Source organism: Panthera tigris, chromosome B1, assembly GCF_018350195.1.
Source record: "Panthera tigris isolate Pti1 chromosome B1, P.tigris_Pti1_mat1.1, whole genome shotgun sequence".
Lineage (NCBI taxonomy): Eukaryota > Metazoa > Chordata > Mammalia > Carnivora > Felidae > Panthera > Panthera tigris.
Window position 1 is genome coordinate 25,644,397 of NC_056663.1, and position 144,179 is coordinate 25,788,575.

At 41.8% G+C, this 144,179-nt stretch overlaps 1 protein-coding gene, 1 long non-coding RNA gene and 1 pseudogene across 4 annotated transcripts; 2 read left to right on the forward strand and 1 right to left on the reverse strand.

Moving 5' to 3' along the window:
* The first annotated feature begins 9,898 nt into the window (after positions 1-9,898).
* LOC122237612 lies at positions 9,899-32,669 on the forward strand. Of its 2 annotated transcripts, none has more exons than XR_006216196.1 (3): positions 9,899-10,011; positions 27,292-27,436; positions 32,639-32,669. It is a non-coding gene; the product is annotated as an uncharacterized LOC122237612 (long non-coding RNA). The 2 variants fall into 2 exon arrangements; XR_006216195.1 differs by having other exon boundaries at positions 9,899-10,004.
* Positions 32,670-45,398: 12,729 nt separating this feature from the next.
* On the forward strand, positions 45,399-83,304 carry LONRF1 (LON peptidase N-terminal domain and ring finger 1). Of its 2 annotated transcripts, XM_042983100.1 has the most exons (12): positions 45,402-46,202; positions 56,239-56,357; positions 57,373-57,495; positions 68,202-68,351; positions 68,843-69,083; positions 69,180-69,276; positions 71,136-71,250; positions 74,181-74,302; positions 76,534-76,692; positions 76,803-76,965; positions 79,556-79,708; positions 81,997-83,304. In XM_042983100.1, exons 1-12 carry the CDS (start codon positions 45,488-45,490, stop codon positions 82,153-82,155), a joined length of 2,316 nt encoding a protein of 771 aa, XP_042839034.1. In that variant the 5' UTR covers positions 45,402-45,487; the 3' UTR covers positions 82,156-83,304. The 2 variants fall into 2 exon arrangements, with proteins under 2 accessions (XP_042839035.1, XP_042839034.1); XM_042983101.1 differs by lacking the exon at positions 79,556-79,708 and having other exon boundaries at positions 45,399-46,202.
* A 52,991-nt stretch (positions 83,305-136,295) lies between these two features.
* LOC102969523 lies at positions 136,296-137,807 on the reverse strand (annotated as a pseudogene).
* Between the last annotated feature and the right edge of the window lie 6,372 nt (positions 137,808-144,179).

A 144,179-nucleotide genomic window follows, 5' to 3' on the forward strand; every position in this document is an offset into this window, starting at 1 on the left:
AAGTGCCAAGATTCATTTTTTCTTATGCCATCTACTAGATCACTTTTGTTTCAAGGTATCTGTTCACTAAACCCAGTTCAAATGTTAACTTTGGGGAGTGTAACATATAACCCCTCTTCAGCAATATTTTAGTTTCACATTAAAAGTGATGATTGAAATGCCTCTCATTATAGAATTTCAGGAGGAAAATTTGGGATAGGGGTTGTACCCTACACTCTTTAAAAAACATTGTATTTGGGTGGCTGCCTAGTTCTGGTTCTATTCTGGCTGCACCCATCGGCTAGGTCAAAACACGAAATATCTCCTACAGGGATCAAATTTGGGAGATGAATAGGGCAGTCATAGTCAAGCAGTACCTTGTTTGAAAAGTTGTTGTCTTTTTTTTATTATTATTATTCCACACTTACTATAGGTCCCATAACCATAATGAGGCTTGTATAACAATGAGTCTGAAATGGATAAGCAGTAAAACCTTGAAATTCTGCTGCCAGATAGAGCATTTAATGGTCTTTGGCTGAAAGTGTTGGAACAGTAGAAGGGTCATATATGCTCAGATCAGATCAGAAAAATACTCTTCCTGCTTGAAGTTGCCAAGTTTTAAATGTTTCTATTGCCATCATAAGGCAGAATACAGAAGTTGGAGTCAGAGGAAGAAGTTCAAGGTCACTAATAAAGAGGGGAGACATTCCCATTATGTAGCCAGCACTTAACAGGGATCCATGGAGGAAAGCAACCCCTTTAAATATAGCAGGTGAAGATTGCATTTAAAATCAGTACTGTGACCATTTATACTACAAGGGACTGTTTCTGCCTTTAATACATGAGAGGGACAACCCCAGTACAAAACACTGTGGGACTAGAATCCCACAGAAGATATATAAAGATACATATAGATATTAAGTTCAACAGGACCTGGAGGCTCAATGTAAGGTGAGAGTTCTGACCAAATTAGAACAGAAACAATTCTACTAGTCATATCAAGGAAGGAAGTCAACAAGTTAACACCTGCTGGGAAGAAGACATAAATAGGTATTAGAATTCTCACTGAAAGGGGCGCCTGGGTGGCTCAGTTGGTTAAGTGTCCAACTTCAGCTCAGGTCATGATCTCGGGGTTCCTGAGTTTGAGCCCAGAATTGGGTTCTGTGTTGACACTTCGGAGCCTGGAGCCTGCTTCATATTCTGTGTCTCCCTCTCTCTCTGCCCCTCTTCCACTCAAGCTCTCTCTCTCTCTCTCTCTCTCTCTCAAAAATAAACAAACATTTAAAAAAATTTTTTAAAGAATTCTCACTGGGGGCGCCTGGGTGGCTCAGTCGGTTAAGCGTCCGACTTCGACTCAGGTCATGATCTCGCGGTCCGTGGGTTCAAGCCCCGCGTCAGGCTCTGTGCTGACAGCTCAGAGCCTGGAGCCTGTCTCAGATTCTGTGTCTCCCTCTTTCTCTGACCCTCCCCTGTCCATGCTCTCTCTCTCTCTGTCTCAAAAATAAATAAACGTTAAAAAAAAAGAAAGAATTCTCACTGTATATTAAAAATTGCTCATTTAAATTATTAATGAAACTTTATACTTAAATGTATATTGTTCATGATGTGTGGTGTGAAATTAGTCTTTTTCAATTATTTGGGTTTTTTAAATTCTTATTAAACTTCATCTTCTCTTCATAGGTAGATGGATACATCTCATATTCGTCATCCCTATTCATAGATATTTGGACGGGACTCGTTCAGTATAATTCATAGATAATTGGCTGGACTCAGTTGATGCTTGAATTTGAGACTGTGTGCCCTCAGTGGCAATGTGAGGAAATGGGGACTGTACCCAGACACACCTTAGGTCTTTTTCCTGCTCAGCCAGCTAATACCAGTCAGGTATCGCAGGGAACACAAAGTTGTAACACAGCACTTCCGAGAGGTAGCATGTGAGAGAATGTAGGGTGTCCCCAATCAGATGCGGGGCAGGGGGGGGCTACCAAATGTGCAGTGACCTGATCTGGCGGAGGCTAGCGGTGTGGGCAGCAGAAGAATTCCCGTGAGGCAGAACAAAGGAGTTAGAGGCTTATTGAATATATTGTAAGGGAGCAGCAGGCAGGACAGCACGGGAGAGACTGTCTGCCAAGAGCCAGTGGTAGGGGGCTGTGGTCAAGCGGAAAGGTGAGAAGGTATGAGAACATATCGTGTTTTCCTTGTTTGGTGCCTGTGTCCCAGTGTAAGTAACCCACTGGTCAGCTAGGGCTCGTGGATGTTTTGAGGCAAGTGTCCTGATGGCCTGTTTGTATTCAGCCAGGGGATAGGAGGTCACTGTGGACCCTTTCATCTTACTCAGGCTTCCACTCTTCAAGTTGGGTTTCCTAAAATTGGCCTCTACAGAGAAGGTAGAAAGACTCACAGAAAATTGTATTCCCATTTGTCATAAGGAAAGTAACTATTACTCTAAAGCCAGTTTGTCAAGCAGCCGACTCACTAAAAAACTGTTCAGCAGAAATCATTTTGCTTCCATCAGCTGTTACGTTACTGATGGGTTTTTATTGTTTAATTGTCCCTTTTCCTCAGTGTCACCTCAGTATCTCACCATGAGTTCCTGGGCCCAGCTCAGTCAAATGTGAATCCCAAGTATGTTTCAAATCTTAGATACTAGAATACTTCTCTAATGGATAATGGGAGCTTGACTTCAGTACAACCTACTCTCTACTTTTGAGGACTTAGGTCCCATACCAGATCTTTCCCATACATTTGCTTCTGCTTCCCAGGGCAAAACACCAAAAGGTATTTTGTCTCTCAGCATCCATTTGCTCAATTGGTTAGATGATCATTCAGTGATGTGGCTTTTAGCAAAGAGGCCATCTAGTGAAGTGACCATTAGTTAAGTAGTCGCTTAGGAAACTGAACAAAGTCAGCTTCACTTCCTTCTCATCTTGTAGACGATGTACACATGGGAGCCACCACCAAGAATAATTCAGACAACCCATGACATGTTTTAACCTGCACATTGATTTTCTCATACTGTTTAAATGAGCACTTCTAGGGGTACCCGGGTGGCTCGGTGGGTTAAGCATCTGACTCTAGATTTTGGCTCAGGTCAGGATCTCGTGGTTCGTGAGATTAAACCCCACGTCGGGCTCTGCAGAGCCTGCTTGGGATTCTCTCTCTCCCTCTCTCTCTCTCTCTCTCTCTCTCTCTCTCTGCCCCTCCCCCACTGCACACCCTCCCTTCTCTCTCAAAATAAATAAATATTTTTTAAAAATTAAAAACTGGGGGTGCCAAGTGGCTCAGTAGGTTAAGCGACCAACTCTTGGCTTCAGCTCAGGTCACGATCTCCTAGTTTATGGGCTCCAGGCCCGCGTTGGGCTCTGCACTGATGTGTGGAGCCTGCCTGGGATTCTCTCTCCCTCTCTCGCTTTCTCCTTCTGCCCTTCCCCTGCTCGTACTCTTGCTCGCTCGCTCTCTCACACAATAAATAAACTTTAAATAAATAAATAAATAAATGTCTCTAATTTGGGGTCATTTTCATACCAGCTTCATGATTTCTGCAATATCCTCATTTTTAGGTTGAATTCCTTTATCTTAAAGGAAAGTCCCATACTGCTCTACAGAGCAAAAACATCTGTGAATTCGCAAGTTTGGCATGCCAGTTTTACAGATTTCCAAGTACACATAAAAGGTACATAACTATTTGGATAAGAAATACTCATCTCTGAGCTACTTAAACTCACCTCACATGTCATCAGAGATGTGAATACACACTTCGAGAAAATGGTTTACATGAAAGACTGAAGAACATGATGACATAACATCCTGACACAGCACCATCCCCCCGCCCCCCAGACGAGTAACTCTTGACCTTGGCTACCCCCCCTTGACTCCACCTCAAGCCAAGTGAATAAGTATCCCCCAGGAGAGTGGGCCCCAGGCACGATATTTTATAAAAGCTTCTGGTTGATTCTAAGTGCAGCCAGGGATGAGAACCATTGTACTGAATCATATCCTCCAAATCAATCCCATGAAGGCAGGAACCAAGAGGAGTTCGTTCAGTGCCCTATTCCCTGTGACTAGAACAATAGCTGCCCTGAGGTAATGCTGGGTTAATTAATATTCTAAAAGAAATAGCTACAGAAAGCGGCTACTACCTACTCCCACCTGGGAAGCAGAAAGATCACATAATTCTGCATTAGTGGGGTAAACCAATGAGACCAAGACTAAGACGGCCATCCTAGAAGTCTGAGCTCTAAATGAAGACTTTAGGAGTTTCCTTGAATTTTGTCTTTCGTTTTCCTCTTCATGTTCCCTCTTTGCTACCCTCTGCTCTCATGGTCCAAACCGGATCTCTGAGACCTAATCTGTCCTCTTTGTTCTTGAGCAGAGTCAGGGACTTCCAGCTGCCTCCCTGCCTCTTCACTTGTAGAATAAGAAAAATCAAATTCCCAAGCTAGTTAACAGAGGCTGCCAGCCCTGCGTGCTGGAGTTAACGTCCTACAAAAGGCCTGACGAATAACGATAGCATGTTTTAAAAATGTCTTCAGTTATGGTATATGTTTCTACAAAAGATGAAGGAAGGAGTGCTAATCATCCCAAACCTTTCTCCGTCCCCGCCCAGGCTCGGCATACTTGAACAAACACAATATGAGCTTTCACTGTGTTGGCAAGGATGTTTATAAATGTGTGTGTGTGTGTTTACCCAACTGATCTAAAAATAACCTAAGTGAACTAAGTAAAGTAAGTGTATGCCACACTTACCAGGAATATTAGGAAGCAAAAGCCCTTCAATATCTGAATCAGCTCTGGCACTGTTTCAGGAAAGAACTGGCTCACATCTCTTGCATAAGACTTATGTAAGAGATTAGATGTGATGCCTGAACTATTCCAGTTATCGACAGCTTGGGGAAAAAGAAAAGTGTGCTACCCTGTTGTAACTTGCTAAGCTCTCTCAATTTTCATGGATTCTCGTCTCTAGGAGTAAAGCATTTCTAATTCTTGAAAAAAAAAAAAGAGAGAAAAGCTTAGTTTTTTTAGTCTTCTCTAGCTTTTTCTAGTCACACAAGCTTATGTAGAAGGAAACCAAGAAATCAAAGCTGTGGTACAGGCAATACGTAATTTAGGAATTGGGGAGATCCTTAAATTGGTCCTTATAGGAACAGTCACGAGAACAGGCGGTTGGACAATTAAACTTGAAACTCCAGGCCACATTCCACACACAGCTATTACATCCCTCTGAAGAAATGACTAATTTCCCCACATCTCATAAAATAGCTCCTCAAAATTTAGAGCTCCCCATTCATTGTCATAATCATTACATTCTGAAAAAGATTTAGATCGGGGCACCTGGATGGCTCAGTCGGTTAAGCAACCAACTTCAGTTCAGGTCATGATCTTGCAGTTTGTGAGTTCAAGCCCCATGTTGGGCTCTGTGCTGACAGCTCAGAGCCTGAAACCTGCTTCAGATTCTGTGTCTCCCTCTCTCTCTGCCCTTCCCCCACTCATGCTCTGTCTCTCCTTCCTTCAAAAATAAATAAACATTTAAAAAAAAAATGAAAAAGATTTAGATCAAAGCTGACTTCCAGATATTTTGACCAAAATAAAAATGAAGGTCAGACATGACTCAGACAGCCTTCTCTGTACTCTAAGGTTGTGCTTGGTTCTCATTTATAGCATCTACTTTTTCTCATGGAGCTGTGTGAGAAAACAAGTTGAATTGAAGAGTCCGATCCACCACCTGAGGTACAAATATAAGCACCATTTCTTACTCGCTGTATGACCCAAGAAAATTGCTTAATGACTTGAACTTATTTCCTCAATTGTAAATGAGAATAACAATATGTGCCTGTCAGGGCTGTTGCGAGGACTGAGATGAAAATAACCAAAATATGTCGAGTGCTTCTGTGATAATGTGATTTATAAGAAATATATATCTGGTCTTTCATCCTGTCCCCGGCACAGATTTCCCCAAACCCTTGGAATTTCCTAAGTGATAAGAGTGGTAAAGGTGTCTTTTGTGATTCATAACAACCCCCTTTTTACTGCAACAGAGTTTATGTTAATGAGGTAACTTTTGGAAAGTCCCCAAAGATGGCTGCTGGTTTCTAGCAGAACCAACCAAGAGAATATAGCCTGGGAACTGTCACCACCAACCCCTGACCTCCAGGGAGGACAAGGGGACTGGAGGTTAAATTGATCACTAATGGCCAATGATTTAATCAACTATCTTACATCGTGAAGCCTCCATAAAAACCCAGGAGGGCAGGGTTCAGGCAGATCCCAGGTTGGTGAATGCGTGGAGTTCTCTGGGAGGGTGGCGCACCAAGAGAGGTCACGGAAAGTTCAGCCCCTTCCCACATACCTTGCCCTATGCATCTCTTCCATCTGGCTGTTCCCGAGTTACATCTTTTTATAATAAACTGGTAATCTAGTGAGCAAACTGTTTTTCTGAGTTCTGTGAGCCACTCTGGCAAATTAATCAAACCCAAGAAGGTGGTCATAGGAGCCTCTGATTTATAGCTGATTGGCCAGAAGCACAGGGGACCCCTGGGACTTGAGATTCGTGCCTGTGGTGGGTGGGTAGGGAAGACAGTCTTGTGGGACTGAGTCCTTGACCTGTGTGATCTGATTCCAACTTCAGGTAGACAATGTCAGAACTGGATTGTAGGATACCCGGCTAGTGTGGCAGAATAACCATATTTGGTGACCAGAGTACAGGGGTATAGAGTGCCAGGTTACAGGAGAAATGCCAGAGTGTTCTGCCTAGAGAGTTTACTGTGTAACCGACATTATCTAGAAAAAACAAGTCGTTCAATCATCATAGCAATCTGGTGAAGTATTATTACCGTCCTTCCTTTGTTGAGGAGGAAACTGAGGCCCAAGTCATCTAGCTTGTAAGTAGGTTGATGGGGTTTGAACTGAGGTTATGTGACTCTAGAGCCTGCAATTGTGTGAAGTAACAAACATATTAGCACTTAGCAAACCACAGGACCCATATTAAATTCTCCTGAATGGCCATTATTACACTTAACTCTGCTTTTTCCAGAGAAGGTGTGGCAGGGAGGTAACATGTGTTCCATGAATCTCTGGTGTCCCTACTGAGCCAGGATGTAGCCTTGGATGGCAATTGCCACTTGTTTTGGGCTGCATTTCTGCAATCCCACCAATTTCAGACACTGAGAATTACTACAGACCTCATACCATCCCTGGGCTAAGCTTCAACAGAAGGACGATGGTGCTGGCGAAAAGCTTGAGGTAGGAGGAATTGAAAGCAGATCTAGGGATCTATTACAAGCTAGAATAATTGAAACAAGCCTAAAATATCTGCACAGAGAAAACTCATGCTCCATAGTGGTTATCAGGGAAAAGAAGGTCTTTGCATGCATTGGGTTTATGAGCATTAAGGCATCAAGGCATGGTTGTTTTAAAATGAAGTGTGGGGGCGCCTGAGTGGCTCAGTTGGTTGAGTGTCCGACTTTGGCTCAGGTCATGATCTCGCAGTTCATGGGTTCGAGCCCCGTGTCGGGCTCTGTGCTGACAGCTCAGAGCCTGGAGCTTATTTCGGATTCTGTGTCTCCCTCTCTCTGACCCTCCCCCGTTTATGCTCTGTCTCTCTCTGTCTCAAAAATAAATAAACGTTTAAAAAATAATAAAATAAAATAAAATAAAATGAAGTGTGGTCAGTGTCCTAAAGCTTCTTTTGAAACAGCATACAATGAGAAATAGATAATGTGTGTAAACTAACCACAGTGCCATACAGAGAGCAAATATCAGGTAATTTATAATGGTTTTATCATTACCTTCTGTCTTCCAGTATATAAACGTTGGAGAACCTATGGTTGGAATGAAAAATGTGCCTTTCCCCAAGTATTCCTAGGTGAGAGGGAGGTTTTAAGTAAACTGTGCCAATTTCAGTGTCTCACCCAAAATGAATAACCAAAAGCTGCTTGGTGCACCTGAGAAAGATTGAGGGTGACCAAGGCAGATGGCTCGGCCTCATGCTGTTCCCAAGGTGGTGGCTTCCCTGAAACCTCTTTCAACAAGAAACACAATTTCAGGACTCACATCATTTCATGAATCAGCTGCTTCAGTAGAACGGACTCTCACTTGGTCCTTATAATTAGTTATCATGGCTACACGTCTCCAATATAGAAATGTGTCCAAGTGTCGTGAAACATGTACGCTTCAAAACTATTATAACCAAAAAGATTACAGCTCTGCTTGCTGATGAGCAAAATAAATGTTACTCAGCCCCATTGAGAGCTAGTTCTCCCACCTTAGATTTCTTTAGATCTGAATGGTTCGAAAGGGACACCTACCAAGGATTCACGGCTCAGTACAGTATGGGTATATGAAGTCATTTTCCATTTGGTTGAGTATTAACCCTCTCTTTATTTTTATTGTTATTTTTTTAATGTTTATTTTTAAGACAGAGAGAGATACAGAGCACGAGCTGGGAAGGGGCAGAAGAGAGAGGGAGAATCCAAAAATAGGCTCCAGGCTCTGAGCTGTCAGCCCAGAGCCCAACATGGGGCTCGAACCCACAAACTGTGAGATCATGACCTGAGCTGAAGTCGGACGCTTAACCAACTGAGCCACCCCGCAGCCCCTAAACCTCTCTTTTTTTTAAGTTTATTTATTTATTTTAGGAAAGAGAGAGCATGCAAGCAGGGTAAGGGCAGAGAGAGAAAGGGGGAGAGAGAGAATCCCAAGCAGTCCCCATGCTGTCAGCATGCAGAGCCCAATGGGGGACTTGATCTCATGAACCAGGAGATCATGACCTGAGCCAGAATCAATAGTCAGATGCTTGACTGACTGAGCCACCCAGGTGCCCCTTAACTCTCTTTCAAAATGCCCGTGTAATACATCAATCGGTAATGCATGACCCAACTTAACTGGGTCAAGCAGAACAGCATCATATCCAAATAGACTGAAAGCTGAAGAAGGCTCATGTCAGCATGAGTATGATGAAACCCCCCTCCCGCTCTTCCCTTGGCTTCTGCTTGGTCTGCAGCAGGCCACAAGTGAACAGTTGATGTCTAGATGGATGGATGGTGCCAGTGTGAACCTGTGGATTCAATATTAATAAATCTTCCCATCTTTTTTTAGATAAAAGGCAAACAGAAATAGAAGTTCCACAGTGAATCTTCTCATGCACCCCCACTCTGGACACCACCATTCCCTTAAGGCATAATTAAAGAGTTACAGAATGTTAAAACTAGAGCTCCTCCAAGCTGATTATTTTAAGGATTGATGTGTACAAAGCACTAGTCCTTGAAAGTTTTTCACAGAGTTGTTTATTCTGAACAAACTCTCCCTGGAAGTTACAATTTCATGCAATATTGCTTTTCAGCTATTGTTCTCCTCCTACATGGTTTGATTGTCTCGCTCCGCAAGATTGCAGTGCTGGCTGTTCCCTCTGAGAGTTTGTGGCATGCCCGTGATGGATGGACCAATTCTAACATATAATAGCAATACATTTCAGTTTGCTAAATACTGTCACTGAAGTGGACCTCCAGTCCCCAGGGAGCAGTGGGATGTGTGGCCACAAAAACAGTGCAGTTGTAGGTCACGTATATTTTTATACACAAAGATCAGTCATCTCGTGTCATGTTTAAATATGGTATGATTAAAGTATTTAGGTATGGTTAGGTAATTTTGTATATATTTTATAATAAGAGTAGAAACATTAAAAATCACTTTTCTTGTTTGTGCAAAAGTAACATTATTTACCATAAGAGCTTTTTACTGTCTGGCTTTAGCAACAGTGGACATTTTCTCTGAATATGAGCTCAGAGAAGACTTGCTGATTTGAGGACATCACTAACGTTCCGTGAGAATCAATGAAGCTTCTCTGCGATTCCTGCTACCGTGGAGACGTTTCATAGCCGAGAAGGCAGAGGGACTATCCATGGATACAAGACACAATCTAACATTAACTATTTCTGCAGACTTTTCTCGAGACAGATGTGTATTAATAAGCATAGAGACTAAGGAGGAGTTCGATTATCCCTTATGTGAATAATGGCAACTCTTAGACCGTAAGTAGTAAGTACAGCTGGATGTTTCATTCCTGGTTTCAGCATATCAATCAGCCTAGTCCTCTACTTTGGGCCAAGTAGTACCCATCACCTGGGGAAGTCTAGGGCAGAACCCCCTGCCACTTTTCCTTATTTTCTGAACTCATTGCCTATCCACAAAGCAAGTCATTGGGCAGCCCTCGGGAATTGCTCTCTCTCTCTTTTTTTTTTAAGATTTTATTTTTAAGTAATCTCTGTACCCGACATAGAATTCAAACTCACAACCCAAGGCCAAGAGTCACATGCTCCACTGACTGAGACAGCCAAGTACCCCAGGAATTAATTCTTTTGTTAAATTCAGCAGCCAACAGAAAATCCCCTCCATTATGTGTATTTTGTGGTTGAGGATGTAAGCAGAGTAATAAATGTGTCTCTTAACGACTTGATGGGATAGACGATCTCCTCTAGGACTGAGTTTCTATAACTCTAGTCAAACATCAAGTGGCACTGGTATTGGAGAAGCTTTTTCGTATATTTGCGTGTTTTTCGAACATACAAAGAAGTTGAAGGAATAATACAGAGAATATCTGTGCACCCATGTCATGGATTTAATATCAGTATCATTAACATTTTACTGTCTTTATCTTTCTGTTTATATATTTATATACACACACACTTTTCCCAGTATGCATTAATGATCCTTGCATAACTGATTATTTCATTGGTATTTGTGGTGCCGTGGCTTGGATCGCTAGGGAAAGGGATCTCTTTTCTTATACATTGTGGCCTGCAGGAGGGCCCCTCAATCAATTCTCTATCTGTCCTCACTACCTCTTCTTGGCCGAGCAGATCCCTTGCTCCCAGGACTCTACTCTCCTTCTGGTCACTCATAGGCTAATCACCAATCTTGCTGATCCATCTCAGTAAGTTTTCCCCCAGATTTCCACTAGAAAGGGATTCCTATATGTGCCAAATGGCCGCCAGCCTCCGTGGGTCCTTCAGTTGGGTACCAGTAGAAGACGTCCTCCCCAACTCCTCTTTTGGTGCTGAGCCATAAGCTGGACCATGAATTATGCCCCTGGGAACCCTGGGCTCTCTAATTCCATGCTGTTTTCTAGATGGGAAATCAACAATCTATCCCAGAGGGAATGCCTCTGAGCTGCATCTTAAAAAAAAAACTGGCCACGGTTTAACCCCACAAGTCTTTGGAAAAGAAAATTAGTGTTCTGTTACAACACAGCATGGCCACAATACCATCTCCCCAACTGGGAAATGTGGCCCCTTAATGGATCACTAAATTCTAACACTATTCTTCAGTTAGACCTATACCACAAAGACTAGGCAAATGAACAGAAATCCCTTATGTTCAGGCATTCTTTCTCCTAAGGGACAGTAAGGACCAAGTGGAGAACTGTAAGATTACAGTTGCCAGCCTCCAATTAGGACGACCTCACCCATCTCCTATGTCTCCTTCGGCTCCTGCCGAGGCATCCTCATCTCAACGATCCCATTATAGTCCCCTGCCATACCAGGGACCTGCCTTACTCTCACCATCAAAAATCCATCCCCTTGTGGAGGTAGCAGGTGGCGAATTTGGGATTCAATGGGTGCATAAGCCTTTCTCCCTGGTGGAACTAAAACAAATCAAAGCCAAGCTAGGGAGTATCTTTGATAACCCTGATGGATATATTGAAGGCTTTCAATGCATTACCCTCACATTTGACATGACTTGGAAAGACATGGTTAGCCTGGGACAAACACTTTCTGACACTGATTTAGAAAGCGTTAAAAAGGAAGCAAGAACGTTTGCAGATAGTCTGCACCTCTCCAATCCTAAGTACCCTATTGGGGAGACTGCAGTCCTACCTGTGGACCCTGGGTGGGACTATAACAATGAAGCCACCAGTGGGAAAGAAATCACTTCTTTATTTGTATTAAGGCAGGGCTCAAAGGGGCCCACTATAAAGTCATTAACTATCATTCAGACCCAGAAGAAAATCCATCCACCTTTCTAAATAGGTGAAAAGTGAGGCACTTGGGTGGCTCAGTTGGTTGAGCATCCAACCCTTGATTTCGACTCAGGTCATGATCCCAGGGTCATGGGGTCAAGCTCCACCTTGGACTCTTGTTCTGAGCATGGAGCCTGCTAAGATTCCCTCTCCCTCTGCCCCTCTCCCCTGCTCGCTCACATACACACACACTCTCTCTCTCTAAAATTAAAAAAAAAACAAATTAAATAGGCTAAAAGATGTCTGCACAAAATACACCAATCTCAATTTAGACTCCTATGAGGGATGAATACTTTTCTAATGCAATCAGCCTTGACATCAGATGTAAACTACAAAAACTGGCTCAGGAACTGAGAGCTACCTTAGATGAAATGGTGACCATGGCCTCCACAGTCCTCTATAACCATAATCAGGAACCAAAAGGAAGGCAAAAAGAAAGGAAGTCAGGCATGCCCAAATGCTAGCAACGTTACAGGGCCAGGCCACCTCCAAAGGCACCCCAGCAAATAAGGAAAAAGGCAAAAATAAATACCATATTTGCTGACAACAGGGCACTGGGCACTTCCTGTTACAAAGGCGGGCAACAGGGGCACTGGGCTGCTCTCTGTCCCTCGACCTGAAGGAGGCAAGGGCCAGCAACAGCATCCCGGATGATCGCCCAAGAGTGAGGAGGCCCTCTCCAGTCGGCCCCACCTTCAAGGATCCACATGACTGGACTGGAACCAAGGGTGCAAATGGATGTGACAAGTAGGCCAACTGTTTTCCTACTTGATACTGGGGCCACCTCTTCTGCCTTGACTCCCTTCTCTGGACCCTCCTCCTCTAAAACGTGTACCATTGTGGGAGTGTCTGGCTGACCAGCCATCAAACATTTCACCAATCCCCTGTTCTGTGTTTGGGAGGGACAAGCCTTTGCCCATAGTTTTCTAATTTTGCCTGAATGTCTCAGCCGATTATCAGGCAGGGACCTCCTACAAAAATGGAGAGCCGAAGTCATCTTTGGGCCTCATACTGAAAACCATCTGTGGAACATGCTGAGGGCTCTCTTAACATCACCTTCACCAATTCCAACATAGATGTGAAAAGACTGGGATTCCCTAGTCAACCCTGATGTCTTGGATCATGGAATTGTACTAGAAGGGCAATATCAACCACACCCATTATAATTCAACTTAGGGACCCCCATTACTACCCTCGTAAAAACAATACCCTCTCAGACCTGAAGCAACCCTGGGGCTACTGCCCATAATTATCGGTTTTTTAAAAAAAATTTTTTTAATGTTTATTCATTTTTGAGAGAGAGAAAAAGAGAGAGCACGCAGGGGAGGGGCAGAGCAAGAGGGAGACACAGAATCCAAAGCAGGCTCCAGGCTCAGAACTGTCAGGACAGAGCCCAACATAGGGCTCAAACTCACAGACTGAGTGATCATGACCTGAGCGGAAGTCAGATGCTTATCTTTTTTTTTTTAAGTTTTATTATTTATTTTGAGAAAGAGAGAGTGAGAGAGTGCAAGCAGAGGAAGAGAAGGGAGAGAGGAAGAAAGAGAATCCCAAGCAGGCCCTGTGCTGTCACCAGGGAGCTAGATTTGGGGCTTGGGGCTCAATCTCATGAGCTGAAATCAAGAGTCAGATGCTTAACCAACTGAGCCACCCAGGTGCCCCTATTACCAAGTTTTTAAAACATGGGCTTCTTATCCCCACAATTTTACCACGCAATACTCCCATCCTAGTAGTTAAGAAAAAGGACAACAGCTATTGCCTAGTCTAGGACTTACAAGCTTTAATGAGGCTGTTATACCCCTTCACACAATAGTGCCAAATCCATATCTTATACTGATCAACCTCCCCCAAACAGCCTCTGGTTTATGGTCCTGGACCTCAGAGATGCTTTCTTTTGCATTCCATTGGCCCAACAATCCCACTTTCTGTTTTCATTCAAATGGGAAGGCCCCTGTGAGCCCACCAACAACTTACTTGGACAGTACTTCTGCAGGGATTCAGAGAGAGCCCCCATGTGTTTGGCAAAGCCCTCTCTAAGAATTTACAACACTTACAACTTGATGGGGGAACTATCCTCCAATATGTGGATGATTTGCTCATTGGCTCCCGCACTCAAGTGTTGGCCATCCAACATACTGTCCAAACCCTAAACTTTTTGACAAATCTAAAGCTCAATTGGTACAGCAACAGGTGTCCTACCTGGGAGTTATCATAACCCCTGGGAGACACAGTCTTTCCCCAGAACTAATCTAAGCCATAATTAACTTATCCATGCCTACCACCCGTAAGCAAATGAGGGCCTTCCTGGGCTTTACAGGATACTGCAGAATCTGGATTCCCAACTATGGACATATTGTCCAACCTCTCTATGAGGCCCTGAAAGGCAAATCAGACTCTACTCCTCTTAATTGGGGATCTTGGCAACAGTTGGCTCTTAAGCAAGACGCCTGCAATAGGTCTGCCCAACCCAGCCAAGACTATCCAACTTTATACCCATGAAAAAGAGGGCATCACTCTGGGAGTTTTAACAAAAACTTGGGATCACTCCGCATCCCATGGCTTATGTTTCTAAATGGCTTGACCCCATAGCCAGAGGATGGCCACCCTGTCTCTGAGCCCTCAGGGCCCTACCCTTACTAACAGAAGAAGCTCTCAAACTAACATTGGGAACACCCATATAAATCTTCACCACTCATCAAATTCCAGACCTCATAACTAATCAGGCATCAAATTGGGTCTCTGACAGCAGACTTCTAAAATACCAAATTCTACTAAAAAACCCTCAGCGTGCCTGGGTAGTTCAGTCAGTTAAGCGTCAAACTCTTGATTGCAGCTCAGGTCATGATCCCATGGTCGTGAGATGGAACCTGGTGTGGGGATCTGCACTGAGTATGGAGCCTGCTTAAGATTCTCTCTCCCCCTCCCTGTCTCTGCCCCTTCCCCGCTTACATTTTCACTCTCTCTCTCCCTCTCAAAATAAATATTAAAAAAAAAAAACCCTCAAATGTCAGTCTGCAATTGCAGGGTTGTCAACCCCACGACCTTATTACCAATCTGAAAGCATGACACAAAAGCCTTCCGTTCAGGCACAAAGATCCTTTCCACGTCCACAAAGCCTCGGCCTGACCTCACCAACAACCTTTACAAAATCCTGATGAAATATGGTTCACTGATTGTAGTAGCTTCATGGAAGAGGGCAAGAGAAAAGCTGGTTATGCCATAATGCCTATTCTACCACAGAGGCATAAGCCCTCCCAAACAGCTCATCAGCTCAACTAACTGAACTCATTGCTCTTCCTAGAGCACTAGAGCTGGCTAGGGATAAGAGGGTTACCACCTACACTGACTCCAAAGATGCCTTCTTAGTCTTCCATGTCCACACAGCCATTTGGGCAGAAAAAGATCCCTCACATCCACAAATATGCCCACCAAACATGCAACCCTCATAACCCACATGCTTGAGACTGTACACTAAGCCAAGGACGTGGCAGTGGTCCACTGTAAGGGTCATCAAAAAGGGGACTCAGAAATAATTCAGGGCAACCAGGCCGCAGACTGGGCTGCCAAGGAGGCAGCCCAACAAGAGCCTCCCCTACAGGGGCCTTCATACCCAGCGCTCTGTCACTGCCACTGACCAAATACACAGAAAAGGACAGAGTCTGGGCAAACAAAAAGGGATTTTTCCCAGACGACAGCAGATGGTATTCGTTAGATGGCATCTTGGCCGTTCCTTAAAATCTTCAGTGGAAACTAGTTAAAGCCCTTCATGACCCCACTGACTTAGGGGGAGATGCTTTACAAACTCTCGTTTCTAGAACATTCCCAGGTAAAGGACTCTACCAGATGGCTCAACAAATAACCTCCTCTTGCCCCACCTGCACATATAACAACCCCTAGGGCACCCATTGGCCTCAACTAATCCAGCCGATAGAGAGGCATGGATCCCACCCTAGGGAAGCCTGGCAGATGGAGTTCACTCAGATGCCACCCTGCAGAAGAAACAAACACCTCCTCAGGCTTGTTGACACTTCCATGGGGTTGATAGAGGCATTACCTACATGGACTGAAAGAGCAATTGAAGTGGTCAACAAACTTCTCCATGAAAGCATCCCTCGATTTGATCTCCCAAAGTCACTTCAGAGCGACAGCGGGCCCTCCTTTGTGGCCGTCATGGTTCAATCCGTCTCCAAAGCACTGAGTTTCAAATGCCACCTCCACTGTGCTTGGAGGCCACAGTCCTCTGGGAAGTAGAAAGGGCCAACCAATACCTAAAAGATATTATTAAAAAACTCACACAAGATACACCACCAAACTGGAAAGAAGCCTTGCCAATCACCCTTCTCTATCATCGCACACTCCCAAGGAGGCCCAGGGTCTGAGTCCTTTTGAGGCCCTCTATGGATGACCTTTCCTAACTACAGACTTCCTGGTGGATCCAGAGACTCTAGGGATACAAACTCATGTTATGTCTCTATCCAAAGACCAACGGGCTTTAAAGGAATATGGCCTAACAGTTTCCACCACCAAACAAAAGCACCTCCTCTATATGAACCTGGTGACCAGGTTCTAATCAAGGTCTGGAAAGGTGGCTCTCTTGCACAGTTGTTCTCCAAAACAGACATGCCCCGGATCTGCTAACAGCGGCACAAGGAGGAACCTGTCCATTCTTGCAAGAGGAATGTTGCTTTTATGTCAATAAACCCCTCGAAGTCCAACAAGACATACGGGAACTTGTAACCGGGGCCACCAAACTTGAAAACAAATACACACAAACCCCCAGGTGGAATCCCTCCTCTTCCACATGGCAATGGGTTATATATACCTTTTATTCCCCTCCTTCTGGGGCCTCTCTTGATATTACTCTTTGGACCCAGACTAATCAATGTATTAGTATCCTTTGTCTCCTCCAGATTACAAGCCATCAATATTCAATTGGTCCTCAATCAAGGATGTCAACCTTTAGATGCCTGCAACTCTCTCCCTTTCAGAAGTGCCTTGGATGGACACGGCCAGACACCATTGCCTTCTCCCCTCGACAGTCCGCAAGTGATGGACTCACTAAATCTGCCCAACTTCTCCTAACAGTTCAAAGAAGTCACAGCGGTAATCTTCCCAATGCCCAATGATATAGGGTCCAGTCACTTGATGGGGGGGGGGGGGTGGGGGGAGCGTTAGGCAGTCAGGTGTGAGTGAGAAGGGATAAAGCAGGTGCTGGCCACACCCTCCGAGCCATCCTGTGGGGTTAACCGAACAGGAGAGGCCTAACCACAGAGCCTCTGTGCAACAGCCGCAAGGGGACTTCCAAAGAGCTGAACATGTGCACAAAAAGTGCGACTTGCCCTTAGGTAACTCTGAGCCACAACAAAGCCTATTAGAAACTCATAAATATGCAATACACAAATAAATACAGTTATAACAGAATGCATCATGGGTAGGCACATGCACAGAAACCAGTGTGTATAACCACCAGCTGTCCATCAAAAATGTCAAAGCCAAATTTACATACGCAAAAAGCTAGGGCTTCTTGGGGCCATTGTCACCCGCACTGTGACATTGGCCCGCTTTCTCTTTTGCAAGTGCACTATACTTATTTATTCAATAAACTCTATCTCCCCATTATGGTCTCAGGTCCCCAATTCTTTGGTGCATCAGGGACAAGAACTGAGCGACCCAGTAACAGTTGTTAAATGGTGATTTTTGGTCTATCATTCCTTCAATATATATGAGCCGACATTCTTCTGAAAAAAACCTATCACCAGCAACTGATGATAATTACAATTCCTCTCAAAAAGACATGGTAAAGAGTTATTTATTTTTTTCACTAAAAAATGTCAAAGATGTTTGCATAATAATAGGCTCTAGTGGTGGTAAGCACTTCGTTTTCTCCCTCCCTCCCCTCCTCCCTTCCTCCCTTTCTTCCTTCCTTTCTTCTTTCCTTCCTCCTCCCTCCCTCCCCTCCTCCCTTCCTCCCTTTCTTCCTTCCTTTCTTCTTTCCTTCCTCCTCCCTCCCTCTCCCCTCCCTTCCTTCCTTCCTATTATTGTGGACTCATGGATTCTTATTTATTCATTGAGTTACTATTAAAGTCACAATTTTCTTGAACTTCAAAGAAGTCTAAAATTTGGCCAGTCGCAGGCCCTTCAAACTGTGTCTCTTGTATTTGTTTTACTTTTTATTTGAAATAATTTCAAACTTACAGAAAAGTTGCAAGAACAACACAAAAAGCTTTTTCATTTGTCACCTAGTCATTAACATTTTACATTTGATCTCTCATTCTCTCTCTCTTTCTGCTGTTTTTTTTTCCCTGAGCCATTTGAGTACATTGTAGTCGTGATACCCATTAACTATAAACACTTCAGTGTGCATTACCCTAAAACAAGGCACTGTCCTAGGTCTCTGCAGGACAGCTACCAAATCTGGAAATCAACAGTAATACAAGATTACCGTCATCCCTAACTGCTTCAGTGGCCTCCTCACTCAGAAAGAAGTTTAGTGCCCAGTTCTTGGTAGATGGGAGGCATTTAGAATGTTACAATATGCGATCTAAAAACGAAATATCTGTTTCCTATGTGGTGTTTGCACTTCTGGTAACTGTCTCTAGAAATGGAACATTATTTCACTGAAAATTCTTGGATTAAGGTCTGGTGGAAGAAGATAATTGAGAGAAGTTAGCCATAAATCCAGTTCATTACTGTTGTTCTTCTCCAGCAAAATACATTCTTTTTCCATATAAGGACATAAACAACCACAAATAGTTACAGATTTACTTAAGAGCAAGGCTTAAAAAGAAGATTCCCAAGCATATGTGGGGCCTTGCTGACTTTAAAACTGCTTTTACTGTACTTGATCTTTTGAGATGCAAACTTACTTAGAAGGCGCGTTAAAGTTTTCGGATATTGTAAATGGGTTCCAGGTCTTGGTCTGTGCATAGCAAAAGTGACTTCTTGAGATAAGGGTGTGAGATTTTCAAAACAGTCTCGAGCTCTCAAGGGTCTGTAAAATATGAATACTGGTGCTTGCTCCCCCCGCCTTCATGCTAATGGGATTTTTATTATTTTTTTCTGTCTCCCACATGCTGTTTTAAAAAAGGGTTATTTTCTATTTAGTTTTTGGAAGTAATTTTTTAACAATGAGACCCAGTCTAAATAAACTGTGAGGTGTCTTAATTACTTATTAATATAATCTTGTGAGATTCTTAAGTTACAACTGATACATGTAGTGAAAGATACATACGTATATTACAGACATGTATCACTATGTGCAGTTATACTATATGTGACATAGATAACTAATATAGATATGTAAGTGATATATACATATATAGTTATACCGTATGTGATACATTATGATGATCACTTTCAAATCAAAACATATCACATATCACTCATGGATAAAATAGTTACATGCCATAGATTCTAGGGCCATTCTATTTTAAACCCCTCCCATGATTTGTTACCTTCGGAGCTGGTATATTACCTTTGGAGCTGGAATAGACTTCAGGTTTAAGGATTTGTGGCTTTCGTGGTCTTCTGTTTCTAGTGGCCATAGCAGGGTTATACCAGAAGCTTGGACTATGCTCTCTTTCTTCATCCCTTCCTTTCCTTCATGTGCTTACCCAAAGATCATAAACATGTCAATTCTTGACATGTAAGAGGCAACTGTCTTGCTGGCTTCCCTCATGAGCTTCTCTCTTCAGGAGTTTGCATTCCAATGCATTCCTTCCATGAATAATTAGGTCCCCAAACCTCCCGTCCCTGCACTCCCAATCAGGATCTGAGAAACAGCCTTCTTTTGGTGGCTTACTGGTTGCACTGCTTTCCATGTGAGTTTGACCTTAGTCCTTTCCTTCTGGTCCTCGGGTCATTAAGTATTTTATGATCGTTTCCCATTCTCAGGCCTGCCCGCTCTTTTTTCCCACTGTATCTGAGGTGCGAGATAAGCCACATGATTTTTCCTTTTGTAAACACTTAGAAATATGTTCTGAACATGCACAGGGTAAACAATACCTTTGATAGAAAGTATAAATATTTTCTCAATATATGTTTACATACCTATTGCTTAGCCATATGATTTATTTGCACTCGACGAATGAGGAAGCCAGTGTGCATCTCTGTTTAAAAAGCCTCGTGAATTTTTTCTCCTGGAAATCCTACTCTTTCTAAGGGACACAGGCCCACTATGAAAATGTGCTGTAAAAACCCTAACCAGTGATCTCCAGTCATTGCCAAAGTGAAGGGACAGCTCCCATTTCATGAAATGAATTTGTTTTGATAGCAGCCGCTTGGATTACATGCTGTTTACAACCCTTTGTTAGACGGAGAAGAGGGCCATATGCGAGCAGTGTGACCCACGTGACCACAGAAGAGCGTCAGTCCTTTCCATGTGCATAAATATGTCCAGCCAGTCTGCCTGGCAGGCATGCGAACTCGTGCTTCCCCACTTCCGGACCAACCAACGACTATTTTTACTTATTTATGACAGCCTATCTCCAAAAAGAATGTGAGGCAGCTTGCAAAATTGATTAATAGCCATCAGAAAAACAGACTTCAGGGCCAAAGTCGGATTTTTTATCTGGAAGAAAGTTTCACCACACTCAGCATCACAGTTGATCAATGCCAGGAGCGAGCTAAAAATTGCATGGGAAGACTCATTAATGCTCATTATGTACTTTCTGAGCTCCGGAAATACAAATGCACTTCAAACATTACATAATATCTCAGGTTACATCAACCTAGACCACTTGCCATCATGGAAATGTTGTTGACAGCTTCAGAAAATAAAGGACATCTGTGTAACAAAACATACAACGCTTGTCTTTAATGAGGGCCACTCCTTGCCCAAATAAAAATCCGGTCCAGCTACAAACACACTTTTCTTATAAAAGAAAATAGGAGGTTTGGTGATTTGCTGTTTGCCAACCTGAAGAACTACCATACCCAGGAAGAGTTTTTTTTTTTAAACACATACAAAGATTTCCCCTAAATAAGACCTAGAACTTTGGGATGATATTGTATTTCCCAGTATGAATCTTTCAGTGTGGGGATCTTGAGCTGTTTTGGATTTTCCAAAAATGCATGTTGTAAAATATGTCCCAAATCTGAATGCCCGTGTCCAGCCCTCACCATTTCTTGCTTGGACTATTACAGTGGCCTTCCAACAGGTCTCCTTTTTTCTAAGCTCATCGAACTAAGGTCTGGTCTCTACAAGGCAGACACCGTAATCTATGAAGATGGAAATCACATCACAAGTGCCTCTGTTCGGACTTTTCAAAGGCTTGCCATCTCACCCAGTTTTGTGATTTCGTTACATCCCCGACCTCTCCCTCTTAGCTGCTACTCTGATTCTAGCTCCTGCTCATTCCTTTTGCTCACTCTGTTGCTATTTATTATAGTTCCAACATGCTGAGCCACTCCTCCCTCAGGTTCTTTGTACTTCTGTTCTCTCTACCTAGAACATTCTTCTTCCAGTTATCCCAAAAGTTTCTGCCTCAACGCCTTCAGGATTCTACTCAAATGTCATCTCACCAAAGGGAACCTTCTCTGGTCACCTTATATGAAACAGCACACCCTTTCTCTCTGTCAATATCTTGCTTTATTTTTCCTCGAATACTTTATCATCGGTTGATATATTATAAAGATTTTTATTAGTTTGTTTGCTGTCTCTCTCTCTCTCTCCCAACTAGAATGTAAGCTCTATAGAGGCAGGATTAAGTTTTTATCTTTCTATATTCTGAGCGTTTTGTATTCTAGAACGTTGCCTGGCAAAGTGCTCGCTGTTTAATGAACAATTACATTTACCCACAAGCTAAGATATGGCATTTATTTGCTTTTGATTGAAATCCCAACTGAATGTGATAACACTGGTGAGGTCACACAGATCAAAAGTTCTGATCAGAAGTCATTTGGGGCGCTTGGCTGCCTCGGTTGGAAGAGCATATGACTCTTGATCTTGGGGTCGTGAGTCCAAGCCCTATGTTGGGGTAGAGACTACTTACAAAAATAAATTAACTTTGTAAAGAAAGTCATTTATAGCAGAACATCATTACCATTTTTTTTTATTGTCATCTCCCTAAGGGTATTTTTCGACATTTTTTCCCTAGTTACCCCTCATGAAATTTTAATACCACAGATATATTGAATGTTCTTATGTGGTGTATATATACCCACATATCTATATACCTGTGCTTTATGATTAAGAGTAAGATATTTTCACTCAGTCCATAAGAACTAATTTTTGCCCCTATTGTGAATGCATGATCCGTATCTACATTGCCTAAAATTGGGAAAGCCATTAGTTAGTATATTGCAGTTAGCCTGGTGGATAAAATCATCTTAAATATGGGGTCCAGGGGTGCCTGGCTGATTCAGTCGGTAGAGCATGTGACTCTGAATCTCAGAGTATGAGTTTAATTTCCGCATAGAGCTTCCTTTAAAAAAAAAAAGGGGAGTCCATAGAAGAACAAACAATGGTCCTATTTGACTCTTTAAAAAAGTGGAGAAACATGAGAATAGGTGCTAACTTCCACAATTACCTCGCTGGGCTATGTCTTCTATGAGCCAGTTCTATTCCTTCTTCCAAGTAATTGACAAACTGTGGAAAACACAGGAAATACACTGCACACAGAGCCCCTGCCTTTGGTTTCCTGACTAGCTTGCAGGCTATATTGATTTTGATTGTATGCCTACTCTGTGTGCACTCTTTGTATTTTTCAATGCTTTAAGATATTTTCTCCTGCCACATTCATGAGTGAACTCAGACCACAAGCATGCAAGAATCAAACAAAAAGCAATAATAAAATAATACACATGAAACTATGAGAAGTGTGATATAATAAGGATTGTATATTTGCTCTTTATCAATGGTTCCTGACAGAGCCTCTAAAACCCTTGAATATTCTGAGTGATGGGAGTGTTTCTGTTATTCATAACAAGCCCCTTTCAACCACAGGGGTTAATGTTGATCAAGTGGCTCTTGGTAGGTGCCTAGATAGCTATGGGATGGGGGCTGGTTGCCCGGAACCGTGTGATTGGACGGTTGGAACTCTCATCCTCAGCCCCAGGACATGCAGAGAGAAGAGAGGGGCTGGAGATTGAGGTCAATGATTTCATCCTATGTAGTGAAATCTCCACACAAATTCCTAAATGGCATGATCCGCAGAACTTCCGGGTTGGGGGATGTGTCAAGATAACGTGAGGGTGGCGCCTGAGAGCCGCCATGGCAGCCCCATGGTATAACCCCACGGTTATACGTCGCCCCATGAGTCTCTTCCATCTGGCTTTTCCTGAGTTGTCTCCTTTATGGTCAACTGGTAAGTGTAGGGAAAGGGTTTCCTCGCATTCTCTGTAGCAAATTCACGGGAATCCCTGATTTATAGCCAGTCGGTTTGATGTACAAGTGGCACCCTGGAACTTGCAACTGGCATTTAAATGAGGGCAGTCTTATGGGACTGAACCTTTACCCTGTGCAGTCTAATACTACCTCCAGGCAGTATCAGAACTGAGTTGAATTGTAGGATACCCAGTTGGTGTCCAGAGACTTGGAGAACTGGTTGTTGGTGTGGAAAAAACCCCACACGTTTGGTGTCAGGATCGTTGTGAGGAAAAACACCCCAGAAGAAGATCTGGTGTCATCTTGGACAAGGACAAGGCAGTACATAATTAAGTACCAGATGACTGGTCTAAGAGCCCGTGATCTTCAGTGTCTCCTGAGAACCTCCGGAGAGGTGCCCGAGAGGCTGCTGCAGGGATAGAGAAGGGGCAGGGTGTATATTAAATAAATGAGAGGATTTTAACCCTACCTACTTTGTCTTCCAAGATACATTCCGATAAAATTTCATTTGCAGCAGGATTTAGGAGAGCATTAAGATTTATAAAAAACTAAAAAATACATAAAAGAAGGGGCACCTGGGTGGCTCAGTCAGTTAAGCGTCCGACTCTTGATTTCAGCTCAGGTCAGGATCTCACGGTTTGTGAGTTTGAGCCCTGCATGGAGCTCCGTGCTGACAGCGGGGAGCCTGGTTGGGATTCTCTCTCTTCCTCTCTCTCTCTGCCTCTCCCCTGCTTACTTTCTCTCTCTCTCACTCTCAGAACAAAGAAGTAAACTTTAAACAATAGTTTAAAAATAAAAAAATAAGATGATTTAATGCGACATGAAACCACTTTTGGTGCTCACCCCAAGCGCTCCTGCACCTTCGTTTCCCCTGTCCCTGAGTTCTTGATTTTGCTTCATTATTAGTCAGTTTGATTGTATTGTCGAGGAATGTTTTTTTCCAAAACAGGACGTGAATGATACATTTTTGAAGTTGCTGCATTTCTGAACATATCTTTATGTTCACTACAGTTTATGTACAATACAGTTTGGCTGACTACGACAAGCTGGATCTCAAATGATTTTGTCTTCATAGGATATAGGAGTTTCTTCTCATCGCCAGCTGTCCACAGGTGAAGAGGCAGGTGAATCTTACCTGCTTTCCCTTTGTTTTGTAGGTGGCTTGTCTTTTGACCTGGGTAGGACTTATATTTTTTTCTATCCTTATAATTCAAAATATGTGCCAGGATGTGTCTCTTTGTATCTTTTACTTCACGTTTGCCTGGAATTAAATGACTCTTAATCGCCACTTACAGCTATGCAATCGCCTTCGACAAGTATTTTTTTCAGGCCTTTTTTCCAAAACCAACTCACCTGTGTGACGAGCTCAGTTCTCTTTCTTGACGTCTTTTCACATCTATCCACCTTATTTTTATTCTGTGATAATGCAAGTGTGTTTCCATGGGCCTAATTCATCGTCTTCCACTCCAGGTGTGTCCTCCGCACTTCCAAAGATGATTTTAATTTTCCTATTGCGTTCTTAGTGCCCTTTCAGTCCTTCCCTGTGCCATTAATGACCCTCTCCCCCTTTCCTCTATGTTACAGTTCTCTCATCTTGGACTCTTTATTTCTTCCACAGCTTTCATTTCCTAGAAGCTTTGCTGTCTCTCATGCAACTAAGGGTGTTTTACTCCTAGTTTCTATAATAAATCGTGTTCAGAAGTTTGTCTTTCATTTGTCTTCCTGTGATATTTCCTTTCATTTTTTTTCTTCTTTTTTTTTAACATTTGTTCATTTTTGAGAGACAGAGAGAGAGCACGGGTGGGGGAGGGGCAGAGAGAGAAGGAGGCACAGAATCCAAAGCAGGCTCCAGGCTCTGAACTGTCAGCACAGAGCCCGATGCAGGGCTCAAACTCATAAACTGTAAGATCATGACCTGAGTCGAGGTCAGAGGCTTAACCGACTGAGCCACCGGGGTGCCCTTCCTTTCATTTTTTGCAGGAAAAATTTTTATAAGCCCCATTTAGTTTTTGACTTTACTTGTAATCAGTAGAGACTCATTCAGTGTTTGCCAACAGAAACATACCCTAGATGAATCGCTGTTGCTCCCTGACCCTGAATGTAGATAATGAATGAATTCCCCGCTTAGATTATTAGGGGAGATAAGTTGATAGCTATTTCAGATTTCTAACTGATATTCATCTACTGCAAAATAAAAAATTATTTTTTCCATCCCCAATTTCTCATTCTCTGTGTGAGAAAATGACTACATAAAACAGTTTCCAGGGTTCCACTTTCTACTCCTACCCTTTGAGCTCTTTGTGCACAAGAACCATAGCCTTCTCACAGCGACGGAGGTGGCCGGTCTCCTCTTCTCCCTGGACACAGGCCAGTCTACCTATCTCAGTTCCCTTGCAGTTTGGATTCTAGCCAGAGGAATGAATGGAAGTGATGTCTAGTGCTCCTAGGTCTGACCAAACAACAGCTTCCCTATGCAGCCCACTCTCCCTTCCCATATCTGCTCACTGGCCGTTGGGAAACAATAGAAGCCACATGTTTTTATTGAGGTATAATTGATATTCAAAAGACTGCATATGATGGATGTGTACAATTTGATAAGCATGGGCTTACACACACATCTGTGATACCACCACAATATATAATAAACATATCCTTCAAAAAAAATCCCAAAGCATATCCATCACCTCAGAAGGTTTCCATGTGTCCTTTTGTGTGTGTGTGTGTGTGTGTGTGTGTGTGTGTGAGAAGAACACTTCACATGTGGGGTGCCTGGGTGGCTCAGTCGGTTAAGCGTCCAACTCTTGGTTTCAGCCCAGGCCGTGACTCACGGTTCATGAGTTCAAGTCCCACTGGGGCTCTGCATAGCTGGTCCGGAGCCTGCTTGGGATTCTCTCTGTCTCTCTCTCTTCCCTTCCCCTGCTCTCTTTCTCCCTCTCAAAATCAGTAAATAAACTTTAAAAACAAAACAAAACACTTCACGTGAGATCTACCCTCTTAATACATTTCAAGGTGCACAATACCACATTGTTGACTCGAGGCTCTACGATGGAGCCCTAGAATTTAAACATCTGGTATAACTGTTGACTTTACACCCTTTGAACTGCTTCCCATTCCCCCTACCTTTCTCCTCAAGAAGCCACATATTTAAGAGGGCAGAGCCTGTGGCACCTTGGATCCCTGAATCGCTGCGCGCAGACCCTGCCTCACCTCCTCATCACCATCGTGCAACTCAGTTTTGACTACTGTGCGAGGGAGGGAAAAGCTCTACTGTATCAACTGAAATGTCAGCGTTTATTTGTTTCAGCAGTGAACATACTTAAACCAATATACATTCTCCTCCTTCTCTTCCTTCCCATCGCAGTTATTTCCTGTGAGTGGCTGGATCTGGAGAGACATAGGCTTGGAGAAGAGGGTGGGACTCCCGTAGGTAGGATGACAGTGCGTAGGCTACCTGCCAAACCACAAGCCTGCGGATAGGGACACAAGTCCTGTTTTCTGCTGTGTACAGCCTGCGGGTTTTGAGTCCTGTTCCATCATGAGGTATTTTCTTATACTTTAGGTGATTTTTGCTCTTTGAAGTGAAGACTGAAGAGGGAGTGAACCACCTGCTTCTTCCCAACGCACCTTCATTTTCACTATTGGTCATGGGAGTTCGGTCCTCATTCCATGTGTGTTTTCCGCCAGGCCTTGGTTTTGGTGATTCCGGTATTAAATTTTTTTTTTTCAACGTTTTTTTTTAATTTATTTTTGGGACAGAGAGAGACAGAGCATGAACGGGGGAGGGGCAGAGAGAGAGGGAGACACAGAATCGGAAGCAGGCTCCGAGCCATCAGCCCAGAGCCTGACGCGGGGCTCGAACTCACGGACCGCGAGATCGTGACCTGGCTGAAGTCGGACGCTTAACCGACTGCGCCACCCAGGCGCCCCTTAAATTTTTATTTATTTGTTTGTTTGTTTGTTTGTTTGTTTTTAGTGTTGAAGCGGACACCTCTTGGAGTACGTGGCCTATTCCAGAGACGTGCTGTTTCTTCACGAACCTCCAATTTGATGCTCATCAGCCAGGGAAGAATTGGATGTTTCAAATAAGATGAAAGGGAAGACAACATCGACCTCGGATGGTAAGACAAGAATCAGTACTTTAGAACATGTTTTGAACCAGTGAAATATTGTTTAGAGTGTTCTTACCATGATAATTGAATAACAACAATAGTGACACATTACATATGAGTAACGTTAGACGGCCTATAGGTTATAGCTTTACCATAAATGACCTCTTTGGTCAAAAAACATCCCCTAAAAATTCAGGAAAAATACAAGAGAAAGCGAATTAAAGAGTAGTAGAGTAGAAAAAGCAAGAAAAAAAAATCAGATGCATGTAGTGAAACAATTATCAGTGGATGTACGTTGCATTTATTTTACCTGAAACATTTAATGCCCTTTGTGTTTTAAAGGACAATTTAGGGGCGCTTGGGTGGTTCAGTCGGTTAAGCATCTGACTCCTGGTTTTGGCTCAGGTCATGATCTCACGGTTCATGAGATCGAGCCCCACATCGGGCTCCACTCTGACAGCGTAGAGCCTGCTTGGGATTCTCTCTTTCCCTCTCTCTCTGCCCCTCCCTTGTTCACACTCTCTCTCAAAATAAATAAATAAACTTTAAAAATAAATAGATAAATAAATAAAGGCAAATTATATTTTTAGACTCAAATAGTTCCTCATTTATTGTTTCTACTTTCCCTCTTCAACGCATTATCTTTACTACAGTCGGGATGGGGTTTTTTGTTGTTGTTGTTTTCTATAAATAAGATCACATCAATCCCCAACTTAAAACCTTTCACTTGGAATAAAATCCAAATCCCTCTTACCTGCAAGATCTGGATTCTGACTCCTTTCCAATTTCTTTTCATTTCACATTTTTCTCCACCCCTGCATTTCTTCAGCCACACTGGCCTTTTGTCAGTTGCTCAAATACACTGAATTCTTTCCCACCTTAGATCCTTTGCCCACGCCGATCCCTTGACCGTGAAGCCCTTCCCTGCATGCTTCCGATGGCTCCACACATCTCATGTTAATGTCCCTCCTGAGGTCAGGCCTCCTCTGAGCCCCTGTGTGTAACTTAGGTCTCCACTGCTAGATATTTGATTCTAGCAATGTATGTTTCAGAGCACAAGGCCACACTTGTTGCATTACTTGGTCAGTGCACTAGACAATCCCACTGGAGAAGAAGGGCCACGTGGTCGGTGAAGAGAACTCAATGCCATGGCCATGGCATTTAGTACCGTGCAGGCACGCCGTAACTCCATAATATATATTTTTTAATTGTGGTGAAATACACCGAAAATGACCATCTCAGTCACTTTTAAGTGCACGGTTCAGTGGCAGTAAGTACTTTCACATTGTCGTATTGTCATTCAGAGAACTCTTTCTATCTCACAGATGGGCTCAATACCTGGTCCCTTTAGTAAAGAATAAAATCCTTTGTAATGTAAAAAAAAAAATCCCTCCCAATTTAACCATTAGAGAAGTTCAGATTTTAATATACCTGATTTAATTTTTGGGGTTTTTTTAGTCAAATTCTTTTTTTTTTAATGTTTATTTTTGAGAGAGAGCGAGAGGGGGAGGGGCAGAGAGAAGGGAGAGACAAAAAATTCCAAGCAGGCTCCATGCTGTCAGCACAGAGTGCAACGTGGGGTTTGATCTTACAACCCTGAGATCATGACCTGAGCCTAAATCAGGAGTTGGATGCTAAGCCGACCGAGCCACCCAGGCGCCCCCTATATATCTGATTTTCTTAACTAAGAAACACCTGTCAGGTAACCAATGCATACAAAAGAGCTCTAGGAATATTTATAGGGATAGACTGGGAAAATCAAATGTCACAGATAGCTCTGAGCAAAAAGGCTGAGAAAAATAATGTAAATAGGAAACTAGGTACATTAGTGGGTAAATAACGTAGAAGCAGCATATACATTTAAACTATCTTTTGCCTGTAGATGCAGGAAGATCTTTTACAAATGAATCCTTGTTTAGATGCTGAATTTCCTTCTAATGTGGGTTCTCCGAGGAGCATGTGGCCATTTGATTACATAAACAAGTAATTGGAAGTGTTTTTACTCTAAGACAAGAAACTACCCAAGAGATCACTTGTATCTGGGAAGAGTCAGTTTGGTTTGATTCCTATGAGAGGCTTGCAAAGCTGCGAGATCGTTAATTGCTTTGGAACTCTTACTGCCAGACGAAATCCTGTAGTATGTGTCCACAATGCTCAGAATATTCAACTAGGACTTTTGAGACTTGGAGAGGAGGGAGACATAAATGCATCTGAAAAAAATTTTTTTCAATGTAATAAAAAGGGATCAAAGCAAATTAGAGACCATAGAGCAGATATGTACAAACAATTATATATTTATATAGTGTGCATAAATACTAATTAAAGTAAGTGGTGAAGGAGTGAGGGGAACTAACCTAATCTGGTTGGAAGAGAGTGTCCCCAAAAACAGTGATTTCATGGCCATGTAAATACTTTTCAGAACTAACACAATTATCAGGCATGTAGCTCAGATTGCATACTTGACAAGTGAATCCTTCAGACCCGCCAGTAAGCTTTGTAAATGCCCTTATAAATCATTATGTCTAAAATATGTCATCGCAATGAATTTTTATAAGAGATCTTCACGAAGGTCACCACATATTCAGCCAGGTCAGTTCTTTTAAGCTCCAGGGGATTTTATCGTGGCTTAAATCAAACCCTAACTAATCAATGGGAATTAAAGACAGGCTACAATCAACCCAAGAGAGGCAGTAAAAGTAAATGAACTGAGTGCACATCTCCAGGAGGTGTGTTCTCCAGGTGGAGAGTTTCTCATTACTAGATACCATCGGAAGGCAGCGCTGTCCTAAAGTGCTGAGCTCTGCAGTACTTTTCTGTTCCTATCAGTTAGCATAACATCATCTGGCTGCTGCTCTGGGTATTGATGTTATGTAAACATGCTTACGTAAGGAAAGGAGAAATAAACACGCAACCAACGCAGCCCGGGTTGCTGATGGATGCCAGAGCACGCATGTTTTGAATTGTGCTTTACACGCAACACAAAGCACTACTCTGATAAATTGGTACAATAAGTTGCAAGCTGTTTAGAAAATGGCATCAAAATACACAGCGTGGTTATGCATCTATTCTGTCTTAACTGGCTTGTCACTTCCTACGTAGATCCATCTGTATTCCAACTAGGCCCTAATGGTTTATGCTTATGGGACACCTGGTTGATTTCTTTCTCTAATGCAAAATTGTGTCTGTAGTAAAGCCATGTCTCTTTGTTAACATTGTACTTGGAGATGATTGTCCTAGAGAGCCACTCCGTGTCTCTAGTTCCTTCTCCCCAGAAATGCCCAGACGCATCCTGGTTGCTATGAAGAACCGTGGCTCCGGGTTTGAATCTAGACTCCACCTCTTGTTAGCTGTGCGACACTGAAGAAATTACTTAACTGCGGTTTCCTCATGGGTAAAATGTGGGATAGTACCTATCTCAAAAGAGTGGTTAGCAGATTAAAGGAGATAAGGTAGCAGGGCCTGGCACACAGTAGCTAATAAGTGGTAGCTACTTTGATAATAGAACACCCCGCTGCATTTGATGATGTGCACACCAGCCTTCATGGTCCCCTCCAGGGGGCGCTGTGAAGGAGCTCTCTCGCAAACATGAGCAGAGGAAGCCCCTCAGCCACAGCGCTGCCTTTGGTAGGTCCAAGGCCGCTTCCCCGTTCTTGCTGGCCTCACCTCCCAGGCCATCCTTTTTTTTTTTTTTTTTTAAGTTTATTTATTTATTTTGAGAGAGACAGAGAGGGAGGGGGGAAGGGCAGAGAGAGAGGGAGAGAGAGAATCCCAAGCAGGCTCCACACTGTCAGCACAGAGCCCGACATAGGACTTGAGCCTACAAACCATAAGATCATGACCCGAGCCAAGATCAAGAGTTGGACGCTTAACCAATGGAGCCACCCAGGCGCCCCAGGCCATTCTTCATATAACATAAGCCTGAGTGGACCTTCATTGCTTTGCCACCAGTCACTTACAGGTGGAAACCATCCCTGGGCAGAAATCAAGAAGAGCCCCTGTGCCCCTACTGGGCATGTGCAGCTGGGTCAGAGCACTGACTCAATGACACACACCCCCTCTTCCCTTCTTTCCCACTCACACCTTCTTCTGGAGCCCTGATGTCTGCTGTGCTGCCTGCCCCTTGGGAGCTTAGCTCTTATGTGTGGTTAAGTAAGCAACAGCTGTGAATCATACTCCTAACCTACACATAAATTTGGGGAGGCTTGTTTCTTGTATTTGCTTAGCTTGCTTCCTGAGAAATGATGTCTCCCTCCTTTATCCCATATTGACTAATTTCTGGGCTGGCTGTGGCCATGATAACCTGTGGCCCTTGCAGACACTGTATAATTGGCCAGTTCTGTTCTTACTGCCGATCTATCACAAGGACAGTCTATGATGAAAAGAAAGTATCCGAGTTGGTCACTTTTCTTGACCTTGGTCTTGTTGTTGGTGAAAAAAGACTTGAGTTCCAATGCCTTCTAAAATTACTCCCAGGCATATTTTATTTAGACGTATAGAGGTTTGTTTTGTCTTAACAAAGATCCTAGTCAGTGAATGAGCCATGTTTTAATCTACCTCCTATGCCCTAGGGTTATAGGGATGGCCAAACACAGGACATGGGTACTGGGCAGATGAGACCCGCAGAAGAATCGTGAGTCACATATACTCACGGCCTAGAGGAGGACACTGATGTCATGTGGGACCACACCAGAACAGAATGAGTAGCTAAGGGCTGTGGCAGGCGGACTTTGTAGTGTTGAGAGAGTGAGGTGGCACCTGGTTCCCTCGGTGGTTTGTTTGAATAATTCTGCCAGTTGACAGATGACTGAAACCCATTCCTTCCAGATAAGCAGGAACTGCCTCTGGTTTCCTTGATAAGGATGGTTATTTGGCTGGGGACCTTATCCATGAGGTCCACTAGGACAGTCAAGCCCCCTCTTCCAATTTTACCAGATGGCAAGGTGGTCCATGATATAGGGCCTTCATTTTAGGTCTTATACCAGACCTGTCAACATTGTGAACCTCTCATTCTGTCGGTGAAGAACACCAGAGCAAATGGATTTCCCAATGGTGACCATAATTTGCTACAGGACCTTATTTTTTCCTACATGTGACCCAAGACTATGACGAGGTAATATTGTGAGAAAGCAGCAATCGTTTGGTATCTTAAGGCAATAAGGCATATTATTTCATTTCCTTAAATATGTATGTTGTTCTATTCCTTCGATCTAGTTCCCAGTCATTAAGAGGGGAGGAAGAGAAGTTTAGGTTTCCCAATTTGGATGCCTTCTCAAAACAACAGAAAGGTATGTCATTTTCTTTTGTATTGTATATCCTCTGCTTCACAACCTCCCCCCAACCAACCCAGCGCCGATAAACAATTGTCTTTTCTTACATATTTCATGGCATATTTGTATTTCTATTTTTGGCAAAATTATAAAGCCATGGAGGCTCAGTGCATGCCCTATATTTTGCAAAGGTAATTATCAGAAGGATAAGAACAAGGGGCCATTGTCTCTCTTCTCTGTGCCTTAGGTTATACAGCACTCTCCGTGCAATATAGCCTCTAAAAGAATAAGGTAGACTGTATATAGCATTATAAAAAACATCTTTAAAAAATCAAAAGGTTCGGGGCACCTGAGTGGCTCAGTCAGTTAAATGTCCAACTCTTGATTTTGGCTCAGGTCGTGATCTCACCGTTTGTGAGTTTGAGCCCCACATTGGGCCCCCGGCCTGCTTGGGTTTCTCTCTCTCCCTCTCTCTCTGCCCCTCCCCGTTTGTATGCTCTGTCTCTCAAAAATAAATAAACTTAAAATTAAAAAAAATAGTAAAATTTTTAAAATGAATAAGAAAAAGTTTCAACTGGTAGACACCTAAAACAGTTCCTGGCATACAGTAGCTCTTATTCCAACATTTGTTAATAAGTGAATGTCTACAGTAGGTATGATTGAAATGAACCAGCACAGAGTTCAAAAAGATGAGCGCATCTCCGTGAAAAACCTACAGGGCTTACTTGCTGACTCTCAAGGTCAATTCTTTTCGTGTTTGTTTGGTTGGTTTTTTTAATTTTTGAAAGAGAGACGGAGCACCAGCGGGGGAGGGGCAGAAGGGGGAGACATAGAATCCGAAGCAGGCTCCAGGCTCCGAGCTGTCAGCACACAGCTCCGTGTGGGGCTCAAACTCACAAGCCATGAGATCATGACACCAGCCGAAGTTGGAGGCTTAGTTAATGGAGTCATCTAAGCTCCTGTAGGTCATTTCTTAAATTGGACCACATGCCAGTGTTCTTCTGAGTGAAGATCGTGAATCATCTCCATCAGAATAACTTAAGATGGTTCTAGCTCAGTTTGTCTAAGGCCAAGAATCAGCATTTCAAAGAGCACCCCTGGGGATTCTTAAGTCCACTGCAGTTTGAGAATCTCTAGGCTACACTAGTAATTAAACATGTGCATCATGGAGAAAAGGAAGGACTGCACTATAGATTTTTTTCTGCTTGTGTCCCTTGCATATTCTTATGTTGAAATCCTACCCTACAAAGTGACGATATTCGGAGATGAGATATTTGAGAGGTGATGAGGCCCTCATGAATGTATTTAGTGCCCTTATAAAAGACACCCCAGAGTGACCCCTTGTCCTTTCTGCCATGGGAGGTTCCAATGTGAAGACAGCCATAAATGAGGAAGGGGACTCTCAACAGACACTGAATCTGCTGGTGCCAGTGATCTTGGATTTCTGAGCCTCCAGAACTGTGAAAAATAATGTATATTTATAAGCCAGTCAGTTTATGATATTTTTGTTACAGCAGTCCAAACAGTAAGAAAGGAGGTAAGAGATTCCTCTTCTGACCAGCATAGGCCCACGGAATCACTGTTTCAGTCTCAGTGTGAATATAAGTATTTTCAGATTCTTTCATCACCTACCAGACTCTTCTCACCAACACACATATACATGAATTTCATGATGAAAACAGATGTGCCTTTGAAGTGTGCTTTATGGTGGTGGTGTTTTCTAATTCTTAGGATTAGAAATTCTCAGGGGGCGCCTGGGTGACTCAGTCGGTTAAGCGTCTGACTCTTAATTGTGGCTCAGCTCGTGATCTCGCGGTTGTGGGACCAAGCCCCGTGTCGGACTCTGCACGGAGTGTGGAGCCTGCTTGGGATTTTCTCTCTCTCCCTCTCTCTGCCCCTCCTCGGCTTGTGCATGCTCTCTCTCAAAAAATAAATATTTTTCTTAAAAACAGAAATTCTTAGAATGTGTCTTATTCACTGTTTTAAGTTATTTACTTAAATCTAAGGCAAGCTAAACTGGAGACACCTAGGTCTCCATGCTCTAACTCATTTGTCTTTTATCATTTGGATACAGATAATTTTTTAATAACACTATACATTTCCTGTTTTCTCAAGTAGTGTGTGCCACATCTAATTTGACTCCCGCTTTGAAAATTCAAATATTGTACAGGACACTAGGGTACTGTTGACCTCAAAGCCTTTTGAGGTATTCTTTGCCCCTAGACAAACGGCCCCAGAATGATGAGTATCTGTAGGTCTTACGCCCGTGTCTTGTGCGGTTTAGGCCACTTCTGTTGTCAGACTTTCAGCTCTCACTTTTTCCTGTGGGCCAGTCTCTTATCTCCTCCAAATGTGTCGAAATGAGGAAATGTGTTAGACGCATTAATTCCAGTTTTGTGAAAAGCGAGGATAAAGAGAGGCAGAATTGGGGACGAAAAGGTCCTGCTTCTCACCTGGGCTTTGCAATCTGGCCTTGGGCACTCCTGCTTTTTGTGTTCTTGGTCTCAGATACGGTTGCAGGGGTCCCCAGCCCCTGCCACACTGAGATGGCAGCGGCCGCCGTGCTGTCTCCTCTGCCATGTTGGATTTGGTGTCCACCTCTCTACTCTCTCCAGTAAGGCAGGCTTTGAAGTTCACCAAGAACCATTTCTGCGTGAAGACCCCGAAGTAGTTGGTGGTTCAGCTCCCCCCAGTTTGGGGGATGACCTGGACACCTTTGTGGTAGGGCTGAGACTGGTGTTTTCATGGGGGAGGAGCCTCCCGAGCTGTTGGGGCTTTTTCCTTTTCTTCACTCCTACTGTTAGGGAGCTAAAGAGCAGAAGAGGCTGATACTAGGGTTGTCTTGTCCTCCCCTATGGTGCTGAGGCTGACTTCTGGTGGAATTCTGTCCTTTTCCTTTCTCTCCCTCCAGGCTTCAGCCCTGGGCTGGGGGACTCCCTGGCTTCTGTCCCATTCATTGCGAAGCCTTTAACTTCTGCCACAGGCTTGCTGGTCGTCTCTGCCCTGTAGTCACCACGCATGTGCTGCCCGCAGGTGAGGGACCTGCGGCTCTTGGTCACAGGCTGCAATTATGCACTGGGATCAAGCACTTGCTCTACGTGAAGACCTCTGAGGCCACATCAGAAGCACTTGCATTGGCCGTGCAGGTTCCACTTCCTGCTGGATCCATGAAAGCCATTCCTGCTGTATGAATGTGCCTAGCCTGTGCTCAGATGCCCCCCTGTCTACAGCACCGACCATGGTGCCTGTCATGACCACTGCTGCCCCTTTGTCAGGCACTGTAGACGCTCTGATTAGGAAAGACAGTGTGCTTTCATGAACATGGTATGTGCAGGAGGCATGTCGGATTCCTTCCCCCTCCGAATAATGAAAGGAGGTAGCCCCAAACACCTCAGGGATGATGGGGGAGGCTCCTGATGTGGACCTGATGGTGACCCTCTTGTCCACGTGGCTCCATAAGCACTGGGCTCTGCCTCAAACACAGGTATGTCCACTGTGACCTCCACCGGCATGGCCTGGGTACAGCTGTAAGCCTCCACTGGTGGTCTTGAGGGGATAAACAAAGTTTTCCTAAGGGGAAAAAAAGAAGAAAAGATCACTTTCACCTGAAGGGGACACAGCTAAAAGTTCAAAACGTAGCCACAATGGCAAGCTCCAGGGGGGCTGTTGTTTGTCATGACTGACTCCAAACGTGGAGGGAAGCTGCCTGGTTAGCTCAAAGGTCTGTGTAGGTCTGTGACCTCTTCCCTGGGTGTCTCCACATCTGGCCTGCTTCTCATAGCTCGCAGCTGCCGGGGCCAGCAGATAGTATCAGGTGTTGCTGGGCTGGTGGATATGAGGCTCAAGGTCACCACTAACACACCGTGTATACATCGATCCCTTCTCTTCTGCTGATCTGGATAAAGTCTCTCTCAAAGATCGGTGGCTACTTGAATGAAGCACATTCTCCCTTGTGTGGTTGTCACCGCAGGGTCCCCATGGTGGTGATAAAAATCCTCACTGAACACTCTGCTTTGTCATATCGGAGCACAGATTCGCGCCTCCTGGCTATCTTTTATCAAGACAGCGCTCCGTGGCTCCTCCACACCCCCCTCACCACCCTCGCAAGCAGCCCACCCGTTCTCCCCAGGCCTCCATGACAGGTGGCCGGGTCTGGTCTGCACAGATTCCGTTTTGCTCCAGAACACCTCGAGGGGAGCAGCCAGGAAGCTGTGGGGGCGCTTTGCAGCCTGCTGGGGACAAGCCTGACATGCTCTCCCAGAGCAGGAGATGTAGGGCATGCTCAAGAGGGGCCTCCCCCAGCTGGCCCCCCAGGTCACCTCCACTTCTGCTTTGAAGCTGAAACCAAATGCCTGCTTCCTGAACCTCCCATTCAACCAACCCACCTTTAACCCGCTCCTGCCCATTGTGACCTACCACTGTCACGTCTGCCCATTGTGACCTAACACCGTCACACCGCCCTCGCCCTCGGTCCTCCACCTGCAACTGTGGGCCGCTCAGGGTAGGGACTCCACCCCCCAAACTCAGACCCGCCCAGGAGGAAGCACATTGCACATGCGTAGACACCGACGCCCCAGGAACTGGGAAACCTTAGTGGCGGGGGAGGTTCTAAGTAGAAAATTAAAGATTTCACATGTGGGCCCAAACGGCGTGGTTTTCCACTGGAAAATTATCAAAGGGCAGGAGATGTATTTGTTCAGCAATTACAGCCTCCCTGAGCTGGAAGGGACTTCAGAAACTAGGCATTACAACCGCTCATCGCACGCAGAGTTGGAAGAACTTTCCCCGTAGGTACACAGAATCCGGGCGGCTTAGCCTCTGGATGAGATGGGTTTTGGCATCACTGTGTTTATCACCGTGTACAATACAGTGCCCTTCAATTCGCACCGTCCCCGCACTCGCAGACTTTTCTTGTACATATAAGTGACTCTTATATGTCACTTATATGACTCTTATATGTCAGGGAGAAGTGCTGACCCCTGCCTGGTGAAAAATCCGAGTATAACTTTTGACTCCCTCAACGCTTAACTACTGAGAGCCTACTGATAATGCAAACATTCTGTTAACACACATTTTGTATGTTATCTGTATTATATACTGTGTTCTTACAATAAAGTAGAGAAAAAATGTTATTTAAGTTTGTTTTTTGTTTTTTGTTTTTGCTTTTGTTTTTTGAGAGCGAGAGACAGAACATGAGCAGGGGAGGGGCAAAGAAAGAGGGAGACAGAATCCGAGGCAGGCTCCAGGCTCTGAGCTGACAGCCTGGAGCCGGATGCCAGGCTCGAACCCACAAACCTTGGGATCATGACTTGAGCTGAAGTCAATACTTAACTGACTGAGCCACCCAGGCGCCCCAGAAAAGAAAATGTTATGAAGAAAATTGTCAGGAAGAGAAAATACGTTTACAATACCGTACTGAATCTGTGGAAAAGAAGCTTCCTGTACGTGGAACTTCACAGTCCAAACCTGTGTTATTCAAGGGTCAACTGTAGATGGGAGCTTAGTAAAAGCAGCTCTTGCTAGCTGCATTGAGCTGTCTAGTTACATTTGGAGCCGAATAACTTGGCTACATCAAATTTAGGAGAAACAAAAATGGAGCTGTTCTATTACTCAAAATGCCTCTTCTGGTCAGAAAGGTTTGATCTAAATCTGGAGAAGCACTTTCTATGGGTTAGGCCTAATTCTTTTAGGCCTGAGTTGATGTAATAGGGAGAATGATAAAGTGATACCTGGACAAATAAATCCTCTAAAGCCAAAGGCACTTGTAGCAAAGTTACCCTAGTAATAAATGCCTTTTAGGGAAGCTTTGGTTCCCTCCACGCTGGATCAGAAGTGTTGTCACCTAACAAATGAGTCAGAGTCAGAGATCTCAGGTTCTGAATTTTATAGAGATCGGGGTCAGAATCAGATTAAATTAGTGGCAAGAATTCTCAGAGTTCATTTGAGCTAGTCAGTTAGGAATGAGAAGAAATTAACATCAACCAATACATGTGCTGATAAATATGAACATATTCCTGTATTTTACAATCTGCTAACAGCTCAAGTCAAGACATTTTTGATTGCAAGGCATTTTATTTGAAGCTGTTATGTGTTTGTGATTTGGTTTCCTAAGGGAGTTGATGGGACTTATTAGAACAACACATAAGAATGCAGGAACCAGGGGCACCTGGGTGGCTCAGTCGGTGAAGACTCTGACTTCGGCTCAGGTCAGGATCTCATGGTTCATGAGTTCGAACCCCACATAGGGGCTCTGTGCTGACAGCTCAGAGCCTGGAGCGTGTTTTGGATTCTGTGTCTTCCTCTCTCTCTCTGCCCCTCCCCTGTTCATGCTCTGTCTCTCTGTCTCTCAATAATAAATAAATGTTAAAAAAAAAAAAAAAGAAAAAGAATGTAGGAACCAACTTACCGGATTAGGTCCTTGGACCCTCCAGCCCAGTATTCTCTTATTGACAAAAGCACCAAAGTGTGCATCATGGGAAAGCATCACTGTCTTTCTTGCTAACCTAAAGCTCCACTTGAGTCTGACTTCCCTCAGTAGTATTTTAATGTATCCATCATTCTTAAATTTGTTCAAAACCCTTTATTTTTGCGACAGTTTTCCATGCTGGATGACAAGAGTCTATGTTGTCATAGACTCAATTTATTTCACTTAGGTTTGAAAGAATGTGACTTCATCTAGCTATTTCAGAATTGGAAAGGGGATAGAAAGAGATCCTTCCCCATTGTCCGAGGCCCCAAGCCAGCCTGGCCTAAAGCATGCACTTCACCCTGAATAAAGATGGTTTGTAATGCACATCCACCTGAGCATTCCATATCTTCCTCTTCCTCTGGTTTTCTCTTAACCCGAACCCTCCAACCTGTTGCTCATTCCACCATTACGTCCTTGCTCTCATTCTCTCATCTGTACATTTTCATCTCCTGGTTGTGAACTCTTCCGTCATCTGAGGTCCTTATCTCTCCTTCTTTGGAGAACGTGTGGACCAAATTGGGACACAGATCATCTAGCCTAATCTAGTCACATGTATTTTCCTACCTAATCTGGCGGATCTCCTTCACCAGCTTAAATGCCCACCCCGCCCAGATAACTTCCTCCAGCATTTCCCTTTATACACATCAGCCATTCTTTTACGAATTACAATCTTGAATTTTTGCAATTTAATAACTCAGATTCTGAAACAGTCACACAGGAGCTGAAAATGAGCCAGGGAAAAGTGCGTTGCACTTCTGGCTACATTCTGAAGGTAGAAGCAAAGGATTTGTGAGCCTAGTGTATGGGAAATATGAAAGAAAGAGCAGAGCTGAGGGTGGCTCCAGGATCTTTTGGCCCATACAGGCTTCCCACCGTGCCTTCTCAAATCTTCAAAGGTTTTCTGCTATTCCCACTTTAGCAAGCATTTCTAAATAACAGTAGTAATAATGCTAGATTCAATCCAGATTATTAGTGCTTTTCAAATTATTAAAGCTTCATTTGCTATGTTAGATGGGTACACAGTTGCCTCCTGAACAATGCAGGGGACAGAGGCACTGACACCCGCCCCCCATGCCGTCCAAAACCCACGTGTAACTTTTGACTCCCCCAAAACGTAATTACTGAGGGCCTACTGTTGACCAGAAGCCTTACCATTAACATAAACATTTGCTTAACATATATACTGTATGTTATATGTATTATATACTATATCATTACAATAAAGTAAGCAAGAGAAAATAGTATGAAGAAAACCATAAGAAAAAACACACTCAGAGTACTGTATTGTATTTATTGGGAAAAAAATCCACGTGGAAATGGATGTGCACAGTTCAAATTTGTGTTGTTTGACTATATATTTCTTTGATTTCTTGATTTGTGTATACGTATATATAGTTGCTGAACATAATTTTCTTTTTATCTGTTTCCATTTGCAAAACTATTTCTCTTATTCTAAAGAATACCACAACTCAGGGCACCTGGGTGACTCAGTCGGTTAAGTGGCCCATTCTTGATTTTGGCTCAGGTCATGATCTCACGGTTTGTGGGGTTGAGTCCTGCGTTGGGCTCTGTGCTGACAGCATAGAGTCTGCTTGGGATTCTCTCTTTTTCCTTTTTTCATCTCCCCTGCTTGCTAGCTCTGCTCTCTCCCTCTTAAACAAACAAACAAACAAACAAACACTTTTTAAAAAATACCCAAACTGGTTATTTTAGGAGGAGAAATGTTGATAGCCTGGGCCAGGGTGACTGCGGGGAGTGTGGAGGGGGGATGGGAGGGAGCAAAAGGTTAGGGGGCAGAGTGAGCAGTGAGGAGGGGTCAGATTGTCAATACAATCTGCAGGCAGAACCCAAAAACTTTTCTGGCAGACCAGGTGGGAGGTATGAGAGAAGGAGAGGAGAAATGAAGAAAATAAATTGTCCTACTGTCTTAATGGTAAATGTGTGTCCATCACTAACAAGAATGAAGAATATTAGGTGGTATCATAATTTGTCGGTGACTCATTCAACAGTGACTAGCTAGGGTCTTTTCAGTGCCCTAGGTGTTAGAGACACATCAGTGAACAGGATGGGCAGAAAATCCTAGCTCTTGAGGAGTTTACATTCTCCAGGATACAGACAAATAATATAGATCTCTATATAAATATAACATGTCAGATGATGGTAAGTGCTAAGTGCGTGGGGGCAGGGTGCGGACAAGGGAGGAGGAGAGAAAGTACCAGAGGAATTCATATGTGGTTAATTCTTAGAACTTGTTGAATAATACATGGCATTTATTCCTGCATCTATTTCTTTTTTAACAGCTTGATACTGGGAAATACATTCATTTTATCAATTTGACTACCATGAAATGGAATATGGGTTACATACTTAGTATTTCTAGATTCTTTTGAGTATTGGAAAGAAGAATTAAGAATGGTGCCCATGGTAAGGGTGGTGCCCCTTTGGCACACTGACAGTGTTCCCCATGAGGATAGCAGAATATTTTAATAATCAGGAGTAAACTGCACTTGGTTAGACAGTAGTCATTGCAGACGATTGGGTTTCGGCATCTACTTAGCATCACCTCTATTTAACCTACTCAGGTTGTCCTCATTAGGGCTTTTCACTTAGAACACCATTATAGCAATCATATACTGTATTTTTAGCATCTTATATAAACTTCCCCACAAATGCCCAAGTTATATAACCACCCCCCCCCCCGACTTTCCTCCAGCCTCTCACGGAATTACAGTAGGGGCGAGGAAGTGCGTGTGGTGGGGGGATCCCTGTCCTGTGACAAAAAGTGTTCATGTCCCAGAGACTGGTTCCCCCTCCCCTGGACAGGGCTGGGCGTGTATCAACAAAGTGTGCTTCCTGATACCCTCCTCTTCTATTCTCAGCCTTCCCTCTGCTATTACATTTTCATCAGGTGTCACATTGCTGTGTTCCTGAGCTTGGAAGCCTCTCTGCCTCCTCTCATTGTGTTCAAACAAACCCCTGGGGCTCAGCTCCAGAAGTAGAGGCACCCAAGAGATCGTTCCATTCCCTCATTTTACAGATGGCAAATGAGGCTCTCTCGGGGCAGCCAGACGACTTCCTCCCAGACACAGAGGGACAAATACGGTCAGCACCAGGTCTCTGCATTGCCTCTCCATTATGACTTCCATTAAACCAGGAGCTTCTCAGATCTCCGTGTTCTCATCCACATAAAAATAAGGGGTAGGAGAGGTGATCTCTGAAGACCTTTTCTTCTGTGCATTATGTACAGATATGCTATTAGGTGTATACTGATTATATTGGACTTTAGAGTTTACGGTTTCCAATGCATTGACTAGGATGTAACCAGATGAAATAAATCAGGAAGAGGACATCATTTTGCTTGGCTCTTTAAAGCTCAAATTCAGTCTTTTTTAATGGTAAGAATGTGAAGAAACAAATGGTAAATTCACCCACGGCAAAAAAAAAAAAAAAAAAAAAAAAAGGCTCAAATACACATCTTCAGCTGACTCGTGTCCAGGAAAAGCACTATGTTACGTTGTTCTTAAATAGGAGTTTACCTAACTATATCAGGAAAAGTCTCCTTCTGGTGTGGCGGGGGGAGGGCAGGGATATGAACGGAATGATGGTGATAAGCATTTTCCAAATTAGGAAACAGATATGCTTTTCTTCTTACTCTCTTACATAACTGATCTATTTTAGAAGACAACACTAAAAAACTGAAATGAAATACAAATCTCATGATTTTACTACTTGGTTAGCTGAGACAGAAGCAAGTAATGCTCGGAGGAAGAGAGAGGAGAGCTTCACCCTTAGTGTTCTCCTCCTGGCCCCCGGGGGGGGGGTATTTCACTGGCTCCCTCTTCTCCAACTGCAGCCTGCCGGGTGAGCCAGAGACCAAAGTCCGAATTTTAGAACGTGAATGAAGAAAGGTACTAATTTTCCTCTCCTCTTAATCTAAAAAGCAGTCACATCAAAGTGCATATCCTCTTGTGGTGGCACGGAATGATGGAAGAAGGACCTGTCTCGAGCCGGTGATTGTCTTGCCCCAGACTTCCTGTTTCAGAGGGAAATTGTGCAGCACACAAAGGCCACAGAGGCAGTACAGCCTCTTACATAAATAAGTTACATAAATGAGAACCAGTTATGTAAATGTATAAACCAGCAAACATGAATTATAACCATTCACAAATGCCAAGGAGATCACGGCAAGATTCCTCCCACAGTCCCATTTTTTTTTCCCCTCTCACATTATTGTAATTGTACCACTTCATTTCACACCAGAATCAGATGTGGTTATCTGTCACATTTATTAGGGAGAGAAGCTCCAAAGGACAAATGATACTTCACATTATTTTCTGAACCATACATTTTACTTTTGGGGGAAATTCCCTAATAAAACCAGATTTGAACTGTATGTGATAAGAAATATAAGCATATTTATGAATTTGTTATACTTTGTGTATAATCATGAACTTATGTATGAAGTATTTACTATTGTACATTTTGCAAGCTGTTGTTAAGGACCGGAATGTATCACAAAAACTCAATATCCACCTACATATGGATATTTATTTAACCACTTAGGGTTTCAAGTCTTAAATGAGTATGTGCGCATCCGTGTGAAGTCATTCTTCTGCTTATCGAAGGGGGGGTAGTACCATGGTAGGGAGGTTAGCATTAAATTCAAGGTTATGCTTATGAATTAATCCCAATATTCCCCACCTCAAATGATGAGGAGTTGCTCCTGTATCTTGGCCACAATTTGTTTCAGGTGCCATGTGGATGGTACATGAACCGGTTTGCTTCTGTGTCCTGTTGGAACAGAAGCCTCAATTTTTCCTCAGCTAGCTTTTTCCTTGTTCCTTTTAGGGCAATAGATCTACATCTTTTCTGAAGTTACAGGATTTGCTCATTGTGTAGTAAAAACATATGTAACTCAAAGCAGTTTTGAGCCCAACTGCCTGTTCCATATAAAGAAGGATGTTAATTAAACGTTAGCCAATTTCAGGCATAGCATGCTCAGGTTAACATTCCATTTACCAACTTCCTTTATTTTGAAAATCTCATGTAATATATTTCTAAGATCTAACATAGTAACCCAACAGTGAAATGAGAGAAGAGAGCAGGGCCTCTGTATATTATTAGCTGTGTGATTTGAGACAAGTAACCTTCCCTCTCTGGGCCATTGTTTCTAACCATTTGAAAAAGGACTAAAAGTTCTAAGTCACTTCCAGCATTAACACTCTAGTAGCCTATAATTAAATCTGTATTTTCAGCTGAGAGCTTTACACTCGCTGACATCAAGTTTAAAGGAAATATAATCCATTATACAAAACCCAGATTGTCTTTTTTCTTCTGTTGGCAATACTTGGGTTGTAGTGGTATTGTGACCGCCGTATGAAAACTATTCATCCTGGTGTTTTCTCTTTAAAAATGCCAAACATAGGACTTAGCCAGCTGTGGAGCCCCGAATGCGATGTAAAGAGTACGTCTGATACCTTGGGAACCTGTGGGCTTTCTTCCTCGAGGTGGGGGTGGGTTTTAAAGCGGAAAAGCAGCAGTAACTTGCCACCATAGAAAACTGTCTTGCCCTCTGGAGGGAGTCGGCTCAGGAACATGGGTGGGGTTATTTTGTTTCTAAAGTTGACCTAGTCTAGACTTGAGGAGTCACAAAGTCATCAGACTGACTTTGCGCATTCCTAGGCCCTCTGCCTCTACATGTCCATCTGTAACTTGGGCATAAAAAAATGCAGACGTGCACCTGACTACTACTCGGGGAGGCTCCCGCCGGCCAGGAAAAGGGAGCGAGTCGCCACTCAGGAAGCCCGGTGTGTCAGGAGAATGTTGGTGATCTGGGCTTTAGTCCCGGGAGGCCAGACGCCTGGCAGAAAAACCGCCCACCAAGCAAGCATCAGAAGAAAAGCCTTGGCAGGTGAGGGTAGTTGTCCCGCGGATTGGCGACAGGGGCGGAGGCCTGGGCTCCAAGAGGCTTTGTTCAATTACAAGCCAGGCCCCAGTTTCGGGAGAAGCCAATTAGATCCCCGCTGGGGGATCATCTGACCTCGCGTTCCTCCCCAGGAGGGGCTTCGTAGGGGGCGGGGCCAGGCGCGAGGCTCCTCCGGGACCGGGGCGCCGGCGGTGCGGGGGAGTCCCGGGCGCTTTAGCGAAGCCCCGCCCCGACCCGCGCCCGCCAGGCCCCGCCCCCGGGGCTTCCCGGGCGCGCGCCGCCCCGCTGTGTCCGCGCGCCACGCCCCCCAGCTCGCGGGCCGCGTGCGGAGCCGCGCGCCCCGGAGGCTCCGCGACCGTGGCGGCGGGCGGCGGCGGAGGAGCAGCCCTCCGCGGGCCATGTCTTCTCCGGTCGTGGCGAGGAGCTCCCCCGGAGGGAGCCGGGAGATGGCCCCCACGCCGCGGAGCCGGGGCCGGTTCTGGGAAGTGGGCGGCGGCAGCGGCGACCGGCTGGAGCGCGCGGCGGCGGAGTCGGAGCGCTGGGAGCTGCTGCTCCGCCGCGGCGAGCTGCTGGCGCTGGGCGGCCACCTGAAGGGAGCGCTGGAGGCGTACGCGGCGGCGCTGCGCCGCGGGGCCCCGGTCAGGCCCGAGTGCCTCGGCACCTTGGTGGACTGCCTGGTGCTCAACTACCGGCTTCGCCACGGGCTGGGCTGGAGCGCGACCCTCGGAGCGAGCGCGGACCCCGGCGCAGGCGGGCTGCTCAGCTGCCTGGGCTGCCGGGGCTTCCTGAGCGAGCCGGTGACCGTGCCCTGCGGCCACAGCTACTGCCGTCGCTGCCTGCGGAGAGAGCTCCGCGCCCGCTGCCGCCTCTGCCGGGACCGGCTGCCGCCCGCCGCCGCCACAGATGCTGAGGGCACCACCCCGCGGCCGCCGCCTCTGGCCGCCGCCATCGCCGCCTCGGGCTTCAGAACCAGCGTCGTCCTCAACCACCTGGCCGAGAAGTGGTTCCCGGGCCAGCGGGAGCGAGCCCGCGCGGCCGGCCGGCTCGGGGAGCTGCTGCACCAGGGGCGCTACCGGGAGGCCCTGGCCGCCGCCTGCGAGGCGCTTCGAGCAGGTGACCGAGCGGGGATGCGGCGTGGGCCCGGGCGACCCCACCCTCCTTTCCCCGACGGGCTGGCTGCCCGGCGTCTCTGCCTCCCCGAGGCTGCCTGACTCCCGTGCGTGGGGTTTCGGGGTCCTCGAGGGTGTGGGAGGGGGCGGCGCCCCGGGGTGCTTCGGTCACAATGGGGATCGCCTTCGGAACCGACTGTGACGCGGCGCGGGGAGGGGCGCGCAGGCTCGGGGTTCCCTTGGCCGCGGCCCTGAGGTCTGAAGCGAGCGTCCCGAGCGGAGCGGGTGGCCCGGTGGAGGCCGCCGGAGCGCGGGATGGGGTGGAAGTTGGGCGAGCCCGAGCGGCCGCTCGCTTCCTGCCGCGCTCTTTCCGGTAATTGGCCGGCCGGGCCGGGCCCGCCGCCGGCAAACGACAGCCGGGGCGGGGAGAGGATCTCCCCACCGGAGGATAGGCGTGCAACGTTTACCGTCGTCTCGCACGAAAGTCATTGGGGCAATTGAAGCCGCGGGAGGGCAGAATTGCATAAGCTGGGTGGGGGGGGGGGGGGGGGTTGTGTAACGGGTGACGTCCGGTGGGCGTGGCGGGAGCTCGGCGCCCGCACCCAGCTCCGGGAGGCCCCGCCGGCCACTGGGCTTGGGGCGGGTGTCGGAGCTGCCCGGGGGTGTTAGGTCTTACCTGAAACGTCTGCAACCTTGGTTGCTCTTGATGGTTTACCTGCCTGTTTCAAATAATACTTATTTCATAAACACACGCGTGCTTACTTTCCGAGCACTCCTAGTTCTCGGTAAAGAAAAAGAGGTAGTCTCATCGAGTTCTTTGACACGCTTTTGTTTGCTTTTCCACTCTTGATCAAGCTGTGGGGAAAAGCCTTTTAGGTCTTTTGTTTGTTTCTTTGCCTCCAAGAAGCAGCATTGGCTTCTTAACCTAGGTTAGCACTCTTAAGGTGGTTTCAGGCTGCCAAAGGGGACCCTGCCGGACTTACCTAGGTGAAATGAAGACTACTTTAAGTCAATCGGTGGTTCTCTACCGGAGGTATTTTAGCAGCCCCCCCGCCCCGGGGGACATTATCTAGAGCAATATCTGGTGATAACTGGAGACACCCCTTGTGGGTGTAGTGCTGGTACATGTGGTGGGTAGAGGCTAGGGATGCTAACATCCTACAGCGCACAGGACAGCCTCCCTCACAGTTGTCAGGCCCAAAATGTCAATAGTGTCACTGTTAAACCTTGTGTTAAGTAAGTATATTGCAAGAGTAGTGTCTTTATTGGCATGGAATAATGCTTGAGGGAATTATCCCCGAGAAAACAGACGTCTAAAATATAAACCGGTATTAGGTAAATTTATAAACTGTGTCACCAAAACGATCTTTTTGCAGGTCTTTTATCCTAAGTGCTTAGTCATTTTGAACTAGTGACAATACATTGAGTTACTTAATACCTTTGGAGTTCAAAGCATAAACTTGGCACATGTTCATAGTCTTTCAGTATCTTTATGGGAAGTGTAGGCAGTTATAAAATGGAATAGAATGATAGAAGGAAAGAGAACAACAGTATTTGGAATACAGAATTCTAATACAGACAGCTCTGCCTCTCTGGGTAAATGGAGCATGAGTAAGGAAGCACAAACCATCTAGGCCATGGGCCTCATTTCAACAATGAAGCAGAAGCTAGGGCAGTGAAATGACTTGTCCAAAGTCACACAGCTAGCTGGTTTTAGAGGCAACATCATATTCTCCATTTCTCCTAAATGTTGCACCAGGGCCCATTCTGCCCTTATAGCTCACCCAATGAAAGTGTTTGATATAAATTTCCAGGGAAGTTTCTCTTTCTTTCTTTCCTTTTTTCTTTCTTTCTTTCTTTCTTTCTTTCTTTCTTTCTTTCTTTCTTTCTTTTTCTCTTTCTTTCTCTTTTTCTTTCCTTCCTTCCTTCCTGTCACTCGTATAAAACAAAGGATGAAACTTATGGACAGCACTATGCAGTATTAATTACTAATTTGACCTGTTAAATTAGACACTTCATAAAAATTCGTATCCTAATCTATAGAACAGTGAGCACATTTACTAATTAAGGTCTGGCATAATATTCTCTAACTAGTAATCTTTTAATTAAGGAAGACTCTGGGCCTTGGGTTGAAGACCTTTTTTTTAACAGGAAAAAAAAAAAAAAAGACCTTTTCTCTCCTTTTTCCAATTTGCATGGACTGCCCACGGGGATTTTGCCTATTTAGCTACTTAAGTCTTACTGTGGCAGAACTAGAACTCAAGTCTTTTGACTTTCACCTCATTAGCTTCTTTTCCCTTATTCTCTGAGGTCTTTCAAAAGTCATGAATTCCATATGGAAAAGTGTGTCTGAATGTTACTAATGAAGAAAAATTTTTTTCATCCCTTAAATTTTTAGTGCAAAGTGGGAAGGAAAAAAAAAGAAACCTTAGAGCTAACAAATTGTAGTTGGTCAACTATAGATACCAAGTGTTTAACAATATATGGGGTAAATAAAAATGTTTAGTAGAGTTATATATCTGTATTATTAGGCTTTAGCTTTTCAGAGTCAGCTAGTTCGCTAGATAGGCATTTGAAATGTGTTTATATAATTGTACAGTTCTGTGGTTACTAATGATAGATACTTTTCATTATTGCTGATGAGAAGAAAGACCACTATAATTTCTTCATAGAATTCTTATGATGAAAGAACTAAATAGTATTAACTAGAAAAAGATAATCTAGTCTACAGTTAGCCCACACCCGTCCAAATTTATCCCTGTTGACAAGAAAGGCAAGCTTGAAAACCTTTGCCAAAATCAGAAGTTCCCCATTGAGATTACATAAGTTTCTGTTGAATTGAAATATATTTAGATAACATTTAATCTATTGATCTTTTGGTATTAACTCTCAGATGTTTCATAACTTTCTGTCTCTTTAGTATTCAGGAATATTATGTAAAAGTCTTTTCTGCATTGAATCTTTATACATAAGAGCCTATTGAAGTGATCTCACTTTGCTATGCTATTTTCCTTTTATTTTTAATAAATTTGTACACTGGCTTGCCTCTTCCCTGTGTACACCCCTCTCACCCAAAGAACCGTATAAGTAACAGTTTGAACTGATTAAAAGAAAAAATAAAGGTCATAAGGGGGAGAATAGTGTATTTAAAATACTTGTAAATTTTTGTCTTTAAAATTAATTATGTAGTTAATTAATTAAATGCTTACCTATTAAGCATTTAAAAATTTTTTTTATGTCATTTGGTCTTCACAAAGAATCCTCAGAAGGAAACTGAGGCATCTAGAAGTGGAGGTGCAGTGTGGCCTAGTGGTTAAAGCTAGCTGACTGCCTCCGTTTGAACCCCAGGGCAACCTTCCACTTACTCTCTGACCTTGGGCCTGTTGTCTAACCCGTCTGTTTTGGTTTCCTTATCTGAAAAAGCGAGAATGGTATCTGAAAGATAGATACCAGTAGTAACAGCTACCTAGGGCTGTTGGGAGAATAAATGCCTAGTAAATAGTAACAAAAATGTTTTTAAAATATGAAAGTTGTGCTACAGCCAGAAGGCGATTTGGCTAAAATTAAAATCTAAACTTTGTAATGTCAAGTCCTGTTCTTTTCTGTCTACCACATTAATAATATTACCCGAGTGAGGGTTGAATCTTGATTCTAGCCTGTATATGTGAATTAGTAACATTTTTAGCATACATCGATAAAATACAGATACTGCAAGGCTTTAGTTATAAAAAGAATAGATTATAGGTATCTACTGAATACATTTAAAGAAGATATGAAGGTGTTTAATATCTTAACTAGGTTAATGTGAAGAAGTTTCAATTTATTTTATCAGTAAACTTCTGCGTGTCCTAAGTTACTCTGTAAGACACTTGAAACTGTAAACACTTGGACGTTTATGTGATGTTTCCTAGTTGACAAAATATTTTCATTTCCATTATCTTAACTGATCCTTAGGAAGGCTCATGTGATTTAGGAGGGCAGCTTTCGCATTGCTAATTCACAGACTGAAGATGGGAGCTCCAAGACTTTTCAGTGACTTCTTGAGGCAAGTAAATAACCAAGTTGGAACTGAAAGGTAGAAGCAGTGGATATTGCTTCTAAGACTAAAATTGATATAAAAAATTAGCATATAGGGGCCCCTGGGTGGGTCAGTTGGTTGAACATCTAACTCTTGATTTCAGCTCAGGACATGATCCCGGGGCCCTGGGATCCAGCCCTGGGTCGGACACCCTTGGGCTCCGCACTTAGTGTGGAGCCTGCTTAAGATTCTCTCTCCCTCTGTCCCTCTCCCTCTTTCAAAAAAAATTAGCATAGGGGCGCCTGGGTGGCGCAGTCGGTTAAGCGTCCGACTTCAGCCAGGTCACGATCTCGCGGTCTGTGAGTTCGAGCCCCGCGTCGGGCTCTGGGCTGATGGCTCGGAGCCTGGAGCCTGTTTCCGATTCTGTGTCTCCCTCTCTCTCTGCCCCTCCCCTGTTCATGCTCTGTCTCTCTCTGTCCCAAAAATAAATAAAAAACGTTGAAAAAAAAAAAAAATTAGCATATAAATCAAATCTCAAGTATCCATACTGTCTTTTCAGTAGATACTTACTGAGTACTTAGTACATAAACGGCATTGTTTTAGGTGCTGGAAATATAGAAGTGAACAGAATAAAATATCTGTCCTTACAGAATGTGTATTTTTCTGTGTGTTTCCTTTAAAATTGCAGCAAATTGGTATTTATTGAAAGTCACTACAACAGGGGTTTATATTGCTCAATTGACCTCTAACAAACAGAGCCTATAACGTGGTAGATCTTTGATTCATCCTTTCTTTAAGGATGTTACTTTAACTTAAGTTTGAGGATTTTTGCAGTGCCTCAGCATCACTACAAGGATCAGTTAAATGGCATACTCTTATTGATACAGAAGATGGGAAAAGGGGTTATGTAAATATGATATTTTCTGTTTTAAATAATGCCATTTTTTATCTTTTTTGATTCATCAGACAATGAAAAATTTATCAAAACTCCATTGTCTTAGATTTCTAGTTATTTGTACATTAACCTTTGGTATATTCAGAATTGTTTTTCTGTTTAGTGGAATATTTCTAAGAGGCTTAGATATATTCATGTGAAATTTTAAATGAATTTATATAGTATTCTACCACTCACATTGTAGAGATATTTTTCAAAATTGTACTGTGTTTTACTGTACAAGATGAATGACTTAGACTCTAAAATGCAATACGGAAACTTCTGTTCAGATTTCCCCCACTTTGGTAGAATAGGATCAGTCTTTTTTTTTTCTTCTCCTCCCTCTCTTTTTTTTTTTTCTTCACCTTCCTCTCTCTCTCTCATTTTTTAATGTTTGTTTATTTTTGAGAGAGAGAGAGCACGAGTCGGGGAGGGGCAGAGAGAGAGGGTCTCACAGAATCTGAAACAGGCCCCAGGCTCTGAGCTGTCAGCACAGAGACTGACACGGGGCTCAAACTCACCAACCGTGAGATCATGACCTGAACTGAAGTCGGACTCTTAACCGAGTGAGCCACCCAGGCGTCCCTCTTTTTTTTTAACTTATTTATTTTGAGAGAGTGTGTGTGCGCATGCCACGTACATACATTAGGGTTTGGGGCAGAGAGAGAGACAGAATCCCAAGCAGGTTCCATGCTGCCAGTGCAGAGCCAGATGCGGGCTGAACTCCCAGACCAGAGATCATGACCTGAGCCAAGATCAAGGGTCTGGCGCTTAACTGACCGAGCCATCCAGGCGCCCCTCTTCTCCTTTTGTTCAGTCTGCACTACTGATCCCTAAAGATGTTGCTCACTGGCAAAGATCTATTTGGATAAAAGAAAGTACTTTTCCTAATGCCTTGTATCAAGAGCAAATCTCACTGCTATCCAACTTATTTAGAAATGTTTTGTAATACTAACGTTTATTGAGCATTTGTGTGGCAGGCATTGTGTTGTCAACATGCGTGGTCTTACGTAGTCTTCACGACAGTCAGAAGATGTGTCACCAGCATTCTCTAGGTCCTCGAGGAGACTGAGGTTTAAAGAGTAAGATAGACTGTCCAAAGTGGATCTCAACCAGATGTTCTGAATCCAGTGGTTATGATCTTAAGTATGCCAGTTACTATTCCTGGACTTTATTAATCACTCCCTAATAACTTGTCAATTGGCAGCTTTTAGTTTATGATAACAAAGTCCTACCATACTGAACTTGAAAAAGTAATCGAAGCAAAGAAATTTGGCATTTTGGTTAGCTGCTGAAATTGTTGAAATAGCTCAATACAGAAATCCAAGAAAAAAACACTCCGAACAACAAGTAAAAGATTATGAACATGGAATGTTTATTCTTATGCATACACAATCTAAGTAATCAATAAATATATATTGTAAAGGTCAAACTTATTAAAGTTTAAGCACATTAAAATAAATTTTTTTGTATTTTTCTAGGAAACAAAAATACATAGCTTGTGGGAATATAAAATAAGTTTTTATAAAAGGAGGGTTAGCAGAATGTATTGAAAACTTTGCCATTCATCTTTGTAGACCGTGACTAAGGAAATAAGCAGATAATGTAAAGGCATACAGATAGATGTTCATGATAGTACTTTTTATATTAGCAAACATTGGAAGTAAATGCTGAGTTGGACATTTTTAAATTGTGAGCATGGTAGAATACTTTGCGACCATTAAAAATCATGTGAATTTAATGACATTGGCAAAAAAGCAGGTTATAAACTGTATATATGGTAGATTTCATAAAACTATAAAATTACAAATATAATCTACACACAGAGGAGAAATGTATGTTTTATGCCAATACTAGTTATTTCTTTATGATGGGGAGAAAGGTTTTTATTTCTTAATATTGTATATTTTTCAAATTTTTATAAGTAAACATTTTATAACTTTTATAATCTGAAACAAAGTTTCTTGAAGATGAACTAAGGAAACGACCCATAGACCCGTTACTGACCATTTACCCCTAAGGATTAGAACAAAGATGAGGAATTGGAACTCCGGAGAAAGTTCCTCAGCCCATGAAATTCCTCAGATTGCTAAAGACCTGATTTCCTCAGATGTGTAGCAGAATTTTATTTCATTTTTTTAATTTGCCTGATGACTCACGATATTACTAGGTCTAAGAGAAAATGGGAGCATGAATTAAGGAGCATAAGGGGACAGATTTTAATGAATTTCCCCTTGTTCAGCAAACATTTAGCAAAGCCGGGATTTGAGAACACAAAGACAGGAAATAATGGAGGGAGCTCAAAAATGGATTTTAAAATGAATGCAGTGGACATAGAGTGAAGGAACATGATCATACAGTGAACACTTACAAGGTACCAAGCCTGTTGTGTTTTGCATACGTTAACTTGCACTGGAGTAGTCCTGGGAGGTAAATGCTGTTATCTGCATAGAAGTGCAAACGAGTACCCTGGAGCCGGACTGCCTGAGAGAATCTTGAATCCTCCACTTCTCAGTTTTTGTATCATGGGCCAGGTACTTAAGTTCTGTGCTTGGTTTCCTTATCTATGAGAATGTGGATAATGCTAGACCCAAATAGGATTGTTCTGAAGGTGTAAGTCATCTAGAATAGTATACACCAAGTGGTGTTTCTTAAACACAAATGATTTTTTTAAAAAATCCTCAATTTTAGGGGCGCCTGGGTGGCCCAGTTGGTTGAGCGTCCGACTTCAGCTCAGGTCACGATCTCGCGGTCCGCGAGTTCGAGCCCCGCGTCGTGCTCTGGGCTGATGGCTCGGAGCCTGGAGCCTGCTTCCGATTCTGTGTCTCCCTCTCTCTCTGCCCCTCCCCCGTTCATGCTCTGTCTCTCTCTCTGTCTCAAAAATAAATAAACGTTAAAAAAAAAATTAAAAAATCCTCAATTTTATAGCTGAGGAAACAGTACAGAGGTGTTTGGCAGTTTGTCCCAGTCATGCCGAGCAAGTGGAGGAGCCTGGAGTCGAACCCAGGCGGTGTGACCTCAGGGCTGCTGCTCCTGATCCTTGCGATGTGCCAAGTGAAGGCAGGCTCAGGATAAAGCATCTTGAGAAGAGACTGCTGAGCGGAGTCGTGCTGGATGAGAAACCGTTCCCCAGACCATGGGGCAGCAGGGCGGCACTGAAGCAGAGCTGTGACAAGGAGGGACTTCTGTGAGCAAAGGAAGGAGGCATGAAATAGAATGGCACGTGTGGGGCAGGGTGAGCTTAGGTATTACTGGAGCCCAAAGGGGGAGGTTGACCATGCAGGAAGAAAGGCTGAAGGGATGGGCAGATGCCGGGTGTGTAGGGATTGGTCTGTTGTACTAAATACCCATCTGATCTTGTGGATGGTGAGGATATAGTAGGGTAAAACCGGATGGAGGCAGTGAGAGCAGTTAGCAAGCTGTTGCAAAAATCATAGAGATGTGGGTCTGGACCCTTAACAAAAGCTGTTAGCAGTAAGACTGGAAAAGACCAGGGTCAGATTGAAGAATTGAAGGATGTAAAGTTGGCAAAGTCAAGGATTTGCAACAGTGAACTCCCTCTCTCTGAGGTGCTGGAGCAGAGGAGGGGGTCTTAAGGAGGCTACTGGAAGCACCCCAGCTCTGGGTGAGCAGTCCTTTACGGCTCGGGGTTTTAGATGCTTTTGCGTTGACTACTCATTCTTGGACTATTTTGGCACGCTGCTCTCCGTTTTCTGAACTCCAGTTGTGTTTGTCAAATGAGGATTACATGATCCCATTTCACAATAAAATAAACATTTCTAATTAGATTGTAAACTCTTCAAGGGATAAAATGGGGATAAAACAAAATCTTTTGAACACCTACAGGGTCAAGCTTTGTGCCAGGACTCTTCATTCTTGCCTGATGATGAATCATACTGAGCTTTCACTTTCCATGTGCTTTTGTTCAGAGATAATGGTTTCCAATTATATTACTTTAAGAAACAAAAGACAAAATATTCTAGACATGTCTTTTTTATTTGGGAAGCATGAAATATTTTCCTGAGATACTTAGTTCCAATTCTTAAGCATCAGCTGAAAAAGGCCAATTTCATTGTTGAGACTTACCTGTAGGAAAGCAGTCCTTTAAAAACTAGAGTAAACCAAGGAGCTCTTGGGGAGTTTTATTAGTGGGTTTTTTTTTTCTTTTTAATGAGGCATTATGGGTCTTTATGCCCTTTTCATGATGAAAGCTTTAGTTGGTAAGTATACATTTTTGAAGGCTTCAAAGATGATAGCTTTAAAAGAAAAGTCAGATTAATTTTGTCTAGATGCACTGAAAATTAGTTTCTGGCTCAGACTTCAGTTTTACAATCTGTGTACCTACAGTAATTGATTATAGTATCATAGGTGAACCAGCTAACCAAAATTCTGAATACTACTTTGGTTTCTCAGGTAAAGATGTAGAGGGTAGCAGTGAAATTATCGACAAAGCTTTTTTCCTCAGAAATACTTGAAATTAAATCTGTTTTGGGATGATCCAATACCAGTTTTTGCAAATGGCAGGAATTCAAATTTTGACCTCTTAAATTCTCACCCCATTTCCTCCAGAATCAGGGCCATTGTATACCCTCATAAGTTTGAGCCTTGGTTAGTCTTTGTTACTAGTTTGAGCCTAAGACAGTCTTGGTCAGTCCTTGTACAGTGTGAACTAGTTACATATATGGTTGTTTATAAGTGAGGACTTAGAATTTAAGGTATAAAAAATTAAGATTTATCCTAGCATAAGGTTTATCATTGAAAGATAAATCTTTAAACATCTAAGACCTGTTTTTCAGATTTGTATAGAATGCCCTATTTTAAGAAAACATTCATTTTCTTTAAGGTGATTATTCATATTAGAAAATATTTCCAGTACTTAAAAACCATCATTCCCTGTGCTCACATTATCTACTTAATAGTCATGTGATGAAACTTCTAGATAAAACTCACCATGTAAGTGGGTTGCACCTGTATTGTACTTTTGTGGTTATTGGCTGGAATCACTAAGTCAGTTCTTAATCTGGTATGTATTTTGTAGATTATACAATAATATTTTTAAAATAAACCTTTATAAAATGTGTGTTTCAGAGCCCAGCGATGTGACTCTCAAAATTTACCGAGCGGAATCATATGCTGGTCTCCAAGAGTTTAAAGCAGCCATAGAAGATTTAAATGCAGTTCTCTTGGAACTGCCAAATTGGCCTGAGGTAAAGTTACTGTTTCACATTTGCATACGTTTCAAGTTTAACCTGTAGGCAGCATGCATTAAGTTATGGTTATAAGTTTTAACAGAATAGATTGATTGACTCTTAAAGTATACAGAGCTCTAGAAATCTAGGGTTAATATTTTGAGTGGATGGCTATCTAACAATTTTTTTAATTATAAGAGACCTCTATTTCCTAACTAAAGAACAGCCTGAATTCAGGCACAGAGGGAAAAATAAAATAAAATAAGAGATCTTATTATACAGAATTTCGTCACGTAAAACTGGTCACGTTGTAAAGGTGGAGCCAAACTGAAAACTGATGAAGGAAGTTTATTGATGGAAAGAGAAGAGGTTCTTCAGGCTGTAAATTGAGGCATAACGATGGGGATCCGATTAGGCAGTGATTTAATGCAGTAAATGGGAACAATGGAGGTTGCCTTGCCCATATAGTTTTAAAAAAGACTTGAGGCAAGTATATTATAAGTAATCAGTTTACTAATTCTCCTTTGTATTAAATTGCCAAGGCAAATCAGTTCATGTCTCATATATGTCCTTTAAGCCAGAAGTTACTATTTTATATGAATTTCTTCCCGTTCAAAACCATGCTTTTGAGGACACAATAGTAAGGATGTTGTAAAAATTATAAATTAATAAGGAAACTGATACAGAATCCCATGATGCCCAAGGCAAATATATATTAACAAGGGAAATAATCTGTATGCACAACTTTAAAACTGTTAAAAAAAAAAAAAAAAAAACAGAATCTCTAGATTTATTACTGAAGTGATATAATTAGAAATTTGATTTTGAAGTCATTTTCCCAGAAGTGCTTCTCCAGGGAAGTGTGTAAATATACCTTTGAAATGCTTCGGACTCTCAGAGTCATTCAGAGTTTCAAAATGCACATTTCCAAGCAGACCATTTTTATTTTCCTTGATATTTCTAAGAAATAATTCTTAGATTTCTAAGAAATAATTCTGTTAGTAAAGGTTGTGTATGTGTGCTTTCATTGAAGGTCTACTTCAGGAAAGGAAAAGTACTCCATGATGCTGGTTTTTTAGGTGATGCCTTACAACTCTTTCTTCAATGCTTAGCCCTTGATGAAGATTTTGCACCTGCAAAGCTAGAAGTAGAAAAGGTAACTGGTTTACCAACTATAATAGTTCAAAGCACGTCTAAGACATAGGTCTTTTTAAAAATGCTTTTTTGGAATCTTGGGAAAGCGCATAAGGAGTCCATGAGTCAACTTTAGTAGCAGTTTGACAAGTGGTTTTAAGGTTCATATACTTAGTATATTGAGTTTTTACTGAAATCAAAATATTTCATTCACAGATATTTAAAAGCATTATTTCTGCTTAAATTTGGTGTTTTTAATAGTTTGTTTGCAGCCAGACTAACCATCCTTAATTAAATATTGTTATCATGATATATCTGCTCAGAAATTTTTTTTAATTGAAACAAAATGGGTATATAACATATATAAGTTTCAGTGTACAGCATTATAATCCAACATTAGTATACACTACAAAGAGATCACCACTAAAAGTCTGTTTACCATTCATCACCATACAGTGCCTCCTTCCCTCATTTTTATCCAGATCCCTTCCTCTGTGGTAACCACCAATCTGTTCTCCATATCTGGAAATTTGTTTTTGTTTTGTTTTGTTTTGTGTGTTCATGTCTATCTGTTTTTTGTTTTTTGTTTTTTTAAGATTCCACATTTGAGTGAAGTCATACAATGTTTGCATTTCTCCATCTGACTTATTTCACTTACCATAATACCTTCATGGTCCATTGATGTCACAAATGGCAAGATATCATTTTTTTTTGGCTAAGTGGTAGTCCATCGCATATGTGTACTGTATCTTCATTCATCTATTAATGGACATTTAAGTTGTTTCCGTTTCTCAGCTATTGTAAATAATGCTACATGTACATAGGAACGCATAACAATGTACATAGGAATGCAAATCTTTTCAAATCAGTGTTTTTGCATTCTAAAGATACATACCCAGAAGTAGAAGAGCTGCATGATGTGGTATTCTGTTCTTAATTTGTCAAGGAATCTCCATACTGTTTTCCATAGTGGCTTTACCACCAACAGTTCACTTTTCTTTACATCCTCTCTAACCCTTGTTATTTCGTGTCTTTTTGATAGTAGCCATTCTAACCATTGTGAGATGATACCTCATTGTGGTTTTGATTTATATCTCCCTGATTAGTGATACTGAGCACCTTTTTATGTTCCTGTTGGCCATCTGTATGTCTTTGGAAAAATGTCTATTCAGATCCTCTGCCCATTTTCTAATTAGGTTTTTTTGTTGTTGAGTTGTAGAAGTTCTTTATATATCTTGGATATTAATCCCTTGTCAGATACATGATTTGCAAAAATCTCCCATTCGGTAGGTTGCCTTTTTATTTTGATGATTCCTTATACTGTGCAGAAGCTCTTTAAAGTTTGATGCAATCCCATTTGTTTATTATTGCTCTTTTTCTTGCTTTTGGAGTCAGATCCACAAAAATACTGCTAAAACCCGTGTTGAGGAGTTAACCATCTATGTTTTCTTTTAGGAATTTGTGATTTCAGGTCTTAAATTCACATTTTTAATCCATTTTGAGTTAATTTCTATGTATGGTGAAAGATACTGGTCTAGTTTCGTTCTTTTGCCTGTGTCTATCCAGCTTTCCCAGCACCATTTATTAAAGAGACTCATTCATTCTCCATTGCATGTTCTTGGCTCCTTTGTTGTAAATTAATTGTCCGTATATGTATGGGTTTGATTCATTTCTGGTCCATCAGTGTGTGTGTGTCCGTTTTTATGCCGCCATTGTACTGTTTTGAATACAGTACTGTATTCAGTACTGTAGTTTTGTCTTATAGTTTGAAATCAGGGAGCATGCTCCAGCATTTTTCTCCTTTCTTAAGATTGCTTTGGCTATTTGGGATCTTTTGTGGTTTTCTACAATTTTAGGATTACTTGGTCTAATTGGATGGAAAAATGCCATTGGGATTTTGATAGGGATTACAATGAATCTGTAGATTGCTTTGGGGAGTATGGATATTTTAATAATATTATTCTTCCAATCCATGATCATGGTATATCTTCCCATTTATTTGTTTCTTTCTTTTATCAGGGTCTTAGAGTGTATAGATCTTTCACCTCCTTGGTTAAGTTTATTCCCCAGTATTTTATTTTTGATGCAATTGTAAATTGGATTATTTTCTTATTTTCTCTTTCTGATAAATCCTAATTAATTTATAGAAATGCCACAAATTTCTGTATGTTGGTTTTGTATCTTGCTAAGTTACTGAATTCTTTTATTAGTTCTAACAGGTCTTTTGTGGAATCTTTAGTTTTTTGTATGTAGTACCGTATCATCTACAAATAGTGACATTTTCTTTCTTTCCAATTTGGATGCCTTTTATTTCTTTCTCTTGCCTAATTGCTGTGACTAGGATTTCCAGTACTATGATCAGTAAAGTGGTGAGAATGGGCATCCTTATCTTATTCCTGATCATAGAGGAAATGCTCTCAGGTTTTTGCCACTGAGTATGATGCTAGCTACAGGTCTGTCATATGTGGCCTCTTTATGTTTAAGTGCATTCCCTCCGTATCTACTTTAACAGTTTTTGTCATACATGGATGATGACTTTTGTCAAACCCATATCTAATGAGATTATCATATGATTTTTATCCTGTTTTGTTAATGTGGTGTATCATGTTGATTGGATTGATTGGTTGTTTCATCATCCCTGCATCCCTGGAATAAATCCCATTTGATCATCATGCATGAACCTTTTACTGTATTGTTGAATTCAGTTAAATAATATTTTGTTGAGGATTTTTGCATTAATTTTAATCACTGATAATGGCCTGTAATTTTCTTTTTCTGTGGTGTTCTTGTCAGCTTGGTGGCATCATAAAATTATTTTGGAAGTGTTCCTTCTTCAAGTTTTTGGAAGAGTTGAGAAGGATAAGTATTAAATCTTCTTTAAATGTTTAGTAGAATTCACCAGTAAGCCATCTGGTCCTAGACTTTTGTTTGTTGGGAGGTTCTGATTACTGATTCCATCTTCTTACTAGTGATTGATCTATTCAAATTTTCTGTTTCTTCATGACTCAGTCTTGGAGGAGTGTATATGTCTAAAAAGTTATTCATTTCTTCTAGGTTGTCCAATTTGTTGGCATATAATTGTTTGTAGTAGTGTCTTATAATTTGGTGTGTCATTTGTAACGTCTCATTTCTCATTTTGTTGATCTGAGCCCTCTTTTTTTGGATTTGACAGATTTTTTTTTTTTTTTACTATTTTTTATTCTAGTAAAATTGACATACAGTTATATTAGTTTCATGTGTACACTATAGAGATTTAACAATTCTGTACATTATTTAGAGCTCATCATGATAATGTATTCTTAACCCCTTTATCTGTTTCACCTCCACCCCACCAACCTCCCCTCTGGCAGTCCCCAGTTCTCTATATTTAAGAATCTGTGTTTTGTTTCTTTTTTTCTTTGTTCATTTGTTTTGTTTCTTAAATTCCACGTATGAGTGAAATCATATGGTATTTGTCTTTCTGTGACTGATTTATTTCCCTTAGCATTATAACTTGTAGATCCATGTTGTTGCAAATGGCACGATATCATTCTTTTTTATGGCCAAGTGATATTCCATTATATATGTGTGTGTATACACACATCTTTATCCACTCATCTGTTGTTTCCATAGCTTGCCTATTACGAATACTGCAGTAAACATAGGGGTGCATCTGTCTTTTCAAATTACTGTTTTCATTTTGGGTAAATAACCAGTAGTGGAATTACTAGATCATATGGTATTTCTATTTTAATTTTTTGAGTGACCTACACAGTTTTCACAGTAGTTGCACCGGCTTGTATTCCTACCAACAATGCCTAAGGGTTCTTTTTTTCTCCACATCCTTGCCAACACCTGTTATTTCTTGTGTTTTTTATTTAGCCATTTGACAGGTGTGAGGCAATATCTGATTATGGTTTTGATTTTCATTTCCCTGATGATTAGTGATGTTGAGCATCTTTTCTTGTATCTGTTGGCCAGGTTTATGTCTTCTTTGGAAAAATGTCTATTCATGTACTTGCTCATTTTTAATTGGATTACTTTTTAGGGGGTGGTGAACTGTAGAAATTCTTTATATGTTTTGGATATTAACCCCTTATTGGATATGTTATTTGCAAATATCTTCTCTCATTCAGGAGGTTGTCTTTTTGTTTTGTTGATGGCTTCCTTCGCTGTGCAGAAGCTTCTTATTTAGATGTAGTTTCAATAGTTTATTTTTGCTTGTGTTTCCCTTACCTCAGGAGACATATCTAGAAAAATGTTGCTATGACCAGTGTCAGAGATGTTATTGCCTGTGCTGTCTTCTAGGATTTTTATGGCTTCAGGTCTCACATTTAGGTCTTGAATCCATTTGGAATTTATTTTTGTGTATGGTGTAAGAAAGTGGTCCAGTTTTCCCAACACCATTTGTTGAAGAGACTGTCTTTTTTCCAACTGGATATTCTTGCTTTGTCGAAGATTAATTGACCAAGTAATCATGTATTTATTTTTGAGTATTCTATTGTGCTCCATTAATCTGTTGTCTGTTTTTGTGCCAGTACCATACTGCTTTGATTACTACAGCTTTGTAATAGATCTTGAAGTCTGGAATTGTGATTCCTCTAGCTTGCTTTTCTTTTTCAAAATTGCTTTGGCTGTTCGAGGTCTTTTGTGGTTGCTTACAAATTTTTGAATTGTTTGTCCCAGTTCTGTGAAAATAGCTGTTGGTATTTTGATAAGGATTGTATTAAATCTGTAGATTGCTTTGAGTAGTATAGACATTTTAACAATACTTGTTCGTCAGCCTATGAGCATGGAATGTCTTTCCATTTGTTTGTGTTGTCTTCAGTTTCTTTCCTCCATGTTTTATAGTTTATAGAGTACAGGTCTTTCACCTCTTTGGTTAGGTTTATCCCTGGTATCTTATTATTTTAATAAGATTATCAATTATCAACAAATAATTTATTTGTAAGTGGGATTGTTTTCCTGATTTCTTTCTGCTGCTTATTAGTATATAGAAGTGCAACAGATTTCTGCACATTGATTTTGTATCCTATGACTCTACTGAATTCATTTGTCTGTTCTAGTAGTTTTTTGGTGGAGTCTTTAGGGTTTTCTATATAGAGTATCATGTCATCTGCAAATAGTGAAAGTTTTACTTCTTCCTTACCAATTTGGATACTTTTTATTCCTTTTTCTTGTCGGTTACATGGCTAGGAATTCCAATACTATGTCAAAAGTGTTGAGAGTGGATATCCTTGCCTATCCCCTGACCTTAGGGGAAAAGCTCTCAATTTTTCATTACTGAGTATGTTGTTAGCTCTGGTTTCATATATGGTCTTTATTATGTTGAAGTATATTTCCTCTAAACCTACTTTTTTGAGGGTTTTTCATCATGAATGGATATTATACCTTGTCAATTGTTTTTACTGCTTCTATTGAAATGATTCTGTGGCTTTTATCCTTTCTCTTATTGATGTGATGTATCACGTTGATTGATTTGTGAATATTGAACCACCCTTGTATCCCAGGAATAAATCCCACATGATTGTGATGAATGATTTTTTTTAATGTGCTATTGGATTCTGTTTGCTAATATTTTATTGAGGATTTGTGCATCTGTATTCATCAGAGATATTTGCCTATAGTTTTCTTTTTTTGTATTGTCTTCATCTGGTTTTGGTATCAGAATAATGTTGGCCTCATAGAATGAATTTGGAATCTTTCCTTCCTTTTGATTTTTTGGAATAGTTTGAGAATAGACGTTAACTCTTATTTAAATATTTGGTTAGAATTCCACTATGTAGCCATCTGCTCCTGGACTTTTGTTTGTTGGGACGTTTTTGTTTACTAATTCAATTTTTTAAACAACCTTATACAATGTTTTATTTATTTTTAAAAGTTTGTTTATTTTCAGAGAACGTGCACAAGTAGGGGAGAGGCAGAGAGAGAGAGAGGGAGAGAGAATTCCAAGCAGGCTCTGCACTGATAGATGTGGGGCTCTAACTCAGGAACCATGAGATCATGACCTGAACCAAAATCAGGAGTTGGACACTTAACTAACTGAGCCCCCCAGGCACTCCTACTGATTTAATTTCATTGCCAGGAATTGGGCTGTCCAAATTTTCTATTTCTTTCTAAGTCAAGAGCCCTCTCTCTTTTTTTTTTTTTTTTTTTTTTTTTTTTTTGGTTAGTCTAGCTAAACATTTGTCCATCTTATTTATTTGTTCAAAGATCCAGCTCTTAATTTTTTGACCTTCCCTCTTTTTGTCTCTATTTCATTTATTCCTGCTATGATCTTTATTATTTCCTTTCTTCTATGACTTTGGGCTTTGTTCCTCTTTTTTAGCTTCTTTAGATATAAAATTAGATTGCTTATTTGAGATTTTTCTTGTTTCTTGAGGTATACTTCTTAGAACATCTTTTCCTGCATCCCAAAGATTTCAGTACGTTGTATTTCTATTTTCATTTGTCTCTAGCTGTTTTTTTTTTTTATTTGATTTCTTTGATGAGTAATTTGTTGTTTAGTAGCATGATGTTTAATCTCCACATTTTGGGTTGTTTTTATTCAGTTTTATTTCCCCCTTGTAATGGCTACTTTAATACCATTGTGGTTCTAGAAGATGCTTGATAGGATTTCAGTATTCTTGAATTTGAGACTTATTTCAACATGATCTGTTCTGCAGAATGTTTCATGTGCTCTTGAGAAGAATGTGTATTCTGCTGCTTTGGGATGCAACGTTCTGTATATACCTGTTAAGTCCATCTGGTCTAATGTGTCATTTTGAGACCAATCGTTCCTTATTAGTTTTCTATCAGGATGATCTATCCATTGATGTAAATGGGGTGTTAAAGTCCCTCATTATTATTGCTGTCAGTTTCTCCCTTTAGGTTCATTTTATTTGCTGCATATTTTGGTATTCCTGTGTTGCATGTACATATGCTTATAAATGTTTCCTTGTTGAATCTTGTTTATTATTATGTGCTGCCCTTCTTTTAAAGTCTTCGTTTTAAAGTCTCTTGTCTGCTATGAGTACAGCGTGTAACTTTCTTTTCATTTCCATGTGCCTGGAACGTCTATCCTTTCACTTTCACAATGTGTGTATCCTGAAGTAAGTGTCTCGTAGGCAGCATGTAGATGGATCTGGGTTTTTTATCTGTTTAGCCACCCTTTGTCTTTAGATTAGAAAGTATAGTCTGTTTTCACTTAAATATTGATAGTTATGTGCCTGTTGCCATTTTGTTAATTATTGTTTGCCTGTTTTCATCATTCCTCTCTCTTCTCCTTTTTCTCTCCTCGTAGTTTGATGATTTCCTTTAGTGTATGCTTCGATTCTTTTCTCATTTTCTTTTGCATATTTACTGTCAGTTTTTGTGTGGTCACTGTAAGGCTCACACATAACTTACTTTGTAATGGTCTGTTTTGAGTTGATGGCAACTTAAGTTTGAACACATTCCAAAACTACATTTTTCTCCCCCTTTACCTTTTATATTTTTGATGTCACCTTATACATCTCTTTATTTTAGACATCTCTTAACCAATTATTGTAATTTCAGTTAATTTTACTATTTGTCTTTTAACCTTCATATTTGCTTTATTTATAAGTGATTGCTCTACTCACCTTTACTGTATATTTATGTTTCCCCCTGAGATTTTTCCTTTGATATGTTTTCTTGTTAATATTAGTGACACTTCTCTTCAGTTTAGAGAAGTCCCTTTAACATGTCTTGTAGGGCCAGTTTAGTGGTGATGAATTCCATTAGCTTTTGCTTGTCTGGAACACTCTTAATCTTTTTTTTTTTTTTTTCCTAATTCTGAATGATAATCTTTCTGGGTAGAGAACTCTTGGTGGACGTTTTTTCCTTTCAGCATTTTGAATATGTCATGCCATTTTCCTTCTGGCCTGCAAAGGTTCTGGTAATAAATCTGCTAATGGCCATATGGGGTTTCCCTTTTGTGTAATAAGTTTTTTCTTTTGCTGCTCTTAGGATTCTCTCTTTAAACTGTCCCGTTTGAGCTATAATGTGTCTTGGTTTGGATCTCTTTAGGTTCATCTGATTTGCAACTCTGTGCTTCCTGAATCTGGAAATTCTGTTTTCTTCCCCAGGTTAGAGAAGTTTTCAGCCATTACTTCTTCAAATAAGTTTTCCTACTCTTTCTTTTCTCACTTTGGGACTCCTATTAGGAATTTTTGTTGACTTGCTTTTTTCATTTAATTTCCAGTCTAAGTTTTGCTTGTTTTCCATGGTTGCCCGTAGTATTGCCCCGGTTCGTTCTTCCTTAATTTTTTCAGTAATCCATCCATCACTTTCCAGAGTTTGTTTTGTGGTGTGTTAGTTGGTGTTAAGAAAAAAGGGAGGAGGTTCGCTGACTAAATGACTTTGGGAAACATTGGGTTAAACCAGGTTAAACAGGTTTGTTCAGAAATTCTCACAGTTTTTGCTGTACTAATATGACGGTAGCATTCAACTTTTGTCAAACTTATTTAGAGTATCTGGAAAGACTAGAGTCTTTGGAAAGTGTTTTTGGAAAATCTACCCTGATACAATTGCAGTGCCCAATCACGATGTTCTCCTCAATATCTTTAAAACATGCCGTGTTATTTATCACCTCTATAGTGTTTTTTACATTGTGGCTTTAGGGGCATGGTAAGTATAAAGATTCCTGGACTTCACCACAGACCTTTGGAATTAGAATCTCTGGAATTCCGGCATAGTTTTACAAACACCTAGGAAAATTCTTGTGCACTTTGAAGTATGAGAATGTTGAAAATTTTCTCAGGTCCCGGATCCCTCATACATACAGCTAACCTCTGCATATCTTCTCTGAGGCTTGCTTGCATATACCTTCCAGCCCATCGATTTAACAAAAAATCGTTTACTCTCATGTGTTTTCCAACTGTTTTATATTTGTTAGTGGTATCTCCCTGGGGACACTGCAGACCTTTTTAAGGGCTTATAATTTTGCATCTTCTATGCTACTAGATATCCTTATATTTCTGTAAACGTTTGTTGTTTAATAAGGTCAGGTAAATGCAAAACAAGTGATACTTTGAAATACTTGGTTTTCTCGCAGTACGCTTTTTGTAAATTGTGGTTTGATTTACATATAATAAACTGCATGGATTTTACAGTCTGGTGAGTTTTGAGAAATTAAACATCCATGTAACAGCACGATATAGACTATTGTCACCATGCTGGAAAGTCCAGTCATCCCCTTTTCAGCAAATCGCCTCTATCCCTGCTCCCAGAGACAACTACTGTTTAGATCTTTATTACCACAGAGTAGTTTTGCCTATTTTAGAACTTCATACAAGTGAAACCACACAGTGTGTGCTCTTTTGTGGCTGGCTTTTTTTGCAGAACATCATAGTTTTGGGATCTATCCAGCAATTTTTTCTTGTTCACTAAGTATTCCATCGTAGGAACATACCACAATCTGTGGTATTCACAGTTAATAGTGATTTTCATTTGGATTGTTACCAGCTGCTGCTATGAATTAACATTCTTGAACAAGTCGTTTTGTGAACATAAGTTTTTATATCTCTTTGGTAAATACTTAGTGGAGTTGCTGGGTTCTAGAGTAGTTGAGTGTTTAATGCATTTTTTTAAGCCAGGAGAAAAGTAAAAACATACAAATTTTAAAGGGAATATTGTTTGTTCATTAAAGGGGATATTGCCTGAGCTCCTACCAGATAAGCACTTTTATGTACATTGAATATATCTCCTATTTATTTACCTCATAGCAATGATTCAGGAGTAATCTGATTTTTGAGTTTGAGAGGTAATGCAACTGAAAAACTAAAACATCCACGTTTAGACTTTAAGAAATGCTCTGCTGTTCATTTAATATAGTTTATTCGACAATAACAATCATTTGGGTCCTACTCATTTCCTTCTAGCCAGGTTCTTCCCTCGCTTAACCTACCATGGTTTTGTTTAAGATGTATTCCCGATAGCAGCACCCAGAAATTCTGATGGGACAGCTGCCTCCCAGGTTAACTCACAGCTGTTAAGGGACAGCTGCCATATGGTGCTCCCAACCAAGAGAGCTGGGCAATGGTGGCTACCCGTGTAGGTTACTCAGTGAGAAGCTAAATTCAGGGTAAATAAGTGGAATTTTAAGAGTTTTGTAATTAGAATTACAAGTTCTTTAATTCACTTAAACACTCTAAGTCCAGTCTTAAAGTATACTTTGGGGTGAACTGTGAACTTGCTAGGCTGGGACTCACTAATGTTGAGAGGTAAATATTTTCTACTTCTCTTGAGATCTCTTCTTTTTACAGGGCACCTGGGTGGCTCAGTCGGTTAAGTGTCTGACTCTTGGTTTCAGCTCAGGTCACGATCTCATGGTTCATGAGTTCAAGCTTGTGCTGGGCTCTGCTCTGACAGCGCGGAGGCTGCTTGGGATTCTCTCTCTCCCTCTGTCTGCCCCTCCCATAGTCCTTCTCTCTCTCTCATTCAAAAATCTCTTTATAATCCTCCATTAAAAAGTCAGTTTTAATATTGGGTAACTTCTAGGCTGGTAGTCTAGCCACTCCAATGCTTTTCTTTTGAATTATTTCTTTGACGTGATCTGACCCCATTCAGGCACACCTTGGCTTTACAAGCCTTTTGAATGGTTTGGCATTTCTGTTTATTGCTTAATCTCTTCCTCCTCTGCTCATTAAAAACAATGTCTGCTGTGAATTTTCTAAAATTTCTTAGATAGCTTTATATTAAATTATCCCTAATCATACATTTTCCATTACCTTTACATTTCTCTTACAGATTTTATGTGATTTATTGTCACCTGAAAACTTAAAAGAAGGCCTGAAGGACTCTTCCTGGAGTTCATTGCCATGTATTAAAAATAAACCTTTTGGTTTTCCTGTAGTAATGGAAGAGTCTCACTCTGCCACAGAGCTTAGCCCAGAGCAGGTAAGGGGTGAGAAAAGATTTTCATGGGTTGAGTGCATCTGTTTTTTTACAGGTTAAGATTTTCACTTTCTGGGTTTCAAGAAATAGAATCTATTAAGCATGATCTGAATTAGATTTTTTTGTCTGTAGCCTTTTATTTTACACTAAACTTTTATGTAAAATATGTGTTCATTAACCACAATTTTAGGTCACCTGAATATCAGAAAACTTTAGTCTCATGGGAAATGTAGAACATGGTATTTATTTTAGTTTCTTCAGGGTTGTAACAACTATATTAGCATAACTGCATCGACCTCATTATAACATGTCAGCTTGATGTCTAAGGCTATATTATAATTACTAGTAAAATGATTTATCAGGGTTTTAGAATTAAAAGTTGGTGCTTTTAAATGAATGGTAAAAAGAACATTCTGAGACAGTGGAATTTCATTTCAGTTTGGTTCGTGGTGAGAGCCGCAATACAGTTACCCTTGTTTATTGTACTTTTGTAGAACGAAGAAATACCAGAGGTCACTTCAGAGCTTATCAAAGGAAGCTTAAACCGTACATGGTCAGCACAGGCTATAAATTCAACAGAAATGCCTGCCAGAGAGGACTGTTTAAAAAGAGTGTCCTCGGAACCTCTACTCTCTGTTCAAGAAAAAGGTGCTCTGCTGAAAAGAAAGTTGTCTCTTTTAGACCAGGATGTGATTGTAGATGAAGACGGAAGAAATAAGCTTAAAAAACAAGGAGGTAAAAATGTCACTACACTCATTTAGAACACATCTATTTATTTAGAATGGTCTTTAAACTTTTTCCTAAAGATGATAACCCTCTTTGTTTTAATAGAAACTCGCAATGAAGTCTGTACATTTTCATTAACTTACGGTGACATCCCAGAAGAATTAATAGATGTTGCAGATTTTGAGTGTTCTCTCTGCATGAGGTAAGTGTATAAAATTTTATAAAGATGCATATTTTATATTACCAAATAAAATACAAAGTACATAAAGGTAATCTACTCTAAAGTGACAGAATACTGGACTAAAAATCAAAAGATATGAATTTTAGTTCTCGGCTTACCTTTCACAACTTGGGCAGGTAATCTCTGAACATTATTTGGATTTTCGTTACTTACACAGTGGGGTATTTCCATAGCCTATATTGCAGGCGTTGTAAGAATCTAATGACTTACATATTGTAAAGGACTATAAAAGTTATACATATTATTGAAACTTAGACACATACATGGTTTTAGATTTGGGTAAAAATGCTAACGTGTTGTATATATATGATTCTGTCTTGTTTTAACTATAAAGTCCTCTTTAAGTAAAGTTGGATAAAGGTTTCCGTAGTGTGGGAATGCAAGCTGGCGCAGCCACTCTGGTAAACAGTTATGGAGGTTCCTCAAAAAACTAAAAATAGAACCACCCTACCACCCAGCAATTGCACTACTAGGCATTTATCCAGGGGATACAGGTGTGCTGTTTCGAAGGGACACACGCACCCCCATGTTTATAGCAGCACTATCAGCAATAAGCAAAGTATGGAAAGAGCCCAAATGTCCATCGATGGATGAATGGATAAAGAAGATGTGGTGTATATATATATATACATACAATGGAGTATCACTCGACAATCAAAAAGAATGAAATCTTGCCATTTGCAACTACTTGGATGGAGCTGGAGGGTATTATGCTGAGTGAAATTAGTCAGAAAGACAAAAGTCATCTGACTTCACTCACATGAGGACTTTAAGAGACCAAAGAGATGAACATAAGGGAAGGGAAACAAAAAGAATATAAAAACAGGGAAGGGGACAAAACAGAAGAGACTCCTAAATATGGAGAACAAACTGAGGGTTACTGGAGGGGTTGTGGGAGGGGGGATGGGCTAAATGGATAAGGGGCACTAAGGAATCTACTCCTGAAATCATTGCTGCACTAGATGCTAACTAATTTGGATGTAAATTTAAAACAAATTAAAAAAATAAAAATAAAAGATTTCCATTGTGTAGAATGCTTGTAATTCTAGAAGACTAATAGTTTTGAAAGATATGTTCCATTTACTTGAGTTGTGGTGGAGTCAGAGGAACAGTACCCGGAGACCTGGTGGATGGCCACATCAGGCTGGTAAGAACTAGCTGTGTTCTGAGCAGGTCCCTTATCTCTGAGCCTAGACTGCTTCATCCATCTGTGAGGTGAGGGCATTAGGCCAGATGATTTCTCAAGTGCCTTTTTATCTAGGAAATTCCGAAGTATCATGTTTCAGGAAATAATTATCATGTAAGTAAAATTAGTATTTCTATATTGTTCATTAATTCTGGTATTAAGCCTAATATTTCTTTACGAATTAACTGTAAAGTTTATTGGGTTATTCTTTTTCATGGATTTTATATTGTAAGGCTTTTATAGGCTTATTAAGAAATAATCTAGTCAACAACTAATAATTATATATTTCATATTGTTTATTTTACACACCAAGTCTCAGAGACTATGTGCATTTTACATTTATTGCACTTCTCAGTTTGGACCAGCTGGATTTCAGATGTTTAGTAGCTCCCATGTGGGCTGTTCCATTGGTCAGTATAGCTTTCACCCCTTGGCAGAGTAGTACCCCTGTTGATGGAGAACTTTTAAAAGGTTCAGGAGGGGATAATTGTATGTATCACTGCCCCTTCCTTCCTCTCCTGCCCACTAGACCCTCCTTCTTCCTCAAATAGAGATTAGTCTTATGGTTCCATTATTTCTTCACTTTTTCCCATGGATAGTTTAATGTGAAAACATGTATTTTGGTTGATTTCAGGTTGTTTTTTGAGCCAGTAACAACCCCTTGTGGACACTCCTTCTGTAAGAATTGCCTTGAGCGCTGTTTAGATCATACACCGTATTGTCCTCTCTGCAAAGAAAGCTTAAAAGAGGTAAACATTTGCATATTTATCTGTTTATTGATCTTAAGCTTGGCAATATTGATTTGTATTTAGCCCATAGAAATAGAGTGATTATCATGTTCAGAATAAATTACATTATATATGCTGACTGACCAAGAAGGAAAACATTACATTACCCAAAATGCTAGTGCTGGAGAAAGGTGAATTTGGAGAGCATAGGGGAAAGGAGGGCCATTCTGGAGGCCAAGCCCCATGTATTATTTTTTTTTAAACAAAGGGGGCTATGGTCAAGTACCTGGCCTAGACTTGGTTCAGTTTTAATGATGACAGACAGTATTGGGAAAACCCAACTGCCTTGCCTTCCACCCTCAATAATACCCTGGATTTCAGCCCTAGTCCTGCCTCCTTAACATATGGAACAACTAATAGAATTTTTTGCATTGATGGAAATTCTCCATAACTATGCTGTCCAACATGGTAGTCACACGTGGCAATTGAGCACTTGAAATGTGGCTAGTGTGGCTGAAGACCTGTATTTTAAATTTTCATTTTCATTTAAGTGGACACATGTGACTGGTGGCTACCACTTGGGCAGCACAGCTCTAGAAAGTGGTGTACTTACTGGAGGCACAACTTCCCACACCCCTTGTACAGTCAGTGAGCAATGCTATTAATAACCTGTGTTAGGGAAATAGCTGGATCTCAGGTACATATCTTTTGTAACCAATGGGAAGACAGCATTTTCCCAATCCTGCTTGGGTGTCCTTAGCCATAAGGTGAGGCCCCAGTGTTATAATTCTAGGTCCCAATTACAACCGTAGCATTGATCACGAGAATGATCCTATCTCTGGGGGGTGACAGCATTGCTTAAAAAATAGTCTTCCAAATATGAATAAAAAATTAATAAGCCATTTTGCATTTGAACGTAGTTAATTCCTATGCAGAAAAAACAACTCTGTACAGATATTATAATAGCATATGTGTATTAAATACATGGATAGGAGTCTTACATAACAAGCCAATATGTCAAACATAAAACCATATATAGAATTTTCACAAAGTCCAAAAACCTAAGACAAACTCGTTCTTAAAAAGTTTATTAATTACATTTCTGCCTATATACTTCATGTTTTCAGGTGAAGTACTCTAATCATGTTTTTTTTCTGTGTTTCCAGAGTTTTTAAATATTCTGTAGTATATAGTGTTTTTTTTTTTTCAAATTAACAATTAGATATGTGGCTTTAAATTTAGAGCTACCTCACCTTAAGAAATGTCTGGAGTTTGAAGGAAAACAAGCATTATTTAAAAATACAGCCAGCATACTGTTTGAAAATAACTTTATCCTGTGTCCTAAAGGTATCCTGTATAATAGGTAAAATCTAAGTATATATTTAAAAAAACAAATTGATACGCTCTGTCATTTTATGCTTTTGTCATTTTCTTTTGTTCTTCTTTCATCGGAATGTATTTAAGATTTTTTTATAGCAGAATAATCCATTGATTTAACATTTCCCTGTTGTTGGGTATGTAAGTTGTTTTGTTCTTTGTTTTATATACCATGATTTGCATCTTGACTATTTCCTTAGGATAAATTTCTGGAAGGTGAATGGCTGATCCAAAACCATGTATTTATAAGACTCTTAAAACCAAATGCTGGGTTACCTACATCCCCCCAGAAATATTGTACAATTTAGATTCCTATTCCCCCCAAATTAATACACGAGTATCATATATACTATTTAGCCCATTGGTTTTCAAAATGTGTTCCCCTGATGAGCAGCATCTGTATTACCTGAGAACTTGTTACAAATTCTCAGACCCCACCTCAGAGCCACGACATCACAAACTCTGGGGTGGGGCTCAGCCCTCTGCTTTTCAACAAGCCTGATTTCATGCTAAAGTTTGAAAACCACTCCTGGTACCCTTTCCCAACCTCTCCCCCTTCCTACTCCTCCATTCTTCCTTGGATAATGACAAACCCTTATTTTTGCTGCAACGGCAGATTAAAAGTATGTGGCTTCTCTTTATCTTCTGATTGTCTCCCAAGAGTCGTTCCTCACCAACTTTATTAGATGGGTTATTGTTCCAAAATTCTGTACCCACGTCCTGACCTGGTCCCAGCCTTATGCAGTTTTTTAACTTACCTACAGAAACATGTCTTTTTGTCCATGGAATACAGTGTGTGGTAACTGCCTTTTATGGGATAAAGGCAGTAAAATTGGGTTTCTCGGGCGACAGAAAAATTAAGGCAGACTTCATGAAAAAGGTAAAGTTGGAGCCAGACCTTGCAGGCTAGGCAGGCTTACAGGCTGGAAGGAGAGGGATGGCTTTTAGCAGTTGGAATAATGATGTGGAAATGCGAGTGGCGGTTTTCCGGAGTGTTAAGGGAGTGGTACAAATGTACCATTTTATATAGAGTTGGGGGGTGGATCGTGTAGGAAAAGCAACCTCTTGATAAGGGTCTGAGTGACAGTGGGTGACACGGGAAGGAAAATCATCAAGAAAAATGATCTGGAGACTCGGCCACCAAAACTGGGACAAAAAGAATAGTTTCACTTTTCCTAAATAAGGCAAGTGTATTATTTTCTTTATTCCTTAGCTTATTTTTTTGGTTCTCAGTTAAAATGCTAGTCTGAAGTACCCACGAGCTGTCAGATAGAAATTGGCCTTTGGTGTGGGAGAGGGCAGGGCCTCCTGCTGCCCAGAAAGGATTTGAGGTCGTAGCAGGACAAGGGTCTTCTGGACGGTGGTAGTCTCCACCGCAGCCACGTGTCTTCAGTGCTTTGGGGCAAAGCCTGCGCAGATTGACCTGTGTGGCATCATCACTTGTCACGTTCTTCCTCACAAATTAATTCAGAATCGACTGTATAAATATGTAATAAAGGCTTTACTATGAACTGTTTTTGCCTGTTTTCTGCTGTAGGAAAAGTACTGGAGTGTGAAATAACACTGTCTTTTAGTATCTAGCAGATAGGAGGTACTGTGTGACACAGCTGTTGGAAGAATTGATAGTGAAGTATCTGCCTGATGAGCTGTCTGAGAGAAAACAAATATATGATGAAGAAACTGCTGAGCTGTCACAGTAAGTTTCTTCTCATAAAGTTAATGTGATCAAGCCCCAGCCACCACTCTTTAAAACAGTAAGGAGAGACCTTCTCGCAGCCAGCTGGATCCTGTCTCGAGTTCAACCTAGTGTAGCCCCAGGCTATTTTCAACAAACACGGGTCAGGTTCCCCTCTCCTCAACAGACAGAAGTTTTTAAAAGTTTATTTGGTAACTTCCAGATGTTCCACTGGGGGTTGTTGACTCAAGCCCTTTGCACCGTAGTGGTAGTTTCGGTGGAGGAGGAATTTCCTACGGGACCTCAGGCAGTGGAGTTGGGAACAGAACCCTCAGGTACCAGGCAGGGTTAGCAGGAAGGTGGAGCGTAAACGGCCTGGACTGGCAGCTGCTTTAGCCAATGAGAGGTCGGGAAGTGGGTGGGACCTTGAGGCCTGAGGCTGAAATTGGTAGGAGTGGCGTAGGGGCCAAAGTGTTAATTAGTCAAGATTACCGGTAGCAGATTAAGTTAGTGTCGGGAGGTAATTGAGGGATAGAGTGGTACAGACCACTACTGAGAGCGAGCACGCACTGGCTAGTTGGGGCTGGGTAGGTTGGACCTGGTTTTGGTGCTCTGTATCCTTTCTTCCTTGTCCTTTTATGACGTTCTTTTCCCTTCCTGTCTTTCCCTCTTGCTCGAGTCACAGGAGTCTCTTTAAATTTCTTTCCTGCGTAATTTCTTAACTTGCTTTCTCTTTCACTGGACACACCAAAGAAACAGAACTGCACATTTTACATGCCGTGTTTATGTAATAGATTTTGGAAAATAATGGAAACAAAAAGTTATTTTTTTCTTACTTTCTAAGAAAAAATTGTGCTTGCAGACTTAGTATGTGTCCACCAAATGTCTTCACTGGGCCAGTGCCCTTTGATAGAAGAACGGTGTCCATTCTTCTAAGTTGGTACTGATTCGTCTTCCATGATACTGATATTTCATTGTGATTTTGATAGAAAATGTCCTGATAGGAGGATTATGAACTTTCTTGATCAACACTGCCAAAAGCTAGTTACAGGAAAGCCACAGATATGCTTTTGAAATCTTAAGTATAGTGACTGCAACCAGACTCCCGGCAGAAGAGTGGAATCGGCAAATGACAGATGAAGTCCTCACTTGAGGGGGGCTGAGTGTGATGCAGAGAAGCTTGAGGGAGTCTTTGTTACTTACTACCAGGGCTGTTTTTTTTTATGGGGTGCGCATCTTAAGTACTCATCCCCTGGTACTTCAGAGTTTTGCTGCTTAATATTTGTCAGCAGAAGAACTGAAAAAGACCAAATGGAATGCTTAGTCATGGTAGATTACACATTTTTTAAAAGAGGAGCTAATACTTGTATTCCTTGCACATAATTATGTCATTTTGAAGAAAAGCTAGAAGATCCTGTAAATAAGCAGGGGTGGCAAAGGTCATCTATAACCCACAAGGAATCACCATTGGCATTTCGGCACGTATCCTTCCAGATTTTAAGATGTATAAATACATTTTCAACAAAAGTGGGATCTTTTTTTCCAAGTCAACGTGTGTATGTGCACACACACACACACACACACGTATATCTTCATTTTATGGTTATGTCCGTTTATTTTACTAGTCCCCTCTTCTAAGTTTTGATTACTATACACAATGTTACAGTGAGCTTTCCTTTCAAGTACTTGTACAAGTTTTTCTAGGAGTTTAAAGGATATGAACTTTTTAAAGTGTCGGCCAGATTCTTCTTCAGTTTGGTTGTACTGTTTGAAACTGCCCTCAGCCCTGCCAGTTTTTCCCATGCCCATGCCAGAACTGGGCGGTACTGTTGTCCTCCTTCTTTCCTGCCAATCTGGCAGTGAAAAATATTCTATAATTTTAATTACCTAGAAAAAATGTTATGTTTTTGATCGTGAAATTGAAAATATTTTAATGCACTAGGAATTTTAATGATTTGCCTTTTGTGGACTGTGGGAGCCCATTTTTTTCTTATTATCTATAAGGAAGAGTATTTGATGGATAAAAGACTAACTGTTCTAAATATTTTAAACAGATTAATACAAAATACAAACAAAAGTTTGTATTAATACTAACTGTACTCTTGATTCATAAAGATACTTAGCTCTGTATGACAACCTGGTATCTTAAATTCAGATTTAGTTTTATAAATAGATGCTGATGAGGGTTGCAAGCTTCAGTCATTTTTGTGGTACGTTCTGATGGATGATAATGAGACTTTTTTCCTCTTCAGCTTGACCAAGAATGTTCCAATATTTGTTTGCACTATGGCCTACCCTACTGTGCCTTGCCCTCTTCATGTATTTGAGCCAAGATACAGACTGATGATTCGAAGAAGTATACAAACTGGAACTAAACAGTTTGGGATGTGTGTTAGTGATACCCAGAATAGGTATGTTTTTGTACAGAAATATTTTTGTTTACATTGGAACTTGCTTTGAATATTGAGAATTTGCATGCTTGTTACTTGAACTTTGATATTAATCCGAAGTTTTCTTTTAGTTTTGCAGATTATGGGTGTATGCTACAAATTCGGAATGTACATTTCTTACCTGACGGGAGGTCTGTGGTTGACACAGTTGGAGGAAAGCGGTTTAGGGTCTTAAAGAGAGGAATGAAAGATGGATATTGTACTGCAGACATTGAATATCTGGAAGATGTTAAGGTATTAAATGCTTCTTGAGCACACCTCGGGGTACTCTGTCCTTGGCATTGCACAGGCTGATAGTCTAGGCGCGTACAACAGTTCTTTGTCCCAGGGACTCTGGTCGATACTTACACAAGTTAGCTCCCAGTTAGCTTTTGCTTATCTTGCTCTTACTCACGGTGTGTCAACTTGGAAGAGTCCAGAGCACGGATCCTCTTCATTTCTGCAGGCTCCCCAACCAACGTGGTGCCTAGAGTGTACGTGGGCATGGTGGGCACTTAGCACCAGCGATGGATTGAATTGAACTTAGAACCCATCTAGGTTATGAAAGCTGCTAATCCCTGCCCTTTTTAATCGAATTTATTAGTAGGCAGACACATTAAAGCCTTTAAAAACTGGTCTGTATGTATCTGACATAGCCTTAATGACAACATGGACACGGTGAGAGGACAGGTGTTCAAACTCTAGGGCATCACAGAGAAAGTACTGTCACCAGCCTTACTGGTGAGATCTTTCCTGCGGTGCGTTATTGTGATAACCTTCTTGCAAAGGGTTAATGTGGGCCTTTTGATGATTCCAGTAATTCACCATCTGCAGTTAGTTTAGGTACCAAAAAAATGATTTGTGATGCTATGATTATCAGATGAAAGGCAGTTTCTTTTGGAAGGGCATTATAAAACCATTGATCATATGCTCTCCCTGTTCATTGATTTGGGCCCTTCATTTTAATCGTTTATTGAACGCTGGCATTACAAACATTAGCTCTTTGAATTTTCGGAACTCTGAGATCCTTAGATGAGGAAAGTCAGATCCAAAAGTGGTAATAAATATGCCTAAGATCCTCTAGGTAGAGTCATAGAAATGATTTAAAGCTAGCTCTCTGGCCCCAAGTGCTGTGCTTCAGCATTATGCCATATTGCCTCTCTGATCGACTTGATTGGGCTGATATTTCCTGTCCTGTCTTATGATTAAGATGCTATGGGGAGACTTCTTTTTTTGTGCAGTAGGCCAAAAGTGTTGTGGAAGTTTGATAGTTTCTGTGCCTTAGGCATGCTTAGTTAATGGAGTCATTTGCTAAAGGCAATATTCTTTGTAAGTTTACATCTTCACATTTGGATTTGATGACACAATCCCTTGAGTATATATGGCCAACCATATGCCTAGATAGAAATATAGGACAATAGAATAGCATCTTGAAAGCATTATGAGTTTGGTGTTTAGAAACTGTTTGCTGTCTTTGCAGTCTTAGGAATGTCTAATAATTTTTCCTCATCTTAATGTCTCATCTTTGTAATGATTTCTTGTCCCTTCCTTCTGGAAAAGCTTCTCAAATTTACTTTATAAGCAGTCTTTTTTTCCCTTAAAGTTCTGCCTGCTTTTTAGCCAGCTCCTTTTACCACGTCAGACACTTGTCATTTGTGTCGTTCCTTGTTTTCTACAGCCCATGGTTTGTTTCCTTGAATTTTGTAAGGGTGCCACGTAGAGGTTTTCTTTAATAGTTTTAACAAGTCACAAGTTTATTTCCAGCTCATGTCAAGACCAACGTGTGTTAGCAGGGGACTGAATCTTGTATAGTCATTGCAAGAGCAGAAGTCTTCAACTGGCTCCTCTACCTTTTCATTAACCCAACTTACCAGTTTAATCATAGCTAAGTATATAGCCCAGTGGTATTAAGCACATTCACAGTATTGTGCAAAAGGCAGGTGCTTTTTAGTTTTTTCATTTCACATCTTTCAGAAATAAAAAGTATGTGTTCAGAGTCCCTTTTATAGTGAGTCATTCTTGAAGTATGAAAGGCTGAGTCAGGCCTGGTATTTGTTCAGATGAGTTAATGTATGTGAACTAGAGCCCTCCCCGGCACATAGCGAGTGGGCTAGAAGAGCGTGCTACAGAAATCAATAGAAGATGGAGGAGTTAATGCTCTATTTCATCTCCTGTGTCCTGTGAGACTACTTCTTCTGGATCTGAGGCTGCAAAGCTGATGCATTTAATTTTATGTTTGCAGTTTGGTGATCTGAAGGGTGCAAGGAGGAATGATGGAGGTAGCCACAGCCTTGCCTTTATAGAACTTCCTCCTTGCATAATTTCTTCTCTTGTCTTTTGATATACTGGTTTTCTATGCTAAGATTCTTGTTGTGTTTTGACTCAGTTCCCTGGTAAAAGTGTACTTATGCTTATTGTCCCTCCTGTTACCTGCTTTCTGCCGTGTTCTCTCTGCCTGAAACCTCTCCCAATCTTCCCTCTTATTGTAGTGACGACATTCCTTTCTTGTCCCACTGCTTTCAAAAACCATCAATGCAGAGAGACAAAAAGGAATTCCCAACTCACTGTCAGTTGTACCCCTCCCAGCTGGAGGCCGGCAGTAGGGTTCCGCAGTATTGCATTGCTTCGGTGACGAGGCCAGGTGGCGGTCACACCTTGTGGCGTCTCTTTAGTCTGGCCATTGCGCTTTGTGAGGCAGAAGCACAGGATATGTATTGCGTAAGAATACTCTGATCCAGCACTGAAATTGGGATTGCCTCTTTTTACATTTTTATTTTTGCATTTCTGTTGGGTTAGTGATCTGGACCAGGGGGACTAGATGCAAGTCTTACTGTTTTGTTTCTAGGTTGAGAATGACGAGGAGATCGAGAATCTCAGACAGCTTCATGACTTGGTATACTCACAAGCCTGCAGCTGGTTTCAGAATTTAAGAGACAGATTTCGAAGCCAAATTCTTCAGCACTTTGGCTCAATGCCCGGGAGGGAGGAAAACCTTCAGGTATGATGGCTTTGATGTTGTTTCCAAAAGTCTCACTTTTTTTTTAGCAATGGGTTTTTAAGTTTTTTTGTTTTCCTTTTTGCACAGCCTTTCCGTTGTCCCCACTGTCTTTGCAGTGCTGTCCGCTGCTATCTGTAGGGGAAGGGGATGGACAGAGCTGGCAGCTGAGGGGTCCGTAGCTGTGACTGCACAGAAGGAGAAAGCCCTTCACTGAGGATTTGCTCAAAGGCGGGATAAGGAAATTAACAATGGGACATTACAGTAAATTATTGGGAGATCTTTTTTTCACCTCTCCTTTTCTCTCCAGCTTTTTCCCTTGTGTCTCTTCATGTTTAATGCTTCACTCCTCATGAAATTATTGTTCTGATGGTCTTGTTCAAGTGCTTAGGGGTGACGCTTAACTTTCTGTGCAAGCAGATCGGTGTGGTAGGCTCTGTAAGACGCACAGAAAGACGACTCTGGAAAATCTGATAGACTGATCAAAGCGCTTTTAGACAAGCATTTTGAATTGAATAAAATGGTTATGGTCAGAAGGTAGATTACATAATGGAATGGCTATAAATATACGGAGATGGAGAGAAAACAGCCCACTGTGATGGACACTGCCTCTCATTCTGGTTTTCAAAGGTTGGCCTCAGTCTGTCTGAATCCCAATTGAGTCCTTCACCTGAACTTGAAATTATAACATCAGATCATCTCTAAACTGAGCACTCATTCGGTGTCATACATATTGTCAGTTGCTCATGTGTGTTTTATTCTGGCTTCCTAAATCTGATTACACTTGATAGAAATAGCCTTTGCTAAGCATAAAATTGAGTAAGTACGTCTTAAATGTAAAAACTTTCACCACTCTTGCCTTTTATGATTCAGCCCTCTACCACTGCTTTGTTGGTAGTATTGTGAGTCAGGACTTGGTCAGTGAAACAAAAGCAGCCACTCTTGCATAATCCAGGCACGGAGGGTGTGCTGTGGGATGGAGGGCTGACGCAGCTGTCTGCAGAGCTGGAGGAGTGAAGATGAGGGTCATCACGGAAGGAGGATGGGGTACCTGACGCAGGGGAGCACTGTGCTTTTCAAGAACTTGCAGGGAAACTTTTGTATTTCTTAGGAGTACGAGGGAGGTGCCCACCGGTATCTCAGTCTGGAGCAGTGTAGCAGGTGGTTAAGAATTCTCTGGAAGGCTCCTGCAAATCTGCCGACACTTGGCAACAGTCTCCAGCGAACAATGGCTTCTTCTCTTCCAGCTTCCACATTTCACGGGATTATGCCTCTCCTAGGCCAAGTCTAACCCAGAACCATGTGAGGGAGAGGATTCTGGGAAATGTTTCTGACCTCTCTGAAATGCAAGAAGGATGGCATAGTGATGCTGAGTGGACAACAGATAGTACACAACTACAGAAATCTAGTGTGGTTCTAGAGGGAGCTTACTGAGATCAGGAGCTCCTTCTGTCATTCTGAAACTTCAGGTTTCAGGTTCAATAAAAAGCAATTCGGTGTGCAACAGAGATGGCTTAAAAATTCTTTTGTATAAATTCCAAGTTCTTTCAATGGCCACTAGTCAGCCTTTGCAACATCAGAAGGACTTCTTTACTGGAAATGTTTATTTTTCAAACAAAACTAGAGGCTGAGACCTTTTCTTATGTCTTGCCTAGGATCTTATGTCTTGCCATGGTTCCTTGGAGACATTTTTAAATATTAATTAACTTAATGCTTTAAATATGTGTTTTCAGAAAGTAGTTCTGAATTAGGGCAGTTTTGCCCCCCTGGCATATTTGGCAGTGTCTTGTTCTTTGACAGTTGGGAGATGCATCATTTCCTATGCTTTTAGCAAGTCTTTTCTAACTTTTTTTCCCTTGCTGCTTCAATTTATTTGTGGCTCTATCAGTGTTTCACTCCTCATGAAATTGAAGATACTTTGCACTGTCACAACTGGGAGGTGCCATTGGCATCTTATTGGATAGAGGTCAGAGATACTGCTCAACATGCTTCAGGAGCACAGGACAGTTCCCGCATCGAAGAATTATCCAGCCCCAAATGTGAGCAGCCTGAAGTCGAGAAACCCAGCATTCAGGCAGTGCAGGGGACAGAGTGTTAGTCATGGAAGTCAGGTCTGGATTTCAGTCTTGGACAATTCACATTTCTGGTCTTTAGTTTCCCCATTTTATAGGGACATAATAGCCTTCCTTCCATGATCGCTAAGAGTTTGAGATAGGATCGGATATATGAGCACTGTTTTTGTTACATCGATGTATATTGTATTAATACTGTAAACTGTTGTTTATTTTTAGGCGACCCCTAATGGGCCCGCGTGGTGTTGGTGGCTTCTTGCAGTTCTTCCCGTAGATCCCCGATACCAGCTATCGGTTTTGTCAATGAAGTCTTTGAAAGAACGGTTGACAAAGATACAGCATATACTGACCTATTTTTCTAGAGACCAATCTAAGTAACTAACTGCTTGGATCTTCCTTTAAAGTTACCCTAATCTGGCTGCGTTGACAGCCAGATTGTCTGCTGCCTTTTGCACATCCAGTGCTGGTTTGAGAAATGTAACGAAACTTTTTTTTCCTTCAACCTCCTGAATCATGTGGTTCTGCAAATGATTACCTTCAACTAGGACTTAGACCACTAAGAACTTGCACAGAAAAACACGCACTGAATGTGTGTTAAACCTCTACATTGTGATGAAGTTGCACTATGTACCATATTCTAAAACGAAATGAGAACTGTGTGTATGTGGGGTGTGTGTGTGTGCGCGCGCGTGTGCATTTTCTCTGGCTTTAAAATTTTAAAAGAAAAAAAAAAGCCATAGAGAGCAGAACTTGCTGAGGGTTTTTACTGCCCAAGTTTACAACAATAGCGATACAAGTTTTTGCAAGTTGAATTTGCCTCAGATTTATCTGTCCTAATGCTTATATTTGCACAAGTATGTAAACTATGGTATTGAGTATCACTCTTTGTTGGAAATCCTGCTCTTGCTGAACTGTCTTGACCATTGACTATGACACAGTTTCTTATTTATGTAAATACTTGCATCCTAGTGGCCAACAGGCTTTGGATGCAGAACCTAGAGCCAGTTTTCAGGAACAATTGCAAACCTGCCATGGTACTGTGCATCTATTCATAAAACACTTAAAACTGTGAAAATATGGTTTACATTTAATTGTACATAAAGGTAAATGGAGAACTCAATTCAGTACCAGTTAGTTTGTGCATTTTAGGGGGCTTTTCACATCAACTGCCCATCAATATAATTTATAGTTTGACATGATGTGTTTAAAAAAAAATATATTACATAGTATAAACCCATTAAGGATCTGGGGGAAGAGAAGAAGCTTAATGTAGAAGTAAGCTTTTAAAGTATGTTTTATTTTTTAATTCTAGTCTTGGTGCAGATGTTAGTTATGCCTTATTCATATCACAATTAGATCACCATGCTGTGACATGGTTTATATTCATGCTGCCCTAGATACTTTTGTAATTATTTGTTGCAAACTTGTGACTGTCCCGATTAACTTTCTTTTATGTAAGTACTTTGTAAAAGTTTCTTAAACTTTTGCTTTTGCTTATTTAATTTTGAATAAAAGCTAAATTCATAATAATTTTTTTCTTAAATTTTAGGTCAGTATGAAAGATGAGTTTTGCTTACTGTTTACTTTTTTTTCTTGGCAGTATCTTAAGGAGACTTCAGGCCCTAGAACAATCCTTTAAAGTACTATTGTTCAACATTTAGAAAAAAGCCATGTCCCTTTAGGATAAAGATGACATTTTTCATGTTACCCTTATTTGACAGCATTAAACAGAACTGACCATTTCAGGCCCCCATTTCCCAGCTAGGATTTTCCAGATATAAAGAAATCCTTTTTTAATAGTGAATATTTTTATAAAAATATATTAAGAAATGACTACCTGGAAGACCACCCTTTGCCCCCACAATTACACTATTGAAAAATCTCCAGAAAACGTGGTCTCAAGAGTGGGCCATTCCCCCCAAAGTTACCTTACCCATAGTCCTGCTGAAGTGTTCAACATTCTTATAACCAACTATTAAATGCCTGTTAAGTAGTGTTTGGGTAGTAGCATACATGCAAAGTTTACCTATAGTTCTCAAAGCATGTATGAGAAGCAAGTAGGATTTACCTGGTGCCCAATCTACATCTGTCGTATGTGCGTGCACCCACAAATGGGCATTAAATGATCTCTCTCTGTAGAGAGGATACATACGCTACTAATGGCAATTCATGACTTTTATCATTTGACCCTAATTTTGTGATGAATGTTCTGTTATTCTGTGTATAGACTTCCTGTTAGAGGTCCAGTTCTGATGCCTTCACTCAGCTAGAACTCCGAACTCCACAGCTTCCTTGTACTTTGCTCGTGGCACTTACAGGAGATAAATGAATCATGCATGAGCCAACCCTCTTGTGAATATTATGACTGGTGTCTAGCACTTTAGACAGATTTAATAGGCTGACCACTGAACAGAACCGAAATAAATGCCAATTAAGAAGGGAGACTGGATAAAGATAGTTAGACTGAGAAATAACCTTTGCCTTCTCTTCCTCCCCCAAATCCAACAAAAATGACAGTGAAGTGAATGAAGTCTAATGACATTGTGAAGACAAAAACCCACCCATTGACAAATGCTTATGAGGAATTCTCTGAGATGTGTGTCAAATCCTGTTCCCACAAGACTGAGGAGACCACAGCTTTGCAGAAGTGGAGGAATATACCCCACACTAGGGGAAGGTCTTGGAAAACCCCAGAGGATTTCTTGGGGAGACTATACCTGACCTAGGTGGATCATCTGGCTTCTTCCCTACTTTGGCCGAGCAGTAGATAGAAACAGCAGTTGTTCTCAGACCAAATCACAGAATGTGGACATTGGGCCAGAGAAGACCCTGAACCATTAGCTACAGATGCCCAATAGGATGGAGAACCCTCAAAGGACCACAAACTACTGACCTACCTCATGCGGCAGTGTGTTCCAGTGTTCTCCCACAATCAACAGAGGCAGACTACCTGTGATTAAAACAGCAACCCCAAAAGAATGAACAGGGATCCCAAATGACAAAGAGAAGTAGACAACCAAGTCCTAGAAATCGGAGGAGAAACAAAACAAGACAAACTCAGTATCCTTAGAATTGAGGATGTGCAATCCCAAAAAAGATCTAGAGATCTAAAAAATGTCCCAGTCTCTGGTACCACAAGCAGTCAATACAAGTTTGTCAGATTGGTGAATGAGTCATAAGAATAAGTAGATGAAATAAATAGAAGAATGAATGCCAAGAATGAGTTAATAAGGTAGAAGGTTGAATTACGGCCCTTTCCAGAACACAGTGAGAGACCAGTTAAGCCAAAGTATGAGAGAAAAACTGAGACATGGAAGGTATATTCAAAATTTTGACATCTATCTAATAGAAGTTTCTTTTTTTTTAATTTTTTTTTAACGTTTATTCATTTTTGAGACAGAGACAGAGCATGAATGGGGGAAGGTCAGAGAGAGAGAGGGAGACACAGAATCTGAAACAGGCTCCAGGCTCTAGCTGTCAGCACAGAGCCCGACGCGGGGCTTGAACTCACGGACCGCAAGACCATGCATGACCTGAGCCGAAGTCAGACACCCAACCGACTGAGCCACCCAGGCGCCCCTCTAATAGAAGTTTCTTAAGGAAAGTGGAAAAGAATATCATTGTCTCCAACCTGAAGACAATAACCTACTTGCTTTCCCAGGGACCAAATTCATCCATTTAAAGGGAAACAAGGCAAACTTAGGGGACAAACACAGGTAGAGGACAAACAACAGTAATAACTCAGCTGTCTGGCATTGATCTACAATACAAGGAATGGCCCAATGATACGAGTTTGATATGATTTTTCTTCATAAACCAATGTTTAAATGCCAACATTTTAAAAATGTTAACATTTCTTATAGATAAAACATTTATAATTCAGCTTAATAAATGAGCTCTTTTGCCGACCTGCCTCCAAATACCTTTTGGCTGTTCACCAAAATTAAATATATCCTTAAAGATTTGGGAGGGGGGGTTGTGTCACAATTTAGGGTACGGAAAAGAATATAGGCTTACTTTCAAAATGTAAGAGTTAAGCCACGGGGTGGGGAAAAAACTGAAGCAGGCAGTCTCCTTGTACAGAAGAGAAAACGGGAAAGACTGATTTGTCAAAGGATTTACACTGCTAATGTGTGGTGAAACTGCCATGTCAAGTTACAGAAAACAGATATAAGAAGGTCACTGTGTAAAGAAGAGAAGAGTCTGGAAATGAGTCACTTGACTTTCTGACATAGCAGACTTTACAAGTGGCAGTGGGTGCATTTTACACCTCTGGAATTAGAACTAGTTTGTTAGCACCTCCCCGAGATCTTGAGATGGCCAAACCAGGTTTAGCCGTGTGCTTTGTGGCTAACAAATGGCTAACAATCATTTTAGTAAGTTATGTTGCAATGTATGTATCAAGGATTATTAAAATGGTCATATTCTTTGAACGAATCTTATGTTAGAGGAAGTAACTTCATAATTCAAGAAAATAGAATCCACATGAATGAGGATATTCTTTTAATGCCTCTAGAACAGCAAAAACTCAAAAACCGGTGCCTACGACTGGCAACAAATGGACTGTGTGAAAATGTACAATTCAACAAAAGTATAAATTATACCACCATTACCATGTATATTAAGAAGTAGAAGATATTATGTAAAAATGAAATCAGTAAGATCAGCAGGTAATAGATTTTTCTTTGGAAATCCTTGATGTCCTTCTTGTAGGGATGGCCAGCCATCTAGTTCAACCCACAACTACATTACTCTTGGGTTTTACTATTTGAGATTGTGACCACGTGAACCTTTATGAACATCATGATTATACTAATCAACTTTTGTTTCAAGTACACGAAAGTTTGAAGGCCTGAAACTAGAAACAGTAATAGTAAAGAATGATTATATAGGCATGCACCTTTTAAAAAAAACTCAGGGTACTTGGCATTGTTCTTTCACTGTTCAGTATTAGGAAATACAAAGAGAAGTAAATGTGGAAAACTATTTTAGTAGTAAAACTGTTAAGCCATGGTAGCCAGAGGACTTCCAGGGAAGATGGTGGAGTAGGAGGATGTTAAAGTCACTTTGTCCCATGAATATACCTAGACAACACCCAATCAGGGCAAATAATCCAGAAAATGACCCAAAGGCTGGCAGAACAAACTCCAAAGCTCAACATGAAGATGCCACACTGGAAGCAGTAGTAAGGGCAGAGACCAGGTCGGGAAACAAGCTGACCTGTGAGACTGTCCACAGGAGGGAGGGCCACTGCAAGCACAGGAAAGGGAGCAGCACAGACCCCATACCAAGCACCCTAGGCATGGGGGACCCACACTGGGAGGAGGAATCCCCCTAACACTGGTCTTTGAAAACCAGAGGGGCCTAACATGACAAGTTCATACGATCAGTGAGGTGACACCTGGAAAGTCAAAAATCAGTGGGCTCTACTCTGGGAGGGCAGGAGTACAACAGGAAACTGAGTCCCCACCCTTAAAGAGACAGCACAGCACATATCCACACAGAGATACAACCTAGAAGCAGCAGTTTGAAAGAAGACTGGTATATACAGGAAGAAGGTTGATTTACTCATCTCAGAACACGCACTCTAGGGGCAGGGATCTTTAAGAGACTTCTCCAAGAACAAAAGAGCTGGAGGGTACCCTTTCCTTCCCCTGCCCCCCAGCCTAGACAGACACCTGCCGAAACCTGTGCAGCTCTAACACTCTCCGCCTAGTTTGCTCACAGTGAAACCAGCCCCCATGTTCTCCTACAGACCCACCTCCTCTAACCCACCCTCAGCAGATCACCCAAAATGGTGCCACAAGCCTGGCAGTGTGCAAATGGCCCAACAGGACCAAAACCACTCCAAAGTGGAGTCACATGGAGAGAGGAAAATAACCACACATCAGTTTGACATTGGTCAAATGGGTTGGGGGCAGACATCTGGTTTGACTGCAGGCCCCACCCACCGAAAGCCTCGGGGTACAACACAGGGAGAGCGCTCTGCAGTTTAGTGCTGCCACAGCTCTGGCAAACATCTGTTCTGACTCAAATTAAGCCCAGGGCAGCCCAATACCGGCACATGAACAACACAGGCACCAAACCCTGCCCACAACAGACAAAGCCATTGCAGACGACTGAAGTCAAATGCAGCTCAGGCACAACAGTAGGGCACATGCAACACACACAGACACCCAAGAAGCACCAACTTCTAGCAAACGGGACATGGCACTGCAGGCCACCGTTTGCAAGAGCCTGGCACATAGCAGACTTTCTTAAAACGCAGAGACACACAGACAAAATGAGTAGACAGAAGAAGATGTCCCGAAATAAAGAACAGGACAAAATCACAAGACCTGAAATGGAGATATGACTGATAGAGAATTTAAACTAATAGTCATAAAGATAACTCACTGAACTTGAGGAAAGAGTGGAAGACCTCAGTGAGACCCTCAACAAAGAGAGAAAACATAAAAAAGAACCAATCAGAGATGAATAACTCAATAATTGAAATTAAAAATACACTAGACAAAAAAAATATACTAGAGGAAGCAGAACAGATCAGCGACCTGGAGAATCAAGTAATGGGGAGCAATCAAACTGAACAGGAGAAGAAAAAATTTTTAATTAAAAAAAAAATGACAGGGGTGTCTGGGTGGCTCAGTCAGTTGAGTGTTCAACTCTTGATTTTGGCTCAGGTCATGATCCCAGGGTCATGGAATCAAGCCCCATGTCAGGTTCCATGGAGCCTAAGTCTCTCTCTCCCTTTGCCCCTCTCCCCCACTCTCACACACACACACTATAAAAATAATAAAATAAAATAAAAAATGAAAGAAGATTCTCTTTCTCCCTCTTCCTCTGCCCCTCCCCTGCTAGGGTATCTAGGGTGTGTGAGTGCTCTCTCAGAAAACAAACAAAAAGAATAGAATAGAATAGAATAAGGGAACTCAGTGACTCATCAAGCCTAAAAGCATTCCCATTGTAGGGATCCCAGAAGGAGAAGACAGAGTAAAAAGGGGGCAGAAAATTTATTTGAAAAAATAGTAGCTGAAAACTTCCCTAATCTGGGGAAGGAAATAGATTTATGGATCCAGAAAGCACAGAAAGCCCCCAATAAAATCAAAGAGGTCACACCAAGACACATAGTAATTAAAATGGCAAAAACTTGTGATAAAGACAGAATTGTAAAAGAATTTTGAAAGAAAACTATTACAAAGAAGGGAAACCCCATAAAGTTATCAGTGGCTTTTTCAGTAGAAACTACAAGCCAGAAGGGAGTGGTATATTCAAAGTACTAAAAGAGAAAAACCTGCAACAAAGAATAGTCCATCCAGCAGGGCTATCATTCAGAATAGAAAGAGAGATAAAGAGTTTCCCAGGGGAGGAGTGAAAAAGCCACAGAAAAACTTAAAGGAATTCATCACCACTAAACCAGCCTTACAAAAAAATATTAAAAGGCACTCTTTGAGTATAAAGGAAAATCAATAACCAAGAATAAGTAGGAAACATGAAAACAATAAAAAGTATATTGATAAAAATCAAAGATTTCACAAAATAAAGGATGTGAAGTATGTCTCTATATATAAAATGGAGGGGTGGGAGGAAAGGAGTAAAGGTTTAGTGCTTCTAGAATGCGTTCAAACTTAAATGACCATTAACTTAACATAGACTGCTATATGCACGAGATGTTGTATAGAAACCTAATGATAACCATTAAAAAAGAAAATGGTAATAGGCATGCAAGAAAATTAAGAAAAGGAACAGAAGCATATCACTAAAGAAAGCCAACAAACTATGAAAGAAAAAAAAGAGAATAAAGGGACAGAGAAGAAAATAATCATAAAACAAGGAACAAAATGGCAACAAGAGACCTATCAATAATTGCCTTGAATGTAAATGGACTAAATGTTCCATCACAAGACACATGGTGATGGAATGGATAAAAAAGCAAAACTAATCTATATGCTGCCTACAAGAAACTCCTTTCAGACCTAAAGACACGTGCACATTGAAAGTGAAGGGTTGGAATAGCAGTTATCATGCAAACAGCAGTGAAAAGAAAGCCAAGGTAGCAATATTTATATGGGTCAAAATCTACCTTAACACAAAGACCATAACAAGAAACAAAGAAGAACACTACATAATCATGAAGGGAACAATCCAAGAAGACAGAACTATTATAAATATTTGTGCACTCAAAATGGGAGCGTCTAAATACATAAAGCACCTATTAACAAAGTAATTGATAGTAATAAAATAATAGTAAAGCACTTTAATGCCCCACCTACATCAATGGATAGATCCTCCAAACAGAAAAACGAGGTAACAGTGACTTCAAATGATACATTGGACCAGACATATCTAATAGATATATTCAGTACATTCCAGCCTCAAAGAGGGGAATACACATTCTTTTCAAGTGCACATGGGACATTCTCCACAAAACAAATGTAAACAAATTCAGCAAGATTGAAGACATACCATGCATCTTTCCCCGACCACGATGATATAAGCAACTAGAACTAAACCACAAGAAAAACTTGAGTGAACACAACTACATGTAGGTTCAATACCATGCTACTCAACAATACATGGGTCAACCAAGAAATCAAAGAGTATTTCAAAAAATACTTGGAGACAAATGAAAATGAAAACACAATGGTCCAAAATTTGGGGGATGCAGCAAAAGTTATTCTAAGAGGGAAGTTGATAGTAATACAGGCCTGACTCAAAAGCAAGAAAAATCTCAATCAACCTAACCTTACACCTAAAGGAACTAGAAGAAGGATAACAAAACCCAAAGGCAGCAGAAGGAAGGAAATAATAAAGATTAGAGCAGAAATAAGTGAAATAGAAACTAAAAAAAACAAAAAACCAATAGATCAAATTAATGAAGCCAGGAGCTGATTCATTAAAAGATAAACAGAATAGACACTTCTCTAAAGAAGACATCCGGATGGCCAACAGGCACATGAAAAGATGCTCAACGTCACTCCTTATCAGGGAAATACAAATCAAAACCACACTCAGATATCACCTCACGTCAGTCAGAGTGGCCAAAATGAACAAATCAGGAGACTATAGATGCTGGAGAGGATGTGGAGAAACGGGAACCCTCTTGCACTGTTGGTGGGAATGCAAATTGGTGCAGCCGCTCTGGAAAGCAGTGTGGAGGTTCCTCAGAAAATTAAAAATAGACCTACCCTATGACCCAGCAATAGCACTGCTAGGAATTTACCCAAGGGATAAATGAGTACTGATGCATAGGGGCACTTGGACCCCAATGTTTATAGCAGCACTCTCAACAATAGCCAAATTATGGAAAGAGCCAAAATGTCCATCAACTGATGAATGGATAAAGAAATTGTGGTTTATATACACAATGGAGTACTACATGGCAATGAGAAAGAATGAAATATGGCCCTTTGTAGCAACGTGGATGGAACTGGAGAGTGTGATGCTAAGTGAAATAAGCCATACAGAGAAAGATAGATACCGTATGGTTTCACTCTTATGTGGATCCTGAGAAACTTAACAGAAACCCATGGGGGAGGGGAAGGAAAAAAAAAAAAAAAAAAGAGGTTAGAGTGGGAGAGAGCCAAAGCATAAGAGACTCTTAAAAACTGAGAACAAACTGAGGGTTGATGGGGGGTGGGAGGGAGGGGAGGGTGGGGGATGGGTATTGAGGAGGGCACCTTTTGGGATGAGCACTGGGTGTTGTATGGAAACCAATTTGACAATAAATTTCATATATTGAAAAAAAAATAAAGACATAAAAAAAAAGAAAAGAAATTCAGTCAGAGAAAGACAGATACCATATGACTTCACTCATATGTGGAATTTAAGAAACAAAACAAATCAGCGAAGGGAAAAAGGAGAGAGAGGGGGAGAAATCAAGAAACAGATTCTTAATTATAGAGAACTGATGGTTACCAGAGGGGAGGTGGATGGGGGTATGGGCTAAATAGACGATGGGGATTAAGGAGTGCACTTGTCATGATGAGCACTGAGTGATGTATGGAATTGTTGAATCACTATATTGTACACCTGAAACTAATATAACACTGTATGTTAACTAACTAGAATTAAAATAAAAAGTTAAAAAAAAAGATAAACAAAATTGATAAGAGAAAGGATTTGAAATAAATCAAAGAGAAATAAGTACTAACACCACAGAAGGACAAAGAATTATAAGAGAATATTATGAAAAATTATGTAACAAAATGGGCAATCTTGAAGAAATGGATAAATTCCTATAAACCTATAACCTCCCAAAACTGAAGCAGGAACAAATAGGAAACATGAGCAGACCAATTACTGGCAATTAAATTAAATTAAAAAAACAAAGAAAAGTTCAGGACCACAAGGCTTCACAGGCAAATTCTGCCAGATATTTAATGAAGAGTTCATCCCTATTATATTCAAACTATTCCAAAAAACAAAAAAAAAAACAAAAAAAAAAATAGAAGACAGAAAGCTTTCAAATTCATTTGAAGATGTCACAATTGTCCTCATACCAAAAGCAAATGAAGATACTACAAAAAAAGGAAAACTACAGGCCAATATCTCTGTTGAACATGGATGTCAAAATCTTCAGAAAAGTATTAGTAAACCAAATCCAACAATACATTTAAAAAAATCATTCACCATGACCAATGGGATTTATTCCCGGGATGTATGTGTGGTTCAATATTCACAAATCAACATGATGCATCATATCAATAGGGAAAGGATTAAAAACATATGATCATTTTAACAGACACAGAAGAAGCATTTGACAGAATATAACATTCACTCATGATACCTCAGCATAATAAAGGCCATATATGAAAAACCCACAGCTTAACATCATACTCAGCAGTAAAAACCTGAGAGCTTTTCCCCTAAGATTGGAAACAAGAATGTCCACTCTCACCACTTTTATTCAAAACAATACTGGAAGTCCTAGGCACAGCAATCAGGAAAGGGAATAAAAGGTATCTAAATTGGTAACGAAGAAGTAATACTTTCACTATTTGCAGAGGACATGATACTATATATGGAATACCTTAAAGATTCCACCAAAACCCGGGGCGCCTGGGTGGCTCCGTCGGTTGAGCATCCGACTTCAGCTCAGGTCACGATCTCACGGTTCGTGAGTGCGAGCCCCGCGTCAGGCTCTGGGCTGATGGCTCAGAGCCTGGAGCCTGCTTCCAATTCTGTGTCTCCCTCTCTCTCTGCCCGTCCCCCATTCATGCTCTGTCTCTGTCTCAAAAATAAACATTAAAAAAAAAATTAAAAAAAAAAGATTCCACCAAAACCCTACTAGAACTGATAAATGAATTCAGTAAGATTGCAGGTTACATAACATATAGCAATCTATACACTATACACTAATAATGTATTAATCCAATAATGTAAATAATCTATTTCTATACACTAATAATGAAGCAGCAGAAACAGAAATTAAGAAAACACTCCCAACTGCAAAAAGAATAAAATATCTAATAAACGTCACCAAGAGGTGAAAGACCTATACTGTGAAAACTGTAAAACGTGGATGAAAGAAATTAAAGAGGACACAAATGGGAAGATATTTCATGTTCATGGATTAGAAAAACAAATATTGTTAAAATGTCCATACTACCAAAAGCAATCTATAGATTTAATGCAATCCTTATCAAAATACCAGCAGCATTTTTCAAAGAATAATCCTAAAATTTGTATGGAACCAGAAAAAAAAAAAAAAAAACCCTTGAGTAGCCAAAACAGTCTTGAAATAGAAAAACACAACTGAAGGTATCACAATCCCAGATTTCAAGTTATACTACAAGTCTGTGGTAATCAAAACAGTATGATACTGGTGCAAAAACAGACACATAGATCAGAATTGAAAGCATGGAAATAGGCACATGCTTTATGGTCAATGAATCCACGACAAAGGAGTCAGGCATATCCAATGGGGAAAAGACAGTCTCTTAGATAAATGTTGGGAAAATTTGACACCTACATGCGATAGAATGTAACTAGACCACTTTCTTACACCACACACAAAAATAAACTCCAAATGGGTTAAAGAGCTAAATGTGAAACTGAAACCACAACAATGCTACAAGACATCACAGGTAGTAGTATCTCTGATTGGTCATAGCAACATTTTTCTAAATATGTCTCCTGAGGCAAGGGAAAGAGAAGCAAAATGAAACTATTGGGAATACATCAAAATAAAAAGCCTTTGCACAGCAAAGAAAACAATCAACAAAACTGAAAAACAACCTCCTGAATGGGAGAAGATATTTGCAAATAACATATCCAATAAGGGGTTAGTATCCAAAACATATAAAGAATGTACACAACTCGACACTCACACACACCAAAAGAAGATATGAACAGCCATTTCTCCAAATAAGACATTCAGATAGCCAACAGACTCATGAAAAGATGTTTACCATCACTTATTATCAGGGAAATGCAAATCAAAACTATGATGAGACATCACCTCACACCTGTCAGAATGGCTAAAATACATGGTTGGGTAAGATGTGAAGAAAAAAGAAACCCCCATGTACTGTTGATGGGAATACAAACTGGTGTCGTCACTATGGAAAACAGTATGGAGATTCCCCAAAAAGAAAAAACAGGATTGTCATACGATGCAGTAATTCCACTACTGGGTATTTATCCAAAGGATAAAAAACACTAATTTGAAAAGATAGGTGCACTCTTTTGTTTATTGCTGTATTTACAATAGCTAAAATATGGAAGCAACCCTATTGTCTTTTGATTGATAAATGGATAAAAAGCTGTGTATTGTATTGTGTATATGTATGTATGTACACAGACACACACACACACACACACAATGGAGTATTGCTCAGCCATGAAGAAGAATGAAATCTGAGCATTTGCAAAAATGTTATACTCTCTGGATGGGTGGAACTAGGGAGTATCATGCTAAGTGAAATAAGTCAGTCAGAGAAAGGCAAAATACCTTATGATTTCACTCCTATGTGGAATTTAAGAAACAAAAGTTGAAAATAGAGACAGAGAAATCAAGAAGCAAATTGATGGTTACCAGAGAAGTGGGTAGAGGGGTGGGCCTCTGGGTATTATATGTAAGTGATGAATCACTAAATTCTACTCCTGAAACCATGGTTACACTATATGTTAACTAAGTTGGATTTAAGTAAAAAAAAAAAACTATTTCAAGGAGATAGCTCAATTTTTAACTTCCAGCTTCAAGGGATTTGGGTCTAGCATGTATATATGTATATAGACATGCATATATACATATACACACACCTGTGTTTTGTTGCAAAAAATATATATCATGATTAATGAAAGACTTTCAAGTATAAAATGTTATATAACCATAACATTCTTAGAGGGTTAGTGGAATGGAAATATAAGCTAAAGGACAAAAGGATTAAAGAAATTGTATATGTAAAAGAAAAATGGTTATCAGTAAAAATCATATCATATTTACTCCATTAGATACATTAAAAATAATCTTAGGGAGCCTGGGCTGAGTGGGTGAAGCGTCCGACTTCAGCTCAGGTCATGATCTCACAGCTCGTGAGTTCAAGCCCCGCGTCAGCACAGAGCCTGGAGCCTCCTTTGGATTCTGTCTCTCCCTCTCTCTCTGCCCCTCCCCCACTCAGGCTTTCCCCTCCCCCCCAAAAAAATAAATAAAAACATTAAAAAAATTAAAGTCTTAAACTATTTTATTTTAAAATATTGTTATAATAAGCTGAAAATTGCACTTTGTCATTATTCAAATTTACGATAAAAATGTATACTTCAAGTTAAAATATGTGAAGAGGAACATCGTTTTTCAAATTTTTTTTAGGGACTTCATGAGCAAAAATGTTTCAGGACTACTTGTGTAGATCACCTCCTTTCATGAATTATTCTGATAGTCTCTCCATCATTTACCTCCTTCATCGCTTCAAGGAAAATATTTCTAAAATACCCATCCCCTAGCTTGAAAACCTTTGATGGTCCCTTTTGGAGGAAGGGGAAACCTAATTAGCCTCTTTCAACTCTGGCTTCAGCCTGTGAAGGCTCTGCTTCCCAGCCTCTTATTGAATTTGTGTCACATCTGTCCTAAAACAGAGTCTCAAAAAACTCTCCGCTAATACCCCTGTACATTGGTTCCTGGCCTTAGAAGCCACATTCCTTTATACTATATACTGGAATTCTACTTATCTTCCGAGGCTGAACTAAAAAAAAAAGCACTTTCCTGTCAAATGCCCAACCTCTCAAGCAGCATGAATTGTCTTGCTGCTTTGCCCCGTGTTACTTGCTGCCTGTTTGGATTAGAACATCCATCAGGCATTGTACTTTTTACATGTTTTGTATTGTTTACTCGGATTTCATGCAGGATATTCTTATCCCTTCATGTAGTTTCAACTAGCAGAGATCCAAATGAAAACAAAATGAAAATAGAACAATGCTATGTAACATTTAAATCAGGAAAATCTTGTATGCTTTTGTGCCCCATACTTAAAATAGCTTCTGTATTCTTTGAAATGCCTTTATTGCTGAATACTCAGTGAATAATTACCAAACTTTGATCCACTTGATTTCTTTATAAACCAATGCCACTGAAATTAGTCAAGATACTCCAAGGAAGCAACAATAGATCAGATACTTCCAAAAGGCAAAGAAAGGAGGATGAGAGGGAGGGAAGAAGGGAGGGAAGGAAAAAGGTGTGTGTATGTGGGGTTATGGAATGAATTTTACGGTCATCAACAACCGGTCACCAACAACTTGTGTCTGTGGTAAAGAAACAATGATGCACCAGCACACAGAATAAATCATTGTTGGACAGTAGAACATGCTAGAACATGTCTAAGCAAGGACAAAAGGAAACAAAATGGCAAGGTGAAAGGTTTTAAGAACTCCTTATGCAATACGGGGAGTGGAAGAAAAACATACCTTTAGTTCCAAGAATATTTCCACATCAGTGGAATTAGAACAGACCTGTGGTTTACCTCTTGTACTCAAATGCTCAACTCCTAGATTCCGCAGGAAGTGGCAAGTGAAATAGTTGCAATAGTTACTATTAGAGCAAGCGCGCGAGCGCTACTCAAAGTATCACACCACACTGATTTCTGTTCTTTTGTTAAATGGATCTAGATTTTTACCTGGAGCCTCCAACTTAAAAAAGCATTCAAGTCTAATAGTTTGTTAAGGCTAGGACTCAAACTTGAACACTGTAAGTTCAGTTTTCTTAGGTACATGGTGGACTCTTAATGTGTAGATTCAGACCTTTTATAAAAAGTTCTCCTGAATATAATTAAAAAATAATTTGCTGGTTTTCTTCATTGACTGTTCTTTCCCTATCTTCTATCTCTCTTACTCTCTCTCCTTTCCTTCTTACCTCTTTGTTTCCAATTCTCTAGGCTGTTTTCATTACCCTCTTCAAAGTCAGTTAAGACCCTCACTTAAATCTGTTCTTATTTGATCACCATGTAATTAAGTCTTCATTTCTAAGGTAATTTTCTTTTACTTTTTATCATAATTCAGGTTAACTCAAAATTTTAATATCTTGAGTTGAAATGTTCTCTCATCTTTTCAAATACTACTTTAACGATACAAAATTCACTCTCGAGTATTGTGTTACAGTTTCTGTTTCATAGGTTTCTTAAAAATCAGCTTTATTCCTGGCTACGACAAAGATACAAGAAAACTATAGAACAACATTCCTTATGCGTAGAGATGCCTTTGTTTTGCAGAACTGAACCAATCCTAAAATTAATGGAAACGCTAAGTCATACAAAAAAAGTTGAAGGACTCACACTTCCTGATTTCAAGCTTTACTACAAAGCTGTAATAAGTAAGGTGGTGCACTTGGCTATGGCAGCCTCAGGACAATACAACCTTCATTTCAGATTGACAAAGATTATGATGCAAAAGCCATGAGAGAGCCGGGCTGCAACTGGTTGAAAATTTCCCTTCTCAGATTATAACTTAGTCTAGTAACTGGAGGTAGAGAATTTGTAGATAGAGATAAAAATGCCAAACATGAGTAAAGGAAGGGACCTAGAGACAAATTAGTAAGTCTAATTTGGTAAGACCAGACTCACAATAAGCATCCCTTTGGATCCAGAAACCTCTATTTATAAATCCACTCAGACTAGCAGGTATATGTGAGACACATAGACAGGAAAATCCACCCTTCCATCCCAAGTCAAATTATCTGGATGGTTCTAGCACCTTGTATATATACTACTTAATAAATGTGTACCGAATGACCATATATCTGGATATACATGAACAAATGATTTCATGTTACCATCAACTTGATATGATTTTCAAATTAAGATGGGGAAGATGGCAGAGGAGGAGGATTCTAGGCTCACCTCATCACTTGGATACACCTAGATAATAGTCAGTGTAAATGATTACCCAAGGATTGGCATAACAGATCCTCCAAAGCAGAATGTAGAGAAGAGGCCACATCGAGCAGGGTGGAAAGGCAGGGACGTGGTCAGGAGTCAAACTGACCTACAGGAAGGTCCCTGTGAGGAAGGGGTGCTACAGGCACACAGAAGAGAGAGGCACAGACTCAACACTGGGCATCCCAGGCACAGGGGATCCACACTGAGAAGACAAATCCCTGATAACATTTGGCGTTGAAAACCAAAGGGGGCTAAACTTCATGAGTTCTTACAATCAGTGGGGCTTACCGCCTGGAACTTTAAAAACCAGCAGGCTTGGTTCTGGGGAGCCAGGAGGGCAATAGGAAACCGAGTCCCTGCCATTAAAGACACAGCACAACAAACAGATCCTCTGAGATACAGCATCAAAGCAGCAATTTGAAAGATGCCTGGAGTATATGGAGAGATTTATTTACTCATCTCATAGTGTGTGCTGGAAGGGCAGGGAACTTTGGAAGACTTCTCTAAGAACAAAAGAGCTGGCGGGCACCCTTTCCCTCGCCTGCCCCCTGGCCTACATACAGGGATACCCGTGGGAACGAGCGCAGTTCCAATACTCTCCACCTCGCTTGCTAACAGTATGCCTCACCCCCAAGTTCTCCTGCAGACTCACCCCCTCCAACACACCTTCCAGAGGAGTACATCCAAACTGGCACCACCGGTGTGGCCTTGTGCAAGCAGCTGTGACAGGGGCCAGCACCACCCCAAAGTGGCTCGGGCCCCAGGGAGAGGGGAAAGACAACCACACACACCAGTTCAACTACTGTCCCAGCAGTGGGCTGGGAGTGGTCAAATGGTCTGACTACGGGCCCCACCCACCAGCAAAAGCTTCTCCAGGGACAACACAGGGAAAGACCTGTAGTTGGGTACTATTGCATCTGTGGCAAACACGTGATGTGACTCAACTCAAGCCCAAAGCAGCCCAGACTGGCCAAACCAAACAGGCACCTGACCCTGCCCACAGAAGGCAAAGAGAGCCATTGCAGATGACTGAAGCTCGGCCACAACAGTGTGGCATAAGCAACACACACAGGAGACACCCCTGAAGTCCCAGGTTATGGTGGACAGGGGACACTGCACTGCCGGGCACCACAGGATCTCTTCTTCATACGGCCACTATTTTTAAGAGCAGGAGACTTGGCTGGCTTTCCCAACACACAGAATGGACACAGAGGGTTGGACAAAAATGAGTTGACAGAAGATGCCCCAAATGAAAGAACAGGACAAAAATCACAGTAAGAGAGCTAAATAGAATGAAGATAATATGTCTGATAGAGAATTTAAAGTAATGGTCTTAAAGATACTCAATGGAATTAAGAGTGGAGGACCTCAGTGAGTCCCTCAACAAAGATACAGAAAACATAAAAAAGACCCATCAGAGAGGAAGAACTCAGTAACTGAAATTAAAAAATACACTAGAGGAAATAAATAGTAGACTAGAAGAAGCAGAATAATGGATCAGTGACCTGGAGCACAGACTAATGAAAGCAATCAAGCTGAACAGAACAGAGAACAAAAGTAAAAAATGAGAATAGACTAAGGGAACACAGCAACACCATCAAGTGTAGCAATATTCACATTATAGGATCCCAGAAGGAGAAGAGAGAGAATAAAGGGGCAGAAAATTTACTTGATGAAATAATAGCTGAAAACTTTCTGAACTTGGAAAAGGAAACAGAAACCTAGATCCAGGAGACACACAGACCCCCAATAAAATCAACCCAAGAGAGTTCACACCAAGACATATAGTAATTAAAATGGCAAAAAGTAGTGATAGAGACAGTTTTAAGAGTTAAGAGCAGCTGGGGGTGAAGGGAGGGGGGGGGGGGACAACATTTACATACAAGGGAAACCGCATAAGGTTATCAGCAGACTTTACAGCAAAAACTCTGAAGACCAAAAGGAAGTGACACGGTATTTTCAAAGTACTGAAAGAGAAAAATCTGCAACCAAGAATACTCTATCCAGCCAGGCTATCATTCAGTATAGAAAGAGAGATAAAGAGTTTCCCAGTCAAACAAAAGTTAAAGGAATTCATGACCACTAAACCAGCCCTACAAGTAATGTTAAAGGGGATTCTTTAAGTGGAATGGCAAGACCATAAGCAGGAGTAAGAAAAGTAGGAAACACAAAATCAGTGAAATTAAGTGTATTTATAAAAATCAGTCAAGAGATTCACAAAATAAAAGGATGTAAACTATGATACTATATACGTACATATACACACACACACGTGTGTGTGGATATATATATGTATATATAATAACAATGTGGGGGAGTAGAGAGTAAAAATTTAATGCGCTTAGAATGGGTTTAAACATAAGCGACCATGGAGGCACATGAGTGGCTCAGTCAGTTGAACATCCAACTAAATTTCTATTCAGGTCATGATCCTAGGGTTGTGAGATTGAGCCCCACATCAGGCATGGAGCCTGCTTAAGATATTTTCTTTTTCTCTCTCTCCCTTTTCCCCAACTCATGCTCTCTCTCTAAAATAAAATTTTTTAAAATAAAAACATAAGTAATGATCAACTTAATATAGATGGCTATATGCATAAAATGTTATATATAAATCTAATGGTAACCACAAATGAAAAACCAGTGATATGCAAAAAAACGAAGACAAGTACAAGTGTATCACTAAAGAAGGCAGCAAACCATGGGAAAAGAGAGCAAGAGAAGTATTATCAGAAAAGAACTACAAAAACAACTGTAAAACAATTAACAAAATGGTAATACATATCTACCAATAATTACCTTTGCATATAAATGTACTGAATGCTCCAATCAAGACATAGGGTGACAGAATTGATAAAAAATGAAGACCCATTTATATTCTTCCTACAAGAGACTCATTCAACACTAAAGACAACTGCAGATTGAAAGTGAAGGGAATGGAAAAGTAGTTATTATGCAAATGGAAGTGAAAAGAAAGCCAGGGTAGCAATACTTATATTAGACAAAATAGAATTTAGAACAAAGACTGTAACAAGAGACAAAGAATAACCCCACATAATCATAAAAGGAACAATCCTACAGAAGATAGAACAATTGTAAGTATTTATGTACCCAACATGAGAGTACCCAAAACAAAGCTGCTAATAACAAACATAAAATAATCAATAGTAATACAATAAGAGAAGGGGACTTTAACACACCACTTACATCAATGGATAGATTACCCAAATAGAAAATCAACAAGGAAGCAGTGGCTTTGAATGAACATTGCACCAGATGGATCTGATATATTCAGAACATTCCACCCTAAAACAACAGAATACACATTCTTTTCAAGTGTACATGGAACATTCTCCAGCACAGATCACATGTTAGACTACAAAAGAAGTGTCAACTAATTCAAAAAGTTTGATATCCTACCAAGCCTTTATTTCGACCATGCTATGAATGTAGAAATTAACCCCAAGGAAAAAAAATCTAGAAAAAAACACAAGTATATGGAGGTTAAATAATATGCCACTAAACAATGACTGGGGCAACCAAGGAATCAAAAAAGAAATAAAAAATACATGTAGACAGATGAAAATGAAAACATAATAGCCCTAAATCTTTGGGGTATAGCAAAAGCTGTTCTAAAAAGGGACGTTTAGGGGCACCTGGGTGGCTCAGTTGGTTAGGCGTTTGACTCTTGATTTCAGCTCAGGTCATGATCTCACGGTTCATGAGTTTGAGCCCCACATTGGGCTTTGCGCTGACAGTGTAGAGCCTGCTTGGGATGCTCTCTCCCCGTCTCTCTGTGCCCCTCCCCCATTCGCTCTCTCTCAAAAATAAACCTTTTAAAAAAATAAATCAAAGGGAAGTTTATAGCAATACAGGTCTGCCTCAAGAAGCAAGAAAAATCTCGAATAAACAACCTAACCTTACACCTTAAAGGAGCTGGAAAAAGAACAAATAAAACCCAAAACCAGTACAAGGAAGGAAATGATAGTGATTAGAGCAGAAATACATGATATGGCAACGAAAAATCCCAACAGAAGAATGAAACCAGGAGTTGGTTCTTTGAAAATATAAGAAAATAGATAAAACTTTAGCCAGACTCATTGAGAGATAGAGATAGAGACAGAGAGAGAAAGAGAACTCAAACAAGATGAGAAAGGAAAGAGGAGAAATGACAACCAGCATCACAGAAAGACAAAGGGTTATAAGAGAATCTTATGAGAAATTACATGCTAACAAACTGGGTAAGTTAGGAGAATAGATAAATTCTGAGAAACATATAAAGCTCCCAAAACTGAATCAGGAAAAAAATAGAAAATTTGAAAAGCTCAATTACCAGTAATGAACTTTTATCAGTAATCAGAAAACTCCCAACAAACAGAAGTCCAGGACCAGATGACTTCACAGGTAACTCTAACAAACACTTAAAAAACAGTTAATACCTATTCTTCTGAAGCTATTTCAAAAAAATAGAGGAAATAAAGCTTCCATATTCATACTATGAGGCCAGGATTACCCTGTTACCAAAACTAGATAAGACACTACAAAAGAAAAAAGGAGAACTTCAGGCCCAGATCTCTGATAAGCATAGATGCCAAAATTACCAAAGGAGTATTAGCAAACCGAATCCAACAACACATGACCAAAAAAAAAAAAAAAGAAAATCTTTCACCACGATCAAGTGGGATTTATCCCTGGGATGCAAGGGTGATTCAATATTCGCAAATCAATCAGCATGATACATCACATAAACAAGAGACAGGATAAAAAAGAAAGATCATTTTAATAGATGCAGAGAAAGCATTTGACAAGGCACAACATCCATTCATGATAAAAACCCTCAACAAAGTAGGTCTAGAGGGAACATACCTAAACATAATAAAAGCCATATATGAAAAACCCATAGCTAACATCACACACAGTGGAGAAAAATGGAGAACTTTCCCCCTAAGATCAGGAAAAAGATAAGGATGTCCACGGTCAACATTTTTATTCAACATATTACTGAAAATCCTAGCCATGTCAATCAGACAAGAAATAAAAGGCATACCAATTGGTAAGGAAGTAGTAAAACTTTTGCTACTACATACAGAAAACTCTGAAGACTCTACCAAAAACCTACTAGAACTGATAAGTAAATTCAGCAAGTTTACAAAAATCAATGTATGGAAACCTCTCGCATTTCTATACACTGGTAATGAAGCAGTGCAACGAGATATTAAGAAAACAGTCCCATTTATAACTGCATCAAAAAGAATAAAATCTCTAGGAATAAACAGGAATAAACTTAACCAATGAGGTGAAACAGCTGTACTGTGCAAACAGTAAAATATGGATGAAAGGAATTTGTAGATAACAAATGGAAAGATATACCATGCTCATGGATTGGAAGAACAAGTATTTTTAAAATGTCCATACTACATAAAACAATCTACAGATTCAACACAATCTCTATCAAAATACCAACATTTTTCACAGAGCTGAAACAAAATCATCCTAAGACAAACAAAAAGCAAAACCAAAAAAACCAAAATACCCTAATTTCCTATTTGCATGGAACCACAAAAGACCCCAAACAGAAAAAACAATCTCAAAGAGGAACAAAATTGGACACACCATAAACCCAGATTTCAAGTTATACTACAAAGCAGTTGGCACTGGCACAAAAACAGATGCATAAATCAATAGAACAGATTTGAGAGCCCAGAAGTAAACCCATGCTTATATGTTCAATTAATCATTGACAAAGCAGGAAAGAACATCCAATGAGAAGAGGACAGTCTCTTTAACAAATGGTGTTGCAAAAACTGGACAGCTACTTGCAAAAGAAGGAAACTGGTCCACTTTCATACAAAATACACAAAAATTAACTCCTAGTGGATTAAAGCCATAAATGTGAGACCTGAAACCATAAAAATCTTAGAAGAGAGAGCAGGCAGTAGTTTCTCTGACACTGGCCATAGCAACGATCTTCTAGCTCTGTCTCCTAAGGGAAAGAAAAGCAAAAATAAACTATTGGAACTAAATCAAAACAAAAACTTTTGCACGGCAAAGGAAACAAGCAACAAGACTAAAAGACAACCTTCTGAATGGGAGAAAATATTTGCAAAGGACGGGTCCCATAAAACGTTAGTATCCAAAACATATAAAGAACTTTTATAACTCCACGCCAAAAATTCAAACAGTCCAATTTAAAAATGGGCATAAGACATGAACAGATACTTCTCCAAAGACACCCAGATGGCCAACAGATACATGAAAAGATGCTCACCATCACTAATCAGGGGAAATGCAAATCCAAACCACAAGGAGATATCACCTCACACCCATCAGAATTGCTATCAAAAAGGTAAGAAAGAAGTGTTGACAAAAGTATGAAGAAAAAGGAACCTCCGTGAACTGCTGGTGGGAATGCAAACTGGTGCAGCTGCTATATGGAGATTCCTCAAAAAATTAAAAAGAGAACTATTATTCAGTAATTTCACTACTATTTACCCAAAAGGATATAAAGACACCAATTTCAAGAGCTACATGCATCTCTCTGTATATTGCAGGATTATTTCAATAGGCAATTTATGGAAGCAGCCCAAGTGTTCGTTGATAGATGAATGGATAAAGTGGTACACACACACACACACACACACACACACACGCAATGGAATATTAGTCATAAAAAAAGAATGAAATCTTGTCATCTGGATGGATAGGAAGAATATAGTGCTAAATGAAATAACTAAGAGACAAATACCATGATTTTGCTCAAAGAAAAAAGACACAAGCAAAAAAAAAAAACAAAACAAAAAACCCAAAAAACAAAAACAAAACAAAACAGACTCTTAGGGGCACCTGGGTGGCTCAGTCGGTTAAGCATCCGACTTCGGCTCAGGTCATAATCTCATGGTTCATGGATTTGAGCCCCGCATCGGGCTCTGTGCTGATAGCTTAGAGCCTGGAGCCTGCTTTGATTCTGTGTCTCCCTCTCGGTCTCTTCCCCAGTTCTTGCTCGTGCTCTGTCTCTCTCACTCTCAAAAATAAAAAAAATAAAAACAGACTCTTAAACATAGAGAACAATTTGATGGTTACCAGAGTGGGGCACAGGAGGCATTGGGTAAAACAGGTGAAGGGGATTAAGAGTACACTTATGATGAGTATGGAATAATAATGTATAGAACTGTTGAATCACTATATTGTACACCTAAAACTAATATAACACTGTATGTTAATTATACTGGAATTAAAATTAAAAATGTTTTAAAGATGGGGAACCTGGGTGGCTCAGTTGGTTAAGGGTCCAACTCTTGATCTCAGCTCAGGTCATGATCTCACGGTTTTTGAGTTCCAGCCCCCTGTTGGGCTTTGTGCTGACAGTGTGGATACTACTTGAGATTCTCTCTCCCCCCCACCCTCCTGCCCCTCCCCTGTATTCTCTCTCTCACTCTCAATTAAACATTAAAAAAAAATGTTTTAAAGATTTTAAAATTAAAACATCAAGGGGGTCTATAGGGAAATAAAAATTTTATGAAGTCAAAGGGATCCACGCATTTATTGGGACAACGCAATTGTCTTTAAGTTATTTTCATTCTTAATTTTACAGATTCTAATGCTACCTGTGTTTCACGTTGTTGACGGTGCATGAAGGTTAGGAATTCCACACAGAGACAATCTAGATCTCTTTTAGTAACACTCCTATTCACAGTTAGATCTTTGGTTCTGAGAATACGCACTGGCATCTACCTTGTGCCTAACGTTGGGACAGGTGTTTGAGATTCTATCAGCCTTTTAGAAGCATATAGTTTAGTAGGGAAAAAACAGGTCCATGGAGGTCTAAGTGCCTGATCAGTGCGCCAGGGTCGGCTGTGCTGTCTGGGGAGCAGATGGCAGCTCTGAAATAGATGAAGTGAGGTAGCAGATAAGTGATAAATGGCCAGGACCGGACAGGTGAAACAATGGGTGGGGAGTCGCCCACACAAGGGGGTCAGCAGAGATACGGGGGAGTAAGTATTGCTTACGAAGTGGCCAAAAGCAGAGTAGCAGAGGCGAGAAGGGGGCCTAGAGGAGGTTGAAATGGTGGGTGGTGTCAAATTACAAAGGTAGCAGAAGCGTCCTCCAGAAGCGTCCCTTATCAGATACTCATCTGTTGATCTCACCCTGTTGTTTCCATACGTGACCACAAAAAGTTCTTCATGGTAGACTGAAGTGACGTTATTCCCGTACTCCAGAATTTATAACAAGATATCCAGTCAGAATGTCAAAATATGAAGATGGTACAAGAACGTAACCAGAACCCAGAAGTTCCTCTTGCGCCCACTCCAAATTACTACCCTCACCTCCTCCCCAAATTTACTACCTTAACTTCTAAACCCACAGATTCATCCTGCCTGTTTTTGAATTCATAAAAATGGAATCATATGCTTTTGGCATCCAGCTTTTTAAAAAATGTTTAAGTGCACACACATGTGTGCACACACATAGGAGTAGGGGAGAAGTGGAGAGAGGGCAGGAGAGAGAGAATCCCAGGCAGGCTCTGCACTGTCAGCACAGAGCCCGAGTCGGGGCTCAATTTCACGAACCATGAGATCGTGACCTGAGCTGAAATCAAGAGCCCCAACGCTCAACTGACTGAACCACCCAGGCGCCCTGTGTCCAGTTTACTTCAATCATTATTCTAGTTCGTTCACTTTCCTTGCTATATGGTATTCCATTTCATGAACCTACCACAATTTAGGTCTTCTACTGTTAGTAAACATGCATATTCTTTTTGCACTTATCAGTAATACATTTGTGTATAGGTCTTAATGAGGAAAAAAAACACATTAGGAAGGTCAAAAAAAGGCCCTGAGTCCAAGAATGGTGGCATCAGTTTCCACTGCTGGGGAAACCCACGAGCTAACTGGAGCTGGGTTTTGTGCCATCTTCTGTTACATTAATGGAAGACTGTTGTGCAAAATAACCCAAAGTCAGGAAGGAAACATGTTTTTCAGTTACACTGTGGGGGAGGCTAAGTCTAAGATAGGTCTTGACTTTTTTACTGCATGGGGGCACCCAAAAATTTGGAAGGAGATGAATATGTATACGCTACGCACATTTTGAGTGATTGTTAACTCAATGTTCATAATCTTATATATCAATGTAGAGTTTAGATATGGGGATGTTCCAGCAGAAATAAGAATGTTATCTTTTCCTAATTGAAAACAGACGGTCTTACCAAGATAAAATTTTCCGACCTGCTCATAAAAATGTGTCAAGAAAACACGTATACTCCATTTCTCCTTGGGTTAATTTGGCAATTTGTCCAATGTTTCTAATTACTGAAAATTTCTAAATGAAGGTTTCCTTGTAGAGGCACACCAGTGTCACCTAGTGTTCAGAAGATCAACTTCAGGCTGAAATAAGCTTGTAGAACTCTTTCTAGCCTATTTTCCCACATAGTTCTGGGGTGGGGGTAGGGGAGGGGCAGGGGCAGTAGAGGAAATAAGGGGATTTGCATGTAAATGTCTGGTTCAGACTTCCTTCCCACCCCTGCCCCATCCATAGACAGACTTGTAAATGCACTGGGGAATGCTGCCCAAACCCTGAAAAGTGATTTAGAGGTTTAGTCGTTTGTTTTAATATGATTACAAGCATAACGTACATTTTTAAGAGAAGATATGGACATTTAAAAAGAAGCAAAATTTCCCCATCATTCCAGTTATCCAATCCTGCAAGTGCTCTGTTCGCTGTTTGGACATGTTTTTAGACAGAAGAGGCTTACTAGAGGTTTCTTCATACTAAATTGGTAGAAACTTGGAAAAAACAATACAGTAGGAAGCACCATCTGCCACCATTTCCTCAGTTGTAGCACAAAGTCTCAATTAATAAGTCTAAAAATTCCCCCCATCAGCTTTCAAAGATCCGAAGTTTGTAACAATTGACACGAATAGAGGAATACATACCAAATCTCAAGCTTCATAGTGTCTATTAAAATGATACCCTTTAAAGACAAGATGTGGCACATTTTCATCCTCAACTTTTACTAGTTTATACCCCATTTGGTTGAGACTTTTTTGCTGCCGATAGTAACGTATGAAATATCGCAGTGAGTTGTCAAATTGAAGTTTTTAAGTTTTTTGGTCCTGAAGACATCCGCATCTCTGGGAGCCGGCTGAATTCCCAATTCTCTCCTCTCCCTACGTTGGTACTATTCACAAGACCTTGCATTCAGGCTAAGGAAATTAACCAGAAGATTCCCCTTCGATGGTCTGTTACCATGTCATTGTCCTTTGGCCTCTATTTGACATGGTTATTCCTATGGTCCATTCTGACATCTGTCACATCTTAAATTCAAGCCAGTCCTTGCCCCCACAATCTAAGAAATCACTGAGAGCCAGGAGAACCTTGGCTATAGAACCACCTGTAAATGTTCTTTCAGGGCAATTGTGACTTCTATTCATTAACACAAAGAACATCTAGTGTGTCCCACCAGGTGCTTGGCCACAAACTAACACCAAATCCATGCCCTCAAGGTGAGCTCATTACAGTGGGAAAAATGAATGGAGAAACACCTGGGGCATTAAGTTCTAAAGATGGTCAGTTAAATCCATAGGAGTGTCGGGTGGTGATGTTGTGCAAGCTTCCTGGAACGAGGGACTCTAGGCGGTCTTAAAGATGTCTGTTTAATTGGGTAAAGTGGAGTGAACTCTCGACACGGGGAACAACCTGAGCAAAAGCCTAGAATTCTCTATCAACTACAGTAATTACTAAGGAAGACAGGTACACGTAGGCACAAAAGCCTACTGTTAGTTAGCCTACAATGGTTCTGCCAACCTCCTAGATGAGAGGTTAACTCAGAGGTTATCGGAAAGTTCATAAACTTCACTGCATCGATAAGCACATAGAATATTTGTTTACCTCATTAACGCAAAGAAATGCATAAATTTATCTGTGCTTCAAACTTCATCATTAGGGGATAAATCTTAGATGGCATTTTGATAAAATAAATGTTAGGAATTAAACATGATGAGGACAAGAAGCTAGTAATTTATCTTCTTTGGAGAATGTCTGGTGGTTCATGCCTCTGAGTTTAGGGCAAACCCAAGTGGCCAGTCACGAAGACTTCACCTATAGCAGCCTAAGAGAACAACTTGTTTACCAAATTCAGAGGCGATGATGGAGTCAAATGGGCAAAACCAGATGTCTGGGGTGGCAGGAGGAATTTTCATTTATTTTTTTAACTTCCATCCAAGTTAGTTAGCATATAGTGCAATGATGATTTCAGGAGAATCCAGTGGTTCATCCCCTACATAGAACACCCAGCGCTCATTCCAACAAGTACCCTCCTCAATGCCCCTTAGCCATTTAGCCCACCCCCCCTCCCACAAGCCCTCCAGTAACCCTGTTTGTTCTCTGTATTTAAGAGTCTCTTACACTTTGTCCCCCTCCCTGTTTTCATATTATTTTTGCTTCTCTTCCCTTATGTTCATCTGTTCTGTGTCTCAAAGTCCTCACATGAGTGAAGTCATAGGATATTTCTCTTTCTCTAACTTCGCTTAGCACAATACCCTCCAGTTCCATCCACGTAGTTGCAAATGGCAAGATCTCATTCTTTTTGATGGCTGGGTAATATTCCATTGTATATATACACCACATCTTCTTTATCCATTCGTCAGTTGATGGACATTTGGGCTCTTTACATACTTTGGCTGCTGTCAATAGTCGTGCTATAAACACTGGGGTGAGCGTGTGCCTTTGAAACAGCACACCTGTATCCTATAGATTAATACCTAGTAGTGCAATTGCTGGGTCATAGGGGAGTTCTATTTTTAATTTTTTAAGAAACCTCCACTGTTGCCCAGAGTGGCTGTACCAGTTTGCATCCCGGCCTTGCAAGAGGTTCCTTTTTCTCCACATTCTCACCAACAACCGTTGTTGCCCGAGTTGCTAATTTTGGCCACCCTGACCAGGGTGAGGTTGGTTGCCAGTGTGTGGTTTTGATTTGTAGATCTCTGATGAGTGATGTTGAGCATCTTTTCACAGGTGTCTGTTTGCCATCTGGAGGTCGTCTTTGGAAAAATGTCTATTCATGTTGGCCCATTTATTCACTGGATTGTTTCCTGGATTTATTTTATAGATTTGGGCTACTAACCCTTTATCCAATATGTCATTTGCAAATATCTTCCATTCTATCGATTACCTTTTAGTTTGGTCGATTGTTTCCTCTGCTGTGCAGAAGCTATTCATCTTGATGAAGTCCCAAGAGTTCGTTTTTCGCTTTTATTTCCCTTGCCTCCAGAGACCTATAAAGAAGTTGCTGCCTGTTTTCTCCTGTAGGATTTTGATGGTTTCCTGTCTCACATTTATGTCTTTCATCCGTTTTGAATTTATTTTTATGCATGGTTCTTTTGTACTCTGCCTACTTAGTATTTGTTGAATTTTTCACAAGGAGACAAACATACCTAGTCTTTTTAACTGGAAGCCCCATATTAATCTTGGTTACTATTCAAAGCGGGGATAGTTGTCCAACGAAGAAAATCAACTCACTAGGTCTGGGCTTTTTTTTAACCACTAGGTGGTGCTGCCACATCTAAGGATGAAACCCGGAGCCTCAGCTTCTGAGGATTCTTAAAGAATCCGTATTCTTAAAGGATCCGTATTCTTAAAGACTACTTTCATTTGGACAAAAAAAAAAAAAAAAAAAAAAACACAACTATCCTCTTAGATAAGGCTATAGTGGTTTTTGTTTTTGTTTTTTAAGAACTTCTTTGTTAAAAATATCCTTCAGGGGCACCTGGGTAGCTCAGTTGGTCGAGCATTCAACTCTTGGTGTGATTCAGGTCGTGAGTCCAGGGTCGTGGGATGGAGCCCTGCGATAGGCTTTGGGTGGAGTGTAGAGACTACTTAAGAGTCTCTCCCTCTCCCCCTCCTCTTCTGCCCTCCCCCCTCCCCCACTCATGCTCTAAAATGTGTGCCTGTATATAGATATACATATATGCATACCACATGCACCCTCCATATTACAAGGAGAACACTTTTCAATCATAGTCCTTGAAGCCTGAAAGTTAAGTGAATATTTTCACTATCTGCTAGAGGCAAAATCCTCACGTTCTTAACTTGCCCAAGCCTCAGTTCTCTCGCGTAGGAAATGGCAAAATAACTCTATTTGAAGAGGTGGAAGAGGGTCAGAAGTGTATCCTCAATCCCAAGAAGGCACTTTAATACCCCCAAAATGAAGCAAGCCACTCCGTACCCGTTGACAGAGTTATTCACAGCAACTGACGGGTGGGATCCAGCTTTGCTCTGCCCCCCAGTTGGCTCTCCAGCGTCCCTCCCCCCAGCCGAGTCTCCAGCTCGCCTGGCCCTCGGCCCACGGCTGTTAGGGAGGGAGGGGCACGCTGCTGTAGCCACGGGCCAGTTATCTCCAGTCGTGCCATCTGTGCAGCAGAGGATCTCCATTAGTTATCTCAAGTGGCGCCAGAGGGGAGAACACGACGGGGAGCCGAAGCTGGAGTCACGGTTGGCAGCGCGCCTACCCTCCACCCCCAACATCTTTAGGACCCTATCATCTCTGCATGCCGATCTGTCAGGACCCTAGAGGCAGGTATCGGGAGGGGAGTGGCATCCCTACCCCACAGCAGCAATGTCAAGAGCAATGGGAGATTCCCCCGTGACTTGGTAAAATGGGTTCTTTCCCCAGACTCAACAGTGGGAGCAATTGTGAACTTCTGTGTCAGTGGTGGCCCCATGACAGGAAGACGTTTTCCGACGCGACAGAAACTAACACCAGCAATGTGAGGCCGCGGGCCATCAGGCACCTGTCTCACAGGCAACAGCAATGACAAAGCTTATCGGGACACCACAGTGGCTGTTTGGGCCCCATGAGCCAACACCACCCCTGGCTTTTCATCAGTCCTCAGTCTTGAGGTAAAGATCTAGCCGCTTCCTGCCGAAAAGGAGCACAGAGCAGGACTTGAGCAATGAAACAGTCTTGCGTCCAACTGCAGACATTCCTTCGTACTAAGTCGAGCCCCATCCTTCGCAGAGCCATTATTTTGGAACGCTCGTGGATAGTCTCAGCACCTGTTCCCCATGTCATGACAAGGTAAATTAGGTCAGTTCAGTTAAACAGTGGTCTCAGGTCAGGAGGTGGTCCTGCAGATGGCCTTTCACCGTTAGGCCTACAGTGTGCAAGCGATCAGGTAGAAATTTCGCCGGATACGCAAGGAAACCAGAATTCAGGATTCAGCCTGGTTTTAGAGGCAAACCATAAACATTCGAAGACGATCAGTCAGAACTAGAATCCGACATCTACAGAGGTATGTTACTGAAAGAGTTCTGTTTTTCTCCTCTAAAGTCACCCCTATTTCTAGAAAAGGTAGTGAAATTAAGACCAAGTTGTTTGTAACGACAAGTCCGGTTTTAACAACCTTGGCCTATTTACATAAGGGCAGCAAGAATACTGACTGACCCTTTGGGTGCTTTTAAATCTGCTTTACTCGAACTTTTAATAAGGAATTTCAGAGTGAGCGTTTAACAGCCTTTCAAGGCTGAGCGCCAAGGCAAATACTCTCCATCAGACTTGCCTGCTCTAGCTATAGATTTGGACTGCTTCCTCTCTTTTCAAGATCCCCCAAGTCTCCTGAGGTTCCAGAGCCTGCCAGAAAGTGACCCTCACTTATTCACCTGGTAAGGCTCCCAGGAACCCTGTGAGCAAGGTACCAGGCCCATTTTTTTTCCAAGGGGCTTCTTAGGCTCCATAAAGTCAACCTTAGTCCCTTCGAGCTGTCTGGTCATACCCGAGTCTAGGCAGGTTGCTCTCAAATATAACATTCCAGTCAAAGCCTTACTAATATAACCAATGGTTCCAATGGTGTCATGTAAAAAGGAGAACAGATTCTTATTGAACTTGTGCAAATAATTACAATTTCCCATTTTGTCATTGCCACAGGCCTGGCCAAACCCTCTGGATATGAACTTACATTCAAAACTCACATCTGGCATTAATACCTGCAAGCTCTATACTCGTTTTACTACCATTTTTGCCTTTAAGAAAGCCTCTTGTTCACCCCACCCCCATTGGCTTTTCTTCTTAACCAAGGCATATAAAGGTTTTAAGAGGTGTTCTAGATGGGGAATAAAAGGTCTCCAGTAACCCAATAAACCAACAAAGCCGGTAATTCCTTTACCATTTTAGGGATTGGGAAGGTTTGCATTTTATCAGGAACCCCCTCCAGCATCCCTTTGTTCGTCCCCAGGCTGACGCCCAGGAGCTTTACTGATTGACCCAACCCTTGGATCTTGTAGGTATTTATCAGTCATCCTCATGGTTTTAAGTATGCCCGTAATAATGACGTGGCCGCTTGAGACAGGGCGGATAAATCACAAGTTATGCAACTTGAACTCACCTGCTGTTGCAGTTAGATCCAGATCCTGGGGAACATCTACACCCAAAATGTACTCAAAAAGGGAAATAACGCACTAGAAAACAGGGAAGAAGCCTACCAATCAGTAGGCAAACACTACTTTGTCCCCCGTAACCATCAACAGCTTTTATTTCTCCCCCAAATTTTGAGGAGTATGCATTCAGCTCCATTGTCTACCAGAGTAGTACAGGCTGTGGAACCAATAAGTGGTTAATTCCACGTGGAGCCTCTGGTTGCCCCAACTGCATGCCCCAGAAGGCAACACCGGCCCAACCCTTGGTCTCTAGGGTTAGGGGTATCCAGCCCCAAAGTTCTTCAGTGGAGGGGCTCTTGGTAGCACAGTTGGCTTCTTAAGCCTTCCTCCAAGGGAGCACACTGCTTTCCCTGAGGCAATGCCTTCCATAGACTTAGCGAGACAATCAGGCTTTTTGTATTTTCTCTTGAGTGGTCCTGGATATTAGAACTTGACACAGTTGTTTACAAGAGACCTTGGTGGGCCCCTTTTCCACCATTTTATCGTCAGCAGGATCCTTGGTTGGTCGCTGTTTTTCAACCCATCTCTTTCCCCCATGACAATTCCTTTGGTCTTACTTACATCAGCCATCGTAGTGGCTACTGTAGCAATGGCCCAATTAACCACAGGGGCAAGGATAGATACTCCAATCCCATACCGTGTCCCCAGGGCTGACTGCGAGATACGACCTTTCATACCAGAGGGAAATAATTGTGTCTGGGCCTCTACAACACTGGGTAGAGGGATGACGTTTCATTCCCACATACGGTTTCTTGTAGTTCTTCCAGAGAGGTCCAGCCCTGCAGAGGGCGGGGGAGGGGGGGGGAACATCTCCCTTTGTCAGGCCAGGTGATCTTAATGCTGGCATTCATCCACTCAATCAAATTAGTTAAGTGCTTACAGATGCTTTACCATGCCTATAATACACACTCTTTTCTGAAAGTCAAGTTGAACAGTGACTGCGACCATTTTTGACATCTGGGACCTACTTAACACCGTCTCCCCCAGGATCCCATAGTCGGGACACCCAAGGTGCCGGCCCTTCTCGACCTGTTTGCTTCAAACGGCTCAGTAGCTCCCCCAATTGCATGGGCAGGAGCTCCCCCGGGGCCTGGAAAAGGGGCTCTCCCCTGGCGGGGACCACAGGCTCTTCCCCAGCTCGGCCCCCTTACCCATGCTCGTTTGGTCTGCGGCACCCTGCTGGCTAAGCCAAGAGTTAGAAGGTGGAGGAAGGTGAGCAAACGTATCCTCCAGACTGAGAAAGCACTTTGAGACCCAAACAGGAAGCAATCCACTCTGACGCGTCTACAGTTATTCAGGGTCACTTACCGGCAGGGAGAGCCCCCGGTGGAAGATGCAGACAGAAGGCAGCCATGTCTCCCCAGCTAAGCTCCCCCTGCCGGGGCCCGGCCCACGCTCTTATGGAGCCAGGGGCTTGGTGGGGAGGTCACCTGGCTTCTTCTCTGCGCAAACCCCGGATGGCACGTGACACCGGAGCAGGGCAGGGCCTGGATGGGCGGCCACTGGCTTCTGGCGCAGCCTTGGGCAGCAGCCTCCCCAGCCGGGGAGGAGACAAGGCTGAGGACGAGGAGTGGATCCCCTTCACCAGGCTGGGCCACCGGGTCCGGAACACGATCGGGTCCCCGGATGAGAGATCTCTCTCTTCTCCCGGCCCAACAGGGAATCTGAAATCGTTGAGTTTTCCTGGGGGCCTCCCTCAAGGATGAGGTTTTGAAGATTATGTCCGCGTAAAAGCAGACCCGCGCCGTCCAGGGGACCAGGTTCAAGGCAACTGTTGCCGTCAGAGCTTAAGACGGACACGTGGGTCTGGGTGTTAAGAGCTCTGGGGAGGTAGCCGCTGCCATCCTTGGGGCCATTTCCCTGGCCAAGCCCTCCGTCGTCCTTGTGCGGGTGAGGCTGCTGGGCGAACAAGGTCGTCAAGCCCCACACTCCGTGCAAGGTGACCGGCTGCTGTGGCTCTGTGCTGGTGCGCCTCTTCCCTGTCCCCAGAGGCACTGACACCATGCGAGTCCTGAGCGCATGATGCTACTGGTGATGGGCTGGCACTGATGGCTGCCACAGTTCAGCTGTATTGGAACGGCGGGCACCTATCCCAAAGCCACGTTTGATGCCATTTTCAAGAATTAAAGCCTATTAAGAAAACAGGAGAGAAAGAAAAGCCACCTGTGCTCTCGAGGATCTCGGCTAGTTAGCTCAAGTGGCACCATGCGTGGGCCAGAGGGGAGACCAAGCAGGGGGGCCAAAGCTGGAGTCACGTTGTCAGCGTCTCCACACTATATCTCAAGTTTTGTAGGAGTGAAATATCTATTACATGTCTCACAGGGGCATGTAGTGTCACACACACACACACACACAAATGCGAAGAATAGCAGCACAGAATAAATATTGGGCTTTTAAGATGGTCGCTTCAAAGGTCAATATAATTTCTGGCATTATTAGTTTGAAAGGTGAATTTTTGGGGGCGCCTCGGTGGCTCAGTCAGTTGAGCATCCAACTCTTGATTTCAGCTCAGGTCATGATCCCAGGTTCATGGGAGTGAGCCCCACATCAGGCTCGATGCTGAGCATGGACCCGTTAGGATTCTCTCTCTCCCTCTTTCTCTCTCTCCCTCTGCTCCTCTCCCCTGCTTGTGCATGCACCTGCTCGTGCACTCTCTCTCTCTAAAATAAATAAAAGGGAATTTTTTTTTCTCATCCACGTCTGACTTGAATAGTAAAGTTCTTTCTTTCTTTCTTTCTTTCTTTCTTTCTTTCTTTCTTCATTTTTTTTTTTTTACCAAGTGACACAATGATTATGCTTTTTAAAAATCTGAAAATGGTTATATGTAAAAGTTACGTGCATACTGTGAAGTGTTCTATAATCAGGGACCCCCCCCCCGCCGAAATGGGCAGAGATCTTGTACACTCAGCAGGTCACATCACAGACATTTCTGGGGGTGTCTGATCAGCTCGTAGATTTCCCCTTCTGTGGGAATTGTCTATGATCCTCAGAAACGACTTGTTTTTATTTTTCATTTTTTTAATGTTTATTTATTTTGAGAGAGAGAGCAGGGAAGGGGCAGAGAGAGAGAGGAGACCGAGAATCTGAAGTAGGCTCTGTGCTGTCAGCCCAGAGCCTGATGCAGGACTCGAACCCACAAACCGTGAGATCACGACCTGAGCCAAAACCAAGAGTCAGGCACTTAACCGACTGAGACACCCAGGAGCCCTAGAAACTACTTGTTTTTATTATGAGACAACTTCCCAAGTCCTGGTTATTCAGTTCAGCTCCGTTAGAAACCACACCACCCTTACAAAAATTCCTTAACCTGCTTTTCTTAGTTTCATTTAGATTCTGTTGCTCATAACCACATGAACTTCAATGCAGCAAGGTGAGACAACAAATTATTTTAACAGCCCCAGAATGGCTCTTAGGGATAGAACTATTTTTGCCTGTGAAAATACCTTGAAAAGTAGCTTAGGATTTATGGTAAAATTTCTAAGACACAGCTTGGCCGGAAACTGCTGAGCTGCTAAAGAAGGATCGAGCAGGAATTTGACGTTGGAGGAGAGTAGAGCATTGTGTGTTTGTGGCAGCGGAGGACAAAGGAAAGGAGAGTACTTGCCGTACAGATCCCCACGAGCTAAACGACTCAGCAAAAACGAAAGGTGATCCAGAGGTGACCAAGAACCAGGGTCCTCTGCCCAAACCCCAAGAGAGTTGGAGGGACTCAGAAAATCACAGCACGTGGAGTGGCTTTATGCCAATTTTACTTTGCTTTCAAAGGTTAGGCTACCTCTGACATTGAAACGGCACCTACTAGGACAAATGTTCATTCACAGATTTGCTGGTTTAAAACCATCAGTTGCTATTTTGTGGTCGCGCCCTGATACCATCTTAAATTGTTTTCCTGAAATGTGCTAGTTCACTTTAACCCTTAGCAAGGATCTCGGTTATCCAATCTAATTGGCCAAACCAAATACATCCATTCAGCACGTGTTTACAAAGCATCTTCTGGGCACTGAATTTACGAGTTGAATGTCAGCTAGTTTCATGCATCTTAAAATCGAGCTGGAAGGAGAGAATATTTATTGCAACAATAAACAAGTAATTTAAAATTGTGACCAGCACTGTAAAAGAATCAGGTAGGATATGGAGAAGGACAAGAATCAAATAGAATATGCAGGTTCCCTGCATCAGAGGAGAGAGTGGTCTGGTAAGGACTTGGGAGAGAAAGCCCTTCCCAGAAATCTTTCCGGTGAGTCGTTCTATCACCCCTTCAGCCATCGCAATAGACAGATTTCCTATCTTGAAATTACCTCCTCCCTCTCGTTCCCATTAACACAGGGCCAGGCTTGGAGAGCTGACTTCACACAAAATATGACATTTCTCCTTTGTTGTAACATGCGTAACAAAGTTGCCACCACTAAACTGCATGCACTTGTCCCACCGAGGCTGCAAGATGACGTGTGCTACCCGACATCCTGATTCCTCTTTGCTTTCCAGAAGCTGCATGTGAAGATTAGCCTTATTGCATTGTGGTCACACCTCACAGTCCACGGAAACGCTAAACACGAGCGTAATGACAGTGAGGCAGGGCAGCCACCATGGGATCCTTCGTTCCCCGTGGAAAAGGGAGAAATTACTAGGAGACAAAACCAAAGTGCTACAAAGCAGAAGTTAAAGGGATCCTCTGGGTATGACCAGAACTCATCGATGGGAAGGATGTTATTTGCCTTGTAATTTGCCCGTTGCCTCACAACAGTGAGCTTGCAGAATGGTAATGATAACGAAAATTCTCAAACTGCTGAAGGGAAACCTTACTCTTCATGTGGGAATGTTATCACCGCGTCCTCAGCGCTTTACTGGAATTTCTATTGCCTGATAAGGGTTGTGGCAAAAGGCTTTTTAGATGATAATCAAGAAATCTGGGTCTTCTCCAAAGTATGTGATCTTGGGCAAATCTTCACTTTTGGGGGAGCCTCATTTTCCCCACCTCTACAATCAGGGAGTCTGAATAAATGTTTTCTGGCACCTCCTCCAGTTCTAAATTCAATGATACTATGAGAAAAACACAGCCATGTAGTAAATAACTGGGGAAGATTGGAGTGAGCAGAGCTCGATGTGAGTTTTACCACTTAGTAGTTGTTAGACTCTCAAAAAAATTCTTAACGTTTTTAATCTTAACCTTTTAATCTAGATCTCGTTTCTAAAACAGAATCATAAAAGTAATACAAAACTGAGTTCCCTGCGGTTGAGGTCAAATGAAACGGCAGGTGGAAAACTTCTTAAACGCCCAAGTTCAGCATATACGTGAGTCTTATTACTAGAATTATAACAATGAAAATAAAAATAGTACCAACTAACATTTGCTGACCATCTTAAAGCCTGTGAACAGGTGGTCTCTTAATCTTCACAACCACCTTATGGGATAGTACGATTGCGATCACTATTTCCTGGAGGAGGAAACTGAGGCAGGGGACATGAAATGACATACAACCGACAAAGCGGCCACATAACTGGGCAGTGGTAGAAGGCGGTCGTGTTCCAGGCCACAACTGGGCTTCTTGATCAGTTCTCCTCCGACAGATTTGATGTGAAGGGACATCATAGGTCTAATGTGGCCATGAAGGATGGTTAGTTCTACTCCGAAAGCTTCTTCAGTCATATCCTAAATCAAAAACCTATGTATTTTGTTTTATCCCAAATTATTCAGATATTCACAAATTATTCACATATTTGCAAATTCTCTAATTATCCCAAGTTATTCATGGATTCACAATCTTGCAGCAAAATATATTGGTTTTAAATTTTTTTCATAAGGGGCACCTGGGTGGCCCAGTCAGTTAAGCATCCGACTCTTGGTTTCAGCTCAGGTTACGATCTCACGGTTCGTGAGTTCAAGCCCCTCATCAGGCTCTGTGCTTGGCAGCGTGGAGCCTGCTTGGGATTCTCTCTCTCCCTCCCTCCTCTCTCTCTCCCTGCTGTCTCTGTCTCTCTCGAAATACATAAACTTGGAAAACATTTTAAAAATAAAAATGCTCCTAAAAGTTATACATCAAAAGAAATCAGGATGGCTGGCCAGCAAACAGAATTCCCATTTGTAGAGAAATTCTGGAAAGGAAATGTAGCAAGTTTAAGCATACATTTCGAAAATCTCAGAAAACCAAAAGTAAACACACAAACATGAAACAGCAAAACGGTGCCCGTGGTTACATTTTTTATACAACCTCAGTCCCTGTGAAGCCATCCCATTTCCCCACCCCCAGCCCCAGCAAGCACTTAGGAAAAATGTCTGTGTCTCAATCCAACTCAGGCTTCCTGCACAAAGGCTGTGCTAATGACAGGCATGTTTCTGTGGCAGAATTTCAAAAGCAGCAGGCAGCAATTTAATTAGCTCTAAGTCAATAAATCTCCATGAACTCTAGCAAGTCGGAAGACCATAAGCCTCACTAGCAATTATCAGCAAGAGATTATTCATGTAGAACCATGATGCGTAACATTTGGCAATACCCAACATGAAATATTTATAATTTTCTGAGAATGACTAACAATGAAGAGTGGCATTAAAATGTATCAGAATTAATTCTACCAGACACCTTGATTCCGAAAAAAATCACCCAAAAGGATATAAGACACGGGAAAACCCCAAATGATAAACGGTCAGAGGATAGATGGGCTCTGAAAAGTTCTTCTCAAAAAAAAAAAAAAAAAGTGACTGCAGGAATATTTTGTGTAGGAAAATGTAATCCTGGTGGGAGTGGGTTATACTGTGTTACTCATATAAGTATTGTATGTAGCTACTCATCATACAATTCCCTCCCTTCAATAATTCCTTAACTTTAAGCAGCCCTTGGAATCTGCCCCAAATCTCATTCACAGATGCTAAACACTGCTTTGGATTAAGAGGTGATTGCTGGCTTCACTGGAAGTATTCTTTTTTTTTTTTTTTTTTAATTTTTAATGTTTATTTTTGAGAGAGAAAGAGAGAGAGTGCGAGTGGGGAAGGGAAAGAGAGAGACAGAATCTGAAACAGGCTCCAGGCTCCGAGCTGTCAGCACAGACCCTGACGTGGGGCTCGAACTCACAAACCACGAGATCATGACCCGTGACGGAGTCAGACGCTTAACAGACTGAGACACCCAGGCGCCCCTGGAAGTATTCTGACTTGAGAATCTGTGAGAGTTTACATCAAAGGATCTAAGGAGATAACCCAGAGGAGGCTCGTGTACCAGGCACCCAGCTTCACCCCGGTCAAGGTAGACAGACCCCCCCACACACACCTACCACGTGCACTGCAATTCACATCCATCACTCTGGTTCTGTAGGGCTGACCCCTTGACTACCTACAGAAAGTAGAATATGAGATTTCCCCCTACAAAGCCATAACAATAACTTCAGTTTTCAAGGGTGGTAGGCTAGTGGAATGTTATTTTTCCTGCGTTTTTATAGGATTGCTCTTACTCCCTGATCTTTTTAAGGTTTTCGTTGTCTAGTCCTGCTGACCTTGCTAATCAGCACGGGTTAGATTTGGCTGTGAGTGATGGAAAACTCAGAATAACATTTTCTGAAACAAAATAGAAGTAGGAGTCCAAGTAGGCGGTAAAGGGCCGGCGTGATGGTTCACAGTGACCCAGATTCCCTCCATCTTGTTGCTCTGTGGGTGCTGGCTTCACCTCACGGTCCAGGATGGTAAAAGCCACATTGCAGGTAGCAGGATGGAGGGAAGGATAAGGAAGAGAAAAGGGGTATGCACTCCCTTTAGACAAAGGGTCTCTGTGATGGTTCTAAGACATACCCACAAATCCCCAGACACTCCCATCAAGAACTGGCATAGAGGGGCCCTGGGTGGTTCAATCGGTTAAGCATCCAACTCTTGATTACAGCTGAGGTCATGACCTCACGTTTTGTGAGTTTGAGCCCCTCATAGGACTCTGTGCTGACAGTGCAGGGCCTATTTGGGATTCTCTCTGTCTCTCCCTCTGTCTGTTCCTCCCCCGCCTGTGCTCTCTTCTCTCTCTCTCTCAAAATAAATAAACTTAAAAAAATATTTTTAAAAAAACCAACAGAAACTGGCAGAGATACAGCCCCTCTCCTTGAACCTGCCCAGGCCTTTAGAAAGTGGCAAAAGTGATGCCGTGTGATCTCCCAGGTAGGAAGAAACAGAAATGAGACTTTTGCCAGTATCTCTTGGGACATTCATCCTGGGAGCCTTCAGCTATCATGCACAACATCTGACTACCGTGAGGTCTCCGTGGGGAAGGAAGAGAAGGAGTGGATGGGAAGATAGTGACGGGGTGGGGGTGGGCTGGGGGAAGAGGGACAGAGGCTGGCAGGGCAGGAGTCGAAGCTGGGAAAGGCAGTTATCTATTATTCTGAGCTGTTAAAATTCCATCGCTGTGCCACAATGGGAGAACAACCATTAGGGGACAAAAAGCAGTCTCCACCACGAGCTATGTGCAGCAGCTTTTACAAATGTTTAAAATTTCTTGCAATTTAGCAACACACAAATTTGGATTCCAGAAGGTGTAGGATTATCAGGCTTTACAGATATCTATATAGATATTAAATGCTAACCACTCTTCCATTTACCTTTAGGGCAGAAATTACTCTTGAAATATTTCTTTTTTTGCCCAATTCTTTCCAGATCTTTTTTCTGATGAAAAAGAATTTTTAAAATAAAGGTAATATATAAACCACATAAAACCTTCAAATGGTAAAGAACAGTACAGAATGAAGAAATCTTTGTCCTCTGTACCAACACCCCCCCCCCAAAACCTCAGTGCTCTTTACTCAGAAAGAACTACTGTTGGCAGTGTCTTGTGAATTCTCCAGAAATTACATTCAATGACCAGACTGACTATCTATCATTTATCTATCTACCTATCTGTGTATCTATGTATCTATCTGTCATCTATCTATCTATCATCTATCTTAACAATAGGAGAACAAGCCTGTACTAATGAAGTATACATACTCCTATAAACCTTCCAATTCTTTCACATAAAAACATATTTTGGAGATTTTTCCATGTGACATAAACCTTTTTATTGATACACAAACTGGCATGCATTTATAGAATTTCAGGGGCGCCTGGGTGGCTCAGTCAGTTAAGTGTCCCACTTCGACTCAGGTCATGATCTCGTGGTCCATGATTTCGAGCCCCGCGTCCGGCTCTGTGCTGACAACTCAGAGCCTGGAGCCTGCTTTGGATTCTGTGCCTCCCCCTCCCCCTGTCCCTCCCCAGCTCACACTCTGTCTCTATCTCTGTCTCTGAAAAATAAACATTAAAACAAATTTTAAATTACAAAATTTCATAAATTTTGCCACAGGTGAACACTCATGAAGCTATCACCACCATCAAGCTAGGGAACATAATCATCACCTCCAAATGTTTTCTCATGCCTCCCCCCCAACCCCGCCCCGCCCCAGCCCTTCCCCTCACACCAGGCAATCGCTGATCTGCTTGCTGTCATTAGAGATTAATTTGCAGTCTCTACCATTTTAGGCAAATGAAATCTACACGTGAAGTGCTCTTCCTGTGTGTGTGTGTCCAACTTCTTTTACTCGGTGTGTTCATTCGGGGATCCAGCCATGTTGTTGCACGTAGCAATAGTGTGTCTCAGGTCTCTGCGGAGCACTGTTCTATTATATGGACATGCTGTCAGCTGCTTGTGCCTTCCTCTCGTGATGAACATCCGGCTTGTTTCCAGTTTTTGCTTGTTACCTAAAACACTGAAATGTACATATGTGTCCAAATCTTTGTCTGGACATATGCTTTCATTCCTCTTAAATAAATAACAAGAAATAGAATGGCTAGATCATATGGTAGGTGTATTTTCATCTTTTTAAGAAACTGTCAGCCGACTTTAGCTCAGGTCATGATCTTACAGTTTGCGAGTTCGAGCCCTGCATGGGACTCTGCACTGACAGCACAGAGACTGCTTGGGATTCTCTCTCTCCTGCCCTCGCTGCCCCTCCCCCACCTGTGCGCACGCTCTCTCTCTCTCTCTCTCTCTTAAAATAAAAACTTAAAAAAAAACTGTCAAAATGTATTTCCAAATTGAGTGTAACATTTACCTTCCCAATGGCAGTGAATGAGAGTTCCAGTCCTCTGTATCCTCATCAACTCCCAGACTTTTAAACATTGGACATTCTGATAAGGGTGTGCAGCTTTATTTTGCATTTTCCTAGTGACTGATTCTACGGGGTATCATTTCATGCATAAATCTGCCACTCATATGTCTTCTTTGGTCCATTCAAATCTTTTGCCCAATTTTAAATTGGGCTATTTTTCTTATACTTGTGCTTTTGAGATTCGCCACATATTCTGGATGCTATGGTTCATCTTTTCATTATCTTAACTTTCTTAAGAGTAGAAATCATTTTTGATGATGTGTACTTTATCAATTTTTCATTTGCCTAATCCATGGTCACAAATATTTTCTCCTCTGTTATTTCTTCTAGGAGTTTTACAGTTATCATTTTATATTACATGATATTTAGATTTATCAATTTTGAATTAATTTATATATTTTATATATAGAGAGAGAAAGATACATATCAAGGTTAATTTTTCTTTCATATGGATACATGAAGCACCATTATCTAGCACCATTGGTTGTAAAGACTATTCTGTCTCCACTGAATTGCCCTTTCCATTTGAAAATTTGAAGAAAACAAATGACCATATGTGTGTGGATCTATTTCCATTCTTCTCCATTGATCAGTTCGTTTATTGTTATGGACTGTTCTGTATTGATTGCTCTAGCTTTACAATATGCCTTGAAGTCAAATAGTATAAGTCACCCAACTTTGTTCCTTTCCAAAGCTTTTTTTTAATTGTCTACATATTTTGTATTTCCTTATAAACTATATCATCAGCTTAGTAATTTCTACCAAAAAAAGTCCACTGGGACTGCATTGAATCTATGGAGCAATTTTAGGATAACTGACATTCCGAACTATTACTGTACATCCACCACTATCCCAATAGACAAGGCTATTGAGTCTCCTGACCCAGGAACATGGTATATATCTCCATTTGTCTAGATGTTTACTTTCTCTTAGCAATATCTTGACATTTTCAATGAACTGATCCTACACGTCTTCTCAAAGATGAATCCCAAAATATTTCATATTTTTGTTAGTATTATAAGTGGTCTTTAAAAATTTTTCGTAAATAAACAATTAAAAAAATTGTAATCTCCAATTGTTTGTTGCTACTGTATGGGGATGTAACTGATTTTCTGTATATTGATCTTGTATCCTGCAAGTTTACTAAATGCACATATTAGTTCTAAACACATTTTTTGTGGATTTCCTAGGATTTTCAACATAGGCATGTCATTAGTGAATTGACAGATAATCACTTCTTCCTTTCAAATCGGAATACCTTTTGTATCTCTTTTGTCCTTATTGCACTGGCTAGAACTTCCTGTAGGGTACTGAATACATGTGGTTAAATATACATTCCTGTTTTGTCCTTTACCATTAAGAGGTTAGATGTAGGTTTCTCATACATACACTGTATCTAGTTGATGAAGTGCCCTTCTGAGTTTGTTGGAACACTTTATCGTGGATGGGTGGATGGATTTCTAAATGTTTTTTTCTATCTGTTGAGATGATCATATATTTTCTCTTAGACTCTTGATATATTTACTTTCATTGGTCAATTTTATTTTTTTTAAATTTTTTTTTCAACGTTTTTAATTTATTTTTGGGACAGAGAGAGACAGAGCATGAACGGGGGAGGGGCAGAGAGAGAGGGAGACACAGAATCAGAAACAGGCTCCAGGCTCCGAGCCATCAGCCCAGAGCCTGACGCGGGGCTCGAACTCACAGACCGCGAGATCGTGACCTGGCTGAAGTCGGACGCTTAACCGACTGCGCCACCCAGGCGCCCCTCATTGGTCAATTTTAAAATGCTAAACCAAATTTGAGTTCTCGGGAAAAACTCAAGGTCTCTGGCCCCTTTAAATGGCCCCAGGATACAGGCATTGGCACGCTATCTCCAGAAACTGAATTCCTACCTCCCCAGAGCCCCCTCACCCTCTCCTTTCCAACTCTGAACCTCAGCTCCTGGTTTTCTCCTGGTCTTCTTCACGGGCAATGTGCCTTAGACCTACTTTCCCAGCTTTTAGCTCAGCTTACCTTCCAGGACAACACCTTCCAGTATTTGCGTTCTGGCTGAGCACATTAGAATTTGGGCCAGAAGCACCCACCTCAGGCTTTGTGGGACCAACTAGGTTGTCCCTCCTGCTCCAGCCTCTCAGCGGAGTGGCATACAATTTCATAAATTATTTTGTCAATGACAAATGAGATCTTTATTCAACTGTAATTTTTTAGTTCACCCTTTATAACACAGAAGAGAAAACCACAAATAAAAATAAGATATATAGTCAAGTACATATATGATTATGGATACAAATACACACATTAATATAATAATTATATAATAATTATGTAAATTAAGCATAAAGTAAATTAATGTAAATAGGCACATTACTCAGAAACCATGAATACCAAAAATCCAGTCTGTAGTAGAATAGAAAGGAATTTGCTTTATGTCTGTGGTTTCCCTTTTTTAAATAATGGGTGACCATATGGCAGAATAAAATGGATATCTAATAAGGTTCAATATTCCAAGTCCCTGACTATTTGATATGATTTTTGTGCATGTGTGTGCCACTGAGGGATTAGGTCGCTGAATGTAGAAAAATTGTTTCAAATCTCAAAAAAGATTATCAAGTAAAGTGGAAGCTAAGCCAGATAGAGTAAATTACCCGTATGAAATGGCCACACAAGAAGAAAGTTAGGAATTAGCAGCACAACCGATTTTTCCAAATACAAAGACTAATCACCATGGACTGTTACCCACATCGCAAACACCGTGTTGGGAAAGTATGCTTTCAATCGGTTTTTCTGGACCTTAGGACACAGTTCTCCATGGAAACAATGTTTTAAGAATTTGCAGGCTGGTCTTTGAGACCAGTCTCCCCTCTATCTACATGTAGTTAAAATGCTAGCTATTGACAAACAAAAGCACTAAGAAAAATACCACTGTGTTACCAGGAATTTTTAAATATGAAAATGAAAGAAACTACGGAGTAATTTTTTTTTTAAGTGTAAACTCTGTTGGCAATTGAAAAGGAGTCGCTTTTCCCCTCACGAGGCTGAGGAGATGGATAAAGACTGAGCTAATTCTGAAGGACATTTCTGGGTTTTAAAGATCAGTGGCCGGGATGTCTGGGTGGCCCAGTCGGTTGAGCGTCAGGCTTCAGCCTGACAGTTTGTGAGCCCGAGCCCCGCATCGGGTTCTGTGCTGACAGCTCAGAGCCTGGAGCCTGCTTCGGATTCTGTGTCTCCCTCTCTCTCCGCCCCTCCCCTGCTTGTGTTCTGTCTCTCTCTTAAAAAACAAATAAACATCGGGGCGCCTGGGTGGCTCAGTCGGTTGAGCGACCGACTTTGGCTCAGGTTATGATCTCGCGGTCCGCGAGTTCAAACCCCACATCCGGCTCTGTGCTGACAGCTCAGAGCCTGGAGCCTGCTTCTGCTTCTGTGCCTCCCTCTCTCTCTGACCCTCCCCCGTTCATGCTCTGTCTCTCTCTGTCTCAAAAACTCAAAATTAAAAAAAAAATAAACATTAAAAAAAAGATCAGTGGCACTATTTATTGTCATATCATTGCTTGTGAAAACACATGGATTTTTTTTTAACACAGTTGCAATTTTTTCGCTCTTCATCTCTAAGTTAAGGCTTTTTCCCCCCTTACCTTAGAAAGGGAGTGGGGAAAGGGTGGCGATAGATGTTCTCTTGTCTGACAGGGTGGAATAAGTCAAGGTAACAAGAACAGTTAGAGGAAGGAGTGTCTTACAAAAGGAATTGGCAGAGTTGAGGCAGTAAAAGGAGGGGGATGTGATCTTCCGAAGGGAGGAGGAAGAAGAGAAGAGGAAGAAGGAAGGGTGTGACTGAACAGGTGTCCGTGGACGTTGCCAGAGGGAGCTGGGTTGGGGCCGTGAGGAGCCTTCAGAGAGGGCCCCCCAGTGGGGTGTGCGAAGATCACATGCTTATATTCTAAAGCCAGAAGGCCTGGGGCTATATGTATATTTACTTTTTTAAAACTCTATCCACCAAACAATAATTGCATGTAACTACTTGTTTTCAAGGACCAAACGTGAGCAAGGAAATGGGCAAACCTTCAAAAGATCAAGCACTTAATGAATCACAGGATAAATATTTATGCAGATTTTAGGACCCTACTGTTGGCTTCGAGTTTCAAGTGCTTTGATATTAAGGTGCTATCTGAAACGGGATTCACGCTGCCAACCGTGGATTGAGGGCAAGCGAAAGGGCACTATTGAGAATCCTTCCAGCCAGCATTTCTTTCATACCCACCAAGCTAGGGACACGGGTGGTCCCAGACAGAGTCCCGCCCTCGAGGAGCTCAGGGCACATGTGAGCACGCAGCACATACACTCTTAGTTGCCATGCAAAGTGATAAGCGGCATTTAAAAGAGATAATGCACCCAGTGCCGGGGAGGACGGTGGGGAGGGCAGATGGGTTGACAAAGCAAAAGATTCCAGGAAACCTCCTCCAAGATCATGGAGACTCCGACTTGGCCCAGAAGGACCTCCTCTTAGCAATCTGCTGGAGGTCATTATGTTTGCAGCTGCTGTCTCTTGCATTTTCTTCCTCCCTTCCCCCGTGTCTCCTTCAGCCACCCGAGTCTCGGCAAGTGGCAGGGGAAGGGGGAGAAATATGTTTCATCGGTGGAGCCATTTTACATCACAGGACGCTACATCTGCCGATGCTGATAGAGCATCCTCAGTAAAAATAGCTTCAGCTAAAAATACCAAGCCAGCTACAGTGACCCCCAAGCGATTCTGTATCCGTCTTGTCTCAAAGGCTGAGACCAAGCACCGCAGAAAGAATCCACTGCCTCCGATTGTGAACACCAGCTCCATCCTTCCACAAAACAGGTACCCAATAATTAGTATTGTCAGCTGCGGTGAAACAAAAATCACTATTCAGAGATTCTTAGCACAGGAGGCTATAAAGTAAGGCCACTGATTTGGGTGTAACACCCAAGCATCCACAATTTAAAATGAATGAAATTCAATTCGAATTAGTAAAAATGAAATGAATGAAGTTATTTCTTTTGGGAAGAGGCGTCAAGTGCGGTGTGCGGGGGGTGGAAAAAAGGGCAAAGATAATAAAAACAGCTCTATTGGTTGTGTTCAAGCAAGACGAGGAACAACAGGCTGATTAAGGTGCTGGTCTCCACTGGAAGCCGACCTTCCTGGTAAAGAAGCAGAGAAGGGAGGCTGAGAGTTCCTTACACCTCAAATAGATTTAAAAAGAAAAAAAAGAGGGGCCTGCTCCCTTAGATGGTTCTAGAACTAAGCAAATGAGTGAAGAGAATCGGATTGGGACCACGTCCACTGGAGAGATCTTCATCACTGCTATCTGCCATGAAAATGATCATTTTGGGAAAAAGGCACCTGACCAGGAACTCTATTCCTAAAGCCTCCTCCTTTTTTACACACTTAGGAAGCATTAATTGAGCAGCTACCATGTCCTGGGATGTTTGGGGATGTTTTCCTTTACTTTGGGGCAAAATCCCTGAACTTGAGTTCCTCTCCGCGTACTTCTAGGTTAATTAGAATTTTCAGGATATGGCGCATTCAAAGTAACATATAGAAATAAAGTGGATACTGAGAATAAACTGAGGGTTGATGGGGTGGGGGGAGGGGAAAGTGGGTGATGGGCATTGAGGAGGGCACCTGTTGGGATGAGCACTGGGTGTTGTACGGAAACCAATTTGACAATACATTTCATATTAAAAAAAAAAAAAAAAAAGGAAAGGGGCACCTGGGTGGCTCAGTTGGTTAAGCGTCTGACTTCATTTCAGGTCATGATCTCACAGTTTGTGAGTTTGAGCCCCGCGTCAGGCTCTGTGCTGACAGCTCGGAGCCCGGAGCCTGCTTCGGATTCTGTGTCTCCCTCTCTCTCTGCCCCTCCCCTGCCCATGCTCTGTCTTCTCTGTCTCTCAAAAATAAATAAAATGTTAAAAAAAATTATTTTTAAAAAGGAAAAAAAATGAAGTGGGTATTGAGGTTATAAGTATAGATGCCATTACAATTTGTTTTCATTAAAATTCATGTATTGATCTCATCGATGGCGCTTTTAACAAGTGAAAGGGATGCTTTAAACTTAAAAAGAATTTACTAATAAAATAGTATTTTGTCAATTGTGTCTATTGGAGTTCCATGACTGAAGTAGATTGAAAACCACTGATCTATGCCACTGTCCTATACCCGAGAGGAATCCCTTCCAACAGCCCACAGCCATGGTCATCTGTCTTGTCTCTCCAGTGACAACATAGCCCGCTCCGTTTTCAAAAGTTCGACTAGAAATTTTTCTTCTTACCTTTGTTACCTCCCCTTTGGGTTTTTTGCTGACCTTCCCAGGAAATCTCATATAGGCATCTGTTTTTGGTTTTGTTTTCACATTTGTCATTACAGAAATGCAAAATGAGCGACCCCAAAACTTCCAGGTTTAAAACAAAAGCAGTTTCTTATAATTTCATGATTCTGCGGGTTACCTGGTGGGTTTCCTGCTGGTCATACCTGGAGCTGGTTGTGTGTCTGCATTCCGTTGGCTGACGGGCTGGGGGCACCAGCCAGGTGTCTTGGCTCTCCTCCCTATGATCTGTCCACACTGCTGGCTCCGGCTGCTTCACAGCACGTCGATCTCCGTGTAGTTGGGCTTTTCACATGGCAGCTGGCTCCTGAGAGAGAGGGAGCGAGCTGAGGCTGCCAATCTCTTAAATCCTGGGCTCAGAAGACCCAGAATGTCATTTCTGTTGCATTCCGACATGGACAGAAATGAAAACAAGTGAAATAAGGTGCAAGGTCAGTCCAGATTCAAAGCGAGAGGAAATAGATCGCACTTGAATGGGAGAAGCAGCGAGTGTAGGCATCCAAGGAGAGAATATTGGTGACCATATATGCATACAACCAACCAGGTCATAAAAGGCTGTTAATAAGGCTTTTTTTCCCCCCATGTAGGTTCTAATGGCTAGGAGAAGTTTATGGCTATGGTCCTCCAATGTGTTGTCATCCCATAGGTGAACAAACCATTCTTCTAAGACCTTTAAAATCAGATAGGGTCTTTTCCTCGTTGCTAATGTAAGGGAGGCAAAACTTAACCTCTCCCCTTCTGGGGTCTCCAGACATAAGACAGATGAACAGGAGAAAAGCGCATGCATTTATTTTTACATGTACATGGAAGCCTCCACGTACAGACAAAAACCCAAATACTCAAAGAAGTGGCGAAATGTAAATTATTTTATACCAAGCTGAACAAAGGCAGACAATTATGAAAAAGTAATTAAGTCACCTGGGGAAGCCAAAGGAAGAGGAGAATTTATTTCACAAGATCTGTGTGTACAGAATCTTCCCGGCCTCCTCTCTGGTGATAAGAATGTTTCTTTCCTCCTGATACCGAGAGGACATTTTTCGCAGGGGAGTTTTTATCTCTTGCTTCCCGGAAGAAAAGGGGAGGTCAGGGCAACGTTGTTGCTCCCGCTGTTTCTCCGGTGCCTTCAGCTCCAAATAATCCTTATGCCGAAGTGGCATACGTAGGGGTGACATCTTCTGCTCCCCTTCAGCAGTGTAACTTCTACTTGATACCCATTTCCAAATTAGATCAGTTTCAACTGTGCGGAAAATTTGTTGGGCACACGGCCCCTCTCCAGGATGATTGGCACATGCCCCGGAGTTACCCAGCAATCAATTTGTTTTTGCAGGTTGGTCAGGAGCTGAGGTGGTAAAGGGAGCTGAATTCAGCTCTTGTTCCCCTCACTGAGCCCCACAGCCCTGCGTGGGACGGAATCTTCTTGCAGAAATTCTCAGCTACTCCATCTGCTGTGGACACGGCACCCCTGACCTACACAGTGTGCATGTCCAAAGACGCCTGGGCATCTGTCACTTGTCATCAGGCCTTCTCAGCAAGCCCTGGAGGCTTGCTCCTTTTACCATGTTGAAATGCTGCACGACCTACTAGCCTTTTTTACTTACACCTGCCAAGCCCTCCCCTCCTTTTGTAAAAATTTCAATTGGGTAGTTTATTCTTCCTAATCGTTTGCTAAATGTTATCAATGGATTAGAGTAATTCTTTCCACATGTTCTTTTTGTGATACTGAATTGTTCCTATGGGCCCGTTGAGTAATGTCTTCTGCACATGATTTTCTTCCATGTTTTCTATTGTTTCTACTTCTATTCTGCATTAAAAAAAATTTTTTTTAATGGTTTATTCATTTTTGAGAAAGAGAGAGACAGAGCGCAAGTGGCGGGGTGGGGTAGAGGGAGAGGGAGACACATGATCCAAAGCAGGCTCCAGGCTCTGAGCTGTCAGCTCAGAGCCGGATGGGGGGCTCGAACCCGCCAACTGTGAGATCATGACCTGAACCGAAGTCCGCGGCTTAACTGACTGAGCCACCCAGGTGCCCCTATTTCTATTCTGCATTTATTGGAAATAATGGAATAAAGAACGTTCACAAAAGTACCTACATACTAAATGTGAATATAATAAACACACATTAGACTAATGGCTAATGTCAGGGGCAAAACTGTATTCAGACTAAAATGAGGACAGGTAACTGTTACTGCCCTCTGCTGGTGGTGGCCAGGGCTAATGTTTTTGCTCTAAAAATAGTTTTGCTGCTATTCCTGACAACTTGCAAGTTACAAGTTTGTAAGTATCAGAGTTTCCCCAAAGTAACTACAAAGAACAGTCAGTCTTTAGGAGACACCTTGCAGTATGATTCACTGTTTTATAAGCGCTAATTGTCTGCTTTTGGAGTGCTTAAGTATGCACGCTTGCAGTCAATTTGTAAAGTAATTGGGTTTTTGTAAAAATAACTCATAAAATGAGTTGAATGAGCCCTGAAAACCTTAGTTAGCACAGTTAAACTGTCCGAGTCAAATGATAATCTATCCTTTTGTGTGTGTGAGAAAAAAAGAGTCCATAGCGTTTACAGCAAATAATTTTTGGATTAACTTTCCATGCAGAGATGCTTTCCCTGGTTTTATTTGCTTCTTTTGATGCTGCAAGCTAAGTTCATTCTCTCGCCTCATTTTGTGTATAAGTCAGCCTGTATTCACTCTAAAAGAGCCTCTCCACGTATTTCTGGACTAACAATGATGGTCATGAGTGCATCTCCCATGGGAGATATTGCCTTTTCTTCCTTGGGTCCCCATTGAGCCCAGAACTTACGTCAGCCGTAGTGCGTAAGTCCCCTTAGGGACTATCCTGGCTGCCTCATCTTGCTCATGGAGAGACTTCACCAAGGTCTATCTGAATCACCACAGCCCCTACCTGAGTGCTTTAATGCACGCTTAATATATCGTCACCGGAGAAAACAAGCATTTCTAACTATTCCTCACAGCTTTGTGCATCACCACTTGCGCCTCAGTTTTCTGGCTCTGTTTCAGGTCTCTTCTAGGCTCTCCAGCAGCTCTGGAGACGTGGAGGAAGTCAATTTGTGTAATTTGATGATGATTGCTATTTTTAACTTGATCGGAGTGGCTTCATAAATGAGGGCGGCCAGTGGCTGCTCCTTCTAATTGTACTCCCACTGAAATGGCATATTTAAAGGCTTGTATAGAAATAGCATCTCCTACGTCTTGAGCAAGAAGCCAGTGAGACAGCCGGGTGTGGGGTACTGCGCGCCAGGACTGATCTCTCTGTCCCTTCCTGCAATGTGGCTTCGGAGGTGCCCCCACAGGTGGGCTCCACTTCCTTGCTTTCCGAGGGCGCAGAGTGAGTGGGATGACCTCTCAGCTTTCTGCCAGGTCTCCTGGTCTCCGATTCTACTGAGGTTTTACCATATGGAAGAGGCGGGACTTGAGTCTCTGTCTGTCTTCAGACTCCTACTCCAAGGATCTTTCCGCTGCACCAATTAGTTTCTCCTCTTATGTGCTTTATAGAGTCTATCCAATTAGAAACAAATTAGCTTTGAAAGCTTGGTTCTAGCATGCTGACTTAAAGGTATTTTCTACCAGGATTCCATTTCTCGTTTTCTTGATGTTTGACAGCCATCCTTGCTTATTAGTAAGTGTTCCTTTTTCCATCTTAAGTTTTTCCCCTTTCTGTAGTACTCTGCTTTTCCTCTGATTTAATTGCATTCTGCTTCTGCTATCTTTCCCAAGCACTAAATTTCCCTTGAATCAAAAGCTTCTGAATATTTTCCACAAACGTCATGAATATTTTGCTACGTCGTGAATAATTTGTCATCGGAATCACTGGTGGAAATATGATTACAGAGTAAGTGAAATGAAGCTGCCCGAAATAGTTTCCTCGTGTTACTCCCCCATGAAAAGCCTACATTCCGTCTTTCCCCCAACTCCTCTTCCTTTGTTTGAACTCAGCCATGCTAAGGCCTAGTGGTCGAGAAGAGATGTCTGCATTCAGGAGATGCTGGTGGTTGAGAAAGGCTGGGAAGGGAGTGCAATGTGAAATTATGGCAATAACCAGACGAGGCTTTTACAACAGGGCTTGCATCAAAATTGAAGTGTAGGTGCCTGTATGAAGTCAACATGAGGATGTCCAGGAGGCAGTGGTTCTGAGGGTAGGGAATTCTACAGAGATCTTGGTAAGAATGATGAATGTAAGGATGGTAACTGCTGCCGTGGAATCTCACTGGAAGGCTAGGAAAAAAGGGAAAAACAAGGATTGAGGACAGAACCCTAAAGAACTCTGATTCTTGTGGGATGGACAGAGTATGAGACGCCCACAATAGAAGCCTGAGTAGGAGAGTACAAGGAGATAACTGTATTTAACATTCATTCATTCCCTCAACCATACAATGCACTATTTTGAGACCTGGGAATCCAGCAAGGATAAGAGAAACAAGCTTATTTTCCTCAAGTTTGAATCTAGAGGAGCGGTGGCCATTAAACACGTAATTGTCCATTTACTTAATTACTCTCTGGATAAGTACTTTTAAAGGGACATGGAGTTTGCATGAGAGAACATGGCAGGGCAACTGGACCCATTGCAGGGGATTTGGGAAGGTCTTCTTGAAGAAGTGAAGTTTGATCTGACTTCTGAAGGCTGAGTGGGCATTAGCTAGGGGACAGTGAGGTCACCTCAGGCAGACAAAACTGTGTGTGGACAGGAGAATCAAGCAAAGGATGGAAAGACACATAGACTTGAAGGACAGAGATTTGGAGGGAGAGTGCCTTGAGAAAAGCCTGGTGACTTAGAGCACACAGGCTGGAGACTGTTCTCTTTATCTTACGGGAAGTAGGATGCCTTCCCCCTGCCCCCCACCAGGTCTACAATAACTTTATTTTTTTTTTAACTTTTTAATTATATTTTTAAGTTTATTTATTTATTTTTGAGAGAGAAGAAGAGCACACGAGCAGGGGAGGGGCAGAGAGAGAGGGAGAGAGAGAGAGAGAGAGAGAGAGAGAGAGAGAATGAGTGGGGGAGGGGTAGAGAGAGGAGAGAGAGAATTCCAAGCAGGCTCTGCACTGCCAGCACAGAGCCCGACATGGGACTCAATCTCACGAACTGTGAGATCATGACCTGAGCCGAAATCAAGAGTCAGACACCCAACCGACTGAGCCAACCAGGCACCCCAACAGTAACTTTATTTTAACAGAGAAACCAGGCTGCAATAATCTACCGGATTGGAGTAGATGGTGGTTATCTTTCCAAAGGGTGAAGCCTGAGCCCAGCTCACAGCACACAAAGGTTGAAACCAAAGCCCAGATAGCCTCTTTCCTGGTTCTGCCCTGCATCACCTGCTCATGGTGTGAGATGAGAGGCTTCACAACCGCTGAATGAAGTCAGGGGTCCATCGGGGCAGAGGCAACCTCCCAATAGGAGATGAACAATCAGTGAAGAGGATGCTGAAAAACAAGTGCAGCGACCTACTCTCTGCTATTCTCTGATGAGGAAGCTGAGGGTGTGGGGTGAGCCGTAAATTATGTTCTTCATTCTTCAAATAAGTTTACCCTATAGGATGGGGTTGCTGGTCAACCAAGCAGTAGAATAGGGTGGAAATCTAGGCTAGTTCTAGATCTTGGTACCTAAGGAAAAGAATAGTAGTGATAAAGGGGAAGAGAAGAACATGAAAATGTTTAAAGGTATTAAAAAGAAGAGCATTTTTTTTTTCTTAAATAAGACAGGAAACAGCATCTTTTCCTTGCTGCAGACTTGCTGGTTTTCGTGAAAACCATTTCTGGAACAAGGTCTGTTGCTAAGCTTACTCAATCATGGGAGGACACACACAGGGCTGACTGCTCATGTTAGAATGAGATTTTCCCACAATGCCTCCTGTAGGTGCTATTCTCATGCTGGATCCACAGAGGTGCCCCCAACACCATAAGGTGCTCTAGTTAAAGCTTCTGAAATATTGCAATGGCATGATTGGCAGCTTTGGGGGGCGACTATGTCTTTCTTGTACAGGTACACTCTTAGAACAGCTAAAAGATGAGCAGGAGTTTGGTTTTGAGCCACAAAGTTTCAGACACCAGCCACAGATGCCTCTGCCCTATTTCACTACACGTTCTTTTCTGAGAAACACACTCAATGGTTGAGAGTTAAGCACTATGGTTGAAAGAAATGACCAGCTCACCACCATCCACCCTCCTTCTTCTCCGTGTGAATCTCACAATAGCAGAGGCTGTAGACAAGAAGGTGGTCTCTGTTTCCTCTCACCAAGGAAACTCATGACCTAGTGAATGGCGTAGACAAGGTAGTCCATGTTGCCCGGGGCGACCCCTGCCACAGAGTTGCGGCCATCCTTTGTCACGTAGATAGAGAACTCCTTGGTCAGCCTCTCCACCTGTTCAGGCTTTAGTCTTGCGAAACAAAACATGCCATCCGGTCAGTGATGTGCTACCCGTTGTGGGAGGAGCCCTCTTTCTTGTGGTTGACGACCAGCATGCTAATGATGTGGTCAGCCATGCCTTTACTTCCTGCAACCATTGTTTCTGCAGGTCGGGGCTGGTCAGGATGGTTGAGGCAATCTGGGCCCCATCGATTGGCGGGTTGGACTACATGGGACGGATCGAGATCTTCAGGCGTGACTCCACCCTTTTGACTTCGTCAACATCTTTGCCCACCACAGTGAAGGCTCCCACATGCTCACCATATAAGCGCATGTTTTTGGCATAGGATCGGCAGAGACAAACGCAAATGCCCTGTTCGATGAAGTGGCATACAGCCAGGCATCCTTGTTACCATGACTACTGGCAAAGCCTTGGTAGGCCATGTCAAAGAATGCAAAGAGGTTGGTCTTCTTCACCAATGTTGCTATTTCCTTCCACTGCTCACTCCCCCATTCCCGTGGGATTGTGGGCACATGCATGGAGGAGGAGAACACTTTGCTATGGCATTTTTGAATGTCTTCTAGAGCGCCTGTGAAGTCAGAACCACACGTCTTGGGGTCATAGTATCGATAACCATGTAGTTGCAGGCCAGTATCCCTGAAGATGGGTATGTGATTTCCCTAGGATGGTTCAGGCAGAAAGACATCTTGGGTGAACTTAAAATAATCTTTGTAGGAAACCGGCTCCAATCCTCAAGGCCCCCAGTTCCAGAAACGGTCTGCATGGTGACATAGCAGCTACTTTTCAACACTTCGCTGTTCTCACCCAGGACTAGGTCTGCAGATGCCTCAACAAAATTCAGCAAGGATTGCAATGGGCGGGTATTTGCTGTCCAAATTGTTTTTGCAGCAATCTGGGCCTCTGTTTTCCGGACATGAGAGAGCACATAAGGCTCCATTATCATCCCAGTGGGGCCCCAACTCCCAGATTCATCTTTAAAAAATTTTTTTTTAATGTTTTGTTTTATTTTTGAAAGAGAGAGAGAGAGAGACAGAGCATGAACAGGGGACAGGCAGAGAGAGAGGGAGGCACAGAATCCAAAGCAGGCTCCAGGCTCTGAGCTGTCAGCACAGACCCCGACGTGGGGCTTGAACCCACGAACTGCTAGATCATGACCTGACCCGGAGCTGGATACTTAACTGACTGAGCCACCCAAGTGCCCCCCAGATTCATATTTTTGTTCTTGGTGTCTCTCATAAGAGCTTCTGTGACTCCCAGCGTGGGATCTGGGGCCCACATCTCCACATGGGTCCATCAGGAGCTGGCTCTGGCAGAAGCCACGGCAGTGAGGCTGGGTGGAAGGTAGCAGTGACTGTGGACAGGCCGTGGCCGGAGTGTGAGTGCAGCATGGCCATGGTGGAGGCGAGAAGGCAGTGGGAAGATGCAGGACAGAGCAGAGGGCCACAGGTGGATGTCTTTAAGCAGGAGAATAATGCGATCGTATTCTGACTTTAAAAGGCCACTGTGACTGTGGTGTTTCTTTCCTGCAGAAGCTGTGTGTTACACCTCTTTATGAACACGGCCAGTTCCGTGTCATGTGCTACGATTATGTGCTGAATAAATACCTGATAATGATAAACAAGCTAAGAAACAGCGGGCCCAAAACTGGCCTGGGCACACATCATTCTTATACCGTCTTTGCCCCCAATAGCCTTGACATTCTCTAAGCTCTCTTCTTTCTTCTTCAGCCAATATTGGTTGAAGGGAATTGCATTTGTAGAAATATCCTTAGTTTTATGCACTTTGTTAAAATAAACTATTTCTTTCTGCTTACCTTCTGCATAGAAACCGAGTACAATCAGTGATCAATTTCCTTCCTTTATGGCACATTTATTTACTGAGCGCCTACTAGGTTCCAGGCACTACTAGATTTGGCTTTAGAAGGAGCCAAAATCGCCACCACCTCCACCGACAAAAAAAAAAAAAAAAAAAAATCACTTCGATACAAAGCAATAATTATATCTTACCAAAATTCATATGTAGTAATTATTTTGGGGGTACTCTCAAAGTATGTTCCAATAAGAAATAAATTACACATGACAGTTAAGTTTTTAAACCAGTCCAGAAAATCTTATATAACTCCACTGTAGTAACAAAAGAGTTCACTCAGGTCCCTTTTGCGCGTGTGTGTGAGTGTGTGTGTGTGTGTGTGTCTGTGTCTGTCTTGATGATAAAGATGCTTCTTTTCTACATACAGATTTCTAGCTAAAATTTTGAAACAGATGAGGTTTATCTCTGGTTTCCTTTCATGTCCTTTCTATACTGTCACAGTGGTGTCCTCTCTCTAGACCCCCAGGCCTCCCGCCTTCTCCTGCAGCCTGGCCTCAGACCCATTCCCCGGCCCACGCGCAGCCCTGCACGCAGAACCACCCCACTCCCTAGAGATGTCCTGTCTGTTTGGACAGACGCACTCGTGTCACCTGGCATGGAAACCGAATAACTGGCTGGGTGGGGGCGGGCTCAGAGGAAAGGAGGCACAGAGGACGGAGGAATTTATAGTCTGCAGGGAAGACGGACATCAAACGATTACCTAATTATAATTGGGGTGAGTACGAGAAGTTTAGGGTACTATGAGAGCACATAATACAATGAGCCACCAAACCTGGGATTAGGAAACCCTCACTGAGAAAACGGCATTTAAGGTGACTCATGAAGCATGAAATAGAGGTCTTTATGTAACACAGAAAATTCCTATTCTTTCATGTGAAGTCCTCTTTTGTTCCCACCTAAATCCCTGCTTCTCCTATAAATGTCCTGGGCTCCAAAAGCACCGCGCTTATCAGATCAACCCCAGGACGAGTAGACTGACAAGAGGTCAGCTACCTGGTTGGGGAACCCCCGCATGAGCATCCTTGGCCCACGCCTTTCTGACCAAGAGTCAGATTGTGTCAACCAGGGGCTCTAAGTTGTGTGTGTTAAGAAAACAGGCTTAGGGGTTGGGCCAGACTGGGTTCAAATCGTGTACAGCTAAGGAGCTGTACTACTTTGGACGCATCACTGAACCTCTTCAATCTCCAATTTCCTCATCTGTAGCACAGGGAGAAAACACGCCTGCCTTTTATTGCTGTACCAACAGGATGATTTGACAGCAATAAGCAGAAACCCCCGCTTAAACCAGCTCAGACAGTCAGGAGATCTATTATCTCATAGCAGGGACCATGTATCAGGACGCTGGCTGCATTTCTCTGTGATTCTCTTGGTTCATCCCCCCTCCTTCTGTAAGCTTCAACCTCAGGCAAGTAGCAAGATTCCGGAAATTAGACTAAAGTTCATCATGGCCTAGAGAAAGAAAAGAACCTTCTTTCCATGGCTCCTCGTAGGAGTGAGGATACACTGCCAGGACCTCTGGCATACTTCCTTCCCCCTCAAGTTCTGTTGGCCACAATTTGGTCACATGCTCATTCCTAAAAGAGAAACCGTCAAAAGGAATGGAAGCATCCTCAGACAAATCAGAGCCAGCCTTGTGCTGAGCACGAAGTGAATTCTCCTGGGGCACATGGCTGGGTGAGGGGTGGAAAGAAGAAAGGCATCATGGATTCCGGGGAGCGTCTGCTGTAGAATGTGGGAAACGTTCCACGAGAGTCGCACAGGAAGCCCTATTACTGTGCTTGACTTACATAGTTAGTCAGCATTAACTTGGTAAAAGGGCAATGGGGGAAGCTTCTGTAGTTCTACAGAAGCCACAATAACCGGGGCATCCACCTCAACTCAATAGCCTTTGCCGTAACAACCCCTTCCCCAAAACATCCGCTCTACAACAATAGGCCCGGCGGTTGACAGGTACCTGGGGGCAGGAGGGAGTGTGACACTTAGAAAGCCCTCTGTAAAACCCTGTAGTATGTGAAGGGTCCAAAGTCATAAACTGACAGCTGTCCATCCCTAAAGATGCCTGGCTTTCCTCCAGAATCTCATAGACCCTACACTTCAGAAACCAGAAGTCCACGTGGGCCCTGCGAGCTTTCTGTTTCCATCTTCCTTCTGCAAACATCCCCACCGTGCCCCCACAGACCCCAGGCCACCCTCAACACCTCATCCTGGACACTGGATCCCAACGAGAGCTCTGCTAACTTATCCACTGGGACAGTGGGAATGCCCTTCCAGCTTAGAAATGCAAGCTTCAGACTTTTTCAGAGCCTTCTACCAGGCAAATCCAGGAAAAACCCAACAGGAGAAAGCCTGATGGTGATGGTTGGCAAGGGGTGGGGTTGGTGTTAGTTTAGAACTAAATTCTTCTAAATGCAGTCAGCGTGACCTCAAATAGCTGCCTCCTTGGGTACTGCCTGATTCTCTTTTTTGTTGTTTTTCCTTTTCTTTTTCTTTTTTTAAAGTTTATTTGCTTTGAGAGCGTGTGTGTGTGTGTGTGTGTGAGCAGGGGAGGGGCAGAGAGAGGGGGACAGAGGATCCAAAGTGGGCTTGTCATTGACAGCACAGAGCCTGATGTGGGGCTCGAACTCACGAACCGTGAGATCATGACCTGAGCCGAAACTAAGAGTCAGACGCTTCACCAACTGAGCCACCTAGGCTCCCCTTGTTTGTTTTTCCAACACATCTGGCACCTTACCTTAGTTTCTACTTGTTCTCTGACCCCTGGGGTTGCTGACCCAGCGTAGACTGTTTGTTTTGGCTCTGACCTTGCTTTCCTCTGCGGACTTGACCTTCAGTATTTACCTGTCTACACACGGCAAAGCAACCACCAGCAAGAGATGCCTCATTCCTCGGCCGCATCCAGACCCATACACCGAAGCCAGTCCCACGTGCCCCAGGAAGCCAACGACAGAAGAAACTTCTGTGACGAAGTCCCATCTCACCTTCCCCCTCTCCTCCCTGGGAACGCTCTGCTCCTTCCGGGCTCTGCAGATGTAGGGAGAAGGGGATCCGACTGAATTGATTCCATCATGCGTGAACGAGCAATACCCGTTTCACACTTACGCTTCTATTTTAGATGTATTTCTGGTTTTTAGAAGTAAACAAAGGCAGCAACGCAAAGCGAAGTATTCCATATTTGGAGTACAGGAAGTCTCAAGCTGGAATGTGTCGCTCCTTCCTGGGAAGGGAAATCTCCCCATGGCTCTCCTCAGCTGCCTCTTATTTTCACCTCTTTTCTGACTCTACTTCTGACGTCACAGATCCCATAAATGTCTCAGTTTTTCAAATGACTTCTATGGTTGTCACGGTGGGTACACAGATAAGGGAAAATATACTTAGGCTTTTTTGTGTGACTTGGCGTATGAAGCGATTTGCTTCCAATTCTGACTTGAAGGGTCGCTCTGATTAGTACCTTTGTGTTTTCGGCCTCACTTAATGGAAGAGCTCCACAGAATGAAAGACAAGACAGGGAATAAATTAGACTTAAGAAAGGAATAAGTTAGGTGTTAAAGTGTAAAATAAGGACTTGAATTATGTCTCGAATTTGAGCACAGCAGCACCCCTCTTGCCTGTGAAGGATGTATTCCAAGACCCCCAGTGGATGTCTGCGGCCACAGCCAGTATCAAGCCCTATATATACTATGTTTTATCCTATACACCATATTTGCAATAAAGTTTAGCTTATAAATGAGGCATAGTGAGAGAATAACAACAGCAACTAATAACGAAGAAGAACAATTATATAATATTGACACTATACAATTATTACAATATACTAAAAGTTACACGAATGTGGTGTCTCCCCCTCAAGATATGTTATTGCGCTGCACCCACCCTTCTTCTTGCAACGATGTGAGATGATAAAATGCCTGTGTAATGAAGGGACGTGAGTGGTGTAGGCATTATGATGTAGCATTAAGCTCTCTTGACCTTCTGATCAGAAGGAGGCTCATCTGCTTCCTGTCCTTGGTTGACCAAGTATAACTGAAACCATGGAAAATGGTCTTTGACCCCAGTTCCTGGCACTTTCTGGGTGATAGGAGTGCATTTGGTTCAACTGAGGAGACTCTGGGTGGCTCCTGGATAGCTTCAGGAAGTAGGCGGGTTACTAGAAAGATCACACCATGATTAGAAGCTTGGAACTTTCATCTCTACTCCGCATTCTCAAGGAGGGGGTGGGGGCAGGGCCAGAAAACAAGTTAATGATTAATTATATCTACAGGATGAAGCCTCCATAAAAATCCCTGAAGTGTTTCAGAGCTGCTGAGTTGATAAACACACCAATGTGCTGGGAGGGTGGCACACCCTAACCCCATGGGGAAGGAAGGTCCTGTGCTTGGGACCCTTCTGGACCATCCTATGTATCTCTTCATTTGGCCATTCATTTATTTGTATCCTTTATCATATTATTTACTATATAATAAACTGATAAATGTACGTAAGTGTTTCCCTGGGTTCTGTGAGACACAATAGCAAATTATTGAACCTGAGGAGGGGGGGTCACTGAAACCCCTGATTTGTTGTGCCCAAGCCAGAAAGAAGTGTGGATGACTTGGGGACACACTACTCAAAATAGGCATCTGGGTTAGTCTCATGAAACTAAGCGCCTAACCTGTGGGATCTTCTGCTAACCCCAAGTAGACAGTATGAATTGTAGACACCCAGCTGGTGTCAGAGGACTGACTGGTCGGTATGAGAAAAAACCCACACGACCGGTGTCAGAGGAGTTGTGAGCATAGAGCACAGGAATAGGGTTTTCTCTTTCGTTTAGTAACTAACGGTTTCAAGGCCATTAGCAGGCGATGCCTGGTTGTACACATGAACCACATGTCGCTCCCTGAGTCAGAGGTACACACAAAACTGTGTGATTTTAGAGGCTCTAAAGCTACAAAAATATCTTTAATTAACCATTTACCTGTACTTCTCATCAAACCTTTACTTGAATGCCAGAACAGGAAGGCTCTGAAATGATCTACACAAATCCTTCTTTCAATAACTGCCAACTCTGGGTAGTAGTAGTAATAACTCCAGATGTTTTTATAAAGCTGATTAATTAGCGGTTTGAATAAACTTACATAACTTCCTACAATATATAAGTTCTGTGTAACTCTGTAATGCAAATGGATATGATGATACTATGGAAGCCAACGGAAGAAACAGGCCTGCTTTGGCATCTGATTTAGTGTCCAAATGCAAGGACACTGAAATATGACTATACTAGAGAAAATTTCCATGAGCCAATGAACCATTTTCCAATAACTGGTCAGGACTAATGATAGTTGTACAGGAGGCGGGAGGCTTACACCAAGTCCAGACTGACACCAATAGGCAAGTTTGTTTCAACTGGATGGGCTTAAATTGGAGAATAAACACATTCTTGGTGTAGGATGTTTATCTTCCTTCCTAAAGTGATACTAATTTTGTTATCTCAAAAAAAATATAGACAATTTCTGGAACATTCATCTATTTACCATGCCAAAGCCAGGAAATATGTCTATTGACATTCAAAATAAGAAACATATTTGTAGCTAGGAAAAAAAAAACAATAGGAAAAAATAGTTTCCAGAATTCAATACCTTTCAAACATTTATAGATTCTCTGTTTAATTTGAAACACTGACAATAGTCAAAGGGCATAGCAACTCTTTATTTTCTGTTTGGGAAGCACAGACTGAAAGGAGCCAAAAGGCTGAGAAATTTGAAACTACTATAAAACTGCCTTCATGTTTCCTAATTAAAGAGTAGGTTACTCTGATTCAGAAACGGGCCTGAATCAGTGAATGTTTTATAAGAAATGTAATTTATGGCCACCCTTGACAGGGACAAGAGAATTAAATTAAAAGCCTGACAGAATTAAATTTT

Excerpts from the sequence above, each read along its gene's own strand:
- LONRF1 (XM_042983100.1), top strand. The coding sequence starts at position 45,488 with ATGTCTTCTCCGGTCGTGGCGAGGAGCTCCCCCGGAGGGAGCCGGGAG. Across the intron at positions 57,496-68,201 it reads CAAAGCTAGAAGTAGAAAAG|ATTTTATGTGATTTATTGTC; the intron begins GTAACTGGTTTA and ends TTTCTCTTACAG. Across the intron at positions 76,966-79,555 it reads AATATCTGGAAGATGTTAAG|GTTGAGAATGACGAGGAGAT; the intron begins GTATTAAATGCT and ends TTTTGTTTCTAG.